Source organism: Schistocerca gregaria, chromosome 11 (assembly GCF_023897955.1).
Source record: "Schistocerca gregaria isolate iqSchGreg1 chromosome 11, iqSchGreg1.2, whole genome shotgun sequence".
Taxonomy (NCBI): Eukaryota; Metazoa; Arthropoda; class Insecta; order Orthoptera; family Acrididae; genus Schistocerca; species Schistocerca gregaria.
In genome coordinates, this window is record NC_064930.1 from 29,670,008 (window position 1) to 29,814,186 (window position 144,179).

The following is a 144,179-nucleotide window of genomic DNA, read 5'->3' on the forward strand; positions in this document are numbered from 1 at the left end:
GGAAAAATGCATGTGATTGAGTCGGGGGATGCAACAAACAAGCTGTCACAAAATCTAGTCTTCAGTAGACCTAAGAGAACCAAATCTTGACACCTCAAGAAATGTTTAAATTATGTAAAGCAGAGGTAAAAGATTTACCAATGTTTTTAAAATGTGACGAAATAGAAGAACTCTACACCAATATCTTGGAGGAAAGATTCAAAACTTGTCAAAAGATTAAAGGCACCTGATCTTTTCATTGTCTCATACTTCAGTCAAACAACTTGCTGAAGTGTAAGATCACATCAACATTCCGCTATAGTGAACTTCCCCAGTGTGGAAAAGATGTAACACTGACACTTAAAAATAAGGACATAGTGGCATGGTTTTATGGTGAACAATGATGGATTGGTGAAGTTGTTAATACTGATTGTAAAAACCAATATGTGCATGTTTCATTTTCCACCTACCAGGACAAAGGATCTTGTTTAATAAAGTTGAAAAGGATCTTGCCTGGACACCTGTTAAAAATGTACTGAAGAACATGTCTCCCCTGGAATATACAACTGCGACTGGCCCAACTTTTAACCTAATGCCCAAACTGAGTGAGGAAACTTATCTGTTGTTCAATGAACAACGTAGTAAAAACAAATAAGGTGAGAACAAGATCAATGTAATTAGTTGGCTCATTTTTTTTAAAAACGTGATCATATATTTGCTTAAATTATGTAACTGATATACTTTATGTATTAGTGCAGATACTGCCGACAATAAGAAAAGTCTTTCCAACTCATACTGGTAATTTTTTTTAGTAGCTTCCCATTGAGTCCCAAGGTTGAAAATTATACTGAAGTTCTACATCATAAAGGTCTATTAAGTGTGTAACTTTCAGATTTTTAAATGGTCCCCAACAAAAATACTGCTGGCCAGAGAATGAACAAATCCAATTTTTTTTTTTTTTTTTAGAAAGTGAACTTTTTTTTTTACATGTAAGCTTCTCACACTTAACACTCCATAAAAAGTAACTACACTATGTAGTATAGCACCAAAAATATTAAGACCAACAAATTCCTCCTTCTTTGGAGAAATACTGTTCAAAAATTTAGATTTTTTTTTAAATTTGCAACCAATAAATCTGACCCATTAAAAATATATTAAGAAATACATTTATTTTCCCATGTGAAAGTTTCTTTCTATTTTATTTACATCAAGAAATACATTTAGTTAGATGATCATGGTTTTAATTTATAACCCAGTGTATGTTGAATTACATGCTTATTTGAAAGGTCTGGGGCAATTAAATTAAATTAAACTTTAAAAAAAACATGATGCTTCTAAATGCAAAAGAATGGTTGCAGCCCAAAACAAAATGAGTGCTTTTTCTACATGATAACAAATTTTTTTAAAAATTAGAGTCCACCAAACATGAAGGAATTCACCAACTGAACATCAGTTTCTTCTGAGATGATCAAGCTACCAACACTGGACCACTTGATATGGACTGACCCAAGAATTAATATCTTTAAGTACAGAGAAAGATTTTTTCCCAATACTACCATTAACTGGAGTATATATTATCAGAGCGAAAGGTACAAAGAGTAAATTAATTAAAAGGGAAACAAGAGCAACTATCAAAGTTGGACCATTTACATTTCCATGAATTTTATTAGCGGACTTAATATAAATATTCAGGTGTGATATGGAGCAGATTGGTTGAAGAAGTACAAAGTGATTTTAGATTTCCATGCATCATCAATGAACTGCAATGTAAACAATCACCATGACAGAATACAATTTACATCACCACCTTAGCAAGTACTAAATATGTGAGGGTAAATCACACCCGTTTAGTAAATAATACAAATGTAATGGAGAAAGAAAATGTTAATCAGCTACAATAAATGTCACTTACATTCATAAAAATTGTATACGAGCCTGATTTATTAACTAATATGTAAAAGGAAGCATTGTACCATGTTTTATGTACCCATGAGAAAATGTTTCCAACAAACTAGGGGTCATAGGCAATCATACTGTAATTTTAAATTTAATAATAAAGGACTATTTTTCTGCAAATCCTAACCAGTAGTGATACGTTTAAAACCTTAAGCACAAGAAGATATTAATAAGATGACAGATAATGATATAGAATGTAGCATAAGTGCCTTCAACAATCCTTTACTGATAGTACGAAAGGTTACAGATAGGGTTCACATCATGCTACATGCATGTACTTTCCATAGACATATAGAGACTGAGGGAGATATATCAGAGTATATCAATGAAATATTAGTACATTTTGAGGAAGCGAAGTAGTTTAGTTTGATGGATTTGGCAATTGGCAGATGAGATTAAATGACAATTCAAAACCATACTCAGCATTTTTATATGATGGAATAACTTTCAGTTTAAAGTATTACCATTTGGGCTAAATATATTTGTTTCAGTATTTATACAAGCCTTAGGTCAAGCTCTTACCAGTCAGTTACTAGAAGAACTTTCAATGTACGTCGATCTTTCAGCCAGTCGGTGATGACGTAATTGAGGCACATGCCCTGCAAATTTTTAAAATGATTTTACAGAAACTATTTGCTAAAAAAATCATTTTTGCTTTACTTGCAGCTTTATATGTCAGGTTCATTATGAGGTGCCCAACAACACAGCACGAAATTCAAAAAAGTTTGCAATGAAAAATTGGTGTCGCTATGACTTTGTGATCGGCGCATGTTACATAATATGTTGCTGTGAATTGAAATTTAGCTAACATATTGAATTTTTCTTTAAAGTTGGTGGAGGTCTGTAATTGTCACCAATCTCGAGAAAATTGATCAGACGTACCATACTCATTTGTGGTCACACAGTGCCAGCAATAAAGCTAAGGTGATGTATCCAGAACATTCCTCATATTTCATAAATGGTTTGAGATATCAAAATGAGAGTTTGACAAACGACAGCACACAAACAGGAGAGTATTTTGCCATACGGTTATTATGTACTTCTTCGTTATCTACCATATTGTTCCACTAACTACAGACATTTCCAGTGAAGGAATGTTATTTTTAAGAGCCATCAACAGCTGGTGAAGCAAGAAATGGTATGGGCTTTGGAACAACATAAATGAACTCCTTACATGTTTATTTCATACTGTGGATGTGCTTTTTCATAAAATGCTCACCTTAGTTTTCCCCAGTTCCTCTCTTGATAAATTTAATGAACCACTGTGTAAGGATTCTCTCACAACTGCGTCTGCGCAACATGTTAATGAGGTTAGACTGTATAAACTCTGATGAGTTTTGGCAAAAGAAACACATTTTAACATGGCAACAAGAGAAATGTGTAGGTTTTCCTCAAAATTCCCCATTCATGATACTTACCTGAAAGTTACAAATGGTTAACAAACAAGGAGAAAATTAATCGTTGTATTTTCGGTGGAATTATTTTTGGGTACTAACCACAGAAGAGGTGACAAATCTTTTTGAATACGAACCATGCAAATGTGGGCATGAGGGGCCTCTCTTAATATTTACAAAATATGTGAGTGTAGGCTTCAGTTTAGAATAGCACTTGCCCTCCAGCACTCAGTATTTACCCTACAGTGGCTGTCCAGAGCCCCACCACCACTGATCTCCCCACACTTGCCCCATTGCCTGCGCATCTACCAGCTATGGTACTCTGCCTGCACCAGCCATAACACAGTTCTTGGGTCACAACTGGCAGAATTTCAACAGTCCTATCTTCAGTCCTGGGTTTTTATCTTTGAATGCCTGATACGGTTAATGCAGGTTTCCCAACACTAGTCATTTTTGTGTATGAACCCTGAGACCCTGCTCATTAACAGAAACAAAATACTTATTCTCAGGCAAATAGTGGCTTATTATGTCTGTTGTAGAATATGACACCATTCACAATTGTTCACTTAAGACACATGTAGGTCTTGGCTAAGGGATTCTCTAAGATACTATATTTGTTTTGCTTTTCTCACTAAATAGTTAGAGGATCCAAATTCATTTTCAATCCTTCGAAAGCTCCAACTTTTCAGGTGTCAGCATCTGCATCTTCTCACTGTCTGTGGTGCTGGTACTGAATTTCTCTTTCAATTGCTTTACCATTTAAGATTCAACATTTGTTTCATAATCTGCATTTTTTTCCACACTAGGTATGTATTTACTTTGCAATAACTCAGAACTTGCCCAATGTTTTTCTGCACATATGTTTTCTTTTCCAGTCTGTTCTTTTTCACTGGGGATTTGCCAAGAGATAACAAACTATCATTTAATGCATCTAAAGCAACTTTTGGGGCTGCAGATGCGTGACTCATCTGAGGAGCAATACAGGTTCGTGGTTTCCACGTGTTTTATGTAGCCGGGTCTGCCACCCACCCTTGTCCCCGAGTTAATTTTTTTATACAATTACCACATATTTTGTAATCTGTCATTATGCCACTAATCATCCGCATTTACACTTTACATAGATTTTTCTTACATCTGCTGTGTCCATCTTCCATGAATGGGTTACAGCAATACATAATGATCTCAAACTTCATCTCCAGGTGGATTTGTATAATTGCAACACACAAGATCTATTGCCGCAACTATCTGTGTACACGTTGCAGGCACGCTACCATCCAATATTTGTTAGGTTGTTAATGGCCCGCCTACATTGTTACCTTCCAGTGCAATGTTAGACCACCACCTTTTCAACAATAAACATATTTTTCAGTGCTTTGTGTCATATTGTCAGACTCTAAACACAATTTATTTTGCATGTAGAACACATTCCCATATGTATACCTCATAATCCCATTATCACCCCAACTTGACTTTTTACTCTTGTATAGTGTAGCATGAAGAAGAAAATATATTATTTCATCAGTTTCATAGGTGGCATGTTTTTCAATATTCAAGGTCAAAGGTCAAGGCCTCTGATGTTAATTGTGTACATTCTTCAACTATGGCAATCTCACATATCATTAAAAAGCTTGTTTCAAAACCTTTCCAAAATTACCTGGTTCACTCTTGCGTCTTTATTAGAATGGCAATTTCAGCTGTTTTTATCGGCAGTACTTGTCGAATTATCAGCACATTTTTAGAGCTTCAAGTGGCCATTACTCCTGTCTTACTTGTGCTAAAATTCTGTAATTTGTTATTTTTCATTCTCTTGTCATGAGCAATGAACACACCAAATTTCATGAATATTGAAATAAGTCAGGTTGAAAATTGTACTTTTCTGTGTTTATCTGACATGGAATGATTCATTTTTATCTTTTTTCCTTTTAATCCTTTCCTTTTCACCTTTTGTATGAAGCAGAAAACTATCACCATAATCATGATATTAAGGCCTCATAATAGGAGAGCAGGTTATACAGGGTGTTACAAAAATGCACGGCCAAACTTTCAGGAAACATTCCTCACACACAAATAAAGAAAAGATGTTATGTGGACATCTGTCCAGAAACGCTTAATTTCCATGTTAGACCTCATTTTAGTTTCGTCAGTATGTGCTGTACTTCCTCAATTCACCGCCATGATTTCATACGGGATATTCTACCTGTGCTGCTAGAACATGTGCCTTTAAAGTACGACACAACATGTGGTTCATGCACGATGGAGCTCCTGCACATTTCAGTCAAAGAGTTCATACGCTTCTCAACAACAGATTCAGTGACCGATGGATTGGTAGAGGCGGACCAATTCTATGGCCTCCACGCTCTCCTGATTTCAACCCTCTTGACTTTCATTTATGGGGGCATTTGAAAGCTCTTGTCTACGCAACCCCGGTACCAAATGTAGAGACTCTTCGTGCTCGTATTGTGGATGGCTGTGATAGAATACGCCATTCTCCAGGGCTGCATCAGCTCATCAGGGATTCCAGGCGACGGAGGGTGGATGCATGTATCCTCGCTAATGGAGAACATTTTGAACATTTCCTGTAACAAAGTGTTTGAAGTCACGCTGGTACATTCTGTTGCTGTGTGTTTCCATTCCATGATTAATGTGATTTGAAGAGAAGTAATAAAATGTGCTCTAACATGGAAGTTAAGCGTTTCAAAACACATCTCCACATAACATAGTTTCTTCCTTTGTGTGTGAGGAATATTTCCTGAAAGTTTGGCCGTACCTTTTTGTAACACCCTGTATAATAACCATTTTGATTTTTCCAGCATAATTATTCATAGTATTCTTATCAGGGTGCCTACTAGACTCAGAAACCATCATGACAATGTATCTAATTGACTGCCATTTCATATGAGATGCTATTTCTCAATAATGACATGCCCCGCTACTTCATTTTCGTTACTGGCACCACAGCACGCACACAATGCATTAGGGGCAGCATTGATGTGCCTGGTACATATGTCACTCCATATTTTGATCTACATAATATTGCTATCTCCAAAAACAGTGTCAATCAATAGCTCACAGAGTAAATTTTATACGTGAAATATTTCATCTACCTTTTTTTCAATTACTGTAGAAGTAACATGGGGACAAATTTCTGACACTACTCTGTTTGTTTTAGTGTAACTCAAACCATGTACACAAAATATGAATCATTCTGTATACAAAGTGAACATTTCAGAAGTAATTTCCTGTTAATCAGTAATGTAACAAAACAAATCTGTAAGCATGTAAGACTCTGAAACCCTTAACATGGGATTATAAAAGAAAGAAGTTATTTTGAAATAACAAATAAATGGAGAGGTGAAACAATTAGAAATAGGGTAAAAGGAAATACTACTATCAATATGTAAGATATTGTAACAGACTACTGCACACAATGAAGTAGAGGAGTATATATGTAAAATAAGTTGCAAATATAAGATGGGACACAAGATAAGATAAAAAATACAACATTATAACAAGGTCTAAGGTACATTAATAAATAATCTAGAGAAAATTTATAACTGGTAGAAAATAAACTTTTTCCCACTTGCTTTGAAATTTCAACACAAAACTTTCCAAGAAGAGACTCAACTCTGTCAAAATTTTACGTCTGGTACTAATTTTATATTAACTACAACAGAGCAGAAAGTAAAAAAGAAGTCCATAAATGGACAAAAGTCGTTAAGATTTGAGCACGATGCTATTTCATCACTAAAAGCATGCACAGTATAAGTGCTATCTAACGTCAATTTCACCACAACTTTCCAAAGTATCTAAAGAATCAAGAGTTATACTCTCATACAGAATGGGTAATGCTGAATATATAAAATTGTACTTCTGCATTTGATCACTTGGGCCTTAGAAACACAAATGTTTCTACAACTTCTTAAACAGTGACAATAAACTGCAGAACTCGGGGATCATGATCTAGGGTAGTGGAGTTGCAAGAGCAGTTAATTAAGACCAAATAATATGTAGAAAGGTTATCAGAAGTGTTGAAAAAATCCAGACTAAATGGAATTAAAATAAGGCCGTATGTTTTATTACAGATGAAAAGAGTGGAAGTAAATACAAGTGTAGCCTTTATAGCAAATAAGAAAATTAAAAATACTACAGATATTAAAGGGAACTCAAATATTATATTAAAACTGGTTTTAAAAATAAAAAGAGAGATATACTGTGGCAATTGCTTGAACCTATGGACCAACACTCAGATGCTGTTGAGATATAACACCTCTACAAATATTTACAGTTATTTCAAGCAGAATGACCTCCTCCAAACCAACAAGCATGAATTCTGAAAACCTCCATCACACAACACCCCCCCCCCCCCTTTACACTTTTTTTGTATTTATTTATTTGTTTTACTCCACATACCATCCACAAAAACAAAGATTAAGGGAATAAGGTAGATGGAATATTTCCTGATTTATAAAAACAATTTGACTTAATACTGCACCAATGTTTATTATCAAAAGTATGGTGATATGGGTATCAGACAACATATGCGACTGGGTTGATGTTTTCTATGTAAATAGGGTACAGCATGTTTTATCTTAGATTGAGACTCTTCAACAGAAGTACTTTCTGGTGCACACAACACAACAGCAACATCAGAAATCCTGGAGCAGGTACATAAATACCTCAGCCAACTGTTCTCCTATAGATCTTGCATGTCATTCTGACAGACAAAGACAAATTGAACCTGTAAAGAAGTATGGAAAAAGATGATGTCGATACCACCGTTAAACCCACCACAGCTGGAAACTCGCTAGGACACATGGAATTCCCATTGAATTCTACCATATGATCTGAGATATCGTCAGGGACATCTTCACCAGTCATAAATGATGTGATTCGTGGTCAGAAAATACCAGAAGATTTCAAAAAGTAGCACACTATCTTAATGCTGAAAAAAGCAGCATTGTGAAAAATAGAGGATTACAGACCTATCACACTGACTACAATATAGCAGCACAATGCATGGCTGACAAAGTAAAAGTGCTGATGAAGAAAATGATACACCCTCACCAGACATGTGCCATGCCCAGAAGGGCCACCTATGAGGCTTTAGCCGAATATAGAGAAGTCATAGGCATTACAGCAGTAAACAAATTCGACACTGCGATTGTGCCAATGGACTTTGATAAGGCCTTCACTAGAGTGAGCCACAGCTATCTTTACAAGATTCTAGAAAAACTATGCCTGGATACTCTTCCATCTGAATAATAATGAATATACTTAAGAGCACCACCTCCAGGCCATAAATAAACGGCCGTAACACAAAACTGATGGAAGTTCAGAGGTTGGTGAGACAAGGCTGCCCACTCTCAGTGGCATTATTTGCAATGGCCCTGGATCCCCTACAGCGGAAAACCAACACCATCACCGGAATCAAGTTGCCCGGCACTACAGTGAAATATAAAGCTTACACTCACAACATAGGATCCTTCATAAAGATAAGACAGACTTTCCAAGAATACAAGAGCCCTCCAAAATGTTGAAAAAGTGGCAAGGCCCAAAATAAATCCACACAAAACTCCACTCGTATTTATCGGAAACCACAAACTTAACAAAGTGAGCCCGTGGTACTTGAGACACACAAATATCAGTGAAAATGACAGCCAAAAACTGGCAATCAGCACTACACAAAATATGAGAAATTGCAAGATCAAACAGAAACAGACTGATGAACTTATTCCAGAACACAAGTCTCATCAGCGAACAACTACTCTCAAAAGTGTGGTTTCTGGCTGTCAAACTTCCTACTGCTACCTACTATCACTTCCAAGATCAGCGAAATTGTAATGTCCTTCTTCTATGCCCAGGCAGAATTCTTCACTACGTGAAAGCGAGGCGACAAAGAACTGTCTGGTATTGCACTCAATATTTGTGGGTAATTTCCGCTCTTGGCACTTATGTGAGTCTGTATTTGTGTTTACAAAATCAAGTCTCTTTAGCAAGCAAGCTTACATTCAAATTATTACTATCAGCTAGTTGCATTGTTCAGTGGTTGCCACCAAAGTTGCTCATCAACAGATACTAGGTGGTCAATTCACATTTCAAAATGAATTGATATCGTTGATTGGCATAGCACATGTACAATGAATTAATTAATTCCTTCGAATGACACATTCTTCAGTTAACACAGCATGACGTTTTGTATGTTGAAAATTATTTCGTTTAATATTAATGTGGAATACTACATCATCATCTTTATTGTTATTCTTATTGTCCAGGGATAAGCCATACTTGGTTCACTTCTTGTGATGCTTGGTTCGAAATCGTAGGACACTACAGTTTTTCCTTAACTTGGTTTTTATTAACACAGTTTTTTTTTAATATGATTCACTACTATGAATGGACACACTTGTTTTTGGGCATGACGCAGTATGAAACTGACCAACTGAACTATATACAAAATGACAATTTCAGGGCCTACCCTCCAAATAAATTTCTTGGCCAACCACTGTCTCGTCTGTCCTTAGTCCTTTAGCTGTTGTTGTTGAGTATTGTCTTCATGTTCTGCCGGTCACCAGGTACTTTTGACGAGTTTAAGCACAGCTTGTGGGTTTTCCTTGAGCGCTGCTGATGAGTTAATTTAAGCCATCCTGCTGCCCTCTGACCACTAATGACAAGTATAAATGTGCAACTTCGCAGGCAGCTGTAAACTGTTCATGAATTTAAGTGCACAGTACAGCTTTGACCCTATTTTTAGCAGTTTCTCACAGTTCTGGCTACTAAGTTTGTAGTAGTACTGTGTCTACTACGATATTATTTCACTGCATTCAATTTTACTTCATCTTACTGTTCATCAAGATTAGAATAAAAATGTTTGGGATTACGGAAATGTCCGATTCCACCCATATGCTTTGACCAATGACTTCACCAATATGGCGTACACGACCATTCACAACGTCTGCAATATGGCGCCTATGAGGTCATTATGTAAACACGATTACAAAATCCATAAATATAACGAAACTACCAGGACCAGTGCGGGAAATTGCGGGTTTTTTGGTGGGGACAAACACAAACACACGATGACAACAACATAGAACCACTCAAAATTTCCCCAATTCCACTACATTCACAATATTCACAGGAATCTGTTACTTCCCTTCATCTACATAGCTCAACCACAATTGCCGATACCACAAAAAAAAAATTAACATCTAGAAAAATTGCAACACTGCGACTACACATACCATCAGAAATGAGAATCGGACACTTCACTTGACCTATATAGGTCAACAGCAGCTCACAATACCAAAACACGTAGCTACGACGAGTCATTGGAATCGGACACTTCCCTTGACCTATATAACTCAAATACAACTGACGATACCAAAAAAATTGAAATAAAGTACTTCCCCTAAGATACATAAATCAACCACAAGTGCTGATAACAAAACACCAACCACCAACACATGCAGTAAATAACACTGACCCAACAACACACAAATACCCCACCATACAGTGACCAATCATCATAACATGCAAACAATAGATCCAAAAAAATGGCTACTTACTACAAAAAAGTTCCAGCGCTACATACTAGGTCAGCAACCCCAATCCCCCCACCTCCGCCAAACAAACAAACAAAAACACATCCAAAACAAACCAGCCCCCCCCCCTCACTCAACCTTAACCCAATTAAACTTAAAAGACATATCCATACCAAACAAAAGAAGGCAAAAATTAAATTAAATGACTTACCACTCGACAAACAGCAAATGACACCACAACAATATAAACACAACACAAACTTAATTCTTAACTCACTGAAACCAATTTTATTGCACAATTGGGCATAAAACAGATCATTTTCTTTCATTTCATGAACTGATGGTTTTGAAGTTTCCTTGATGTGTACGAGTCTCAGCTTTATATTTACTAATGATAGATGCTGAAGAAATTAATTAAAATTTGTATCACAGCCATGACTTGAACCTTTTTTCAACTTTATTCAATTGACTGTATACATACAAATAGAGCACATTAATAAGAATTGACACATTATATTTACTTTCAGATTTTATTTTTACAAATTTCTCCTTTATTACATTTTTGTTGACTATCTTTTCAGTGTTGGGAGTTCATTTTGGTTTTACAATTAGGATATTTTTCCATGTGTGTGTTTTTGTAATGCTTTCAGTCTTTTTATGAAGTTTTTGAGTTAGGTTTGTTGACTTCTTTTCTCATTGATGATTAATGGCAGCAAATAAACAGTTTTATGTAACTGGTGTAGGTCGGCTCAGTGACAGAGAGCTGTGACACCTCTCCCCCACACCCTCCCCACACCCTCCCCACACATCTAGTACAGCAAAGGCTGCCCCAGGCACCCCATCCCCACTGTACCTCAAGGTGGCACTCTGGAGCCAGCTGAATGTGGCCACCAAAGCTTCCAGCTGCATTTGGACTGTGGCTAACTCCTCCTGCATCCGCACACAACAGACACAGTCCCCATCCATCTAGCTAATATGTGATTTACTAGAAACTTAAGGAAACCTACTGCCACACAAGGTTAACAACTACACTCTAGGTAGCAGAAAGGGGACTCAACAATGAAAAACAATAAGAATTTATGGTAGAATTATATAGTGAATGTTATTTACAAACGTTAAACAGTAACCAGCGGTAAACTACACCTACTGGTTATCCCTCGCATTTACAGTGTAAACAAACGTTTACGTACACGCGAAAATGACCTAATAAAACTATAAAAACGGCTACCTTCGATGTATCGAGTCGAAATGACACAAATAAACGTAAATACTGAGTATTGTACACTGACAGATGCAGGCACAAAACAAAACCTTTAGCTAACAATAAGAGTTCAGAATGAAAAGCACAAATACGAACTCTACTTTATAGGAACCCATCACTAATGCCCACACCAAGTTAAGGAAAATAAGCAGACGGCGAGGAGAGTATTAGCTTTCTGCTAACTAAACCGTATGTAAGAAGGGCTCAGAAGTTTTATTGTAACATTGATTTACTCAGACATTTTAGTGTAACACTAATTTACCACGTATTTTACGTCTACTTGACTGTTAACGCTCGCAGGTTGCGCTAGACAAACATATGCAAGTGGCATTAGAGTTCACCGTAAGTATCACTTTTCCTAATAAAACGTATAAAAACTGCTACCTTCAATGTAACGAGCCTAAATGACACTAATAAGCGTGAATACTGAGCATCCAACACTAACTTAAACTGATTAACCCTCGTATTTATAATGTAAAAAAAACGTTCACATACACGCGAAAAATGACCTAATAAAATGTATAAAAACTGCTATCTTCAATGTATCGAGTCTAAATGACACTAATAAGCGTAAATACTGAGTATTCTGCACTACTTAATTGATGATCCCGCGCATTTAACAATGTAATTTAAATATGTAAATAAACGTTTGCGTACACGCGAAGCTGTCCTTCGCTTTTCCTATTCAGACGCAAATAAAAAGTGAAACTTTCAATTTATCAAGTCTATTTCGCACTAATACACGCAAATACTATAGAAAATACATAAAAAACTATTAATTACATATCTCGTAGCACGCACTGAAGAAGACGTATAATTCTACTGTTGGCCACACGAGCGACAAGATTCACGCTGGTTTTCATCGAATGTGCTGGTTCTGCCGTACGGTCACCCTTCGTGTACTGTGTAAGCAGCAACCTCGTGGTGTTGTGGAAATTTGTGTGTGACTTTCTCCAGGTAATGTATAAGCGTTTATAAACTGCAAACAAGAATAAGCGAAGAAATGTGTATCGGAAGTAAATTAACATGGTACTTAATTTCTATCACAGTAACAGTTGAGTTTGATGAGAGTAATAGTTCGCGAATATCTTGTGATGACTCTGCTGTTTGAGGCTGCTGCTTTTTTATGTTTTAATTTTTAATGGGTACATAAGGATGATATTTTATTCTGTATTTAATTGTGATCACATCACCTATAGTGTGCTTGGTGACGGTGTGTGAATGTTGTAATTTTTCAGGTTATGTTCATAACAACTAAATACCTGAGTTGTTAGTGCTTGTTTTTGGCCTGACCGGTAAAATCGCGACGTGTATCTTCGTAAAAGAAACGGCTTAGTGTGTGACGTGCTGTCAGGAGAAGTTTGACTACGAGGTAATTTCCTCATATACTTCGTGGCTAACGAGAAAAGGCGGACAGTGAAATTCAAAGGTTGTCCATGTTAGTACGGTTATTTTGACGTACTTAGCAGTAATGATGATTGTGATGATAATTTTCTGTGATGTGATGTAGACATATAGCGGCTCCAGATTTTAGGGCTAACGTAAGCATTTTTTTAAAATGCCCACAGTTACTACGTCATTTCATGGTTTGAGTATGTTCGCATGAAAGGAAATGCTGTAATTCTGTTGCATTTTTTAGTTTTAACTGTGCTTTGATTATTTGTGTCGTTAGTATTCGTGTAATCATATGTAAATACCAGTTTGTTGCAGTGTGTGGGTTTTAATGGAGTTCTGTATAAGAGTACTGTAACATCATTTATGAACTGTCGAAATAAGAGGTACAGATTATCTATAATCTGCCTAACATAAAACATTACATGTCATCAGAACTCAATAGATCATTCATCATATTTACAGTTAGTATGAAGTTGTTTCAGTAAATAAGTTTTGTTAGAAAATGCTAACCAATGTTTAATCTTGATGGTAATCAAGAATGAAAACTTCCGCATTGCAGTGTGCAGTCTACAGTGCAGGTATTGGTTTCCTTTAATCGCAGGTAAAGATTCTAAAATGATGTCGCTTCCTGTAAATTGAGCATACATCCATGAATGAACACAGATGAAGTAAGTTTAAAAGTAATGCCTATGTTGAAAATTCATATTCACTGATACACAATCCGTATGACTGGATTTTCTTCATGTCCCTATCACACTGAAATTAACACAATGAACCAAGTATAGAATGAAATATTTGATGTTATTAAGTGATATCGCTGCAATCTATTGACTGCTGTGATTGTTTGTAATGCTGAAGTTAATGCATGCACACAAAATTACACATCTTCCATAATTGTCACAACAGGTGGTATCCATGAGCCAGTGTTACAAAGAAGCAATAGCAACTTTAAATGCTCAGTTTCCATTGCATGTTATTTTATGATTGTTCTCACTCTTCATGACCTGCATAATGTGAATGAGTTTATATCAATGAACACAGTTTTCCTCAGCCACTTTGAATCTGTTTCCTGTGCAATCACCCATTTACTGCACTCAATATATGAGTGAAAATACTGCCTTTGAGCCATACCTCATAGTAAAAACGGAAAGTGAGTAGGCCAAAAACTTTTCTTATCTGATTGCTTTTTCTTTTCAGACTGTAGAACTGAAGCGATGGACCAGGAGCCAACTAAGTGGATAAAAAAAGAGGAAACTGATGAAGTACAAACTGACTTACACTTCATAGTAAGTGGCTTATTTGTATTTCTTAACAGGGTTTCATTAATTTCTGTGTGCAGTGTGATGCGCGAATACATACAATTAACGTCATACAGATGCAAACATGAATAATTCGGTTTACTTAACTGATGAACTTACTGTCTTAAATATGACATTTTGCACAGTGCATTGAAGTAAGCCTTGTATTAAACCTCACATAGAATTGAGCAAGAGTTTCAATTTAATGTTTAGTAAACTTGGAAAACATTTTTAATGGACGACCCAACTATACCGATAAACTGGTTGCCGTATATTCTGCTCTGATACACTTCTTTTAAATGACAACCTTAATGTGCAACTTAAGAACAATTATGACTGTAGTGAATCTTAGCACTGCCATTAAATTTATAAATGGTATGGCTGCAGTTAATGTTATTGCAGTGTATCGTGGTATGGAATGAGAATTGTAATTTATTTACTGATAATGTAAAATAAATTATTTATAAATAATTTTGAAGTGACACTTGCATGGTCACTAATCTGAGAAGTACATTTTGTGTACTTTGAATATGTGAACCATATGTAAGTAGAACTCTCAGCAGTAAAGTTAAATTTCAGACAAATATCACATGGAAGCATAAATTGTTACACAGCAGAATGAATTTGTATGTTGGCAGCAAAGTTCTGATGAAGCCATGGGGCTACACATCAAATATTGACAGGTTTGTTCCTAACCACTTTCTGCATTTGCTGCACGTTGTTACACATATTGTTTCTGAAACTGTCACAGTGTTACAGTTACTGGTGTAAATCATCTTGCATACAGATGTCACATGAAATCTGATGTAGTGCAACCGGTTGTAGGGTATTTACCTATCAGCAGCAAACAAAATCACTCGGTGCCACTAGTATTTTTATCCTGCAAATGAGAATTGAGCACCCTGACACAATCACGCAAACTACTTGTGAACTATTTGTGCTGAAAAAATCTGTTTCAACATCCATCTTGAGTGCAGCTGCAGAAGTACTGTGATAACATTAATGCAGCATTTGCATTTGAATATATATGAGTACTTCATTATAGATTATAGAAACTATGTAAACAGCTTGCAATTCATTTGACAAGCATTATCACAACAGTAATCCTAAACAATCACTGTGAGGAAATGATAGGCAAATAAATATACTAAATTTTATTAAATACAGTAAAAGAGTGGATAGACCCAACACAGTTCAGGCTTTGGCTTTGACCCCTGATGTAATCAAGAATATCAAGAATTTTATTCACCGCAGATCATTTTACAATGATATTGGCTTCGTCATACAAGATGTACTAGTACATATAGAACAATAAAATAAACTTCTGTCAATACATTATAGAATACATTTGAAGCATGGCAGTGTACCAAATTACAAAGGATAGCTTTTAAAAGTTAACACAACAAGCTATCTTATAATCTAATATAATATTGTATTTGATTGTTTATGGTATAAACTTTGTAATTACACATGATTAACCACAGCACAAAATAATATATTTAACTACAGACAACTTTTAAATGCTTATATTCTCTTCAGGCATCTCGAAGAATTCTTTAATGTCATAGAATGGATGACAGCCAGCTGTACCTCTTAATTTTAAAAGAATTCGTATCCATATACTGAAACATTAACTGGCAGTTTATTGAACATTTAGAGTGGGTTACCTTTGTGGGAATTTCTTGTTCTCGCTAATCTGTGGCGCTGTGTGTCTAAATTACTGTTAGCCCTGGTATTGTGTTTGTGTATTTCCCTTATGGCAATAAATTCTGAAATATTATTTTTAATATAGAGTACACACAAATAGATGTATAAATTTATAATTGTAAGTATTCTGAGTCTGGAAAAAAAGAGGACGACAGTGCTCCCTATGACCTCTTTTACATATTATACGTAGGACTTTTTTTTTTTTTTGTAATTTCAATATGTTTTTGATGTGAAGGGAGTGCCCCCATATAATCAGACCATATGAAATATGTGACTGGAATAGCCCAAAGTATGTCGCTCTGAGGTACTCTAAGCTCACTACCTCCCTTAGTTTCAAGAGAAGGTATGCCACCCGAGATATTTTTTCACATACATGATTGACATGTTCCTCCTAATATAGTTTTGAGTCTAAGTGAATACCTAAGAGTTTTACCGACTTACTGCCTACTTCATTTGATGTTCCCATTAAAAGTTGTGTTTTGTCAGGGTTGCATAGGAGCTTATTGGCTGCAAACCAGTCCAGGGCCTTATCTAGTGTTTCTTTTGTTAGGTTATTCACATCTGAAATGTTCTGATGTGTGGTAAGTAGTGTTGTATCATCAGCATAACACACAACAGGGTGAGCTATATTTTTAGGTAAATCATTAATACCTACAATGAAGAAGAAGGGTACAAGGATAGACCCTTGTGGTACACCTGTGCTGATTTCCATGATGGAAGAATTTAAATTTCTGACTGAAACAAATTGTTTTCGGTTACTTAAATAAGAATTTATCACAAAGTGCTCCCTCTCACCCCAGTAGTATGTCAACAGGAATGCAATCGAAAGCTTTGCTTAGGTCACATAATACTAGTGATACCATGTTGTTATTTTCAAAAGCTGTTAAGGTTTGGTCAATGATTTCCAAGATGGCCCCTGTTGTGTTATTCCCCTTTCAAAAGCCAAACTGATTGTTACGTAGGATATTGTGTTTTTCAAAGAAGTTGCTTATTTGTGTGTGTATCAGCACCTCAAATACCTTTGAGAATATTGGAACAATGGAGACTGGTCTGTAGCTTTGGGGGAGACGTTTGTCTCCTTTTTTTAAAAACTGGGACAACTTTTGATACCTTGAGTGCAGCCAGAAAAACTCCAAATTCTACACATTAATTAAAAATATAATGATGGTTTGGCATTCAGGGTGATATGTATGCACAACACACATCATGTAAATGAAAAGCAGTTTGAAGATCCATTGACTTTGGACCTAAACTGGAGAACTATTCAAAGGCTACAAGGTTAAAATGTGGTTCTAGACCCACTCCCCCCTTGTAACATTGGTTGTAGTGGGAGACTGATTCATAGTACATCTCAAGGCTTAGCCTATGTTCAAAAGTGGCAGTGTGGCTGTGAGCTGACAAAGTCTAGAAATGGGAAAGCCAAGTAAAGGATATGGTAACAAATTGATCAGTAGCACAGCCTAAAGTTAACCAAAACATCCAAATGGTGCCCATAACATAACTTTTTACCTACAAGAAGTCTTCTTATACTCTGTGTGCTGTGTTAGTTGATGAACTGACCTTCCCTATGACCTTAACATTGTATCAGTTGAAAGCCACCTTCTTTGCCAAATTAATTAAATGTTAATTTTTAATTGGTGTATATTTTGGGCATGAGCACATGCTGGAAAGTAATGACACACAATTTCTATTCAGAAATTATTGAGGTATTTTAATTAAAACAAACTTAATATTTAACATATTTATTCTTCGTGTTTGTATATTTATTTCAAACATAGTCACCATGGAACTGAACACCTTTCTCCCAGTGAGACACCAGGTTGTAGGTGTCATCACTGTAGAATGCTTGACTTCATTGGCAGACCCACAGCCTCACCTGCGCTCACACTAATTCATCACTATCAAAGTTGAGTCCTTGAAGGTGTTTTTTAAGTTTTGCAAACAATTGAAAATTCATTGGCTCTAATTGGGTCAGTATGGAGGATGATCAATAATAATGAATCAAAGCTGTCAGACTGTTGCAGGTGCAAAAAAAAAGTTGTGTATGGTCTGGCATTGTCATACTGAAGGAGAGGGTGCTCCACATGTGGATGAACTATTTGAATTGGTGCTGTGTTATCTGAGGGTTTTTTCATGTGCTGACACAGTTAAATAAAACACACACCCACACACACACACACACACCCTGCAGTTCAGAACTGTTCATCATGAGGGTGCTGCACACTGTATGAGCAAAGTGGTAACATCAACAGTGTCATATGCATGGAAACTGATATTAAGAACAGAATCAAAATTTTGGAGGCATTATTTTCTGGCACACCCTTGTAATAAATTGATGCATTTTACAATTGCCTCAAATGTTGCAGAATGGTTCCCTTGGCATTGCCCAGCATCCACTTGGAATCATAATACTAAATCCATATACACAGCAGCCAAAACATGGTCACTGATCTTCTATCAGTATAAACTCATCCAGGCAATAGCATCTCACCTTGTCTTCTAGTCAGACTTACACACGTTGCATGGAGTATCAGTGATCATCTTGTCTTGTTGTAAAATAGGAAATGCGTACAATCTGAGTTTGACCAAGAGCAGATTTTGATGGCCTGAAGGCTTGGTATGAGCGTTTTGGAAGCTGCACAGCTTGCCGGGTGTTGAAGTAGTACTATGGCAGTTGTTTTCAGCACATGGCAAAACAAAGGTGAGACCATGGCCAGACGTTATGGGGTTGGGCAACTACTCTTCATCACAGGTGGTAGACATCATAGGCTGGGCTGACTGGTGAAACAAGACAGGCAACAAACTGTAGTGTAACTAACATCAGACATTAATGCTGGGCAGAGTACAATTGTGTCTGAATGCACAATGCTCCAAACACTCCTAATGATGAGTCTGTGCCGCTGATGACCCACGCCATGACATCTACAACTGCAATAGATATGTAACTATTGGCACTGGATGTTGGCACAATGGCTAAGCACTGTGTGGTCTGATGAATCCTGATACCTTCATCGTGCCTTTGGGAGGGTGCATTTCCGTCACCCACAAGGGAAACAGCTCCTTGACTCCTGTACTGTCGGGGCCTCCATTATACTCTGGGAAACAACCACGTGGACACCCATGGGTCCAGTGGAGCTCGTGTGCGACACTGTGTCACAAAAGTAGTATTGTAAACTGGTTGCAAAGCACATCCACCCATTCTGTTGTTGTTGTTGTTGTTGTTGTTGTTGTGCTCTTCAGTGCCGAGACTGGATTGATGCAGCTCTCCATGCTACTCTACCCTGTGCAAGCTTCTTCATCCCTGAGTAACTACTGCAACCCACATCCTCCTGAATCTGTTTAGTGTATTCATGTCTTGGTCTCCCTCTGATTTTTCACCCTCCACCTTTCCCTCCAATACTAAATCGATGATCGCTTGATGGCTCAGAACCTGTCCTGCCAACCAGACCCTTCTTCTATACGGTGGCGCACAAAATGTGTTACCATTTTGTTTTTGAATATAAACTTTATTGTCAATACAATCTGAAAGGAACATATACTACAATGAAGAGCCGTCCATGGAGATTTGTTGTAACTCAATACATGCTCAATATGCCCACCATTTCGTTTCCTAACTTTCTTCAAAGGAACGCTGAAGTTAATGAGTACCCTACAGCACATGTCTTCCCTAATTTCACTGAAAGCTTAAAGAATAAGTCTTCTGAGCTCCATTAAATCACATGGATGTTTCAGGAAAAGAAAAGAATCACATGGATTGAGGTCTGGACTATTGGGGGGCCAATTTTGTCCGTCATTGAAGTGACCTGGAAACCTGAGTGAAATGATCCGCATGTCGAAATGTTCGGTTAAAAACTCCAACACAGTGTTTGCAGTATGTGGCCTTGCTCCATCTTGCATGAATCACTGTGTGTTGAAGGGCAAGGCAGCAGCAAGAAGCCGTGGAATGAATCTATTGTGAAGCATGCTCAAATAACATTCGCTGTTCAGTTTCTTCAAAGAAAAAGGGTCCAGTAAGTCTGTGACTGGAAATTCCTGCCCACACTGTAATCCTTGGAGCATAATGTCGTTCATGAATCACTTGTGGGTTTTCAGTGACCCAAAAGTGTACATTTTGTTTGTTAACCACACCATCTAAATGAAAATGAGCCTCATCTGAAAACCAAACGTTGAGAGTTTCTTCCCTATCCTCCACCCACTGAGCAAACAGTAGTTTCTGCTGCTTGTGTTCTTCAGTGAGCTTCTGTGCACAGGTCATCTTGTATGGGTACATGTGGAGGCCACTTTTAAGAATGCATTGAATGGAGCGACTGGATATTCCCAGTTGCACTGCTCCCTTTCTACACAATTTCCGGGACTTCTCTGTACAGCAACTCGTACTGCTTAAATATTCTCCGGTGAACAAACAGTCTTAGGCAGAGGTCGCTTCGGATCCAATACTGTTCCTTCCTGTACAAATTTATCGTACAACCTGTGAATGGTCTTCTTGCAAGGGACCCATCGTGTGTTAAACTGTTGTCGAAAATGCCTCTGAGTCACAACAAGGCTTTTCATTTCATGAAAACGTAACACAATTGCCAATCGTTGCTGTGCCGTCAGTCTTCCATTGTCAGCCATTGCTGCTTACTAGTCTCGTACTGGCAGTATCGTGAATTACATGTCATTTTGTAACTCATTTGTTTTTCCAAACTCTGCTAGTACTGCTGTAGAGATCCCAGCGGAGTATCTAATGTGCGGCATAAATTGTAAAAGAAACAATTGGTAACACATTTTGTACACCACCCTATAGTTAAGATGTGCCACAAATTCCTCTTCTCCCCAATTCTATTCAGTATCTCCTCATTAGTCACATAATCTACCCATCTAATCTTCAGCATTCTTCTGTAGCACCACATTTCGAAAGCTTCTGTTCTCTTCTCATCTAAACTATTTATCGTCCATGTTTCACTTCCATACATGGATACACTCAATGCAAGTACTTTAAGAAAAGACTTCCTGACACTTAAATGTATACTCAATGTGAACAAATTTCTCTTCTTCAGAAATGCTTTCCTTGGCATTGCCAGACTACATTTTATATTCTCTGCACCATAACCTTCATCAGTCATTTTGCTTCCCAAATGGCAAAACTTATCTACTACCTTAATTGTCTTATTTCATAATTCTGTCATCATCACCCAATTTAATTCGACTACATTCCATTATCCTTGTTTTGCTATTGTTGATGTTCGTCTTATATCCCTCTTTGAATGCGCTGTCCATTCTGTTCAACTGACCTTTCAGGCCCTTTACTGTCTCTGACAGAATTACAATGTCATTGGCTAACCTCAAAGTTTTTATTTCTCCTCCCTGGATTTTAATTCTTACTCAAAATTTTTCATTTGTTCCCTTTATTGCTAGCTCGATATGCAGACTGAGCGACACCAGGGATAGGGTAAAACCCTGTCTCACTCCATTTCCAACCACTGCTTCCCTTTTGCTCCTCCCCTTTTATAACTGCCATCTGGTTTCTCTACAAATTGTAAATAGCCTTTCACTCCCTGCATTTGACGACTGCCACCTTCAGAATTGAAAGAGAGTATGCCAGTCAACATTGTCGAAAGCTTTCTTTAAGTTTACAAATACTAGAAATGTAGGTTTGCCTTTCCTTCATCTATCCTCTAAGATAAATCATAGGGTCGGTATTGCCTCATGTGTTCCAACGTTTCTACGGAACCCAAACTAATCTTCCCTGAAGTCAGCACCTACCAGTTTTTCCATTCGACTGTAAAGAATTCATGTTAGTATTCTACAGCCATGACTTACTAAATTGATAGATCGGTAATTTTCACGCCTGTCAACATTTGCGTTCTTTGGGATTGCAATTATTATATTCTTCTTGAAGTCTGGGGATATTTTGCCTGTCTCATACATTTTTCTGACCAGATGGCAGTTTTTTCAAGGCTGGCTGTCCCAAGGCTATCAGTAGTTTTAATGGATGTTGTCTCCTCCCAGGGCCTTGTTTCAACTTAGGTCTTTCAGCACTGCCAAATTCTTCACGCACTATCGTATCTCCCATTTCATCCTCATCTACGTTCTCTTCCATTTTCAAAATATTGCCCACAAGTGCATCGCCCTTGTATAGACCCTCTATAGGTCTCTTCAGTATTCCAGCAGGCAGTGTCTGTTCTACCCTAGTCATATATGCCTCTACATCCTTAAATTTGTCCTGTTACCATCACTGCTGAGCCATTTTGCAGTTCCTGTCGATCTCATTTTTGAGACATTTGTATTCCTTTCAGCCTGCTTCATTTAGTGCATTTTTATGTTTTCATCATTCATCTATTAAATTCAGTGTCTCCTCTGTTACCCAAGAATTTCTACTAGCCTCGTCTTTTTACCTACTTAATCCTCTGCTACTTTCACTAGTAATCTCTCAAAGCTACCCTTCCCCTTCTGCGGTATCTCTTACCCATGTCCTTGTCAATGGTTCCCTAGTGCTTTCAGAAACACTCTACAATCTCTGATCCTTTCACTTTATCCGGATCCCATCTCTTACAATTCCTACCTTTTTGCAGTTCTTTCAGGTCTGTATAGATATCTGCTTATTACACATTACAACCTTCTCCAAATGTCAGCGGTATCTTTCAGTCAGCAGACAAGATTGGCCTGTATGCTTTTGCCCTTCATCCTTCTACTTCACTATCTCATCAGAAACAGTGGATGTAGGAATGTTCAGGAATGTGGAAAGCTCCCATACAGACATGTGACACCAATGACACCCTATCACCTGACCACATTCAAAGTCAATGAGCTCCACGGAGTGCCCGATTTTGCTCTCTCACGATGTATAATGACTACTGAGGTCTCTGATATTGAGTAGGTGGCAGCACAATGCACCAAATATGAAAAAGTAAGTTTTTGGGGGTGGCCCGATGCTTTTGAGCACATAGTGTATGATGAAGTTGTGCTCTGTACAAAATTCTACCAGACGGCTTCCCCTTTCATTCGTTACCCACATTCCATATTCACCTCCTACTTTTCCTTCTCTTCCTTTTCCTACTATTGAATTCCAATCCCCTATGTCTATTAAATTTTCGTCGCCCTTCGTTATCTAAATAATTTCTTTTATCTCATCATACATTTCTTTAATCTCTTCATCTGGGGACCTAGTTGATGTGTGAACTTTTACTACTGTGGTAAGTGTGGGCCTTGTGTCTATCTTGGCTACAATACTGCATTTACTATGCTGTTCGTAGTAGCTTACCCGCACTCCTGTTTTTTATTCATTTTTAAACCTACTCCTCCATCACCCCTATATGATTTTGTGTTTATAATCCTGTATTCATCTGACCAGAAGTCTTATTCCTCATTCCATCAGACTTAACCAATTCCGACCATATTTATCTTTACCCTATCCATTTCCCTTTTTAAATTTTCTAACCTGCCTGCCTGATTAAAGGGTCTGACATTCCATGTTCCAATTTGTAGAACAAAAGTTTTCTGTCTCCTGATACCGATGTCGTCCTGGAGATCTGAATGGAGGACTATTTGACTTCCGGAATATTTTACCTAAGAGGACACCATCATCATTTAATGAAGAGTAAAATTGCATCCCCTCATGAAAAATTACGGCTATAGTTTCCCCTTGCTTTCATCCGTTTACAGTACCAGCACAGCAAGGCTGTTTTGGTTAATGTTACAAGACCAGATCACTAATTCATCCTGACTGTCACCCCTGTAATTACTGAAAAGGCTGCTGCCCCTCTTAAGGGACCACATGTTTGTCTGGTCCCCCAACAGATACCCCTCCGTTGGGGTTGCACCTACAGAATGACTATCTGTATCGCTGAGGCACTCAAGCCTCGCTACCAGTGCCACGGTCCATGGTTCATGTTAGGTCCACTCCTTCGTGACGATCATGTTTCCCATTGAGTATACATTTAAGTGTCAGGAAGTCTTTTCTGAAAGTATTTGCATTGAGTGTGGCATTTTTCATGAAAACAATGCACCATTTCACAAGGCCATGAGTGTGTGATTGAGTGGTTTCAGAAACACAGTGGTAAGTTCCAATTGATGTGTTGGCCACCCAACTCGCCAGCCCTGATCCTGGTCAAGCACATCTGGGATGTGATTTAACATAACGTCAGAGATCATCCCCCCTTCCAGAATTTATGGGAATGAAGTGACCTGATTGTATAAATATGGTTCCAACTTCCTCCAGTGATCTATGAAGGCCTCATTGCTTCCGTGACACTATGTCTCCCTACTGTTGTCTGTGCCAGAGGTGTACATACCAACATTTAGATGAGTGATGATAATCTTGGGCTGATCAGCCTATGGCAGTTACCATTATTGAAAGAAGATTGTTTTATTGTAATGGTTTAATGATACTGCCACATAAAGTTTGGCTAAACAGTACATGCTGCCCACGAGCCCTGCATGACTCACCCTCTAGTCCAGCTTCAAGACACCGACTGCCCGTGAGATCCACTGCTGTTCCTCTACACCCATTGTTGCTCCACAATTCCCACTGGTGCCACGAGCTCTGAGCTGTGAGAAGTGACATCTGCCAGGCACATGGGGCTCGAATTCGAAGAGGGAGCCCACCGTGGTTCAGCCTCCTCCACCAAACCAAAATCCCCCTTCCCCACCATTAAGGAGCCCCTTACACTTGCTTCTCCTTGATATGAATAATGTGCATGTGTGAGGCCTTACTCATCTATAAATTCAGAACCAGGAGGTTTGCTGAGCTCACCACCCTGACAATCTAATAGGGACGCAACACCTGAGGAGCTAGCTTGCTATCGGACCCTAAATCCCCCTTTTCAGCAATATTGAGGTTTCGGACTAACACTGTGTCCCCAGCCTTTCCAATGAACCGTTTAGCCCCTGACTGTAACAGATGGATAACCTGTGACAGGCAGTTTTGGTATTATGTCTAGCCTGGCTCCAGTTGTGCTGTGTTACTGCTAGGGTGACTTGTTCTTGAAGCAAATCATTGATTGACTACATGTTGAGAAGAGGAAAATTGACTGGATGTGCTAACATAGGGGATACTGGAGCACCCTACAGGGACTTGGGTTGTGCAGTGTTAAAGATAAAATTGAGCCACGTTGTCTGAGCCTTGTTGTGAAAGATAAGCACAGCCTTCAACTTGCAGTTCACCTGGTCAGCAAAGTATGCTGGTAAAAGGATTTGTGGTCACATCTTTAATTCCATTGTCAAAGCAGAACCTCACAAATAGCTGGGAAACAGAAGCCATCAAGCATAGTCGGTGGCCTGGAAACAGAAAAAACTCATAACAAATTATGGCCAGCTGCCAGGATGGTAATTTCTCTGATCGGAATGTGTCAAAAAAACGAGAAAAGTCATCCATGATAACTAGTAGGTGCCTAATACACACACACACACACACACACTTGATGAAGTGGGCCTGTATAATCCATACAAAGTTAATCCATCAGGCATTCCTAACGGGTAGACTCTAAAAGCCACTTGAAGGAATTCAAGTTGGGCTCAGCTCCCTTACGGCTCTCACACTCCTCAACCAACCTCTGGACAGTCTTATTCAGGGTGGACCAGGTGACATGTTGAGTGATCTTGACTCCGCCAACCTCCAGGCTTGCTTATACAGGGAGAACCAGGTGATGTGTCGTCTGATCTTGACAAGAGTTTTATAAATTCCTAAGAGAGTATTATGGAAATAATGAGCCAGGACCTAACTAATAGCTTGATTGTCAGTCTCTAAACAAAATTCCTGGTTTTCAAAATAAAATCTGAATTTCTTAAGGGCAAACATAACAGCCAAGGCTTCCCATTCATACATAGAATATTTCATCTCTGCAGGTGAAAGTTCCCAAGGTGCATTGCTATAGGGCATCAACATGCAATGCCTCCCCTGCCATTCTGTTCATGCAGGAGGACAGCTACCACTTTCTACTCCAGAAGAGTTAGGTGTCTGTCTGCAGGAAGAACACGACCTCAAAATTTGGTATGTCTAATACTAGTGGGTTACTAAGCAGCACCTTAATGGCATCAGAAGATTCTGGATGACTTTAATCCCATATGAAATTTCTTAAATCGTGAAGGCACCCCACTAATTTAATAAAATTCGGCACAGACTTTCGAAAAAAATTTGTCATGCCTATGAACCGTGCCACACCTTTCTTATTTCTAGGAGCTGGAAATTTTAGCAAATCACTAGTATTCTCCTGGTCAATTTCAATCCAATCAATGAAATTAAGATGTCCCAGGGATGAAAACTATGTGCCAGTGTCATTTTAGATGATTTCACAGTAAGTCACACATCCCTCTGGTAAACCAGAACTGCCTCAAGATGTTGCAGGTTTTCAGACAGACTAGAACTGTAAACAACCATGCAATCTAGGTAATTAGAGACACACTTGAATGTGAAATCACCAAAAACACAATCTAGAAGGCAAGACATAATGGTAACTCCCGTTGAAAAACCAAAGGGCACCCTGTTAAAATTGTGGAGGTTCCAATCTGTACAGCAGGCAGTGATATACTTGGAATCCTCTGTTAACATGATCTGATAATATGCGAGATTGAGACCCAGGACAACAAAATACTGAGCCTGACTGAACCAAGTAAAAGAATTATGCAGATTGGGAAGTGGCACAGATTCCAAAACTCTGTTCTCATTAACTGCACAATAACCCACAACAGGATGAAACACCACACTGCTGCCCATAGATACTGAGAACATGGTAGAAGCATAGACTGCAGTTGAGGGCCTGATGACCACATTGAACAACACATTATTAATCAAAGCACATACACATTTCATCTTTGATGGAGAAATCCTCTCTGGAATGTCATTTGTAAGGCAAATCTTGTACTGGATTTTATTGGTGATGTCCAATCTGTGAGTTAACATCTGTGGTAACCGATCAAAAACTTCCAGTACCAGCATCACCTCTACTGGATGAAGGTGACTGAGCTGAAATGGCAAACATTGCGGTAACACACTATGAATTCCTGTGGCAACCTGACAGGAGCACAATGTGAATGTTTCAGCTGGGTTAAATTTAAAATAAACAACCCTGCCTTGACAAACTAGCACAAACCCACTACCACTTACAAAAACACGCTGCAAAATTAAGTTTACTGAAAGATTTTTAGTTACTATCCACTTCAGAGGCAAAGAAAATTTTCCAATACTCAGTTTTGCCAACCACAGGCAACATGTGCCCAGTGAGAGCTCAACATTGGCAGGACGGATGCAAACAAGGCAATTTACAGGTATGGCGGAACTTTAAATGCCACAGATAATCTAAACAAGAAACTGAACTACCAGAGTTGAGGAGGGCACACATTCGTTCCTGGTTAAGTTGTACCCAAAAATAAGGCAGGGGTTCCCGTACCTCGGACTTGGCACAGATCCAGCCCTTAGGCAGTAGAACACTACTGTGCCACTTCCATTCTGTGTGATGTTGGCTGTTTGATTCTCCTTCCATGTAACCAGACATCGCCATACAAAATTCCCTCTTTGTTACACTGGAAACACATCCTACACTTTTTCCTGATGGGTGGTCCCCTTTTAAATTGCTTGGAATCTCAATCCCCATCCTGATAATGACACTTAAACCCCCATCACTGCTGGTCTGCGCAACTCGGACTTCAATAGCAGACACCAAAGCCTCTATTTCAGTAAAAGATGTGCATTTATTAGTGAAGGTAATCCATGAACAGTCCTGTGGCCGCACTTTTTGTATTATATTATTGAGTATTTGTATCTTTGTGACTTGCAATTACAGGTATGGAATGGTCATATGCATTCATCTATGAACCTAGGAAAAGTTTCATGAGGAAACTGCAATAGCCAAAAATGTTTATGCCTGAGTAGGCCAATAATTGATTTTTACAACTCCCTTGATGTTGCACTTTCATGTAAAATTCGATTGAAAACATGGCTTAACACAGGGGCTACAGCGTCTGAACAACATTGTCAGTGATGGCCAAAGTGTCAGCATGAAACATAAATTTGACCATGATCCATATGATGGATTTTACCCGTCTTTAAATTCTACATTAAAAGTTCCATTATAGCTTGCAGCAGTAAAACTGTTTGGTATGGTAATTTACCAAATGAAATCTCCTGAGCTCCTTAAAGGTGTCCGTAGCATTCCTACTACTTCCAGCAGTTATATGTCTGTGGGAGAATCTTGTTCACCACCTATAGCTCCTAATTTGTGTAAATAAAGGCAGCTGTCCCTGTAACTGCAGAGCTAATGTAATGTGCTCAGAATAGAGATTACATTGTAAATACCACACAAGTGACTATCCCAATGGATCAATTGTACCTGAATTATATGTATTTGCTTATGATGGGGTGACTACTTTCTAAACACACTACAGTCTGACACAAGATCGTCATGGCCAGAGCTCAGACAGCTAGTGCAACATGTACCTCCATGGTGCAGTTGGTACTAATCACCAAGGGGTCATCCACAAGTTGGGCACACCGCCCTTACATGGAAGCTGACAAACTTTTAATTCGTAGATACGCTGTTTATTTTTCAATGAGGACTAACTGGGACAGTTGTGGGACCCCATGTTCCGCAGTGGATACCTGCAAACACACACCTCATGGTGAATGACAGTATGACACCTTCCCCCTTTACTTCCAGGAAAATAACCATACTCTGTTACCAACCAAACATCCAGCAGGAAAAAGGGGAAAATTAGTGGAAGGACTGGATGGATTGGGGTTCACATGAGTCTCCATTGTTTATTAAAATGTTTTTATTTAAGAAAAATAACTAAAGTCAAATACATTAGCAGGATTGCAAACACCACTCCAAACTTTCAAATGTAAGACATTACACACATTAGTTTAGTGACAATTTAAATAAGGCAATAGTTAACGACCAAAGCTGTGTCTGACACCAGTTCTTAGATTTTAGATTCAAAATTTCCATCTTCACAAACCGCAAATGAGAAAATGCTTCAACAAATAAACAAATAATTATCTGGAAACAGGTGGCTCTTTAAGACAACACAGAAGCATAACTCATCTCAAAGGTTAAAACTGTATAGCTATACTGGAAGACAGAGCACTCTATAGCTGCCTTGGGGCCCCTAGAAAAAAGTACATTCTTAAAATACACCTCCAAGTGCATCTAGGTAATTTAATAAAGTAAACAGGTGCACTGATTTCTAGAGCTACCTTCAGGCAGACAGACAGAGCAAGTCTCTTTAAATCTTGCACCAGTGAGCAGTTAAGTAATTAACAAGAGAATGAGCGTGCACAGATTGATGTAACTGGCTTCAGACACAGTGAAAATTCTATTAAGGCATGCTGTAGAAAATCCCAAAGTGATTCAGTTTCTGAATGTGCATGCATAGCAGCTCAAGAACACCCTTTAAAAAGAAAACCAGTAATTAGTAGTCAGAACCTACTTGTAGCAGTAAATAAATAACAGGTGAGAAAAGCTCACTCCATGACAACTTTAAAATAACAAACACTTGAACAATTAAATCTGGTAAGCAGTAACTCACCCTGAGACGGAATAAATTTCTTTCACTTTCCACCTCACAAATGGCCAGTGAACAAACACGAAAAACGTTCAGAGCTCAGTAACACTTGATGGTTTTACACACTTTTGCTTGTTCCAGTCTCTGAATGTCAAATGTGCCTGTTACTTACCAACAGGCTATATTTTCACAAGTATGGATGACATCTGAGTGTGACGTGTGATTCACATAGAGGTGATCAGCATGTGACCATTCTAACAGTGCTTGACAGTATGTACAGCAAAGGCACTCAACCCAACAAACCCCCAAAAATCAAAATGTACAAAAGTTTAGTACAACTTTCGAATAGTGATTTACGTAACTTGAGTGAAGGCAGCCTATTGGTAGCTGGCAGTGGTGAATTCCCTGAGGCTGATATACAGAGGCAATGTTAACAGCTACAGCATGATAACCATGCCCTGATTCCAAGTCCAAAACAATCAAAGTGTGCCACAACAGTAGAAAACAGGAGCAGACTAAGGAGCATCTAAATTCCACTGTTATTTTCACTTAATACAACTGCACGGCCACGATAGTTGTGTAGATCAATGGACTCGTCAGATGATTCTCATCAAAAACTCGGTCTAAGGCTAAACATGGTCACATTTAAAACAGTATTCAGAATTACCAAATCATCGAATCCAGTGCTGAACATGGGGAATTGAATAGCAATAACAAGCTTGTCTAGTTGCTAGACACTATCCTAACCCCTTCCAAGGCAATGCCACAAGGTATTAAGTCATGCAACACAACTGAAATCGGGCAGTTTTTCAGATGAGAAAGCTTGTTGCATAATGTGACTTCCACAGAGGACAAATAGCAAATCCAGATAGCCAAGACTACACCAATTTACTGTCTTTCATTAACACCTGTGCCTGCAATTATTAACTTGACAGAACTTTTGAAAGGCTATTAGTCACTCCATTCTGTCAATTGTGGCTGAATGGCAAATACTGTCGACATACCCTATGTGGCTCTTATCGTGCCCCATGACGCCCCGAGCTCAAAGCCAAAGAAGTGACATCATCAAGTGCAGGATGGGAATTCGAAGAGGTAGCCCGCCATGCCTCAGATAGTAATAATAATAAATTCATAATAATCATTATTTGTACTAGTATATTAGTATTATTGTAGGCAGTTAATTAATACAAAGATTAATTAATAAGATGTTGCTGCATTCTTTCTATCTTTTGCCCAGCATCTCTCTTCAAGGCATCTTCTTTGCGTACACCATTTTGCTTCATTATTTTGTCAATATACTCTTTCTGAAAGTTAAGTGGTCTACTTTGTTTCTATCAGTAAGATGATTTCCAATAAAAAATTATTCTTTGGCTGCTAATTATCTAACATCCTCAACAGATCCCAATATCAGTTTAATGATTTTCTTCCTATGCTATCACTGTTTCATTTGTTCTCATTCCAGCACTGCCTTTGACATTATGGGTTTTTCAGTCTTCATATGCTGGTGCTGTTCCATAAATAATCTTTCCAGAGCTTTGTCTTCTTTTGAGATCAGCAAGCAAAACCCATAGTTCAGATCAACAGAATAGGACTGGTATAGCCTGTAGCCTACTCTCTCTTTTTGTTCTGTTAGAAATGTGCTTGTCCCACCAAAAGGAATTCATGAAGTTAGAATAGTATTAAGTAGTGTGCCAACGTAGGGTGTGTGCGTTTAATAATTTTATCATTAATAAGCATTCAGTGCAACAAGGTTTTGATGAAACTGTTCTAGATATTTTATTATTCTGATCATAAAAGTAGTATGAGTGATGTGGCACTTGACAGTCCAGTTTCTGCTCCCCCACACAGTTGGTGTAAACTGTATTGTAACTTGATATGAACAACATTGAAGTCATTGTTTCAGGTAGTGGCTGTGTTATTTTACTTCATTACACTACCATTATGTGCATATGTAGATAATGAAGCTAGAAAATATGATTGAAAACAATAGCATAGGGAGAAGGCTGAAATGAAAGATCATAATGAATTTTCAAAGGTGTTGTCATTAATCAGTCTTAGAATTTTTTGCTGCCTCCCATTGAAGTATACCATAGTGAACTCATCACTCAGAATTTTGAACTCAAAAGAGAACACTTAACAATAACTACTATTTAGTTAAAAAATATTGTGATGGTTGGCGTTTGACTGTGTGATACATTTTATATAATATGGGAGGACTGTGACTGCTTAAAAGTACTTACTACAGTTTGTTATTTCTGCCACAGGCCCAAGATTATCCATGCAGCATGAATGTAAAAGAAGAGTTGGAGGAGGGTGTGAATAAAGAGGTAATTTTAGAATTTATATGACTACATGGAAGTAATATTGTTGAGCTGTGGTGAAAATAATGAGATGGTAATCAATTGTGTGTGTATTCACTATAGCAGTCCTGTTTTTACTTTAGGGTAAATATGACAAGGGTTAGAGTATTACAGTATGCTCCAGGTTGGAAACGAGGAAACTGGTAAAATAGAATATTTTGTTACACTTTACCCATATGGATATAAACATTATCTTTGAGCAGGTGAAGTAGTTTAGCTTGTGAGTTTGTAGAATTGCTTCTTTACATTATAATCAAATATATATATATATATATATATATATATATATATATATATATATATATATAATCTTTTTCAAATTCTAAAGGGGGCAGGGGTAAAATACAGGGAGCGAAAGGCTATTTATAATTTGTACAGAAACCAGATGGCAGTCATAAGAGTCGAGGGGAATGAAAGGGAAGCAGTGGTTGGGAAAGGAGTGAGACAGGGTTGTAGCCTCTCCCCGATGTTATTCAATCTGTATATTGAGCAAGCAGTAAAGGAAACAAAAGAAAATTTTTGAGTAGGTATTAAAATTCATGGAGACGAAGTAAAAACTTTGAGGTTCGGCGATGACATTGTAATTCTGTCAGAGACGGCAAAGGACTTGGAAGAGCAGTTGAACGGAATGGACAGTGTCTTGAAAGGAGGATATAAGATGAACATTAACAAAAGCTAAACGAGGATAATGGAATGTAGTCAAATTAAATCGGGTGATGCTGAGGGAATTAGATTAGGAAATGAGACACTTAAAGTAGTAAAGGAGTTTTGCTATTTAGGAAGTAAAATAACTGATGATGGTCGAAGTAGAGAGGATATAAAATGTAGACTGGCAATGGCAAGGAAAGCGTTTCTGAAGAAGAGAAATTTGTTAACATCGAATATAGATTTATGTATCAGGAAGTCGTTTCTGAAAGTATTTGTTTGGAGTGTAGCCATGTATGGAAGTGAAACATGGATGATAACTAGTTTGGACAAGAAGAGGATAGAAGCTTTCGAAATGTGGTGCTACAGAAGAATACTGAAGATAAGGTGGATAGATCACGTAACTAATGAGGAGGTATTGAATAGGATTGGGGAGAAGAGAAGTTTGTGGCACAACTTGACTAGAAGAAGGGATCGGTTGGTAGGACATGTTTTGAGGCATCAAGGGATCACAAATTTAGCATTGGAGGGCAGCGTGGAGGGTAAAAATCGTAGAGGGAGACCGAGAGATGAGTACACTAAGCAGATTCAGAAGGATGTAGGTTGCAGTAGGTACTGGGAAATGAAGCAGCTTGCACAGGATAGAGTAGCATGGAGAGCTGCATCAAACCAGTCTCAGGACTGAAGACAACAACAACAACACATTATAAGTACAAATAAAAATTAAATGAGAGAGCATTGATGAAGTTATATGTAAATTGGTACCAAGTCCCAAGACTCAAGTTATGATTTCCTGTTTTAATGAGTAGTTCCCTTAATGGTTCCGTGTATGTGAACTCCAGCATTGGATGTTTTTATTCGCCATGTGATACTGTTGTGACAGTTACAGAATCATTCAAGAAAAATCTACACAAAGTAGTGCAGAAAAAGTAGGTGATTCTAACCTACTGAGTAGAGACTAAGATGTCTGTGCAGCAAGTGGTATGGACAGGCAGTCTTGTGAAGTACTTTAGAACAGTGTTCTGAAAGCTGTCATAAGCTGCTAGTTTAACAGCCCACACAAAATTGAAATAGTTGAAATAATGCAACTATAAACAGGCTTGTCCTTACAGATGGTATTAGTACAGAGAGGGGCTAGTGATCATGATGCCAGCACAGCAACAGTGGTAAATGAAACTTGCTGGCAGATTAAAACTGTGTGCCGGACTGAGAGTTGAACTCGGGACCTTTGCCTTTCACAGGCAAGTACTCTACTATCTGAGCTACCCAAGCATGACTCACGCCCCGTCCTCGCAGCTTTACTTCTGCAAGGTTCTCAGGAGAGCTTCTGTAAAGGTAGGAGACAAAGTACTGGCAGAAGTAAAGCTGTGAGGATGGGGTGTGAGTGGTGCTTGGGTAGTTCAGATGGTAGAGCACTTGCCCACGAAAGGCAAAAGTCCTGAGTTCGAGTCTTGGTCCAGCACACAGTTTTAATCTGCCAGGAAGTTTTATCAGCACACACTCCGCTGCAGAGTGAAAATCTCATTCTGGATGGTAAATGAAGTTAATGAATCCTTTAAGAGGGCTAGGTGAATAGATTTGCTAGAAAGAGCAGGTAAGTAGTTGTTAACATCCCATTTAAACAATGAAAATGTCATTTACTTCCAATATGATGTACATAGAGGAAGATGGACAAACACTAAATGGACTGTAAATCACATGCTGAATAAGTATGTGGTGAGTAACTGGATTACAGACAGGAAAGACCCACTATGGTTTAATGTCAGAATTCGGAAACACTGAGGAAACAGACTGTTGTACGCTCAGTTCAAAAAAGTATGCACACTGGTGACACGCAAGTACTAATGGAAATTCTGTCTGTAAAAAGATCTATGCGTGAAGCATACAACTACCACCATCATACATGAGCAACAGATTTTACAGAGAACATGAGACATTTCTGGTCAAAGACTTCTATCCAGGCAGTCATTGACCAGTCTGGTGTGGCTTTGGAGGAAAGCAGAAGGTGGTCACTAACCCCTCTCTGTATTTAGTTATCAAGTTTGTGCAGGAAGATCATACCAACATATTGTAGTTTTTACTGTCACGCAGACTCCTGTATTAGGAACATAGTAATAGGATCCCTGGAGTATAGAAGCAACTGGAAGAGTTGAAAACATAGTAGTTGCCATGTCCAAACAGAATCACAAATCATTTGTCCAGAGAGTACTCTGCAGCATTGGCCTCATACTTACCTTGCATTTATTGCAAATCTCTCGCGTAGTGCAAAGACTCAGGCAGCTGGGAAAAAGTTCAGGTGGCTTCTGTACATAAGAATGGTAAAAAAATGTACCTGCAATATTACAGAAAAATATCATAATGATTATTTGCTCCAGAGTTCCTGAACATATCCTCAGTTCAAATATAATTAATTTCTTTAAGACAGAAAAGTTTTTATCCACAAATCAGCATTGATTTTGTGCAATACTGATTTTGGTCTTGTATCAAATTACATACTGTGAACCATGGATGATGGGCAAAAGGCTAGATTCCACATTCCTATATTTCCAGAAAGCATTTGAACAGTGCACCACTGCATACTGTAAATAAAAGTATTAGCATATGGAATAGGTTCCCCGATATATGAATGGTGCAAAGACCTCTCAAGTAACAGAGGCCAGTACTTTGATCACAGCAGCAACTGTTTTTTCAGAGACAAGAGCGTCATCAGTAGTGCCACAGAGAAGGGTGCCATATCTATATATGAAACAATCTGATGAGCAGCATTCTGTGCCTGTTTGCTAATGGCATTGTGTGTGGGGAAGGATCATCACTAAATGACTACGAGGATACAAAATGACTTGGACAAACTTTTTATGTGGTTTGATGAATGGCAGATGCAGAAATTCAAGTAACTGAAGATGAGTAGGAAAAACAATCCCATAATGTTGTATACAACATCAGTACTCTACAGATTGACAGTCTGGTCAATAAAATGTTTAGATATAACATTGCAGGGGCCGGCCAGAATATCCGAGCGGTTCTAGATGCTACAGTCTGGAACCGTGCGACCGCTACAGTTGCAGGTTCGAATCCTGCCTTGGGCATGGATGTGTGTGATGTCCTTTGGGTTAGTTAGGTTTATGTAGTTCTAAGTTCTAGGGGACTTATGACCTCAGAAGTTAAGTCCCATAGTGCTCAGAGCCATTTGAACCATAACACTGCAAAGTGATATGAAGTGGAACAAGCACATAAGGATGGTAGTAGGATGGGGAATGATCAACTTTTTTTGTATTTGAAAAACTGTGGTTCATTTGTAAGGGACACTACATATAGAACACCGTAGAAGTACCTAGTAGTAGTAATTGTTGTTGCTGCGGTAATAGATTCCATCCACAATGCACCATTTGGTGGCTTGCACAGTTTTAATGCAAACGTACTTGCACAGAAACCAGAAAGAAGATAATCAAGCTGCAGATTCCATGTGAAATGCATTCTCAAGCTTTATAAGTTTGGAAAGCCCATTTGTAAGGCTAATAAGTTGTTAACTGGTGTATGTGACAGAGCCAAGGATCAGTCATCTGCTTGTGTCATGAAGAGAATACATGGCAGAAAGGTAAACATAAATATAAACTAGAGGTAAAGCTGTCATCAGCCTGGAGGTTTTAAACACCGGAGTTCTCTACTACACACAGTTCTACTGACTACCATGTGCTGTTACCCTCTTTCCACATCTGAACTGATTTACCTAACTAGTTACAAAGTACCTGCTGTTCAACGATCAGGGACCTTTGGATTTGTAGTGTCACAATTACCCATTGAGCCACCAAGTACTAGAAAAAGGCAGAAGTATTTAGCAGCAAAGTCCAGCGCCATAATCCTTATAATTCCATATGGAATGCACTCCAAAAGGAGATGATGAACACACCAGAGGTCACATGACCATAAAGTGTAGTTAGCAGATTCAGTTACACAAAAAACGGTGCTGAACTGACACCTTTCTGCCATCCGAATTGTTCATTTATGGAACAGTGGTTTGCACATGTATAGAAACAGGCAAAGGTCATTCCAGTTTGTAAGTTGGTAGAAAAATCTTCTTGAATGATTTTGTGATCCTGTATGATGGCTCTTGAAAAAAAAATCAATTCATCTGGAAGAATGGAAATGGATCCCATAATTACTGGTCATGTGAAACTGTTTAGTCTGCTTCTCAACAGTGCTGCCACAATGTAGTCAGCCTGTAAAATGAGACCGTAGTTCTGTAGCAGTATCTGTGGGAGAACTAGCAAAGTTGATGTGCCTTTCAATGACTTAGTACTTCTGCTATGCAGTTAGTCATTACTTTATACCTTAAATTACGTGAAAACAGTAAGATACATTAGAACCGAATGGTACAAATGGATAGGTGTGATGTACCTGCCATTACCACATTGTAAACTATACAAGTACTTTCTCTTGTGATGGTGTCCAACAGTCATAGCTAATCGACAAAACATATGGAATGAAAATGAATGTTTCCATAAGTGCCTACTTATTTGTGACAAAAAGTATTTTAAGTACAGTTATATATGTTGCCAATATAAGAATATTATTGAGTCTGAGAATCCTACTTTCACTACTGTTTGGGGGGTTACCACCAACAGCATGCGCTCTCATTTGTTGCACAATTTTCACCCATATTCATTCTTGCCCTTCGTCTCCCCTCCACTCTTCTGATGCTAACATCCCACAGGTGTGTCATCTGTCACTTCAGTGTACATTCCATGGCTTGCTAAATATTTCAAGGGTTTCTGCTCAATGTTCCAGCCAGCTTTGGTCCAAGAGTATTTTGAACATGACAACTTTCTTGGAGGGCATTACACTCAGGAACTACAAACACATCAAGAATTTACTGTTAATGGTAGTATGGTCTTTACTTGGTATGCAGTCTGACTAGCGTGCATTCATCAGAGGACCACAAACAACTGCCTAGCCTAAAAAATGCTTGCTTTGTGTAGTGCACCACTGACCCATGAAGTATTTCTACAATTCTCCACCTCATAATGCATTTCCAGCAGTCTGCAGTTTGGGCCGTCAGAGAATCAATGAAGCCTTTGGTTGAGACCCTCCACTCACGCCAAACCAAAGGACTTGAATCAATTCTGGAATGCTGATACAAACTGTGTGCGCTGCATGCACTCATGTGTGACACAGGGGCTCTTCGCCATTTGTGCTACCCCTCAATATAAACTGAAGGTGGCCTCAGAACTCAAACGATGGATATCATTGGCACCAACATCAGCCACAACTTGTAGACAGCCACACCCTGTGTGTTTCTTAGCCACAGGCAGTACATTTTCCACATCTCAGATGAGGCTCCATGGCAGACATATTCAGTACACATAGGATTCATTTCCAGTCCTGGATGCCATTTCCCTAAGGAGCTCCATAATGCATTTGACATTGGAGGTCCTGATTAACTAGAAAACTTCTCTCCACGTGGGCCTGTCTGGACCCTGATGAATGAACACCTGCCAGTCCACCCACAGGGTCAATGGGTGAGGCAGCCTCCACATCACTCTCTGCTTCAAACAGTGCTAACTGTTACGACCCATCCCCCACCATTTGGTGAGGACAACTCAGCCACATTGGGTACACCACAAGGTGTCTTGACAACAGAGCCAGTGGGCAAAATAGGTGGCACCTTAGACATTCTATGTGATAAGCCAGGTTCTCGGCCCCCACTATTAAAATAGGCAGCAGCCTGAATGCTGCTGAATGTGGCAAAACGCATCTTCAGCTGTTGGTGAACTGAGGCTAGCTCCTCCATCTGCACACAGTGTGCACACATTATATTCATTCCATTACTACTAATCAAGAATTAACAGTAAAACACACAGAGAAAGCTATATATGTAGCTTGCTATTGTTCTGATGTTTCACCAGTGGAGGCTAATGCATTATTGCACTGTGTAGCTTTTCATTCAAAAGAATTAAGATCTGTGCAACAGACCACGAATATACTTTAAAGTTACTAAAATATGGGATTGCACCTCTTTACTACAAAAGCATGGAAAGAATGTAATCATAAAACGAGCAAGAGCGAGAGCAAGAGAGCTACATATGAAGGGCTCACTTCAATAGTGGTACAAGTCCATTACCTACACTTTTATGCCTATAATGCTTCAGAAATTAATGATCCAAACAAAGAGAAAGAAAGGTTCGTATCTAGCAAGAAGCCATATGCTTGAGTATATTTGTGGTATCTCAACTGCAGATTTTTCAGCACTCATTTAACTTTAGGACTCTGTATTTCAAGATGAACAAAAATGAACTTGTACCACTATTGAAATAAGCCCTTCATATGTAACTTCATTCTGAAACAACCCTTATTAAATCTGGGTATTGTTAGCAGTCAAATAATGTACGGGCTTCGACTTTTTTTCAAGTAACGGTAACCTAATGCATACATGCTAATCGATTTTGAGTGCTATGGGTGTTATTTCAGGCAGAATTTGGCTGCTCAATAATGCTGCATTCAAGGAGCAGGGATTGTTGACTAAAGAAGTTCGTGTAAGTTAGCCCGAGGTAAAGTTACATATTTTTGGTTCAACATAAATGGAAGGAATCGCTAACACTGCAAAATAAATTATTATTCATATCTAATCTCAACGTGTCAAATATGCATGTGTTGTCTGTTCTTTTGAACATGACCAGTGGGACAGACAGCATTTTATCCTGCAGCCACCCCTTCCTCCCACCCCACCCCACCCCACCCCACCCCGCGCCCCCCCTTCTCCCGCCCCGCCCCACCCCACCCCGCGCCCCCCCTTTCTCCCGCCCCACCCCACCCCGCGCCCCCCCTTTCTCCCGCCCCACCCCACCCCGCGCCCCCCCTGCCTCCCAGCCCCGCCCCACCCCGCGCCCCCCCTGCCTCCCTCCCGCCCCCCCACCCGCCCCGCGCCCCCCTGCCTCCTGCCCCCCACCCGCCCCAACCCCCTGCCTCCCGCCCCCCCACCCGCCCCAACCCCCTGCCTCCCGCCCCCCCCACCCGCCCCAACCCCCTGCCTCCCGCCCCCCCACCCACCCCGCGCCCCCTACCTCCCGCCGCCTGCCCCCCACACACCCGGCGCCCTGCCTCCCGCCGCCCCCGACCACGCTGTTTGGCGCCCCTGTCTCCCCCTGTATGACAGTGCCGTGAAGGAACAAGACACAGATGCTCTGATACGTCACTTTCTTGATTTTTCAGTTTCTTGAAGACCCATTAAAGGCTGGGGCCCATCTTGTTCGCTTGAAGCAAGACCCCGAACTGAAACACTGTGCTGCTGGATCTGAGCATAATGTAAGTTCTCACACAAGCACTGTATTGTGCAGGAAGTGTAGTAAGAAACTCTAGTTAGATGTGTTATTTGTAGGGTATTACCAATAGTATTTTAACAGCACTTACAACAAGCATATCTTCATGAACCATTACTGTTGCATTAATATTTTATTGTGATTCTATGTAATGAATGCCTTAAGAACATATTTTGTGTAAATGGAGCAAGGAAGACTTCCTCTTGGAAGTAATTGTTAATCTTTTTACATCTCTGTGTCACAGTGCTGTAACATATGTGGAACTATGACATGTAATTGGTGTATATTCTAGAATTCCCAGTAGCTATTCACTGTACTATTTACATCATTACTGAAATCCTGCTGTGGAATTCCTTATGATTTTCCTTCAGTACACATGACATTAATTTGCATTGTTCCCTAAAGAGCAGGCACTGAAAATAAATGGTGATATGGCAAGAAGCTGTGTAAATAACAATAAATTTGGGTAATTTTGATGATAATGTGTGGAATGCCACATTCATTTGATTAATGACCAAAAATTCCTCTTGTTTATGGGTTTACTGTTGGAAGATTATTTGCGTCTTTATATTATCTGTGTTTAATTTTGAAATGTTGCCACACACGTATATCAAATTTGTATATGGGAGTACAACCATCCGATAGAGTAGGCCATAGTGCCTCTGAAATCAGAGTGGATTATGTGACAGGAATAGAAAGTGAAAGTATGCCAAATAAGTACTGCACAATGGCTGATAACAAAATCAGGGGCAATAGAACTGATTTGGATGCATTCTGACACACTCTCTTTCCAATTGATACTATTGTATTGGATGATACTAATGAGAAAAGAATATTGAGAGCTGTCATATTCACACAGAAGACAGCAAGCAGTTATAATTCACAGATTGTGTTTTTCTTTCAGTCTGTTGAAGATCCATTGGGAATATCTTTGTCCACTGATTTTATCAAGGAGGATCCTGAATTAAATATAACTGAGAATACTGTAAGTATTTACATCTCTGATGTATTGCATGTATTCAAGTAGTAAGTCTTTTGTTAAGTGTGTAGAGTAAAAGATGCATTGCAGTGGAATTGTCACAGATAGTCAGTTTTCTGGAATTTGTTGCTGTTCGTAATTGTAGAGTAGTCTTGTACTCCTGCACTTGACTTTCAGATCACCTCTTACATTCTGTCTGTTTTAAGTAGAAGTGGAAGTGGACTAGTGGCTGGTATAATCCTGTTCTCAGTAGCCCTTATTCTTATCAACTACATTGTATAATGGTTGTCTGTGATGGTCGCGAAATTCACATTTAGATGAAGTGTAAGTTCTAATATTGTAGGTGATTTGAGAGATACTCCTACTTTCAACAACTTCTGATAAATAGAATTCAAAAGAACACTGGCTGTTCTTATCTTTTGTGTGAATCATAGTTATTCTTGACTTTGCCGTAAATTTTTTTTTTGGGATTTGAAAAACAGAGATGAAATTTGTGGGTTCGAGATCAGCCCCGATATGTTGGCCACAACCTGTACATATTGTGGCAGCTAATGTGGTGCCTGTTCTATTACTTATAAAATTTTCATTAATAGAAAAACTCTTATAGCTTTTAGTGAATGATTGTACATAGCTGAAGCCATGTATAGCCCCACCATTCAAGTTCTGGCAGATGTGAAGAAGAAAGATTATTTTTTTAAATATGCTTTATGACCTTGCTAAGGGAAGGAAAAGCTCACATTGATAAACATGTCACAAGAATGAAATTAGACAAATATTGGCGAACATTGAACACATATGGGCAAAGGTTAGGTACTGGCTCACTCTTGATCTGATTGTTCATAAACAAACTTTCTGAAGCTATAAAGGATTTTTCAGGCACTGAAATGTTAGCTTCTTCAGACACTGGATTGTGTGGTGATTATACAAGCATACAGGTCTAGGATCTAAACTATCTTGCTAGGGACAGCTCAGAGAGTATATAAAGGAGTGTAGCTGATTCACAGGTAACAGCCCAAGACTTAAATGTCACAGGGACTCATGTTATGCCATTTTAAACAAATGAAAGGGATGCATTGGCATCGCAAGTAGACAGGACAGTAAGTGAAACAGTAGTAGTGTTGTTCCACAAGAAGGGTTTTACAGAAATGAGAATGCTGCGCATAGTAGTCAGGGATGTGCATATGAGGAGTTCGGCTAAAACAATGATCTGTAGGGTGTCCTAGGGCATAGCTGTAGTTGTCAAAGTAGCTGGATTGTAGTTGGTGACCACTTACATTGAAAATACAAAAGGCCATCCTGGCCTTCATATGCAGCCCAAGAGATCACAGGTCAAACAAGATGTCTCCATGGCACCGGGCCAGAGGTTCAGGGACAGTGTCCACTGCATGGAGTGCTTCTCCCATAGCAAGTGTGAAGAACAGTGTGTTGCTGATTGTGTGGTCTGGAATACCATGTCATGTGGTTGGCACTGAAATCACTGATGTTGTACCCCACTTGTTACTTTGAAAATATGTAACTTAGATTAAACAGTGGTATACACCTGAGAAATCTACGGATAGGATGTGTGACCATAACAGTGATGCTGGGTAGTACATGCAGTTGTGCAGTAAATATCTTAGCTCTGTCATCTAGAGTGGACATGCAATCTTTGTGGTCTCGGGAGCATAAAATGCAAGAGCTTAATAATGATGCAGAAAAATAGGGCTGACCAATTTGATACTGGCACATGGCCAGCAAGATTCTGTAGTAATTGTGGAATTGGGAATTTTATTAGGTAATTGCATGAGAAGCTAGAGCAAGCTAGCAAGATTGCAAATTAATACTTTGTTGGAGAAGCAGTTCAGTGCTAGGCTGCTACATCTGTTACTGGTAGGTTCAAACAACACACAAGTGTAACGGAGATCCTTCAGGAACTCAAATGAGAATTCCCAGAGGTAAGATGATGTTCTTTCTAGAAACACTATTGAGAAAATTTAGAGAACTGCCATTTGAAGCTGACTGGTGAACGATTTTGTTGTTTCTAACATACACAGCACAGAATGACTATGAAGGTGAAATTTGAGAAGTCAGGGCTGATTGAGAGGCGCATATACAGTCTTTTTCACTCATATTTGTGCCATTAAGTGGGTAGTGGAGTATAGATGTATGTGGAAATTCTAGGCAAAATGAGTAGCTGACCAATGTAGTAGGAGCAACAATGATATTTTTTCGTAGTAGTAAATGTACATATACATACATACAAAAAATCTATTACTAGTTCCCTTAATTAGCCATGCAAGTAGATTAGCACTAGTCACAAACAGCTGGTTGTCACTATACTTCACAGAGATAAATCCCTGTGGGAGCTTCTGCCTTAAGATTTGCAGTGTGGCTCATCCCACATCCATCCACATCTTCATTTATGGAATGCAATGTGTAAATTAAAGAATGAATAAATGAATAACATTCACACCATGTATCAAGCCAGGGCAGAGATTACAGTGTTGCAAGCAAATTTAATTTTCTGAATAACATTGTTAAACATTCAATAATAGGTGCAACTCATCAAGACAAATTAAGATCATCATATTTCACTGAAAGAAGTTATACCTGTATAAGAAATTCCTCAAGGATGTTTAAAATCATCAGATTTCACAAGACTATAACTTTATTTATTACAAAGGCACAGAATTGGTGTCAGATTTTTATTTCTATATATGCCTGCAAAGCCTTTATTTCCAAAGGAACCATATAATTTTCATGTTGCTCACATTTTGTGTGTGTGTGTGTGTGTGTGTGTGTGTGTGTGTGTGTGTGTGTGTGTGCGCGCGCACATAAGGTACTTTTCACAGCTATGTCTAGGACCAGATCCGTCATTTACTGATCACAAATATCAAAATCCTTTTCTACACATTTAAGCATCCAGACAATAGACTTGATCCATGCATTTGCTAGCATGTCACGTTAGGAAACTCAATGCTGTTCCCATGTAGCATCACAGTTCATCCATTGTTATTGGTACACATACGTGGAGCCTGTCACAAACACCCACCAATAAAAAAGATACCATACTGTGAGATGAAGAAATGATGTCCACAAATTGGTAAAATTGTCAAGTTGATCCCCTCAGCATTACTCACCTACAGGCAATTTCAATGGCATCCTTAGAAGTGTTCACTTCTTTTTGGAATTATCTTCTGGGAAAGCCAAATAGAAATAAATAAAATATTAATATTATTTAATGTGAAAGGCAATAGGGAGTTCCATAGTGATATGTAGATGCGAAGTGTTCACATCACATTCCTACTACAAGCTTGTACAGGATAAATACTAATTTGTTCATTGCTGCCATATTATCCTATAGGCTAGGACTGAGAGAAAGCGTGCTGGGAAGCATTTCTGCATGTAGACACTCTGGAGGAACATTCATTAATTGCAGGGCAGAGAGAGATGAGCTTTTTGGTTATCTTATTCTCATACTGGTGCCTCCTTAATTTATTATCGATCTGAATGCCTGAGAACTTAGCTCTTGGAACCTCATCCAGTGTCTGTCATCGGTATCTCCTTGTATCTTTAAGTCATTTGAATTTGTTTGGAATTGCATGATGTATGTTTTTGTAGGTATAAAGGTTGAATTTTTGTGCTGTTGCCTGTAAACCAGTTGCAAGCATGTTCCATTTTTCTCCTGGCTGTTTCTAGCATGAATGTGTTTGGCCATTATCAGTGTACTAATTATTGGCAAGCATTGCAGATTTTGAAGGCATCTCCAATAGCTTTAGCACAACATTCACGTAGGTCAGTCCTGTGGGGCGTCATATGTATTGTTTCCCCATTCTGTATTCTGATTTCCTCCCAAGGTATCATTTATTACTATTACCCAGTTTATTGTTGCTAAGCTAAGATTCAGTTCTTGTAAGTGTAATTCATTTAACATGACAACACTTGTAGTTTTCCCGAGTAAAGGAAGATTAACGCTTTAATGTGATGGCAATAAGTTTTCTCCACTTCTATGTGACTTGTACAGTTACAGAATGAAAAAGTCATCCCAGCATTGGGGGACTGCTGTAAATAGTGAAGGAGAACATTTTGTTGATTATTTTAGTCTCTTATTTGTATCTGTTATATATTAAAATTAAGTAAATATGCCATGAACCATATACCAACCAAATAATTGCTCGAAATGTCTTACCTTTTTTCACTTTATTGGTAAACTGTGTTTCCTTTCATCACTGTCTAACCAGTATGTATGATGTTCAAAACAAAACGTGGTCTGTTAAGCCCAGAGTCTGAATACAGATGTTGCAAACACGGATTGGTATTGTACATATCTTTTGCAACACAGCTAACTCAATGGATGTGTGCTAAGTCTTCAGTGATGAATCATATTGCCTTTAGTAGTCAAGTTTATAAAGGATTTAATATTTTCTCAAAACAATTCTGATCTACAAGTAAGGTTATGGCTGAGTAAATGTCAGAACATTCTTAATTTCTTGTCGTAAAATGATGTGGCTCTGTTGAGAGGTTAATGTAATCTGTCCACTATTGATTCTCATAGTATTTGAGAAGCAGTGTTTGGGTCAGCTGTGTTGTGACAGTTAACCAACATAATAGCTAATTACTCTTGTTGTGGAGTATTGTTTAAAATAATTTTAATGAACAACCCATAGGGTGCATTAAAATATTTTGTAGGTTATCAACTAAATTTGTTTACTTCATTGTAGAAATGACTGAACTACTAAATATCCACCAATTGATGTTGGAAATAATTTGCTTTTGTTGTATGATCAGTAGGCCTGGTAGTTACATTGGATAGAGATACAATTATTTCTTAATGGAATACAACAGTATAGTTACTTATTAAATGTTAGTTGAATCAAAAGCACAATTCAGCTGAGGAAAGAGTGATTCCAAGTTTTCTCTTGGGCAATCACATGTTTGAAAAGTGGGTTTCATTCATTGTTATAGTAACAGTTCCTTTTCTAAATGATTGATAATCGGTTCACACAATTGGCCGTGTGGAATTAAAGATAGCTTCTGTAAGAATTTCTTAAAATCATGTTTAAATTGGAAATTATTTGAATTGCACCCTTCCTTTAAAATCCAAATACATAGGGAATATGTTAAATTAGGCTTGAAATCTTGAAGATAAAAGTAAAAAACTAATGTCATTTGGGACACCATGGATTCTATACATAGTTCACACAAATAGCATTAGTCATAATGCCATTTTTGATACTCAAAAAAACTAAAACTATACATAAATCATACGATTTAAATACACGAGTCTTTCGGTTTTTCATTATATTACATTTTCTTATTTAAAAAAAATTCATCTTGCAACGTAGTCATAGCTCCCAATTCTAAAGACATAAGTAATATCTGATGCTTTTTAAATGATACTACAGATAAACCTTGATGCAAAAACACAGATAAGGTTCAGAAAATTATATTTTACTCTCGTGTTCACATTTTGGATTGGATCAAAACTGCAAATTTGTCAGACAAAATGGCTGGTCTTCACTGAACTTAAAAAAAATTCTTACATCACTCAGGTGTGTCTTATACTCAAAATCAATTTTAAAATGTCCAGTGTTTAATTTAAAATTCCTGCCAGGCTTAAAGAAGGCCATATATTCAGTGCTGTGGGAAACCTATAACTTTCTGGCAACACGATTCAACTGGCAACAGCAGTGCACCAATGCAATGAACATAAGCTGTAGAGCTTAACAAGCTTGTTAACACTGCCCCCCTCCTGCCCCGCCATCACAAACACAGAACACTGTCAAGCCTATGATGTATCACAGCAGTCTACAGTGCCAGTGAACTTGAACTGAAAGTGATTTGTATTATTGTTAGCAGGAGAGTATTTTCTTTAGTAGTTTATTAATGAAAAAATAGGGGTTTCATCTGAAGTGGGCTATAAATTGAAGATAATAGCATATGCAGTACAATATGGAAAGACAGCAGCTGAGTGGCATTTTGGTCCTCCTCCAACAGAAAGAGCCATTCGTGATTGGCTTGCCAGTAAAGTAGAACTGCAAAAATTAGTAAGACTACATGTGCCAATTGAGGACTGAATGCAAAATGGCCTAAACTAATCTTGTATCCAGAATTAAAGCAACAAACTACTACTTCCCCATCTTGTGTTTCATTCACAATACAATCCTACAAACTGTAACCAGATGTACGTATGATCATGTTCTGCATGGAAGATGGCATTCCGGTCAACTGACAACTTTGCCAATGATGTCAGGGGATGTATGAAACGAGGTAGTGTTTGTTGAGTAACCCCACATTCACAATCACCATGTACACAGCTACAGACAGTGCAGTTTGACACAGAGAAAATGCCTACTAGACTTGGCATTGGAGGGCCATAGAAAGTAACGAAGCAGGACTGTTAAAAATTGATGTGGCCTGATGGCTTAGTGTGAATTCTGCTATTGTTTCTTGGATGTAACAACAGTTCATAGAGACTGAAACTGTATCCCAAAGTCCAGGGCAGGGTCGACCACATGTGACTTCTGAAGAGAGGACTGTTATTTGGCTGTAATGTCACAACAGACTGCCTTTGTACTGCACAGTAGCTGGCATATAAGGCTGCAGCATCTGCTGGACATGTTGTATCAAGGGAAAATGTGTGCAGATGGTTTTGGCAGAGTGGCCTTTATTGTTGGAGACCTGCTGTATGTCGACCTCTGACACATCTTCACAGAAGGCAATGTCAAGAGTGAGCAGGCAGCTTGCTTGTGAATAAGGGCAGCCTGCCCTGTCTTGTATTTGAATGGTTCCAGGATGTCACTGTGGGTGTCACAGGCATTTTTGTAACTTTGCTTCCTCCATTTCTATATATCTTCCTTCATCTTTTGCAGTTAATGACAGTCGCTGAGTTTTTCCTCCTACAAATTTCTTCAGTGTTCCCCTTGTGACGAGTTGTGCATGAATTATGTAGCACTCATGATGTTCTTGTTTCCCTGCTACTGTTACAGAAATGGAAATAGAAACTTTTCTTCCATCAGTTCTCAATTATGCTGTGGCTATTCCAAATTAAAGGGCAAGCCTTTGTGCTCAGGTTCTTAAACCAACCTCAACTTTGGCGATAGTTTGTTCTGTACTTTCCTTAGACCCTTTAAATACTTCTCTTTTTGCAACAAATTTACCCCTAGCTGGAACACTATCTTCTACGGGCTGCAACCATTTTAATAACTACTTCCGTCTCTAAGACTTCTATGTGGATTTGTAGTTCTTTGATATTCTGAGTAATATGTAATACTGCTGGTTTTCTACTTCATCTATCTGCATTCCCATGCTTCTTCTCAGTTTTATGAATAAGTTCAAAATCAAATTCGCTTAGCCTTGCTGCCCATCATGTCAACCTATTGGAAATGATTCTTTAACCCCAACAACTATTTTAAGGCCGTATGACCTGTTATTACTCTGAATGTTTTACTGTACAGATAAAATTTGCAGTATGAAAGTCCATAAATAAGGTTAACTTCCCATTCTCCATTTTGGAATAATTTCATTCTTCAGAATTCAGTTGCCTTGAGTGTAAGCTACTGGATGTTCTACACATTCTACCTCTTCTGATAAGAGACAGGCTGATGCATGAATTTACGCATCACATAATAAAACATTATGTATCAAAATCTGGAAATGCTACAGTTGGAATCAATGTGTAAGCTTCTTTTAGCTCCTCAAAAGCATTCTGGCACTGTTCTGGCCACACAAATTTAATACTCTTCTTCTAACAATTGTCAACCTTTTGGCAGTACCCACGCATCTTCTTACGAACTGGTGGTAATAATTCAAAAGTCCAGAGTGAGTGCAACTCTTTTACAGATTGTGGTACGGAAAGTTCCCATACAGCTCTAATTAATATTGGTCTGTGTTACATCCATCTTCACACTTTTTTGTACTCGCTGTTAACTTCACTGCTTTTAACCTTAGGAATACTACCCTTAAGCACTGCATATACTGACTGCTGTCACTTCCATCAAGATAAACAGCATTTCCATGGTTTCAAACTTCTGAGAATTGTGTCCAACAATCTCTGAAATGTTATACAGGTGCATTTTTTTAAAATGAGGATGGCATCCTTCTGATTTGGTAGTGTCCCCATGGTTCCAGAAATGCTGTTTTGTGTCAGTCCTGTGATACAGGCTCTATCTGGTGATACTCACTCTGCAAATCCATTGTTGAAAAATACTAGGATAGCTCTAAATGATCCATAGTTTTTGTGATGTTTGGGAAATGGTAGGCATCCATTATGGTTTCCTCATTTAGGTGTCTGTAATCAAACCAAACCTATATTTTTGGCACAAATATTTTTGCCCACTGTCGACATCACATTCTTCAAGTATTCCATCTTACAGCTGTTGATTGATTTACAACTTCAAAATTGGGTGAAAGTTGCTAGCTCTTCTGTATGGTTTGTGGTAGACTGATGACTCATTTCTTATTGGTATACAGTGTTGTGTAATATGCATACCTGATAATGGTCATTTTGGAAAAAATAAACCATTGAATTCCAAAAGTAGTTTTGTCATCTGTTTGCTCTTGCTTCCCTGTAGATGCTTCACGTTTGCTCCTCATAGTTTGTGATGTCTGGCAATTCTCTGTGGCTGACACCCCATATGTTCCATTCTTCTTCCTCCAGGATATTCATATTGGAGATTAACAACTGGTGTGTTAATCATGTGCCCTCTGTCCTGAAATGGTATGTAGAAACAGGTATGGGCATCATATGTCTGTTGAATAAACAACCCACTTGATCTAATACTTAATTCTCTTCTAATGGTTCCATCACACACAAAATTCCTGCCGGCAAGCTGGACTTGACACTGACCCAAAGAAATTTCCCAGTACCCTTAGATACATAATCATGTGAATCGAGTCTTAGTATAGTTTTCATGGTTTAATTGGTTCATCTTTCACAATTGACTCTTCTTGCCACCTCTCTATCATGACTTAACCTAACTGAAGCATTTTTCTGCCATGTTTCACCCTATGTAGCTGGGAGTTGAGTATGGCACAATGCTGATAAGGAAATCTAATCCAGAATCATGTTGTACCCCTCAATTGAATGTGACACAATCTCTAATCATTGTTTAAATTAAGCCGTATTCAGGTGGATGCCAGTGTCCACAGTCCTAATGGTGTGATGATGTCTTTTATTCCCACTCCATGCAGTCTGTGTACTGTGGTGGGTCCAATTGCGTACATTTCACCAGATCACTACTCGTGACTGAAACATTATCCCCTGTGTCCAATGATATCGTGGAATCATTTTTGTTCTTATTCGTCTTACCCATACAGATCTTATGGCATACACATCTGAATACAATTTTGTAGCATCTAGTCTTACTGGGAAGACCATAGGTGGACCAGGGGTCCCAGCTAGTGTTCAATACCTTATTTCTACCCGGTCATCTACTTTTAAAACTGTTACTTCTTCTTTTGTTATTCACATCACCCTGAGGCTGGCAACACTTCATCCTTACATGGCTTGTTTGTCCAAACTTGAAATGTTTTATATTAGCTGCAAACAGTGTCCATTTGCCCTGTATTCCAGTAGACAAACTGATCTCCTCACACACTGTAGTTACTGCACTGCTGTGCGCAAACTTTTAGACACCCTGTCCACACACATTCTGCAATTTCTGCATGCAGCCCTCTTAAAACAGCTTTGAAGACCCTCTGCTATGCTTCTTGCAAAATAATGTCATTAACTTCAGCATCCTGCCCCAATGCACAGGTACATCCATTGATTTTCCTTATCCTATCTGCAAATTCTTCCACAGTTTCTTTATTTCTCTTGGTTATTACTGTGAATTGTTCCCTATAGTGTCTGGCACTATTTTGATCCATATATCTTAGAATTAACCCTTCTTTAAATTCTTCGAATATTGTGGCCCTCTTCACAGCTCCTGTATATCCTAAATATGTTTTTACTTCCTTTGTTAGTATCTGTTTTGTAACAGTCAGTAATACTTCATTAGACCAACTGTGCATCTGAGCCAGATATTGAAGGTGAAGACATGCTCATTGTCGGTTGTTTTACCAGGACAAGGACCAATTAAACTTTTGTCTGACAAATTTACACTGTGTTGAATGATTGTGATCCTGTCAACCCACAAAGTTCCGTACTTTCCGCTGGTAATTCTGTTACCTTCTCGAACTATATACATACTACTTCTGATTGTGGTAAACCTTGTGTCTCTGGTTCTATTCAAGCTTTTTCCTTGACAACATTCACTTTGAGAGCTAACATTCTTAAGACAAGAAGACAAAATACATTAACTTAATTCTTACATGTAATTGTGAGCCATATTTTCTCCCAGCACTGCCTAGCCGTATGGCCCAAATGATTACATGTGTAACATTTTCCTAGAAGTGATTTCATACATTGCACTTATGACCCTTGAGGTTACACTGTGCGCATCTAACAGTCACTAACTAGTCATACCTTCCATTACCTCTAAGAGTAGAAAAATCCACTGGTTCTCTATTCGCAATAAAATCTACATTATAAAATTCACCTCTGTCAGATGGCTTTTCTATGACCAAAATATAAGGATTTTCTTTTTCTTTAATTCACTGTGACATAGGGTGTAGGTTGAAACATTGCTCTAAGAAGTGATGGCAAAGTTCTGACATCAATGTTGCATGACACTTGGATTGTCACATGTGGAGGGTGAAATGAGGTATCAGGGCGACTAGATATGTTTAATTACTTACTTTTTTCCAGCCCTCAGCTGTAGTAAATCAGGAACAGCTTGGTAGAGGCTTCCAGTTGCCTCTTAAGTGAAATAGTAGACATCTGTCATTGCTGACAGGTCAAGGAGCAATGCTGAATATGGGGTCACTCAGTGTTGCTGTCAGCAGTCACTCTGGCTGCGACAGTGATGCAGCTAATGATGGCTGTAAACTTCCTCCAGTGAGCAGCCAGCTCCCTCGTGCCTCACAGCAGGCTGCCCTGTGTAGTGGTCAAACGGCAGATCCCATAGTGTGTTCTAGGATGTCACTCTGGGTGTCACAGGTTTGTGGGTGTTGTTCGCTCTTATATTGAGACAAGAATCATTTAATACACAAATAGCTGAATGTTTATTTGTTCCAGACTATGTTCATTTAGGGCTTCAGGCAAATATTTTAAACATGACTGGTGGCAGGTGAGGAAAGGCTCCCGACTTCCTGCTAATGCACTCCGTCGTTGGCTATTGCTATATCACGCCCAACTGACTCAGCTTCACAACACCAGTTGGTTGTGTATTGCTTTGCAGCATCTAATACGCCCACCCACCTGCAGCTGGCACTGTTGCAGCTCACTTCTGCTCTGGCGTATTTTCTGACCAAATTCAGTTGACATGCTACAGACGAAACCCAACAGGACTTACAATAGAGAGAGCATTGAAAGGACCTACAATCACACCAGTGTGTCACTGGAAAAAAGTTGTTGTCTAGCGTAAGAGAAGACATTTTGGTCAAATCTTTCAAGAAGTACTGCATAGGTAATGCTCTGGTGGGCAATGAAGACCATCTTTTATATGAAGAAGACAGTCGTTATGAAGGGGAAGTTCAATTTTGATATTCAGGCGCCTTTAGGTCAGTGCGGTTCTGTTCACAGAATTGTTGTTAGCCTGGCTTTGCAATCTAATATTACAAATTGTAAAAATGTTACTTTTTAAAAAGTGCTTAAATATGAATGTGTACCCTATAGCCTGCAGCATCTTATATTCTGTAAAATGTGCTGAGGACCCTCACTGATCGTAATTATCCTCCCAGCCTTGTACAAAAACAAATATATCATGTTTTATCTTTCCAGTCTCACATTTTATGGCCACAGAGGATCATACCCCATGTAACTCAGTACCACCCAGGGTTTTGACTACCTCTCGTCTTGCCCTGAAGCAAGAAATGTTCTGCTCACTATCCTTCCCACACCCCCCACAGTGGTATTCCACCATCCACCAAACTTACACAATCTACTCACCCATCCCTACACAACCCCTGCTTCCAACCCCATACCTCATGGCTCATACCCCTGTAATAGATGTAGATGCAAGACCTGTCCCATACATACTCCCACCACCATCACAAACATAGCCTATCCCATCAGAGACAGGGCTATCTGTGAAACTAGTCATGTGATCTACAAGCTAAGCTGCAACCACTGTGCTGCATTCTATGTGGGCATGACACCCAACAAGCCACCTGTCTGCATGAATGGCCAGCGAATAAAGTGGACCACCTGGTTGCTGAGAATGCTGCTATTCATGACATCCTTTGTTTCAGTGACTGCTTCAAAGTCTGTGCCATATGGATCCTTCACACCAACACCAGCTTTTCTGAATTGTGCAGGGAGAACTTCCCCTACATTCACGTAACCCTCTTGGCCTAAACCTTCATTAGTCATTGTCCACACCCATTCAGCCTCCTGTTCCATTTCAGCACCATGCAGCCCTCATCATTCCATCTTTGCACTCAGTCTTTTTACTTCTCTCCTTTGCTGGTGCCCCCCTTCCCACCTCTCCCCTGCCCACTGTCTAATTGCCTGACAGCATGTAGCTGCCCTACCCTCTTTCCACCTCATCCTTGCATGCTCCCCAGCAGCACTGCACTGTAAGTCACCCCTACCTAACTATCCCTCCCCACTCCAGCCTCCTCGTTACCCCTGCCCAGTCACCACTCTAATCATGCAGTGGTGCTGCTGCTCAGTGTGGCTAAAGTTGCCCAGACTGCAGTCGTGTGTGTGTGTATGGCATCTATTTCTGACGAAAGGCTTATGGGCCAAAAGTTTTATTTGTCACACTCTTTTTGTTGTTCCTATCTGCAACTTAGCGTCTGTGCAATATGGCAAATGTCAGCTTTGCTTCCCCCTGCAGGTCTGGGGGTTAGAATAGGCTTAAGGTATACCTGCCTGTCGTAAGACGTGACTAAAAGGAGTGTCTTATTCTTCGACCCTATAACTTCAGGTTCCATTTTATGGTTTGACCTGCCACTTTCCAAATTCTACAGAAGTGCGGGCCATATGGGGGAGGATGCCTTACGTGGTGCATGAGTTATCCATAGTTCCCCTAGATTGGATGACGTGAGCCTATTGTCTTGGCTTTGCATCTCCACCTGCAATTCAACTATTTGGATGAGCACACTTTGTGGGGTATGTCATCTTCTTCCATTTTCTCCTGTACTCTTTCACCCTCATGGCAGTTGTATTTCTCTGCACCCAATATCCAGCATAGTAGCCAGTATGTTGTGGTGGGGCAATCATGTACCCATTTGGTGGTAGTCCCCTTACAACACAGGGATCGCACTGCTGATGCCTGAGCTCCCCATGTATGTCAAGGGTGCCTGTCTTCCTGGGACATCACGACTCCTGGCAATGACCAGCATGCCATGTGGCCTTTGCTGTTGCGGGGTGGCACCCGTGGGGAGAGCCCATGATCGGAATGGGTGGCATCAGGGCAGATGACCCACAATGAAGCGGACTAAGTCATCCCTTCCTGGTGACGGTAAGACACCAGCTGTCTCCAAGAAGGCAAGATCGAGTACAAAGCTGACAGATATGATCCTAAATCTTTTCCCTCCCTTGCTACTCCATGGAAGAAACATGGGGCTATAGAAAGAAGATAGCCATATTCGCCTCAGTATTTAGTCTGTAGCAGGACGGACAGGGACTCTTTCTACTCATGAAGCCTCAGTTTTTTAATATCTTGAGGATTAGTTTGAAGAAGTGGCAGCACTGTCCAAGATGAGAAGCACTGCAGTCTCGATTCAGACAGCATCTCCAGCCCAATCCCGGGCATTACTCACTTGTGACTGTCTGGGTGATAATCCTGTTTCTGTCACTCCCCATAAAATCTTCAACATGTCCAGGGGATTATTTTGCATTGTGACCTCCTCTTGCAGTCTGACAAGCTCTGTGCCAATGTAGAATGGTGGGGTGTTTTTTTTTCATCTGGCGCATTTACAGGGGACCCAAAGACAACAAGGTCACTACTGGTGCTTTCATCTTGGCCTTTGAGGATGATTCATTGCCTGAGAAGGTCAACGTGATGATTTACCACTGTGATGTTAAACCAAATGTTCCTCCCCATATGCGGTTCTCTATGTGCTGGAAATTACGGCACATGTCTTCCCACTGCACTTCCAATGCCACATGTCGAGACTGCGGATGTCCACTGCATCCAGATAGTCCCTGTGTTCCCCTTCCCACTTGTATCAGCTATGGAAAGCAGCACTACCCCGGCTCGCCAGACTGCACAGTACTCCAAAAGGAGCAGAAAAGCATGAAGTACAAGATCCTGGACAGATTGACTTACCAAGAGGCTGAATGAAAATTTGAACGATTACAACCCATATGGTTGACGTCGACATATGCTGCAGCTACATTACCATCGCCATCACAAGTACCTAGTTTAGGAGCAAGCCCCCCCTCCTCCCCAAATGCAGGGGACATCAGTCCCCACCCGCCAGCCAGAGAAGCAACAGCATCCTCTGGCCCATCTCGTGTGGAAGCAGTCGCTTGGGAGTCTTTCTCCCAAGGTCTCCACTAATGCTACAATGGACACTCGCCAGTGGCCTGAAGCTACTTCAGAGAAATCCTCCCAGCAAGCCCCTAAAGAGTAGTGAGAGGGCAAACAAAAAAAAGAAGTCTGCTAAGAAAGAGAACCCTCAGCTGACCTCAACACCACTACTAGCTATCAGTTCTATACCTGTGGATGAGGTGGAGATCTCAGTATCTACTGAGGACCTGGATCTCATTTGATGCCTCATCCACAATAGGAACGGATACAAATACTCAATCGGTGGCAGCAGGTGATGCTGAAGTGTAACCTGCCTCCTTGCATGCTTCATGCCTTCCCAGCCTCACAATAACCTCATACTCCAGTGGAACAGCAGCGGCTTTTTCCACCACCCGGCTGAGCTACAGCAACTGTTTTGGTTTACACCTGCTTTCTGCATTGCCCTCCAAGAAATCTGGTTCCTGGCAATGCGGACCCCTGCCCTTGATGGCTATAGGGGGTATTACAAGAACTGTAGCAACTATAATACTGCGTCAGGTGGAGTTCTTGTCTATGGCCTGAACTCAGTATGCAGTTAACCTGTGCTCCTTCAAACCACTCTTGAAACTGCGGCTGTCAGGATAAGGACAAAGTAGGAAATAACTGCCTGCAACATGTATCATCATCCGGATGGTGCAGTACCCCTGAAAGCATTGGCTGCACTGATTCATCAACTCCCTAAACATTTCCTACCTATGGGAGATTTTATCGTCTATAACCCCTTGTGGGGTGGCACAATGCTTACTGGTCATGTCGAAACTAGACCTCTGCCTCTTAAATACTAGGGGCCCCCACACATTTCAGTGTGGCTCATGGCACTTACTCGGCCCATTGCTTTATCCCTCTACATCCCAGGACCTCTCCCATCTGTCCACTGGAGAGCCCATGATTCCTTGTGTGGTAGTGACCACTTCCCCATCTTCCTGTCACTCCCCCAGCACCATTCCCCCCAGATGTCTACCAAGATGGTCTTTAAACAATGCAGACTGGAAGCTTTCACCTCTGCTGTCACCATTGAAACTCCATAACATGGTACCATCAATGTGGTAGTTGAGCAAGTCACTAGAACAATCGTTTCTGTGACAGAATTAACAATCCCTTGTTCTTTATAGTGCTCCAGCGAAAACCTTGGTGGTCGCCAGAAATCCTTGATGCCATTAAAGAGCATCGACAAGCTCTACAGTGACATAAGTGACTCTCTTCCCTAGCACAGTTAATAGCTTTGGAAGGACTCATGCTCGCATTCTCCAGCTTATAAAAAGACGGAAACAGGCATGTTGGGAGAGGTACGTCTCAACCATTGGTGCCGTATGTCACCTTCCTAAGTCTGGAAGAAGATCGGACATGTATCTGCGTACCAGACCACGACAAGTGTTACTGGCACTAACATCAATTGTGTGGTATGTACCGACACACAGGCAATTTGAGCCTCTGCACCCTCAAATGACAGATGGAAAGGAAAGCACTCTAGTTCACTGAATGTCACCTTGAAACCTATAATGCTCCATTTACAGTGGGAGTTCCTCAGCGCCCTTGCACATTGCCCTGACACAGCTCCTGGGCCAGATCAGATCCACAGTCAGGTGATCAAACATCTATTGTTTGTCTAAAGGTGCCACCTCATTATCATCTTCAACTGGATCTGGTGTGATGGCGTGTTTCCATCGCAATGGTGGGAGAGCACCATTATCCCAGTGCTCAAACCCAGTAAAAACCCACTTGATATGGATAGCTATTTGCCCATCAGCCTCACCAACGTTCTTTTTAAGCTGTTAGAATGTATGGTAAGTAGACAGTTGTGTTGGGTCCTGGAGTCATGTGGCCTACTGGCTCCATGCCAGGGCAGTTTCCACCAGGGTCACTCTACCATTGATAATCTAGTTTCCCTTGAGTCTGCCATCTGAACAGCCTTTTCCAGCACTAACACCTGGTTGCCGTTGTTTTTGATTTATGAAAATCTTAAGACATGACCTGGCGAAATCATATCATTGCCACACTATATGAGTGGGGTTCCCAGAGCCCATGCCAGATTTTTATGCAAAATCTCCTATCGCTCTGTACTGTCTGTGTCCAAGTTGGTGCCTCCTGTAGTTTGCCCCACATTCAGGAGAATTGGGTCCTGCAGGGCTCTGTATTGAGTGTATCTCTATTTTTAGTGGCCATTAACTGCCTTGCAGCAACTGTCAGGCCGTCGGTCTCGCCTTCTCAGTACGCAGATGACTTATGTATTTCATGCAGCTCCTCCAGTACTGGTGTTGCTGAGCAGTGCCTACAGGGAACCATTCACAAGGTGCAGTCATGGGGTCTAGCCCACAGGTTCTGGTTTTCAGGTGCGAAGTTGTGTGTCACGCCCTTCTGTCAGTGTCATACCATTCATCCGGAGCCAGAACTTTACCTTAAGGATGATCCACTCACTGTAATGGAGACACATCGATTCTTACGACTGGATTTCAACACGTGATTGACGTGGCTTTCTCATCTTGGTCAGCTGAAGTGGAACTGCTGGCAGCACTTCAATGCCCTCTGGTGCCTGAGCAACACCAACTGGGGTGTGGATCGCAATAAGCTGCTGCAGCTTTATAGAGCCCTTTTTCAATCTCATCTTGACTATGGGAAACTGGTTTATTGTTTGGTGGCGCCCTCAGCGATATGTTTACTCTACCCAGTTGATTGGCAACAGGAGGCTTCAGGACGAGTCCAGTGACCAGGTCGGAATCCCTCCATTGAAGGTTAAACATGCACAACTGCTCGCCAGGTATGTTGCACACATTCATAGTTCTCCAGAGCATCCACATTACCATCTCCTTATCCCATACACGGTATTTCATCTCCTGCATCGGAGGCCCAGGTCAGGGCTTATAACTGCAGTTCACAATTGATCTTGTCTGTCTGTAGTGAAGTCTTTGCTTTTACCACCTATGCTCAAGGTCCATTCATGTACACCTCCATGGTGTACACCGAAGCTGAAGCTTTGCCTGGACCATTCACAGGGTGCTAATGGATGAGTTAACTCTGCAGCTCTCGGCTGTCACTTCCTCTTGATTCTTGACAAGTACAAGGACCGTGAAGTGGTTTACTCGGACTGCTCCATGGGTGATGGTCACATTGTCTTTGCATATGTTCATGGAGAACATACTGAACAGCACTCCTTGTCAGACGGCTGTAGTGTTTGGACTGCAAGGCTGGCAACCATTTATCTTGCTCTTGAGCACATCCAATGTGCCGAAGCAAGTCGTTTCTTCTCTGTGCTGACTCCTTGAGCAGCCTACAAGCTATCGACCAGTGCTACCTGCACCATAGTTTGGTAGCGACCATCCAAGAATCCATCTATGCCCTGGAATGGTCCAGTCATTCCGTGTTGTTGGTGTGGACCCCAGGCCACATTGGAACCCCAGGAACTTTCCGACAGGCTGGCCAAACGGGTTAAACGGAAACCACTTATGGAGGTCGGCATCCGTGTAACTGACCTGTGATCATTATTACACCACAAGGTTTTTCAGGTTTGGGAGACCGAAATGCATAATCTCAGTATGCACAACAAACTCTGCGCCCTTAAGGAGACTACAAATGTGTAAAAGACTCCATGCAAGCCTTTCGCAAGGACTCTGTGGTTCTCTGCTGGCTCCGCATTGGCCATATGTGCCCTAAATCACTCCAGGCAAATGTCAGGATGGTTCCTTTGAAAGGGCACGGCCGACTTCCTTCCCTAATCCTATGAAACTGATGACCTTGCTGTCTGGTCTCCTCCTCCAAAACAAACCAAACCAAACAAATGCCGGCCATACATGGCTAACACATGGCTAATTCCTCTGTTGTGAGGACCCACATCTGTGTCACTGTGGCTCACATATGACTGTCATCCACATCTTGCTGGACTGCTGACTTTTAACTATTCTAAGGAAGACTTTTAACCTTCCTAGAACCCACCTTCGGTGTTGGGGTAACAATATTTCAAACCGCAGATTTAATTTGACATTTTATTTGTGAGGGGGTTTTGTCATACAATCCAAGGGTGGGCATTTAGCCTTCTCTATGAGGTCGCCACCCTCCCTCCATTGTAACTCTGTCACACTTTCTTTGCATTTGTTTGTCTTCATTGTCATCTTTTCCCTACATGTGCTCTTCTCGCCTTGTCTTTTTGAGGTGGACGTTTTAATATGTTGCAGAGTGGCTGGCTCATCCTCATTTATTATTGTGATCAGCCAGCCCAGACTATATGCTCTATGGTTTTAATACCTTCTGCTTTTCTTCGTGGCGTATGTTTTCCCCATTTTTTTGTTCATTCCATTCATTTTCTTTTTAGGTGTGCTGCTGAGTGTTTTTGTACCTTGAGCCTTGCTTCTGTCAGGAAAAAAGGGTGTGATGACCCTGTGGTTTGGTCCCTTTATACTCAGAACCAACCAACCGATCAAGTTTGCTCTTTATGATATTGTTACATTCCTTCCCGGATTTTCCATTACTTGTTGTTGATCCAACATTGAAATTTGTCCCATAATTCTAAGACCATGAATAAAACTAACTGCAGTTCTGTCTTTATCAGTGATGAAAAAGTAGAAAACACACTGCTATATTATTGAACGAGAATGTGGAGTACGATAATTCAGTTGAATATTGGGTAATAGTATTGACAGTATGATTCAGGACCATGTGTGCAACACAGAAGTGTGTTCAAAAGAAGGATTCTAGGACATAAATATGTAAATTAAGTTAAGGCTGTACAGAGAATACCATGCCTTGATGCACAATGAAAAGGCAATTTACTTGATAAACTCTACGTAAATAGGTGTGCCAGGCAGACGAAAGGTAGGTAAGACAGACAGTACTTCATTGAAATCAGCTGCTTTCAAATATGAAGTCCAGTCAAAAGAAGTGTGTCAAAAAACATTGCTTGACATATTTTGCATCACACAGCAATGAAAACTCTCTCTTCAACATAAACTGGAAAGTGGAGTGACCACTCCTGAAGATGGTCGAGGAAAATATTTGTGTAGGCCACATGTCATATCAAATGATGACAGGTCACTGATTCAAGAACTCAGTTTGAGTTTCTCGATGTAAGAATAAATCTTCGAAAGTCTGTACCACAATCTCAATCTGTTCTGAAATAAATGATTCTGTATGATCACAGCTTCAGATGAGATACAAATGCACAACATAGAACTTAGTCAGTTGTCATGTAAAAGCAGACTGAGCATACAAACTGCTAAAAAACAACACAGAAATGGCTACAAAGGAACAATATATATGTTACATGTATGGACGTACAACACGTTCTGCTTTGGCAGAGTACCATGGAATGTGCCAATTTATGACAGAGACAGTTGCCGTCATATAATTTCATGGTTCATGACTTTGGTACTTAACTAACATGGTAAATTTAGGGGATGGATCTGGTGCAAGGTGTGGTTCAGCCAAAATAGTTTCTTGTCTGATTAAATTTGTGATGCTTGAAAAAGGTATGGGTCACAAACTAATTATATGGTCTGACCAACATGTTGGGCAGAACGATTACTGGAGAATTTTAGCACTTTATTTCTATCTGGTCAACTGCAAGTACTGTGTAAAAATAAATAAAAAGTTTTTATGTTAGATTGATAGTTTCCTGTCTTGTGACAGGAACTTTACAGTGATTGAGGAAAGAAAGTGTCAAAAGTTATGGCTCCTTTAGAATGGAAGCATGTCATTGCTTAGGCCACTGTAGAACCTTCGAAGTTGAACATACAGGAGATGATGGAAGACAAGGGCATTGGATCTGTTGAGCTGGTTCTCAAAATGCCACCTACTTTGAAAATTACTGCTGTGCTTTGGTTGAAGCATAAGTGGTTTCATCCATGTGAAATTCTGTTGCATTTTGGGTTTTGGTTGCCCTCCAACGGGGTACTGAAACTTGTAAGGAGAAGAAAGGCAATCTATTGGATGTGACAAAATACAGGGAATCAAAATCCAGGCATTTTATGAAAACATTCAGTGTGTCAACTGAGTGTAATGTGCCAGCTTTGTGCTCAACTTCATAACAAACTCATATTCTATTACTTATTTAAGACCAAAGCAATCAGTTTACTATAAATATAAGTTTGTATCTTGATATATTTTTTTATGTGAAACTTTGAGAATCTAGGCAACATTATAGTTCTAGTAGTGTGTGATATACAGCAATGTTGTATATCAGTTGCTGTACACTGTTTTTCCATTTTAATAGTTACGTATTTTCTAAAACCTATCCTTAGTGCAATTTTAAAAAGCACAACCAACTATTATCAACAGTCTGCATCCGCAAACAATAAATATCTGCTATTACATTTTTATTAATGGCTTTTGTCGATTTCCTAAAAACTTGGAAATATACCATACAGCGTTATTCATGCACATGCTTCATTTTGCTATGATTATGTGCATCTATCAGGAGACAGTAATTGAGAATATGATTGATTGGTACCTTTTTCCAGCCACTAGGAAACTTCCATGGGCTCAGAGATGTTTGATATGCTGCTGTTAGAGAAGGAACAAGTTTAGTGTAATATGAGTGGTATTGTACAGCCATCTCATATTGCCCAGGTGCCTTTTCTCTATTGAGTACACAGTATAAAATCAACAAAAATTGATCATCTCGGAATCTGTCATTATGATGTTTATGCCAGTACTGAAAAAAGGAACTCCATTATGATATTCCACAATGAAACAGATTTGTAAGAGAAAATTTAATATTTGACCTTGTGTCTGTTATCTTCAGTTTGTGTGCCAATAGTGCAACTGATAGTGATTTCAGTCCAGCTACTGACACTGTGTGCTGATTGCTTAGTGTGAAAATTCAATCAAGATGTGTAATGTTAATGCTTTGAAATTGGTCCTATGATATACTGAGTTGCAGGGTAGTGAACAGAGCTGATTTCAGAATGTCTCTCTACAGTCCCATGCATGGGTCAAGGGCATCCACCAATGAGTATCTGCCCCGTTAAAACCACCAGCTGCCTGTCAGTCAAGAACATCTAAAAGTATGAAGTTAGGCATATATTGTAATAGTTAATGTATACTTAAACAAGTTTTTTAAACGAATTTAAATGCAGTGACAACTAAATAAGGAAATGTAAACACAGTGACATAGTTAAGTTGAATAGTGTACTGTCAATGTAAGACACAAATATAGAAATGGCCATCCTTAAAATCATTAAATTGAATTATATAGGATCACATAGCAATGTTGAACACTTCAGATTGAAGATAATGCAGTTCAATTATGTGAATAATTATGAATATTTGACAGATTGCCCAGTTACATAAGCGAATGTGAAATCGGAACTAAGTCCAGCTGGGTGTTAATCATCAGTGGTACTGTGTCACTGCCAATCAAAGTTCAGTACAAAACAGAACTATCAGTTGGGCAAAGTGAAAGTTCGTCAGTCACAAAAACATACAAGAAGTTAATGTAATGAGAAAATGCCAAAATCCTCATGAATTGCTCAAAATCTTATGATCCATACAATTTTAGAGCTGAAATGACACAACTGGTTGGCTGCACAGAGACTTCGGTTCAACTACTGTCAAAGCCTATGCAGACTTAACAATAACAGTTCACTGGCCAGACTATGTGGGAAACACACATACATTACCAAAGACTATGAGGCACAGCAGCACTGTTTATTTAAAACCTCAAGAAACCATACCATGCTAGTAATTTTCAAAACATCTTACAAAACTTAATGAAAATATGTGATTGAAAGTACATTGTTTTTATTGAAACTAATCAACTTGAAATATACACCTTCCCATACTGGTCACTTTGGAAGCTTACCAAACATTAACATTAAATATCAGTGAAAACATGATAAACAGCCATCATATGCAACTGTTAAAATAAGTCAATACAAGGAAATATTACTATAGAAACGAGTTTGTCATATCAGATAAGATCATAATTTCCTGCTCATTTACATAGTGCTTTAAGGTACTATGTAGCACATACCAAATTCAAAGTACAACCAGTTGAACTGTACCCATCTTGATCACATTGCATAATAGCTAATTTGTCAAAAATACCTGAACACAAATTCACTAAGGATGTGGGATTTAATTTAATTTTGGCAGAGAAGCTAAGACAGCTTTGGTCTAACCTGGCACTGAAAGAGTTTATTGTGCAGTATTGCTCGCTGTATATCTATTGAAGCCAACCAGTGCCCTTAGTGCAAGGAGTCTCTCTACACATTATTTGTTAGACACAATTTCTTCACTTCTAGCTGCACTGAAAATTCTGTCTCCTTGCTCTCCAATGTCATACATTGAAAGATTAGGTGTGATGCAGTTTCTTCACTCTTCATAACAGATGCTACATTTATGGTCATCTTCCATTATACCCATTGTATGTACGTGTTGTTTTTTTTTTTTTTTTTTTTTTTTTTAAAATTCCCATGACTGGTCATCAGTCCAAACATGAGCTCTTAGAGGCTAGGGTTACAGAGCGTCTTTAAAAGCACAAATTTGGCATTGTTACCTTACCATGTTTTTGCTTATAGACCTTGGTCTAGTATTCTATGTGCTTCTTCTAAGCCAGTTCCATAGTTAGTTTGATCATAGCATTGGTGATTATCAGAGCAGATACCGGTCCACTGAATGGAGTCTTTGCCCCCATCCTGGCCAATCTGTCAGCTTCTTTATTGCCACTGATCCCTGAGTGTCCAAGGACCCATATTAAGTTTCTGCTATTGAATCCCCTAACTCCACCAAAATCCTGTGACATTCTGCAATAATAATATATTGTGCTGCAGGAGCTCCCAATAATTTCAGGGCTACCTTGCTTTCTGAATAGATGTAGATGCTATAGTCCTTGTAGCACGTATATATATTCTCCTCCACACACACCTTGATTGCAGTAATTTCAGCTTGGAATGCCAAGGCCAGTTGTCCTAGAGAGATGATGCCCTCCAGTTTTGGCTGAACCCTGTACACCCCACCCCCAGCGCCTTGGTCTGATTTTGACCCATCAGTGAACCAGACAGTGTCCTCTGCGTGGTGTCAAACTGTTTTCCCACTGCTCCCTTCTTCCAATTATTGTATTGTAAGGCTTGTTGAAGCAGTTGGGAGTTGTTATATAGTCAGGCAGCATTTCTCAAGCCATTCCTATATTTGCCTTACTATTTTAGTGTGTGTGTCTGGATATCCCAATGTGATCCAGTTTTTACCAGTTTTGAGTGTGTATGCACCAGCTGCTGCTTTCATCTTAACCCAAAGATGTAGTGGAGGCATGTCCAGCATGACTTACATCCCAGTGGTTGGTGTGCTACTAATTCTGCCTATTGTGGCAAAGCAGGCCAGTTTGTGCACCTTAGCAAGCTCTTTAGCTGCAGCCTGCTGTTGTACATTCTTCCACGACACTACGGCCCCATAGGAGATCCTAAGTCTAACCACTGCTGTGTGTGTCCAGTGCATACATCAGGATCTTAGGCCCCAGTTTTTGCCACAAGGCCTTCTGGTACTCACTAGAGTACAATTCGCCTTGGAGCAGATGCTCTTAATGTGAAGGGTCCATTTTAGTTTCTCATCTAAGATTATCTCTAGATATTTCACTATCCCCTTCACAGATAGAGTTTCATCGAAAAGCTTTAGATGTGCTTCTTCATGATTGGTACCACAACAGTCTTGTTAGGATTAACGTTTAGGTCCTAGGTAATGTACCAGTCTTGCACAATGTCCAGTGCACCTTGTGCCATATTCCTAACCGTGTCAGCAAATTTGCCGGGTATTACTATGACAAGGTCATCTGCATATCCGTGACAAAAGCATTGTCTGTAATTTAGTTCCTCAATGCATTCGTTCTCCAGTAGATTCCACAATAAAGTGGACAAATCTCCTTGTGGACAACCTCTAGTGGTGTTAACAACTATTTTTTCATTCATCATGTGGCCTCTTCCACTAAGCATGGCCCTAGTCCACCTACATATAGTGGTCACTAGGTCATGCACCTCTGATGACCTAACCATGGAAGCAAAGGTTGTGTTACTAAAAGCCCCCTTGACGCCCAGGAAGATGCAGAGGGCTGTTTCTTGAAAGGAAAGTGCTTTCTCCACCCTCCCAACAAATAGTTGGAGAGCTGTCTAACTTGATTTACCTGGTTATGTGTGTTAGTTTGGATGTAGAGGAGCCCTAGTTAGCCTCCTCTCCCCAGCATGTACATTAACTCGACTGATTGGTCTCATATCCTTGGCCTTCGTATGATCAATTCTCCCTGGCTTTGGAATAAAGACAACCTTCACTGCCCTCCAGGCATTGGAAATGACTCCCACTGCTAGGCTAACTCTGAATAACGTGCAGAGGACTCTTTTAAGATTGTCTCCTATTTGTTTTAAGAGAGCTGGAAAGACTCCATCTGGACCAGGTGACTTGACCGATTAGAATGTTGCCACCGCCCATTGGATTTTACTGAAATTGACACACGCCTTCGCTGATTCCCAGTCCTCTCTTTGAGTGCCTGAGAACCATTGTCTTTCAGAGGTCACATTTTGCTCTATGTTATCCGCCAGAGCATATTGAGGAAAATGAGTTTTGAGGAGCAGTTCCACTGTCTCATGTGCTGTCTCTGTATTTTCCCCATCGTCCTTCCTCAATTAACCTCCTGGATTAGTTGGTAATCTGGTGGGGATTTTGTGAAGCCTGGCTTGAGATAAGCACCTTCCCATGCTGGTCACTTTAGAACCTTACGAAACATTCTGAGATAAATATTACATTAATTATTAGTGAAAACATGATAAATTGCCATCATATACAACTGTTACAGTAATTAAATACAAGGAAATATTTCTATACAAACAGACGTGTCATATCAGGTGAGATTGTAATTTCCTGCTCATTTACATGGTGCTTTAGGTTACTACTTAGCACTTACCAAGATTGAATTACAACCAATTGAACTTGGCACACCTTGATCACACTGCATAATAGTTAATTTGTCAAAAAAGTATCTAGTACACATTTGATAAGGATAAGGGTGTAGTGTAAAATATGCTGTCTTTTGGTGTATGGAATTGTGGAGTACATTTAGCTCTGGTCAAATTAATTGAGTAGTTCTAATCAAATTGCAGATACCTTGGATCCAGTAGAGTTTCAGTCAAACTATGTATTCACTGTACAGTTTGTTGTATTGTTTATGCTTGTGGCAGTTTTGTCTTACATGTAGTACTATTTAGCATTATTGTAATCAGTGTTTATAAAATTAATTAATGAAAAACTATACAGGACTCTATTTAACTCCTGAAGTTGGGCTGCACAGTTTGAAATAGTACTGTTGAATTCAATTTTAGTGTTTTTCTATATAATATTTGTGAATAATATTTTGTAGCTGGAAAGTGACAAATTAGCAGTTGGCTATGCATCTGATTTTTTGAGAGATCAGTCAGAAGAGTTAGAATATTTGATTTGTTACATCCTTTGTTTATTACTGTCCCTCACTAATTTTGGCTGCATTCATCTTTTGTTTGTCAATGAGTTTATGATTATGTTTAAATGTGTGACAAAAATTCTACTTGCCATCAAAGCTATGACCTTGGGAAAGTTCTAAAATTGCTTAAAGATTCAAGTGCAAAAGTTACATCAATGTGAATTTAAATACTGCTTCACAGTTGTCGGCCTTTTCTCACAGGAAAGTAACCCCAATGGATAGTAGGTTATGGGCATTTCTCTTGACTTAGAAGGAAAATAGTTCACCAGAGCAAAATATTAAATGTATAGATTTTCATGTTTCAGTGTTAAATGGGAAATGTTCAGTGTCAATCAATCCTGTGCATTTGATGGTAGATTCATATTACTATCTCACGTATAATATTTGAAAGTTTGAATGCATGACAGATTTTCAGTTACCTTCATTATTTGTTCAAATTAATTTCCAGTGGTGCTTACAAAGACTTGCAGTTTATAAAATTCATTTGTTGCTTCAAAAAATTGCTTCCAAATTGAGAAGTGTTATACTCAAATTTAATATAACAAGTCCAGTGTTCCAGTTAAAATTCCCGGTTGCCTTAAAAATGGCCATATATTCAATGCTGCAGGAAATCTATTTCTATCTAATAACATTGGAGTCAATTTGCAGAAGAAATGCACCAGTGGAACAAACATGTTACAAGGATTCACAAGCTTTGTTGAGATGTTTCTCTTGGAACACCAGCTGATTGCGTACAAATCATTCTGTCCTTCCTCCACTCTCTTCAGGGATGACCTGACCTTGGTTTATTGGTTACTGTTGTTTCATGTTTTTGCTATTGACTGTGCACACTTGTTTGTGGTTGTGATATGCCATAGTCCCTAGAAGTACTCCCAACCTTGAAGACATGCAAAACAGCTTGTCTCACATCAAGCAAGTGTTCTGTTTTGCTATACTTCTAGTTCTCTGCAAGTAAACAATCACTGAGTAAATACCTCAGTCATGTTACTGGATACCATACCATCAAGGCAAGTTACAAACTTTCGAGCTAAAGGAATACATATGTACATTGTTGTTGTATGATCTTATTTGTTCACTAGATATGTAACAACAGCAGTGTGCAGCCCTTGACGGAGTGACACTTGAATGCATTGCTCTTTCGTGACTGCATGCAAGCAGTACTGACAGCATAACACCACCACTGCAAAATATTTCTGATCACTGCTGTAGCCTAACAAAACACTCCAAATACTGTTATCTGCATATTTGCAGAGTCTCTTTGAGCTGCTTGCTGCAACTTGTTTGCAGTACATATACGATCACTATGCTTTACTGAGAAGGTACTACAAATATGGAAGTTTTTTTTTTCATCATCAATTACAGGCCAGCTAAGGTTTTACATTTATTTATGCTACTCCTTCTTTTGTACACATTTTTCTTTCCACGCACCTGACGTTCAGTTTATATCTTGTCTTTTCTGGAACTTATGCTGTGGAGAATTTACCAACTCAATCCTGTTTCGGTATTTGGTTTGGTTTTAAATATCTTGCTAATTTATACAAGTTTCTTGTAGGTCTTTGTGCACTCTTGTAAGGCAATGAAATTTTTTAATGGGTTTAGTACTGCTACACAGTTTTTCTTTTCAGTGTGCTAAGACTCATGAACCATGTATGCCAAATGTTGTCTCCAGTTATTTTCCTACATATTTATCTATACTTCTGCATTGTTTCTGAATTTAAATGTTTGTGGTGGTATTCCGTTTCCTAATATCTTTTCTTTATCGTAATTTTCACTATCTTTTGTTGATTCTAAAATTAGTATTTGTGATACAGGTGTTTATTCTGTGTGATACAGATGTGTATTTTGGCCAAATGACTGCCTTGCAAGTTGGAAGTTCTGCAATTTTAGAGAATGAATTTTTACTATAAACATCTTCTGTTAACTGAAATGCAGAGTCCATCTTTTATAGTCTTCCTCTTGTGGTTCCATTTTCCTCACCATTTGGCTACATGGCTTCTCATAGATCCTGAAATTTGTGTTCCCCTGACCCTCCCACACTTTGTATTTGATAGGGATGTTGCAGTCCTGTAGTTACCCATAACTGCTTCACTGCTGCTTATCAGAGGAGACGAGTAGTCATGCTTTTCCTACTGTTTTTCTTTCTCTCTGTTCTGTGGTTCCTCTACATTGTCAGCATTGCTAAATTATCTACAAAAGTTGAACAAACAATTTTGAAATTACCAATTTTCTAACCTAGTTAGGTAATAGTAGATTCTGACAACTGCTCCATCTGTTCAATCTTCACTTTTCTAGTATAGTCTGAAAGAAGAATGGAGTTAGTACATGGCCTTGGCTAAAGTCTGTTCTTATCTCAAATGAGGCTGTACTTCTTTTACGAAGACCCGTGTTGTCTTCTGTATTTCAGATTATCTAAGAATTTTGACATAAAGCAGTCTTGCTTTATAGTCATAAGCCTTCTAAAATGTTACAGATGTGTTCCAATAGTATTTTGCTCCTTTAGTCCTATATCAATTTGGCCTTCACAGGACCATCCTGTCCTAAGCCATCTCTGATATATCTTGTATTTTAGAATTCTGCTGTTGTCTCCTTGAACTTTTCATGGAATTTCATTGAATCTAATGTGAACATGGTTGTCAGTTATTCAAGGCCAAGAGTCTTACTTTTATTATTCAGTGGTAATGGTCAATTTCAACAGATATCTATGTCTGACTCTGGAATTCATCACCTTTTTGGAATTGTGCTTTGTTACTGGCACACAAGCTGTCTGGTATTCTCAAATCATATTATTGTTGTCCTCGTATCTTTTTAGTGGTGTATGCTAAATGTCTTTTTCTTTGCAGTTTTCCTTTTTTCTTACATCTAGTCAGGCAGACATTCATAAATGAAAACATTTTCTACCAGGACTGATATGGAATGTACTTATTCAAAATTAATTTGGCAGTTATACAATTCTCAAGTAGTAGCTCAGTGTGATGTCTGAATCCTTTATAATTCCTTTTGAGGTAATACTTTCCTTGTGTTAACCATGTTTACAAATTCCATTTTCTTAATTCCATTTTCTTTACAAGATGGGAGTCTTTGTAATCTGTATGCCTAGAAATTTGTAGTACTTCATGTACTAATTTCTATCAAAGTCATGTCATACTGCACATCTTAATATCCACTCCCCAAGCACTAGGCATGACATTTAATAGCACTGACTTAGTTCATAGTAAGCTGTCACTTGAGTATGGCATAACAGTCAAAATTCCAGTTGTGAATAAATTCATTTAATAGCAGTTTAGGCAGATAATGTTCTCATCTCCATTCTGTGCTAGTCTGAGGATAAAAGTTAAATCTCTATGTTTTCTTCTGGAACTTCATCACATGCTTCTCAACATTGTTCTGAGGACTGTTTAACCTTCTGCATTGTTATCCTGATCTATTGGTGCATGTGCATTAATTATTGTGTACCTCTCACCTAAATATTGAATTATTGCAGAGGTAATGAAAAATTTGGATTTTGGATTGTTTGGGGGAAGAGGCAAAACAGCGAGGTCATTGGTCTAATCAGATTAGGAAAGGATGGGGAAGGAAGTCGGCTATGCCCTTTCAAAGGAACCATCCCGGCATTTGCCTGGAGTGATTTAGGGAAATAATGGAAAACCTAAATCCGGATGGTCGGGCGTGGGATTGAACTGTTGTCCTCCCAAAAAATTTTGTACCGTTTGCAACATAATTACCATTTATGAATGCAGAGCCTAGTTCTGTAGTAGTTTCACGAATTTCTTCCCTGTGTTCTCCGTGAAGAATCTACATTCCCCGATTGTGGTATTTCTTCATCTGTGAATGTGATATTTTGTAATACCAATTTTAACTTGTCCATTTACAATGTGTGGAACCATTTTGAGTTTGCCAATATTTATTAATGTTTGTATATTTAATGGTCCAAGCCTGTATGTGTCACTCCCCACCTCTACAAGTTGGTCTGGGCTGCCCAGAGCACATAGGTCTAAATGTGTCACTTACGATGATGGATTCATCTGTCGTTGCATGATAGTTTTCATAACGGAAAAAAAATGAAAGAAAATTTTACGCAAAGTGTAAGTGCATAACAGATTAAAGATGTTATTGGTCACTTTCCTTTATGAAGTGTGTAGTAGGAAGTATGGCCACAACCAAATTAGTGGCTTGTGTAGTTATTTACAGTACTGAAGACAGTGAGAAAATGGAGAATGAATTCTTACTAACATTCTGTTTCATTAACTGCAACAGCTTATCATGTCCTCTTTAATAATATTTTCAAGCCTAACTTACAGCATTTTGTGGACCAATCACATGTTGGTGGGCGTTAATAGAATTCTATGTATTTACTGTCTCATCAGTTGTAAATCACTGGCCATTTCTTCAAATATTTCAGATGGAAACCTCAACAAGATATGCATCTGATAGTGCAAGGTAAGTTTTCATAATTCACTGCAGAACTTTTTCAGAAATATAAATTTTTGTTTATTAATTGTGAGATTACTTCAGTTATATTATGCACTACTGTAATGATTCATTAATACTATTCTTTGCAACAACCATTATGTGACTATTCCTAGATAAATAGAGCAAATGTCTGACATCCATACAGGAAAATAAAAGTTCAGGTGGCATATCAGCAGCTGTATTGTGTTTAATGCAGAATGTCACATGAAATCACTGAAATTCAGCAGATTCATCTTGATGGGCACAAGCTAATATCATACTGCAGTAGAACAAGTTAGAAGAAAGGGTGACTGGCTATATATCCAAAAATTGGAGCTGATTTCCAGCCTTTCAGATTAATGAATATAGTGTTGAACACCCCTCTCAATGTGGTGCCACAGTGGTGCTCAGGTAACGCACAAGCTTGTAGTGGTTTACAGGCCACCATCAAGAAGAAACATAAGTAGCTGCTGCCACTTTCAGTAAGGCTGTGAAGACTTCACTGGCGAATCCTCATTATCTTTGTTTCTCCTTCGTCTTGGTGTGTTCCTGAAGGCTGTCTCATTCATTAGACACATTACAGGTGACAAGGTAATGCATAATAGGCAGCTCCAGGTCAACGGGTAGGGTTCTCATGTACCGTCTGATACAGGTCAGGCCCAGAAGGGTGAGTGCCTGAGCTATTACCTTCCCAAATGCCAATTGGTCCCTCTGTCAGGAGTTTGGGGGGTGTGACACGAGGTGCGAAAATCATTTACAGTGGGTAAATCCCCCTCTGAGGGGGTTCCCAGTTGGAAAGAGCATGCCATTGGAGATGTTGGCAATCATGGGGGATTCTTTTGCAATGTATCAATCGCCATCTTAGCATGTGTCTACTAAACATACACAAAAACATAAACAGAATGAGGCCATAGATTTGAAGGCCATCCCAAATGCACCTTGGTTCCTCATGGTATCACGTACTGAAGACAGTCATTTCTTTGCTACCGTTAATGCATGCCTTGTTCTGGAAGTTGTTGCAGTTGGAGGGTCTGAAATTTTTCTCATTTATGAAAAAGATGGATGCAAACTTAATGCCCACATGCACCCAAAAAAAAAAAAAAATGCTTCAAATGTCTCTGAGCACTATGGGACTTAACATCTATGGTCATCAGTCTCCTAGAACTTAGAACTACTTAAACCTAACTAACCTAAGGGCAGCACACAACACCCAGTCATCACGAGGCAGAGAAAATCCCTGACCCCGCCGGGAATGGAGCCTGGGCACAGGAAGCGAGAACGCTACTGCACGACCATGAGCTGCGGCCTCACATGCACTCATTTACTATCATTTGCCCGAGTAGTTTTTGTCTCAAAGATTAAAGGAGGCTGTGAAGTAATAGGGTCCAACCATACATTCCAAACCAGATGAGTTCATACAAGTGTCAACGTTATAATAAAACGTGTATCCGGTCAAAACATGGCCGAGTGTGTTATTTTTGGCAGAGATGCTCACGAGGGCAGGTGTTCGCCTCCTCTCTGCTGTATCAATTGTAATCCAGTGAATATCGCAAGTGTCTTGATGAGCAAGCATCCAGGAGATCTGATTGAAGGACATGAAACCCCACCCTGTCACCTGCAATTGTTAGCTAGTCAAAATCCGTGCATTTTACCATTTGGCATTTACAGTACCATTTTTGCTATGCCGTGCGTAACAGAGGATATGCCCACCAAGACTTCCAACATCAAGTCAGTGTTGCAGTAGTGAAATCACAAAGGTCACAATAGCATCCCTGTCTCCTACTACAGCTACGCAACAAGCAATCAGATCTTTACATTTGGTGGCGAAATCATGTGCTACACAACTGTCAGGCTGAAAGGACAAAAGCAGTACTCTTGCAAAGACTTTCTACAGCTAAAAACATACTCTTCATCTGTCAACTAGAAAGTTCTAAGAACTCTAACAAAAACAAATGGTCTTCTTCCCTGACTTGGAGATCCACTTCAGTGGTGTTGGCATATGTACCCTTACCTGGCTGACCGCCATTTTGCTGGTGCCCACTGCCTACCGATTTTCTGCCGTGGAATTCAGACTGACCCGGGGAGAGTGCCAATATGGTTGTAGATCTCATGGAACAGGATTCACCAGCCTCTTCCCCCTGTAACCGTGGATTTTTGAAGGCTGGCTCTCAGCAGCCACCAAGGTAACTAATCTTCATTTGTTCTCTCTTCCCCAATCCCCATTATGACTTCTCCTATGGAAAATTAATGGCATTAGATCCCAGGAGGGATTACAGCTGCTCTTGGAATTGCAGTGTCCGCTTGTTTTCTGCTTCCAAGAAAAAAAATTATCCTCGCAACCCATTTGACCTTTCATGTTTCTTTCTGGTCCTCTGTGACCTTTACCTCCAAGGATAGCATTCCACCTCATGTGGGAGCCATGCTGGCCATCCATCTCATTTAACATGCGACTGCTAGCTGTTGCAGTCAGCATTGCCCTTCCTCATTTCACCTTTTCTCTTTGCAACATCTACACCTCTCCCATCATTTGGTGTTACCAAGTCGGACTTACTCTAGCTCATTGGTCAACTCCCTCACTCTTTTTTGCTGCTAGGCCACTTCACTGCCCACCATCTGCTTTGGGGCTCTTAGAGAACCTGTCCTCTTAGCTGACCTTCTGAATCATCTCTTACCACTAGAGCACCCACGTACCTTTCACGTTCCATGCACATTTCTTACCATTCGGACTTCTCGTTGTGCACTGTCAAGCTCGCCTGTCATCTTTGGAATGTGTGATCTTGTAGGACAACTATCCAAGGATTTGCATCCAGTAATCCCTAAACAGCTTTTAGAGTTTAGCCAAGAGACAAAATCCAATAATAAGTTAACTTGGCAATACAACTTAAGATCATTTACAAAAACCTTTAAGAATGATTACAGTTGGCACCATAAAATCGGAAAACATTAAGAGCACCAATAAACTAAAAAACATTAATAATAATGGCAACTTGGCATCATAAAATAAGAGAAATTTATTCTGCAAGAACAAATTACAATTGTGCTTTAAACGATTTTACACCTGAGACCAAGATCCAGTAATAATTTAACCTGGCATTGCAATTTAAAATCACTTATATAAAAGAACTTTGAGAAAGATAATGGCACTTGGCACCATAAAATAAAAGAAGCGCAACACACAACCAATAAATATAATAACAAAATAACAATTTGATACAACCAAAGGGCAAGGGCAACTCCCATCACAATCACAGATGACCGAGCTCTCAAACTTCAGAGCCGTCCAACAAAAAACGATCCCTGAAATAAGTGGTGAGAGCCCCCTGACATGGCTCCCACAACTGCCCATCACTTATACACCTTGGTTATGTTCTGTAACACTCGACAGATAATATCAACACAAGATAAAATTCAAAAATGAAATAACAATATAACATCCCGATAGCACATGATAACCACAGCGTCGTAAACTCAAGTGCTCTTAACACGTGCCAGAAGACAAGACACACAAATCTTAATAAACAAAACAATAAAAGCGAAGCACACATGAATAGACAAACCACAGTCTTAGAAGTGCCATAACAATACCAAACGCGACTATTCCACCAAGTTAATAATAATGCTGTGGCACAAACCAAATTGAAGAGATCGTGTTGTTCAGGTCACAGAAGACCATATATACTAAGCAGAAGTAATTCACTATGCATATACTGTCCAAAACCGCCTTCCTTAGGCAGACTTTACCTAACACGTCAAATGCCAAATATACCATACATGAACGCAACTCCGGGCAGGTAACAGCAACCACCTACATGAATTCCTTCAAAAAGGAACATACAGGCACCACCAAAGGTTACGCTGAGCAGACCGGGTGGGTAACGACCCACTCAGCGGTATAAACAGAAGATACTCCAGTTGAGCAAATAAATTAGTACCAATGAATATCGTAATGTGCCTCACACACACACACACACACACACACACACACACACACACAGAGCATAAACTTCCAATTACGCCGTCCCACATCAGAGTGAAGTTCAGAAACCACAGCTGGAGCTTCCAGCAGAAAATCTGACGAGCCAACCGAGCTCACCCTAACCTGGCAGATGACTCCAAAATTTAGCAACTAGTTGTCTTCGGGCCAGAGTATCACAGGACCCCACCGGACCTCCACATCGGACAGGCAGGCAGAACAAGTACTCCGACGCCAATTAATCACCTCCACATGGCCAGCACAATGGCGAATTGATCCACCCCAGACCACTCTGCTCATATTGCGAGGTACAACCACCTTAGCGCTAGTCACCAGCAGGTCAGGCAGAGCAAACTTCACATTCTGTGCAATATCCAGAACCCGATTACCCTCTCACTTTCCGCCAGCCACTACGAACACACGCCAGCGACATATAGCAAATCACCACCGGAGCGCCACCCGCACTAGAACAGCGAACTATAATCGATAATAGCGCGCGCTCTAAACAAGATCACAGGATAGCAGCACGCGCTGTATCAACCTGGAATGACCCATTCCCTCTGACACATACTCAAGTGATCACTTCCTGTGTGCTATCCATGCGCTGACTCCTTCCCCACCTGAGTGCAAATCCAATTGGCAAATTTCTACATCTACATTATACTCCGCAAGCCACTTAACGATGTGTGGCGGTGGGCACTTTACGTGCCACTGTCATTATCTCCCTGTCCTGTTCCAGTCACGTATGGCTCGCAGGAAGGACTGCCGGAAAGCCTCCGTGCGCGCTCGAATCTCTCTAATTCTACATTCGTGATCTCCTCGGGAGGTATAAGTAGGGGGAAGCAATAATATATTCAATACCTCATCCAGTGGTTTATAAACCAACTGTTTTTTGGAGGTACATCGATGATACTTTCATAGTCTGGCCCCATGGAGAAGAAAAGTTAATGGAGTTTTTTCATCATCTTAACTCCATCCATCAGAATATTCGATTTACCATGGAACTAGAGAAAGATGGTGTCCTATTCCTGGATGTTCTGGTTAAACGGAAGAGTGACACTGTTTACCGTAAGCCGACTCAAACTGATTTTTACCTGCATTCTTCCAGTTGCCATCACCCATCCCAAACCATGAGTGTACTTAAAACCCTTGTGCACAGGGCACACACGGTGTCGGATGCAGAGAATTTGCCTTACGAACTTGCACATTTAAGAACGGTGTTCAGGGACAATGGTTATTCGACCCGGCAAATTAACAGGGCCTTCGCAACTAGAGCCAGGAACCGGAAAGTGGATAAAGAAGAGAGTGCGCCAGCCAAGTCTCTAGCTTTTCTTCCCTTCGTTGGTAATATCTTTTTTTAAAATAGCAAGGATTCTAAATACTTTCCATCTGAAAGTTGTTTTTCGTCCGCCTTCTAAGATTTCAGATTTGCTGGGTTCGGTGAAGGATGATCTGTTGCTGCGGAAGACGGGAATTTACAAAATACAGTGTCAATGTGGTATGGGCTATATAGGACAGACAACACGTATTGTGGAAGAGCGTTGTACAGAACATCAACGTTGCACTCGTCTACTGCAACCCAGTAAATCTGCAGTTGCGGAACATTGTATTTCTAACGGACATTCAATGGAGTACGACAAAACTTCGATTTTGGCCACAGCAACAACTTTTTGGGACTCCATTATTAAAGAATCCGTTGAAATATGCATTGCTGGAATTTTAATGAACCGGGACAGTGGTTACCAATTGAATAATGCATGGAATCCCGTCATCACAGAAATTCTCTTGAGACGAAGACGCCAGAAGACATCGATACCTATAACGACGGCACCTGAGTTTCGCAGTTCCACCAGCGAGGGCGCTTTTGCTGGGCGGTGTGCTCCTTCTGTCTCCGCGACTGCAACGCATGCGCGGCAGTACTATCAGCGCACTATATAAGACGGAACGGAGAACGTCCTCGTCAGTCCTCGTTCGGCTCACCTGAAGATGGCTGGCAGTTGTCCAGCCGAAATATCGTGCGAAGAAGTTTACGACGACCGGCTGCAAGCCCGAAATCTATTTGAACAATTGATTCGCCGGGAAAATTTCAAATTTTACATAAAAGCATGTTCTAAAATTGTAGAAGAGATCGATGTCAGAGAGATATAGGCCTATAGTTTTGCGCTTCTGCTCGACGACCCTTCTTGAAAACTGGGGCTACCTGTGCTCTTTTCCAATCGTTTGGAACCTTCCGTTCCTCTAGAGACTTGCTGTACAGGGCTGTTAGAAGGGGGGCAAGTTCTTTCATGTACTCTGCGTAAAATAGAATTGGTATTCTGTACGGTCCAGTGGACTTTCCTCCGTTGAGTGTATTCAGTTGCTTTTCTATTCCTTGCACACTTTATTTTGATGTCAGCTATACTTTCGTTCGTGCGAGGATTTAGAGAAGGAACTGCAGTGCGGTCTTCGTCTGTAAAACAGCTTTAGAGAAAGGTGTTTAGTATTTCAGCTTTACGTGTGTCATCCTCTGTTTCAATGCCATCATCATCCCAAAGTGTCAGGATATGCTTTTTCGATACACTTACTGAATTAACGTAAGACCAGAACTTCCTGGGGTTTTCTGTCAAATCGGTACATAGAATTTTACTTTCGAATTCACTGAACACTTCATGCATAGCCCTCCTTACGCTAACTTTGACACCCTAAGGCCTTTACACAGCTGTGATGACCACGTAAAGTATCTTCCAAATGTTATCCTTATCGCCGAAGAATGTTCCATACTGTGCACTTCAAGTTTACTGTAGTGTGTCCTGGTCCCTGGTGGACTGAGGCATGCAGCGATATGATTCGCTTGCAGAGATATGCACTCCACATTTTGAGCCATCGTCCTGACACATCTGCTAGAGGGCTGGTATCCTCTGTAGTCCGTACATGTGGGGCTTTAGAAGCTGTCTGCCCCATTTACTAGAGGAAGTTTTGAAAGACAAAGTTGTCTCAAGGTTTATATGGTTTGACTTGTCAACACATTTATCGACGAAAACGGGTTGCCTGAATGCTCGTCCTGGGTATCATTGCCTTTGCTATCCCAAGTAACCACATTATGTAATCAGCCAACAGGCGTCTCAGCTCCATTTTCGCCAATGATTTTACACTCTGTTACAGTTCCACACAAACGTGTCTCCTTTTGTGGCGTCTTCAGCGTCGTTCCTATCTTCTTTTCTCGTCAAGCATGGACAGTGGCTTTCACTTTTCCACTGCCAAAACGTTTTGTATGAATATTTGGCTGCGTAATAAGTTTCTTACACCACCTTCACATCTTGCACCTTTCGTTCTTCCGCTAATATCTGACAGGAAACTTACTTGGTCCTCCCATGTATTCTTACCTGGCTGTACATGGTACCCAGTTCCTCAGTGTCCTACATCTCCTAAGTGGTACTTCCAGGGGAGCGGATCAGACCACCCTCCTCCATTTTTTTTAAATGCCATGCCCATTCATAACTAGACTGTGGGTGTTTAGTTCATTCCTGTGCACTTCTGTTCATCATTTGCTGTCTTAACACACTCCACCATCATGGAATATGTTTCACCACTGTTGGCTTTTATGCGAGCACGGCTGAGAGTCTATGCTGAAGAACTAGTCATACTGGCAAGATGTCCTCCTCAGTGGATAGGCATGCCGTTTCTCTTTCATGCCTGACCACTCTTCTTATTCCATGACTCCCTTGCCTTCTAGTTTGGGTAATGCCATTCATATCAGTTACCTCGTGGAGTTTACTTTTGGCTTCTGCTTTGCAGCTTAACTTCACAGTACCTGCCATTTTCCTGATGGTTGTGAACCCTTCGCCACCTTGGCTTCATGTAGCAGCCCATATTCATTGTGGACGTCATTTTCTTCACTTTTATAAGCAAGACTAACTATACGAAAAAATGCATAAATAATATGGACTAATCTGTCGTCAAGGTACAAAATTAATTACTATATTACACTCTACACGAATTTTACTGACTGGCAGTTGGTTCACCAGTTGGTAACTCAAAAATTTTATCAGTATTATGCACCATCACTTGTCCCTCTGAGAAACCTAGTAGCGATCCTATTAAATATTTGTGACTGAAGTCCGCAATGTGTTCTGTTTCTATCTTTGACTTAAACATATTAACGTTTGCCTTACCGAGCGAGGTGGCGCAGTGGTTAGCACACTGGACTCGAATTCGGGAGGACGATGGTTCAATCCCGTCTCCGGCCATCCTGATTTAGGTTTTCTGTGATTTCTCTAAATCGTTTCAGGCAAATTCCAGAATGGTTGCTTTGAAAGGACATGGCCGATTTCCTTCCCAATCCTTCCCTAACCCGAGCTTGCGCTCCATCTCTAATGACCATGTTGTCGACAGGACGTTAAACACTAACCACCACCACCACCGTTTGCCTTCACCTCATACCTCAAATCCCTTAACAAAACGTTTCTAGTGTACATATGAATTGTCGGTGTTGCAAGTGCCAAGAGGTATTGACACAACTTCCCAATTCTCTAAATGCAATTTATTATTAATTCAGTTACGTTACCTATGCTTTCGTATGTTTCCAGCCAGTCAATGCTGTACATCGCTAACCTCTAAACATATATTGGAGGAAAGTAGTTTGCTTTCAATTTAAACTAATTAGTATTAGAGTGAACATAATTACATCGCAGATTCAAATGACGTGAAGACTTGCATACTGCTTGTTTTTATGCAATTTTCAGGAAAAAATATCATGCTGAAATATCCTCAGAGATATGAACTGAAGGCATGGTAGCGTCGAACATTGTACATCAGCTGGTTCCTATTGGTGAAGTGACAACACAGTTCTTCAGGTGGCCATAAATCACCAAGAGCTCTATACCCCAAACAACTTCTAAATTGACAGTTCCATGTTTCTTGGATTTCCACATTGTCTTAGGCAATGTATACTTCATAAACACGCTGTAACATCTAGTGATTTTAAGTTTGCTGACGAGTTTAACCAGATCTGTGTTATTAATCCTTTTTTCCCAGTGTCATTGCTGTGGGCCATTATAGGTTTTTCTTCTTCTTTAGTATACAGTGAACTGAATTCAGTAATGCTTGAAGGTTAGTCCAGTACCCAATTTAAGTTCGAGCAAACATTGCCTTATCAACTACATATTCAGAAATAGCTTGTGCTGCATGAATATCTGTTGTTTGACATACCTGTGTAGCCTTATCAATGAATATTTGCTCTGCAATATGGTGACCTTTGTCTAGTGTAGGCAATGATGTTCACTTTGTATACAATGTCCAATGCATTAAAGCCCTTATCACCATAAGCTAGGTGCTATTTTAATTTTGTTCCAGCTCCACAGAAATTGTATCCAGAGATATACACTTCTGATGGCAGATTCTCGAGAATACTACCTCCAAGTTTGTTGATACGTTTCGTAGCACTCATGTCACACTACTGCATGGTTTCAGCTTTGCTTTTCGAATTACATAGCAAATTGTGGGTGTTCACCCAGCTGTTGAGCTTTGATGAGAAACTGAGCCATTTCATCAATGCCCTGTTCCTTTGACATCATATGACCCTCTCTATGAGGATCATAATGGGTTCAAAGCTTTCCTATAATTCCTTTGTGACTTCAATAGGTTTGCTCTTAATGGTGAATAATGCGATTATACTTGTCAATGATTTTTGGCTGTATGTTCAGCCATTTGCACATACATTGAAGATTAAATTGCTTCCACATTCCATTTTTGATGGTCCAGTTGAACCATTTGGCAATACTGGTTTCCAAATATGAGAATGTTGAGTAGTGGTTTATCCCACTTAATTCGAATTCTGCTTTGAAATGTCTATCGTAAAATTCACTTCCATCATATGTCTTCAAGTTTGATGGACAGTCGATTTAGTCCTGTCTGCAACAACTGTTCAGAAACCTCTCAAACCTCCTTCCCTGTCTTTACATTCAAAGGTAAGGACCAAACGAAATTGGACTGTGTCCGTGACTGCGAGAACATACTTGACGCCATTATTTGATTGTAAGTAGTTTTGCATATCCAAGAGATCAGCCTGCCTTGCATAATCCATTCCTCATATTATCAGATATATTCTGCATGCAGGTCTGTAAAGCTCATGAACAACTCTCTCCACACTTACTCGACGATGCATAATTTTCGTAGCTCAGGTAAGATTGATAATAATTGTGATCTACAATCTCTTCACCAGCTAAAGTTGTAAACAGTCGTAATCGATCCATGATTCCATTTAGTTACCATAATTTATATATTCTAGACGTAGACTGTTTGGTCTTTCAGGCTAAAACTTCGACTATTTTACCTGCACTAGGGGGAGCTGCTAATGCTGGTTCAGTTAAAATCCTGTATTTGTCGCTCTGAGACTTCCATTCATCCTTTTGGGGTTTCACATGCTTTGGTCGTATGTGATATTGAACCACATGTTTTTATAGTTTCAGGGTATATTTTTAACAGTCGACATTTTCAAAATTATTAACTGTAACAGTCTAGGCAGTCTTTCAAATTCCTTGTTCCCAATTCTTATTGCCTTCTTCGTTAAACGTATTGAGTGCTCACCTAACAAATACGGTTTTGCCCTGATGACCCCATATATTCTTTCTTAACTCAGCCCTCCTCCTCCTCTTCCTCCTCCTCCTCCTGTTTCTCGTTTCATCCATAGTCCATGACAGCTCTTTCAGCCTGTCAGTTACTGGCTTAAATGTTGCTGAAGGACACTGGTCTCGTTGCAGTTGACCTAACTTTCACGAAAGTAACTTCTGTCAAATCGTCTTCCACACCCCAGTTTTAACATTACACTTCATTGACAACATGCTGCTGCATACTAATCCATTTTTGAGACAGTTTACAACTTACGTATATTCTGAGACAGTCGGTGGTGATGGGCATGAAGTGCCTTAGCTATCACATTCTTGTTCCACATATGCGTTAGTTTTACATTGACTCCTTCAATTTTCTCGTTGACACACGGGTCATATTGCTGAATTTGAGCAATCAACACCTCAGCATTCATAGCACCTTCCTTGACAAGACATTCATTTCCATTACTTTAGTGTTGATTACCTCCATTTTTTTTTTTTTGTCAAACGCACGTGCTTTGCATCCTCTGAATGAATGTGCAACACATGTGTAAATTTGTACATAGTGTACAATATACTGACAGGTGCGTTTTGGTGCATTGCCTTTTTGAAGAATCATTTTGAAGTTTTGACTCTCATTCAGTTTAGTAGTTTCATCTGTAACCAGCAAGCTATACTGAGAGTTACTGCAGCAATCCTCACATATAACGAATTCATTGAGTGCCATGTCAGTTCCTACATCTACTTGGAAAATATGCTTTAAATTCAGATTGTCCTGTTCGATTGTTATAAGGTTGGTGTATCCCAGACCAACAGCTTTGGTATGCTTAAGTATGTCTCACTCGAATAAATTATATTCACTTCCATAAGGCGAGCAAAGCAGAAATGTCGGCGGATATCCTGATTTTCCACAGAGATGTTGCCAAAAATGAATATGCTGTTTGGTTTTATGTTTTCAGGTAGTGGAATATCACTGCTTTTGCTGGCAGTTTAGTATGTTAGTACCTTAACTCCATGCTAAATCTCCTACAGTAGCTGATGTTTTGATTGAAACAGAATTTTTGAAAAATGTATACATACTCTAAGTGGACTCCCACAGGATATTTCAACAGAGTAAAAAGTAATTGTTTTCTGCAGCATGAAACCCCAATAACCAAAGCACCTCTAATATCAGGAAGTAATGGTCCATTCGTCTCGTTCTTCAGGTTTCTACCTTCATCACTGCAGGACCAGTCATTTAAAAACCCTTGTGGTGAGATTGTTTTGTCCACTTGGTTATGGTGTAACTGTTTATTTACATTTAAATGGAGGGGTTTTATAAACACTTGCTTACAGCTGGGTATATAAACAAACTTAAATTAGATCGTAATTCAGTGCCCACATCTGGTACTGATGATTTATACATTTCCACTTCCATCAATGCACAGAATGCATCATGGAGTCGAGCTATGGTAGTTTCCAATGAGTGGAGATTTTGGCAAGCTACCGCCAGTAAATTACTTGTAGAATATGTGACTGCCATCTTTGCCAACACTCTAGCTCATCCTGTACCACATTTCATTAAAATGTTAAAAATCAACTCCTGTAGATCTGTGCTCCCTCTGTTGTTAAATATTTTAACAGTACCAACTCTATCCTCTACAGAGATGGTACGATCACCTGGTAACAGTAGGGGAGAACAAACTTTTCTGTGGAACAAGGCTGACATCTGCTTTGTGACATTGCATTGTCAGTGTCATTGATGCAAAGCGAATATTACTTTGTCATCACTAAATCGATGGTTTTCAAGAAATTCCACTAACTAGAACTCCATATTCAATATTACACTGACAGTAACATGCTTATACCCACTGGTATTCAAACAGTAGATTTGATGGAACAGCATTATGTTGACACCAGATGCCTCTTGATGCAACGACTTCACCTTTGTTGGAAGGAAAGCATATAGGGTTCGTTAGAATCTTATTTGCTCATTTTTTGTTCGTCAGCATTGATACATAAAATGGCTCACAATGTGCACTTTTGATGCATGACGTGACGTCCTTATCCTTTGATGTTTGTCACAAGTGAGCAAATTATTTATCAATTGCTGTAAGTATATTTTCGCGACATCTACTACTATTATAGTTGTAATGGTATTATTATTGTTAGTGTTATTATTGTTATTTAGCTTCAAATCCCGTATTTTGTGCACATGTGTGTATTTATCAGACACATTTATAAGCTTTATGAACTGTGTGGTCCATAGAACCACTGGCTGAAATGCATCACTCCTTTGTTTTGTGTTACTTGCAGCACTTAGATCGCCCAATCCAGTGGAAGCTCTCATAGTACCAGCACTAGTACACAGAGTACTGTGAGCTGACATGTTTTCATAAGAAGCGAATTATTTTAAATATTGACTGTGTTCCTTACATTCAACTCCTATACTTTGTATATGTCTGCTTATTTACCATGCCAACTCTGGTATGGACAGATATAGTAATTGCTGTGTTCAGATGTGAATGAAGTTGGTGATTCTTCGCTCACAGCTCCAGGTAGTGTTGTCCACCAATTAGTCCACGGCTGCGGTCACCTTGGGTACTGCCCATACTGAGATTGACCTCTCACTTGGTCCACAGCTCATGGTTGTGCGGTAGCGTTCTTGCTTCCCGCTCCCGGATTTCTGGGTTCGAATAACGGTGGGGTCAGGGATTTTATCTGCCTCGTGATGACTGGGTGTTGTGTGCCGTCGTTGGTTAGTTAGGTTTAAGTAGTTCTAAGTTCTAGGGGACTGATGACCATAGATGTTAAGTCCCATAGTGCTCAGAGCCATTTGAACCTCTCACTTGTGGTCGAGTGGGAAGTCATTCCAGCGTTTGGGTGGCAGTGAAAGAATTTCCATGTTGCTGATCAGAGAGCCTGCTCAGTTCGTCTGATGAACAATTTGATTTCTGTCTATGGCTGATAAAATCCATGAGCCAGATGAAGTCGCTTGCCATGTTCCAGAGAAAGCCTCTCAGTGTGCAAGACAGGACAGAGGATAGTATTACTGGTGATTGGAAGCTCCGGTGTTAGGTATGTAATGGCACCATTTAGAGAAACGACTGTATAGGAGGGGAAGGAATCCAACGTGCATACTGGGAGGACTTTTTACAGGTAAGAAATGGGTGCTTCTGGATGCCATGAAAGACATGGAATAGCCAGTAGTATTTGATGACTCATGTTGGTGCTATCAATATGTGCCACATTGGATTGGAAGAGGTTCTCTCAGGTTTCAGGTGACTGGCTAGTAAAGATTTTCAGATGAAGGCAGAGCTCACCATTTGAAGCATCATGGGCAGAACTGAAGGTGGTTTTTTTATACAGAGTGGAGTGAAGTCTGAATCAGATTCCCACACAGTTCTGCAGCTGTGTAGGTTGCAGATTCCCCAACTTGCGTCAGAAGGTATGGATTCACGGATTCAGCTAAATGGCTCAGGAGTCAACTACACAAAGGAAGCAGTTCCATGAGAATGCGGATGTGTAGAGGGGACTGGGCTTTTTTAAAAAAATTAGAGGGTCTCGGATAAGTGCAGAAAGTGCTTCAGTTCCAAAGGCTGCAAGTAGAACACCGAAAGAGGGTAGATACAACACATTAAGTATCGTAGCTGTAAATTGTCATAGTTGTATTAGAATAGAACGAGGGCCCAAAGCGCTAACAGAAAGCACTGAATCTCAAATCGTTATAGGTATTTAAATAATTTCAGCTGAAATTTTTTAAGAGACCTAAGCATGTTCACAAATAATAGATGAAATACATTTGATGGTGTAGTGTGCATTGCTATTCGAAGTAGTTTACGTTGTAGTGAAATTTAAGTAGATAGCTCCTGTGAAGTAGTAAGCGTAGCGATCAGTTAAAAGTTTTGATCTGAGATGTCATGGTCTGTCTGCAAAACTACCTCTTCCTGACGTTTCATTGCCTACTGCAGCCAACATCTTCGGAGATGAGTAAACAATGGCTGCCAGGCCATGGATTTCCCGTTTATATAGTGTGCATAGAGGGCACCAACATATGTCACGTGGGGCAGACTATAAGTATATCTCTGACTAACATAATTATTCTTGAATGAATGTAATCGATCGTCACATCGTTGGAACAAATTCGACCACAATATCCTGTCTAACTTTAAACCGTCCCCTTTTGTCTTGAAATCTTGTGGTGTTCCAGAATTTCTATAGCTTTCCTATACATACGTGCATAGTAATCGATGTTCTGGCTAACATGCTTGTCTCACTAAATTTTATTTCATGACCACCTGTCTTAAAAATATGTTTCGGTACAGCTCATTTGTCGGTATATCCCAGTCTACAGTTCCTTTTGTGTTCGGTTGGCCAAAACTTTCCCAATGCAGTACGTAATATTGTGAATACATGGAAGAAAAACTTTTCCAGCTGACAGTTGTTGCATGCAGTACGTAATATTGTGAATACATGGAAGAAAAACTTTTCCAGCTGACAGTTGTTGCTGCATGTTGTCACATACTTTTCTTCTGGCATGAAGTGCTCGCTCGATGTCATTGTCGGCGTATCCATTTTTCTTGACAGCCATTCACAAATGATTTAGATCAACTTGAAAATAAACTTACTAGCTCTGTCCACCATTGTTTTAATGACACCCCTCTTCTTCATGGGGTGATGGTTCGAATGCTTATGGAGGCGATAGTCGATGTGTGTTTCTTTTGTATACACCTTATGCCCTAGAATCCCATTGCCTGTTTAATTGCTGATACGTCCAAACAATTTAGTTGCCATTTCTCTGTTTCTCCATAGTAAATTGTATCTTTGGATTAATACTATTCAGATTCACCAAGAAACGGTACAGTTCCTCTCTACTGTGATTCCATATCACAAAAGTCCCATCCACGTACCGACACCACTTTCAAGGATTTTTTCTGGCCGACTGCAGCCCTTACTGTTCAAAAAATTCCATGAAAACATTAGCAACAGCTGGACTCAGAGCGCTGCCCATGGCCATGCCTTCTGTTTGTTCGTGAAACTCATTATCATACTGGAAATAAATCATGGACGGCCGCCGGTGGCCGAGTGGTTCTAGGCGCTTCAGTCTGGAACCGCGCGACCGCTACGGTCGCAGGATCGAATCCTGCCTTGGGCATGGATGTGTGTGATGTCCTTAGGTTAGTTAGGTTTATGTAGTTCTAAGTTCTAGCGGACTGATGACCTGAGATGTTAAGTCCCATAGTGCTCACAGCCAAATAAATCAAGGACATGCAATGTTGGGACCTCCATAGCCTGGCAGCCAGTCATTGACTCACTGCTGCCCGCAGTTGGTAACGAAACGTCAGGAAGTAGTAGTTTTACAGATTGACCATGGCCTCTCAGGCCATATTTTTAACTAATGGGGATGCTGACTGTGAAAGCCTATACAGTATGATAAGTACAGGTGGAGCTTACACCTACAAACTGGAATAAATTAATAAGTTCCCTTCACCAATGCTCTGACTTGGATGAAACATGCTGAACAGTTCAAAGAAAACTTGTCATTTGAAATAGGTATGCCACTCTTAGAATTAGAGTTTGTGGGGACTTTGGTCTACCCTCGATATATTGGCGAAAATACAATGTCAGTGGCAGGCATAAAACGTCGTTGAAAACCGAACTGAATGGTGTGTCTGAAAATTATTTTGCACAGTGAGTCCAGAAACGCACTGAAAGTGTAAATGGTTGAGAAAACATCTTTGACGTCTTAATAACCATGGCCAAACAGGGAGCGTAACAGGTACAGGGATTAGTGACCACAGTGTTGTTGAGCCATGAAAAGTTCACAAGAGTGAATACTGTAACATCAAAACTCACCAAAATAAACGCATAATACATGCCCTTGAAAAGCAGATAAAAATTCACTTGACACATACCAAAGAGAGAGTTTCCACTCCTTCAGATAAGTCTCTCTAAACATAGTCCAGATGTGGTTTAAAGTAAAATAAGTAATAACTGAGAGATACATATCAAATAAGTTAATAAGTGGTACTGACACACAACAGGTCAGACCAGTGTTTCAGAAGCAATGAAATACACATGGCAAATTTAAAAGAATGCAAAATCTACAGGATTGGCGAAGTTTTACAGAAGCTCGAAATTTAGTGCAAACTTCAATGAGAGAGGCCTTTAATAGTTTCCAGAACGACACTCTGTGTCGAAATCTGGCAGAAAACCCAAAGAAATTCTGGTTGTATGTAAAGTATACAATTGACAAGGTGCATTAATACCTTCACTGTGCGATAACAATGGTAAAGTTATTGACGACAGTGCTACTAAAGCGAGTTACTGAAGACGGATTTTATAAATTCCTTCACAGGAAAAGCAAAGTATTCCAGAATTCTAATTAAGAATAACTGCCTATATGAGTAACTTAGAAGTGGGTATCCTAAATGTGTTGGAGTAGCTTAACACTTAAGAAAGGCAATGCCTCTGGGGCAGACTGTACACCACTCACATTAAGAAAGGCAATGCCTCTGGGGCAGACTGTACACCAGCCAGGTTCCTTTCAGAATATGCTGATACAATAGCTCCATACTTAGCAGTCATATGCAACTCTTCAACTGCAGAAAGATCAGTACCCAAAGACAGGAAAGTAGCACAAATTAGACCGCAGCCCAAGAAAGGAAATGCGAGTAATCCGATGAAATGCCCACCCATACTACTAACGTCACTTTGCAGTAGGATTTTGGAAAATATAATCTGTTTGAACATTGTGAATGACCTTCAAGATATCATTTATGGACACATTCGGAGAACATAATTCTTGTGAAACACAACAAGCTCTTTATTCTCGCAAATTAAAGACTGATTTGGGCAGATGACATCACATTGATTCCATATTTTTTGTTTTACAGATATCTCTTGACTCTATTCCTCAGAAGTGATTACTGATTACGTTGTGTGCTCCTAGAGTATCACCTAGTTGTTTGCACTTATTCGTGATTTTGTACTAGGAAGGCAACAGTTAATAATATCTGAGAGAAAGTCATCGAAGTAATGTCTTTAAATGTGAACATTTTTAGCTTAGGCTTTACCGTGACTGTTACTGACATTAAATGAAACAACAAGTTCACTTTTACCACTCACCGTTTTATGTATTTCCACGACGCGTTTCGAAGGTTTAAACCTCCATCATCGGGTGGATTTGCATAAGTAAGTATTTCATTTGTGTGTGTGTTGTGTTAGGATTTTTGGAGGAACTTGTGACACTGCCTAGTGGAGAAAGAAGACACTATTTCAGAATATGGTTTAGGATTACTTTTGACAAAAAAATTAAACGGATATCTAATGGTAAACGTCAAATAAGTAAACTACAGTACCTTCAGTGGTCACAGGTTCCTTTTGCTGTCTTAACACATCACATGTATACTGCCATATTTGTAAACAAATATGGCGTCAGAAATCAGCTGGGTTGAAGGATCGTATAGCAGAAGAGAAGGCATAATCGCAAAGTGCAAAGAGTATACATCGTAAAAACATTATTACAGAATAATTGCTTTAAGCATTTGGCGGTGTTTGTTTTGAGGTGTCAAATGTATGTGTGTACTTCAGGTGGCATATAAATCCAATTCTCACAAGTTAAAACTGCTAAACATTCATACTCGTTTATACAATTGTGCAGTGTGGCGTGGGACATCAAAGAAATTTAAAGAATAGCAGCTGTTTTTGTATTATCACGAAATCGGAGAGAGTGCTATGGATACGACACATGAAATGGGATGGCGTTTTTCGCTAGAGCCAGAGGTTTTCGTGAAATTTCAAACACGAATTTTGTCGTCAGAGTTTGATACAATTTTGTTGGCGCCCATCTATGTACGGAGAAATTACCATCATAGTAAAGTACGAGAAATCAGAGCTCATTTGGAAATACACTCCTGGAAATTGAAATAAGAACACCGTGAATTCATTGTCCCAGGAAGGGGAAACTTTATTGACACATTCCTGGGGTCAGATACATCACATGATCACACTTACAGAACCACAGGCACATAGACACAGGCAACAGAGCATGCACAATGTCGGCACTAGTACAGTGTATATCCACCTTTCGCAGCAATGCAGGCTGCTATTCTCCCATGGAGACAATCGTAGAGATGCTGGATGTAGTCCTGTGGAACGGCTTGCCATGCCATTTCCACCTGGCGCCTCAGTTGGACCAGCGTTCGTGCTGGACGTGCAGACCGCGTGAGACGACGCTTTATCCAGTCCCAAACATGCTCAATGGGGGACACATCCGGAGATCTTGCTGGCCAGGGTAGTTGACTTACACCTTCTAGAGCACGTTGGGTGGCACGGGATACATGCGGACGTGCATTGTCCTGTTGGAACAGCAAGTTCCCTTGCCGGTCTAGGAATGGTAGAACGATGGGTTCGATGACGGTTTGGATGTACCGTGCAATATTCAGTGTCCCCTCGACGATCACCAGAGGTGTACGGCCAGTGTAGGAGATCACTCCCCACACCATGATGCCAGGTGTTGGCTCTGTGTGCCTCGGTCGTATGCAGTCCTGATTGTGGCACTCACCTGCACGGCGCCAAACACGCATACGACTATCATTGGCACCAAGGCAGAAGCGACTCTCATCGCTGAAGACGACACGTCTCCATACGTCCCTCCATTCACGCCTGTCGCGACACCACTGGAGGCGGGCTGCACGATGTTGGGGCGTGAGCGGAAGACGGCCTAACGGTGTGCGGGACCGTAGCCCAGCTTCATGGAGACGGTTGCGAATGGTCCTCGCCGATACCCCAGGAGCAACAGTGTCCCTAATTTGCTGGGAAGTGGCGGTGCGGTCCCCTACGGCACTGCGTAGGATCCTACGGTCTTGGCGTGCATCCGTGCGTCGCTGCGGTCCGGTCCCAGGTCGACGGGCACGTGCACCTTCCGCGGACCACTGGCGACAACATCGATGTACTGAGGAGACCTCACGCCCCACTTGTTGAGCAATTCGGCGGTACGTCCACCCGGCCTGCCGCATGCTCACTAAACGCCCTCGCTCAAAGTCCGTCAGTTGCACATACGGTTCACGTCCACGCTGTCGTGGCATGCTACCAGTGTTAAAGACTGCGATGAAGCTCCGTATGCCACGGCAAACTGGCTCACACTGACGGCGGCGGTGCACAAATTCTGCGCAGCTAGCGCCATTCGACGGCCAACACCGTGGTTCCTGGTGTGTCCGCTGTGCCGTGCATGTGATCATTGCTTGTACAGCCCTCTCGCAGTGTCCGGAGCAAGTATGGTGGGTCTGACACACCGGTGTCAATATGTTCTTTTTTCCATTTCCAGGAGTGTATGTAACCCTGCACGCAGTGAGAGTGGAATAGAAGAGAAGTAAATTAAAAATTATGGTTCGATGCCCATCTGCCAGGCCTTTAATCACGAATTGCAGAGTTATCATGTAGATATAAATCAACAGGCATCATCGTCATCATATATATATGCTTGTGGGCTTAGGACGTTTAGGTGGTGTGGCTGATAATTGTCTCAGAGCCACTTGCTCGTCACATATTTACTGACACTGTTCTCGTTACATTTTCTGGAATACCATAGCAGCAACAGCATATTGCGTCAATATCTTCATCATCAGCACTCCCGTTACAGTGTACCATGGACAAAAAGTTAATTAACTGAATATAGAAAATCTAATGCTTAGCAGTGAGATTTCTTTTTTGTTTTTAATATGTACAGTTGATGTCTTAATCAGTCATTGTCAAGATGCAAATGCTGAGAGTGCTGTGCATAGATGGTTCAAAAGAAAGTAGAACCTCCTCCTGAAACAATAGTAATAAAACATAATGAGAGTTACAGGTTGACCAGTTTTTAAACGTTTCTTGTATGGACAGGTATTTTAAACAGTTCAAACATATGCAACACTTCATACATGTTAATTGCAGTAACGTTATACGACATAATGGGCTCAGAGATGAGAGGTGCACGGGGCAAAGTGTGCTGCATGATAGTTGGAGCGCTGGCCATGGGAGTGGAGGTGTTCATGGCTGGATGCTTATGCTTATAACAGTGAATATGCATTTGAACTGTACTGAAATCTTGGTCCTGTGCATGCAGAGCCGAGGGCACTTCAAACAGGAGCTGCTACATCTACAAGTAGCAGAAGCACAGGGAGGAGGCACAAGGGTCTTCTTATCCCTCTCCTTCCCCCCTCCCCTCCCATATCTCCTTTCCATCCTGTGCACCGCAGGCACTAGTTCATTTCCTGTTTTCTCTTTAACTTTCCCACCCTCCTCGCTCTGTCTCCCATGTATCTTCCAAGCCCGTATCTGCAGGTAGGTTGAGATTGCTAAACTGCCAGAAAGTTCTATACTGGCTTATAAATCCATAACCATTCAACGGATTGATAAGGTTTATAGCTCCTGTGGAAACGATACCATCTTTTAACATAGAAAAATGTACTTCCACCCAATAAAAAGTTTTTCACCTTAGGAAGCGCATTTCTAGCTGAGAAATCAGGATTTTTTTTTCTTGTTTGTATATACACTCAGTTAAGAAGGTATCTCTTTCATATGAAATGAAGTACCTATTGAGAAGAAATGCTGTGCACAGTTGGTACAGCTGTTTTATCAGAACAGCAGCACTGCATTGCAGGAATATCATTGAAATAAATGGCTGTGAATAGGCCCCATGTCAATAACTGTGTTGAAGAATACAATCAAGGAATTTGAAGAAGTAAGTGAACTGGGTGGTGCAGCAGATTGCCATAGCGGTTGTTGAAGTTGCTTTTAGCTATAGCTAATCATGCAGCAGAAGCCTCAAATTCTGCAGTAAATGCTAGCGGCGTTCTCACAGTCTCTCTCTCTCTCTCTCTCTCTCTCTCTCTCTCTCTCTCTCTCTCTCTCTCTCTCTCTCTCTCACACACACACACACACACACACACACACACACACACACACACACACACACACACACACCCTCCCTACCTACCTCCCCCACCCACCCACCCTCCCTCCACGCACATGCCAGCTCTGACTGCCTCACACCCAGTCAACAGTTAAAAATATTTGGTGACACATTTTACACTAGTATCTCTAGAAGGCTCTGAATGTGCTGCTAAAGAAGCCCCAAGTTAGGCTACAACACTTTCATTTTGCCTTCATTTTTGGCTCACATGGAAATGAGCGAATTTTGGCTGGGGAATATTCTTTGGATGGACAAGGCATATTTTGCACTGCATGTGTCTGTGAATGCACAGAACTGTCAAATATGGGTGTTTTCCTCCCAAATCTTGTGCAGGAACATCCACTGCTCCCAGCTTACGTGATAGTGTGGTGTGATTTCACAAGCCCCCTTCATTTTCAGTCAGTATTCCTAGAAGATAATGACAAGTCACGCACCTCTTAGGACTACAGTGACATCTGAATTTTATAAGGACCTTGTTATGCAACGTGATTCCAGCATTTCATGAAAACGTGTACCATTATTTTGATGGTATGTCATTTGTCGAGAGAACCATTGGTTTCATGTAAATTTCAGTATCATCTGCGTCGTATCTCGGCAGTTTCAAGATATGTGGCCTTCGAGATCCTCTGATATAAATTCATGTGACATGTGGATGTTGGGATATGTGAAAGATTTATTGGGGATGTATCCAGACACCCCTGATCAGTAAGCTGTCATATGATGACAGTCAATCTGCTTACACTGTATATGATGTAGACAACTATTAATTACGTTATGTCATGGATACATCAAGCTGCAAAGGCAGTAGACCATTTTGAATATGTAACTTATGATCATACGCTAGCAAAGGTACCAGAACCACCATTATCATTTGTCTGATCGTTCTTCTCTTTTCCTGCCTGATATCTCATTCTCACTGCTTACAGCGCCACATTTTCACCTGGTGGCCGAAAGTGAAAAATTATTTTTCAGCATGATCGTTGAGGAGACCAGTTAATATACATCCTACAATGTTACAGCATCCTGCAAAGTATAGAGCCCACACTGCAGCACCCAGAGCTCTCTAAGTTTAATTAAAATCAGTTAAAACACCATGAATAGATTTCTTGTTATGAAAACAGGGTGCTTTTCAGACAATTTAACGCTCAGTAAATTCCTAATAAAGTTGCTATGACGTCTAGCAGATACCGCACTCGTTCTATGATTGCCACTCAGCAGGGGTTTTTATCAACAGCTTGCGTTCATTGTTATTACAGTGCAATAATTATGGTGACCTCTGTCAGTGTCTCTTACAATATGCAGTGTGCCCCATGTCTCCCTGACTATTCAAACCAGTCAGCTCGGACTTCTTATTCTCCATGAGTTCTGTCCACAGCTCGTGATCTAGTAGCTAACATTGCTGCTTCTGGATCATGGGATCCTGGGTTCGATTCCTGTCTGGGTTGGGGACCTTCTGTGCCTAATGACTGGGTGTTTGCATTGTCCTCATCATTTGATCATCATCATTCGTGACAGTGGCTACATTGGACTGTGTAAAAAAAAAAAAAAAAAAATTGGGACTGATGACCCACAAACCAATCATCATCATACATGACTACTGAGAGTAAGAGAACTGTACTTCAACGTATATTTAGGCAAATGATTTATGAATTTGTGGGTGACACTAATATTCATTAAGATTAAATGATGGAAAAAGGTGATACAAATTCAGAAAATGGCGTGGTGGTGGTGGTGGTGGTGGTGGTGGTGGTGGTGGTGGTCGTTGTGAAAATGATAACAGAGGACATACTCATATCACCATGACTCCTTCTTTTATTGTAGGGGAAAGTCAAATGGAGACATGCACAATCCAAGCAATGTTTATGCTAGACAATATGACATTGCTTTGCAGATTCCTGCCCTGTGACTTAGTGGTAATGCGTGGGGCAGGAATCGAGACATTGAACTAGAAATTAGGTGTACTTTTCCCCTGAAGATATTTTAGATATTCAACAGTGATGAAACAAAATCTTGATAATATAAAAACGTTCAAAAGAACATACCTTCTTTGCGTGATATTAATGTTTCTGAGATAAGATTTAATAGGCTTGCTTGTATTCACAACAGTCTCCAACCCTGGCATCAAGTGCACTGACAATCTTTCCTTAGTAGGTGGAACCAGATGTAATAGTTTCACAGTGATGTAAGAAACGACCCACCAGGGTAGCCGAGAGCACTAACAAACTGCTTCCTGGATTTGAGCAGGCGTGCTGACCCCGGATCGAATCCACCTGGCAGATTAACGACGAAGTGCCAGTGTGCTGGCCAGCCTGGATGTAGTTTTTAGGTGGTTTTCTACACCCTTCTAGGTGAATAGCAGGCTGGTCCCCACATTTCACCTCAGTTACACAACTTGCAGACATTTGCATTTTCCCATGGATTACACTGGATGAATACAGTTGGGGTACACTAATTCACTAATTATGTCCTGGAACAGGGGGGGGGGGGGGGGACGATTTTGGGAATGGCGACCCCCATCGTAATATTAGCCTGTAGTGGCACTTTGCTACTGAGTAAAGGTTGTGAAGTCCCGTTGATCCCCCAACCCAAATAGTTGCTGGGTAGAGGAGTACTGGTGTAGATAAATCGAATGTAAGAAACTGTTTTTGTTCGTAATGACAGCCCTTTGGTTGGGAAGTTGAGAGAACAAAGGAAGGAATAAAATAGAGGTAACAGCTATCATGCCAAAATTTTTAACGAATGTGGTATAAACCATCAGCAGTGTTACTGTCCAAGCTGTAGTATGTGTGTCGATAAAATACATGTGCACTTCCATCATCACTGCAACCATCAAAAAGAAGCGCAAAGTATATCTATTTAAAAAAAAGCTGATAGAAATGCTCTTAACGCCCTCTTAAGAGACAGTCTTCTCCTTCCAATCTGATCATGTAAGTGTAGAAAAGTTGTGGTATGTTTTCAAAGAGATCATATCGACAGCAATTGAGAGATAAATACCACATAAATTAATAAGTGATGGCACTCATCCCCCATGGTACACTAGGTGGGTCAGATCGTTGTTGCAGAAGCAACGAAAAAACCATGCCAAATTTAAAAGAGCCCAAAATCCTCAAGATTGGCAGAGTTTTACCGAAGTTCGAAATATGGCGCGTACTTCAATGCGAGATGCTTTCGATAATTTCCACAACGAAATTCTGTCTCGAAATCTGGCAGAAAACCAAGAGAGATTCTGGTCATACATAAGGCACACCAGTGGCAACACGCAATACAACGGTGAAGTCCCTGAAGATAGTGCCACTAAAGCAGATTTATTAAACACGGTTTTCCGAAACTCCTTCACTAAAGAAGACGAAGTAAATATTTCTGAATTCCAATCAAGAACAGTTGCCAAGATGAGAAACATAGAAGTAGATATCCTCGGAGTAACAAAGCAGCTTAAATCACTTAATAATGGCAAAGCCTCCGATCCAGACTGTATACCAGTCCGGTTCCTCTCAGAGTATGCTGATTAAATAGCTCCATATTTAGCAATAATATACGACAACTCGCTCACCGAAAGATCCGTGCCTAAAGACTGGAAAATTGCTCAAGTTACTCAAATACCCTTAAAGGGAAGTATGAGTAATTCACTTAATTATAGGCCTATATCACTAACGTCGTTTTTCAGTAGGGTTTTGGAACATACACTGTATTCAAACATTATGAAGTACCTTGAAGAAAACGATTTATTGACACAGTCAGCATAGTTTCAGAAAATATCGTTCTTGTGAGACATAGCTGACTCTTTATACTCTGAAGTAATAAGGGTTATCCACAAGGAATGTCAAATTGATCCCATATTTTTAGATTTACAGAAGGCTTTCGACACTGTTCCTCACAGGCGTCTTCTAACCAAACTGTGTGCCTATGGAGTATCGCCTCAGTTGTGCGACTGGATTCGTGATTTCTTGTCATAAAGGTCACAGTTCGTACTAATTGATGGAAAGTCATTGAGTAAAACAAGTAATATCTGGCATTCCCCGCTATTGTTCCTGATCTATATTAACAACATAGCAGACAATCTGGGTAGCTGTCTTAAATTGTTTGCAGATGGTTCTGTCATTTACCGTCTTGTAAAGTCATCACATGATGAAAACGACTTACAAAATGATTTAGATAAGATACCTGTATGGTGCAAAAAGTGGCAATTGACCCTGAATAAGGGAAAGTATGAAGTTACTCACATGAGTCCTAAAAGAAGTGTGCTAAATTACGATTACACTATAAGTTACACATAACTGAAGGCTGTAAATTGAACTAAATACTTATGGGTTACAAATAACCTAAATTCGAACGATCACATAGATAATATTGTGGGTAGAGAAAAAGGGAGAGAAGGAAACATAGTAGGTGAATATGGATAGGGGGTAAGAAATGAAATAGGAATTCGTCTGGTAGAATTTTGCACAGAGCATTACTTAATCATAGCTAACACTTAGTTAATGAATCATAAAAGAAGGTTGTACACATGGAAGTATCCTGGAGATAGCAGAAGGGATCAGATAGATTATATAATGGTAAGACAGAGATTTAGGAACTAGGTTTTAAATCGTAAAGCATTTCCAGGGGCAGATGTGGACTCTGACCACAATCTATTGGTTATGAACTGTATATTAAAACTGAAGAAACTGCTATAAGAATTTAAGGAGATGGGACCTCGATAAACAGACTAAATCAGAGGTCGTACAGAGTTTCAGGGAGAGGATAGGGGAACAATTGTCACGAATGAGGAAAAGAAATACAGTAGAAGAAGAAGAAGAAGAAAAAGAGATTGACAGGAAGTGCAAAATGGGTAATCAGGGACAAATGTAAGGCTGTAAAGGGTTATCTCACGAGGGGTAAGATAGATACTACCTACAGGAAAATTAGAGAGACTTTTGGAGAAAAGAGAGCCACTTGCATGAATATCAAGAGCTAAGATGGAAACCCAGCCGTAAGCAAAGAGGGGAAAGCAGAAAGGTGGAAGGAGTATACAGGGTGTTACAAAAAGGTACAGCCAAATTTTCAGGGAACATTCCTCACACATAATGAAAGAATATGTTATGTGGACATATGTCTGGAAACTCCTACTTTCCATGTTAGAGCTCATTTTATTACTTCTCTTCAAATCACATTAATCATGGAATGGAAACACACAGCAACAGAACATACCAGCGTGACTTCAAACACTTTGTAACAGGAAATGTTCAAAATGTCCTCCGTTAGTGAGGATACATGCATCCACCCTCAGTCACATGGAATCCCTGATGTGCTGATGTATCCCTGGAGAATGGCGTATTGTATCACAGCCGTCCACAATATGAGCATGAAGAGTCTCTACATTTGGTACCGGGGTTGCGTAGACAGGAGCTTTCAAATGCCCCTATAAATGAAAGTCAAGAGGGTTGAGGTCAGGAGAGTGTGGAAGCCATGGAATTGGTCTGCCTCTACCAATCCATCGCTCACCCAAGCTTTTGTTCAGAAGTGCACAAACACTTCAACTGAAATGTGCAAGAGCTCCATCGTACATGAACTACATGTTGTGTCATACTTGTAAAGGCACATGTTCTAGCAGCTCAGGTAGAGTATCCCGTATGAAATCATGATAACGTGCTCCTTTGAGCGTAGATGGAAGAACATGGGGCCCAATCAAGACATCACCAACAATGCCTGCCCAAATGTTCACAGAAAATCTGTGTTGATGAAGTGATTGCACAACTGTGTGCGGATTCTCGTCAACCCACACGTTGATTGTGAAAATTTACAATTTGATCACGTTGAAACGAAGCCTCATCCGTAAAGAGAACATTTGCACTGAAATGAGGATTGACACATTGTTGGATGAACCATTCGCAGAAGAAGTGTACCCGTGGAGACCAATCAGCTGCTTATAGTGCCTGCACACACTGTATGTGGTACGGAAACAACTGGTTCTTCCGTAGCACTCTCCATTCAGTGACGTGGTCAACATTACCTTGTACAGCAGCAACGTCTCTGATGCTGACATTAGAGTTAACGTCACCCGCACAAAGAATTACCTCATCCATTCTCCTCATTGTTCTAGGTCTTCGTCAGTCGCGAGTCATAGGCTGGAATTTTCCGTGCTCCCTAAGACGCCGATTCATTGCTTCAAACGTCTTTCTGTTGGGACACCTTCGTTCTGGAAATCTCTCTTGATACAAACGTACCACGCCACGGCTATTGCCCCGTGCTAATCCATACATCAAATGGGCATCTGGCAAATCTGCATTTGTAAACATTGCACTGACTGCAAAACCACGTTCATGATGAACACTAACGTGTTGATGCTACGTACTGATGTGCTTGATGCTAGTACTGTAGAGCAACGAGTCGCACGTCAACACAAGCGCCGAAGTCAACATTGCCTTCCTTCAACTGGGGCAACTGGCAGTGAATCGAGGAAGTACAGTGCCTACTGACGAAACTAAAATGAGCTCTAACATGGAAATTAAGCGTTTCTGGACACATGTCCAAATAACATTTTTTCTTTATTTGTGTCTGAGGAATGTTTCCTGAAAGTTTGGCCATACCTTTTTGTAATACCTTGTATAGAGGGTCTATACAACATTCTGTTGGCACCCACTTACATAGGGAGAAATGATCATCGGGATAAAATAAGAGAAATCAGGGCTCACACAGAAAAATTCAAGTGCTAGTTTTTCCTGAGCGCCGTTCGACGGTGGAATGGTAGAGAGTGAGTTTGAAAGTGCTTCATTGAACCATCTGTGAGGCACTTTATTGTGAATAACAGAGTAATCGTGTAGACGTAGATCAATAGTTTATCAATGTACCTGCCACACGAAATGCTATGCAGTAAAGATTACGGATATGACACAAGCACCCAGTATCTACACAATGCTTACATGGTGGTCTCTAAAACAACTGATAAATAAAAACCTCAAAATTTATTTATTGCTAAAGCTTTCCAGAAATTCTGTTTCTTATTCTGGTTGGTTTATGGTTGACTGGCATATTGTAAAATTTTAATTGTAAGTTTTATTTCTAGTACTTTGACAAACAGAAAGGTATTTGTTTGAAATCTTATTTGCATATTTTTCTGATGTGTTTTATCATTATTAGTGTTCAGTTACTTCACTTACATGAGTATGAAAATACAAGTTGTAAATTATTGAGTTATAAAAGTTGCAATATTTAGTGATTCAGTTGTCAACTTCTAGAATCTGACACACCATGATACCAGTTACATTTAAAAAAATCGTATGATCCAAATCATGCCAAACAAAACTATAGACTCAACACAATGCAAAAAAGTGAAAAGGTACAGTCAGAACAAAAGAAAACTCTGGAGCCTACACACCTTCAGTAGTTTGTAATCTTTCATATCCAGCTACGTACATGCTGGGGACCTGAAAAGCATTAGTTTTTTTTCTGTGGGGAAGGGTTTAACTGCATGTATAATAATGAAACTCAGATACTACAGGTGTAGCTCATGCATCAGCTGTTATCACTGCCACTCAGTATGCAGTGTTACCCTTAAGTATTTAATGGGTGATGATGTGACCATTTATGTGTATGTCCTTCAGTCAACAATGTTCTGCAATGCCAGGAGACTAGATGTTGGGAAGATGTAAAAATTTTCAACAAGGCTCACAGCAAGTGTACTGGAAAATTTGCAACCATTTCCATCTGTTCAGACAATATTTCCATTTGTGGAAGGCTTCACATAAGTTGCAGTGCCAAAAACAGTTTTAGATTAAAACAATATGCAAGTGTGTTGTTCACATTCATTCAACAGTGTGCAAATTTATTCCCTTGATTGATGTCACATTGAGTCTTGTTCATGAACAGTTATTGTCCAGCTGATCAACATCCATTGTAGATAACGAATGAAAATATTGATGCTTGCACTAGTAATTGATTTATTTGGAATCAAACAAAAAAATAGTTTACCAGGTGAAATAAATTTACCATTTCTAGAGGTGAAAGTGTTGGCGAAACAAGGAGAATGCACTTACAGAGCTAACATAATGGAAGAGGAACATGTAGAAATTATTTCTCTTAAATAAATCTGAAATACCTTCAACTTAAAAATTTGGAATTAAAACACGTAACTGATTAATTTTTTGATACATTTCATAAATTGTTGTAGACTATTGACTTATAGCACTGTATTTTATAACGATTGTAACACGTGAAAGTGAAGTATTTTAGTTCTAATCTGAAAATTACAGATCATATTGGCAGTGACTCAGAATAATCATTATTGAATTTCCTCTGGTTATTTTCGTTTTAAACCTCTTTTACCTCAACAGTTCTTTACTTCTGGGAGAATATTATAATTTTAAATCAGTAACAGTTACTGAATATGTCAATTCTTATGCACTTTTATGACTTGTGGCCTATAGTACTGGATTTATGGTCACTCAAATATTGTTTCTTTGTTGTATATCTCAATATTTAACATTATCCTCCTCACTCTTCAGATTTACTCAGACTGCTGGTGGGAGTTGCAGCATATCATGTGAAGAAACTTGTCACCATAGACTGGTCCAGGATGAGTTGGTGATAGACACGGAGAAGTCAACACATGGGTTCAGTACCAATACAGAAGATGTGGCCATTGATAAGGAATGCTCAGTTGCCACCCGATATGACTGTAGTACGAGGGAAAAGAAATTAGATGTATATAGCTGTAATTTCTGCCAACAGAGCTTTTCTTCAAAATACAGACTCATAATGCATGTGTTCATGCACATGGATGGAATGCAACCACCTTCGTATGTTTGTAAGCGGTGTGGTGAGGTATTTCACAGTGATGTTAGCTTGAAAAAACATATGAGAATGAGTGAGTATTGTCAAGTTTTAAGTGCTGACAGTCATGAAAAATATGGACATAGTGATGAGCATCAAACCACTACCTTGTTGGATAGCGAGTTAGAAGTTTCTGTCACAGAACACAATGAGCAGTCTTCGTGTAAGGAAGCTTGGAAAGATTCAAAAAAGCCCTCTAATGACATATGTAACACACATATGACAAATGATAGAGAGAAAACAAGTAATTATGGAACTTTGTCTATAGCTGTTAATGTCAGTACCCAGGCTGATCTACTTACTGCAAACAGAACCGACAGATGTGGTATTTGTGGCAAATTGTTTGCTAGGTCAGGTGATCTCGAGAGACATGTTTCCATTCATACTGGGAAAAGACTTCACAAATGTGATATTTGTGAGAAGTGGTTTCCCCAGTCACTTTATTTAAAGGCTCACACATTAATTCACACCGGAAAGAAACCTCACAAATGTGAGATTTGTGGGAAATCTTTTACAGTGTCAGGTGATCTCAAGAATCACTATTTAATTCACACTGGAAACAAACCGCACAAATGTGAGATTTGTGGGAAATCTTTTGCTAGGGCAGATAATCTCAAGACACATACATTAATTCACACTGGAAATGAAACTCACAAATGTGAGATTTGTGGGAAATCTTTTACTATGTCAGTGTATCTTTACAAACACACATTAATTCACACTGGAAAGAAACCGCACACATGTGATATTTGTGGGAAATGTTTCACTGTGTCAGGCTATCTCAAGAAACACGTAGTAATTCACGCTGAAAAGCTACCGCACAAATGTGAGGTTTGTGGGAAATCTTTTGCTAGGGCAGATCATCACAAGTTACATATGTTAACTCACACTGGAAAGAAACCTCACAAATGTGAGATTTGTGGGAAATCTTTTACTATATTAGGCAATCGTAACAAACATTTACTAATTCACGCTGGAGAGAAACCTCACAAATGTCAGATGTGTGGGAAAGCTTTTGCGTTTTCAAGGTATCTGAAGGAACACACATTAATTCACACTGGAAAGAAACCATACAAATGTGAGATTTGTGGGAAATCTTTTGCTAGGGCAAATTATCTCAAGATACACACATTAATTCACACTGGAAATAAACCTCACAAATGTGACATTTGTGGGAAATCTTTTGCAAGGGCAAGGCATCGCAAGATACACAAATTAATTCACACTGGAAATAAACCTCACAAATGTGAGATTTGTGAGAAGTCTTTTACCATATCAGCCAATCTTAACAGACATTTATTAATTCACACTGGAGAGAAACCTCACAAATGTGAGATTTGTGGGAAATCTTTTACTATGTTAGGTGATCTCAAGAAACACGTATTAATTCACACTGGAAAGAAACCGCACAAATGTGAGATTTGTGGGAAATCTTTTACTGTGCTACATAATCTCAAGAAACACTCATTAATTCACAGTGGAAAGTAACCTCACAAATGTAAGATCTGTGGGGAATCTTTTGCTACATCAGGTGATCTCAAGACACATGCATTTGAACACACTGGTAGTGGACCTCACAAGTGTGGTATCTGTGACAAAAGTTTCACTTACTTGGATACTCTCAAGACACATGCATTTCTTCACATCAGAAAGAAAATGCAAGTATTTGTTAGATTACGCAAATACACTCCTGGAAATTGAAATAAGAACACTGTGAATTCATTGTCCCAGGAAGGGGAAACATTATTGACACATTCCTGGGGTCAGATACATCACATGATCACACTGACAGAACCACAGGCACATAGGCACAGGCAACAGAGCATGCACAATGTCGGCACTAGTACAGTGTATACCCACCTATCGCAGCAATGCAGGCTGCTATTCTCCCATGGAGACGATCGTAGAGATGCTGGATGTAGTCCTGTGGAACGGCTTGCCATGCCATTTCCACCTGGCGCCTCAGTTGGACCAGCGTTCGTGCTGAACGTGCAGACCGCGTGAGACGACGCTTCATCCAGTCCCAAACATGCTCAATGGGGGACACATCCGGAGATCTTGCTGGCCAGGGTAGTTGACTTACACCTTCTAGAGCACGTTGGGTGGCACGGGATACATGCGGACGTGCATTGTCCTGTTGGAACAGCAAGTTCCCTTGCCGGTCTAGGAATGGTAGAACGATGGGTTCGATGACGGTTTGGATGTACCATGCACTATTCAGTGTCCCCTCGACGATCACCAGAGGTGTACGGCCAGTGTAGCAGATCGCTCCCCACTCCATGATGCCGGGTGTTGGCCCTGTGTTCCTCGGTCGTATGCAGTCCTGATTGTGGCGCTCACCTGCACGGCGCCAAACACGCATACGACCATCATTGGCACCAAGGCAGAAGCGACTCTCATCGCTGAAGACGACACGTCTCCATTCATCCCTCCATTCACGCCTGTCGCGACACCACTGGTGGCGGGCTGCACGATGTTGGGGCACGAGCGGAAGACGGCCTAACGGTGTGCAGGACCGTAGCCCAGCTTCATGGAGATGGTTGCGAATGGTCCTCGCCGATATCCCAGCCGCAACAGTGTCCCTAATTTGCTGGGAAGTGGCGGTGCGGTCCCCTACGGCACTGCGTAGGATCCTATGGTCTTGGCGTGCATCCGTGCGTCGCTGCAGTCCAGTCCCAGGTCGACGGGCACGTGCACCTTCCGCGGACCACTGGCGACAACATCGATGTACTGTGGAGACCTCACGCCCCACGTGTTGAGCAATTCGGCGGTACGTCCACCCGGCCTCCCGCATGCCCACTATACGCCCTTGCTCAAAGCCCATCAACTGCACATACGGTTCACGTCCACGCTGTCGCGGCATGCTACCAGTGTTAAAGACTGCGATGGAGCTCCGTATGCCGCCGCAAACTGGCTGACACTGACGGCGGCGGTGCACAAATGCTGCGCAGCTAGCGCCATTCGACGGCCAACACCCCGCTTCCTGGTGTGTCCGCTGTGCCGTGCGTGTGATGATTGCTTGTACAGCCCTCTCGCAGTGTTCGGAGCAAGTATGGTGGGTCTGACACACCAGTGTCAGTGTGTTCTTTTTTCCATTTCCAGAAGTGTAGGTTTTCATGGTTGGTTGGTGCCCTCAAGGCCTATAAAATAATGTATATACCAGGGGACAATAAATTGTACTTTCGGTGAAATAATTTTAAAATCTGGTAGAATTGTGAAAGAACTTGTAATGATGTGTACTATAGAGTGCTAACAGATAATATGACAAAAAATTCATATCTGTAGCTTCAGATACCAAGCAATGGTATTACCAAATACTCAGGAAACGAATCAAATGTGTTTTTGTCATTAGCACTGCTGCTTTTTCCTATTGATCTTTTGACAAGAAGATTGTGAATTGTGATAAATCCTTACATTAGTCAGTAATCATAAGTATCTTGCAATATTCAGTATAAGGCCAATTAAATGTGATGACTTTCTGCTTAATATTCCAAACAAAGTCATCATATAGTACTTGTAACTCTGTATTTTAGAAACAGTGACAGTAAAAATATATTCATGGCACTGGCTTCAGTGAGGTTAGTAAACTCAATACTGGAGAAACATGATTATAACAATTATTTTACTCAGATATGTTTTCTCAAGAGACTTGGTGTGTCATTAATAGTCATTAATAGTGTGTACATTTATGTTCTGTTGGTACTAATCCTGCATTAGTAAACATAACAAATATAAGAACGTGCTTAATAGCATGTTTGTCCACCTTTGGAATACAGTACTTTGGCAATTCTACATGATATGGACTTGACACATCATTTACATATTTTGGTTGCACCAGTTGTATTCCACACATTCAGATTAGCTAAATGGTATGGTCAAGACACCAGTGTTAGTTACCATGCTACTCAGGCCATGCACATGTGACATGGACAATTATCCTGCTGAAAGATGCCTCCACTATGGGAGAGCACACCAGTCTGAAGGAATCCATGCAGTTGCAATAAATGTCACATAGTCTGCAGCTGTCATGATGTCTTCTGTTGCCAACAGGTGTCCCACAGGAGCCAAACTGACTGCCCCCATAGCATGATGGGCCCTCTATTTGGTGCCATTCATTTAGATGATTGCATATCTGGATGTGCAACTGACCCGGTGTAACAAGAAATATCACCCATCCTGACAGTTAACGTTTGAATTGACCTTCACTCCAGCCTCAATGATCCCTTGCCCACTGCAGCTGCAAGTGAACATTTTGGTGGATCAGTATGGAAACATACAGTGACCATATGTTCCAGAGCCACACATTCAACAATGTACATTGAACTGTGGATTCCAAAACGTGTATGGCTGCCCCAGCGTTATTTTCTGTCATTAGATATGCCACATCTTCAGCTTTACAGAGCAGGCAAGCTTATGACCTCCATACTTTGTGAAAAAGTGTAGATGTATTACATCTTTTCATAATGTGGTGGACTTATTACCTTTCAGCCACTTTCCTCAGATGTTCACAACAGTAGCATAGGTCCATTGTACCAACTTCACCACTGTTGAGGTGCTAGTTCCCAACTGCAATGCCACTTTAACGTTTACTTTGCTATAGTCATTTCCATAATTAAATTTACATGTTCACAGCTCATCTTACTGATAGAACAAAAAGTGTAAATCTCTGGTCTGCTTATATACTTGTTATCTGCTTACTGCATCATGTGAATACAACATGGCCTTCATTCTCCTCATGAACAGTGTTCATGACATTTTTGCCCATCAGTGCCTTTTCATGTAAATGGGTCAGATGCAGAAATGTGTAATCTAAGAAGTTCATCACACTTGGTTGCCATTTACACTAGTGCACAATAGCTATATTTTTGTGAAATATTTTTGTTTCACAAAGCTGTGTACATAATTCAGAGATAATATAGGTAAGTGTTATCCACCAAAGCTCTTAATTACTTGTTCAGCATCTAATACTATGTAAGTTCTACAAAAAAGAGATATAGGTAAACAAACATTAGGTGTTATGATTTGATTCCAGTTTTTTGTATACACAAGAACAACACATAGGAGAACTCAGAACGTGAGCACTAAATATTTCTTGTGTTATATTCAAAGATGTTTCCATTGTGTGTATTTTTCTTAATTTGTTTTAAATATACATGAGGTTTTTGGAAAATTGTACTTATGCTTCAATTTCAATTTCAGAACGATTGTTTTCAATTTTGATTTCCTACCTATTTGTTATTGTTGAAAGTGGTTTAGTATGTTTCATCATCTGTGTAACAATGGGAGACAGTTATAATTAAGTGATTGGCACTGTTCTGTGTTGCTACACTTCAGCTGTGACACTTTGTAGTGATATGATTACATTGTATTTCATCTTTCCCATGACAGTACACCCACAACTGCTGTATGGGTTATTCATAATAGACAACATCCGCATACATTTGTATTAAATATTATTTTCCAATAAAAGGAAAGAAAAACCGGGTTTCTGGACAATAGCCTTATATTCCAATGAATCTGAAAATGTACTACAAAGTGTGATGACTAAACATATTATGAATATCTAAGAAACAGTAAAATTTGTAGTAACATGTTAAAAAAAGGTACACAATATGGACTGAATATCTATAGACGTCAGCTAAAGATGAGTCATATGATGTTTCTCTGGTACATGAGATGTAAGCAGAAAATAAACATGTTCAGTGTTTGTGTGGAAAACCACCCAAAGAACTGAGTCTACATAAACACTGCACATACCCATAAATTAAAGAGTGTAACTGCACCTATTAAAATAATAACCTAAGCTAATCACTACAGAATAAACTGTTGTATAAGAATTGTCAAGGACAAGTCAGTTGTAGGTTTTGGATCCAGGAGTAAGGGTAATCAAGCATATTGTTTAAAAAAAAAACAATGAGGAGTACTTTAAAACAACTAACTGGTATTTACATCAGAACTTTACTTCTAAGGCCGCTAACAGACTGAGGGGCGTGTCGCTGGAGAATGGGATAGAAGCACACCTCTGATCAGACTGAAAGCTGGTTGCCAATAGTGAGCCAAATTTATCCCGGCTATGCCCTATGACCCCATGTGACCATTAACTGTCAGAATTGTATGAATGTGAACAAGGCATATACAGTGGTAACTGATACAGAACTAGCCCCTCACTAGCCACAGCTCTGAAGTGATACGTATTTCATGAAGTGTTCCCCACTCGGTCTATCAATTTACCACACACACACTTCACTACCCCTCCATAGCAGCAGGCTAATTATTTCAAAATTATAAAAGTACTAGTTTGATATTTGAAAAAGTTCTTTTGGACTGGTGGCTCTTGCTAAAGGATGCAACGTTCCAATAGGGGAAACAAATAATTTTCAAAATGCAGTAAAAAAGTGGACAGGAATAGAAAACTAAAAGTATTTAAGAAGTGACAAATAATAGTACAATTATTTAGAGTTCGAATTGGCCAATTTTGGCTATTGTAGAAATATACGCAGCCAACTGAAATGATGCACTGATACAGTGGTGTGGTGCTGCCAAAGCAACGTGTGCTGACCATGTACTGAGCCAGCAGGGATAGCATGAGGGCTGCCAAGATACATCAGCTGGGCAGTGGCTAAGCTGGTGCAATGGTGATGGCAGTGGACAGTGATGGACTATTGTGGTTCAGAATGACAGCATTGGGGTCAGTAAATGTTGTTACCAGTTGTGAAGGTCTAGCCTTGCAGATCATGAAAGGCGAAAGGCTGTAACACTGCATCAGATGGGTGCATCATCGAAGGCTGGCTGGTTATTTCCATACAAAAGGAGGTCTAACTCAATAATATTAATAAGATTTATTACTTTTCCTATAATCTCTACAGTTTGTAGAATAACAGTTAAAATTACAAAGTTATTGAAGGATACATTACAAACTGATTGTATATCCATAATAAACTAATCTCATGAAGACAACTGTAACACTTTCATTGTTTTATTAAATCTTATTTTATGTACTTAGGCTGACAGCCCTGTAGCCAGGCAGATGTGTGTGTATAAAGCTCTCACTAAGTTAAGCGGTTAATATTGAAATAACAGCTAATTTAGTTAATATTACATTTTAGACTAGTGCATTTACTTCTTATCTAATCTATGTATTGAAGGTTTGCTTTTCTAAACGAAATTACATCGAAAAGGAAATATTTCGTAAAGGCCGGCAGTTGTGTTGTTGTTTACATATTTTAGCGTAAATTTCGTATGAGTGTAGATATTTGTTTTTGACTAGACTTAGCTCTTCAGAGTTAAATTAATTCGTGTCTCTCATCCAGAATTTGTGTGGTTAATTAAAAGTTTCTGATCCAAGTTTATAAGTTTGTGTACATTAGTGTTTAGTTACTTATTAGGACAGGTTAAAACATATTGTGCTGTTGAAGTTATTTTCTGCTTTTGTGTCACGTCTTACTATCAAACCATGTGTGACAAGTGTGGTGGTTACCGTAGAAATTTGAAAGAGGGAGTGTTCTGTATAGACTGTAGGTTGTGGTTTCATTGGGGAGAGTGTAGCGGAGAGGAAACAAGGATAGATAATTAGGCTCTTCCGTGGCAGTGTAGGTTACATAGAAAGGTTAGAAAAATTGTGGAACTGGCAGCAAAGATTTGTGCCCTTAGGGCAAAAAAGGGAAACAGTTGATAAAACTTACATAATTCAGTTAGGAAATCAGTTTGGCTTGCTATCTGAAGTAGTGGAGGAATGGCCTCATTCAGATTTAGTTGAATGTAAGTTGAAGCAGAATATTAGCTTAAATTAAAAAGACAGGTCGGGATCAAACCAGAATAGGAAAAGAAAAATTCTGCTTACAGGTAGCAGTCTTGGGAGGGGTGTGGGCCAACAGCTACAGGAGAAATTAGGGACAGAGTACCAGGTCACAAGTTTTGTGAAACCAAGTGCTAGCCTTAGCCAGGTGACAGAAAATTTATGTCAGTTATGCAAGGACTTTGAGAAGGAAAATCAGGAAATTGTAGTTGGGGGAGCAGTAAGCAGCCTGGGTATGAATCCAGGGTATAGTATTAGGAGTGACCTGTATAAAATAGGAGCAGAAACGGCACACGAATGTTGGGTTTTTGGAGGTATTTCAGCACTATGATCAGCCCTGGGTATAACATGTTAACACTGAACTGAACAGGATGCTCCAGACACCGGCAAAGTCTCACATGAGTGTTGGTCCAGTTGATGCTATTGGTAGGTGGGGCTACACTACACACGGCCTGCACGTTATTAGGAAGGGGGAAGCTAAATTAGCTTCTCTATTAGCAGATACTGTAAGGGGGGCAACAGTCACACAAGGGGTGATCCCTGTGGTTATTGCGACCAAGGCAAACAGGTTTTTTTAAAGTTAAAGTCAGTTTCCAGACAGACAACAACCAAGGAAAATATATGAAAAGAAACTTCATGCACAGCAAATAAGGATAAAGCTAAGGATGATATCAACTTCACCAAAATATCAGAGGAATTTAAAAAAAAGTAGGTGAGCTGATAATGTATTTAGATGATCTCGAAAGTAAGAATGAGATTGATATACTTTGTCTGTCTGAGCACCATGTAACTGTGGGGATGGAAAATGTCAGTATAAATTGGTATTATTTAGCATCTTACACTTGTAGATCTAGTATGGATAAAGAAGGAGTTACCATTTTCATAAAACAAGGGTAAAAATACAGAACTGTTGAAGTGAGCAAATTTTGTGTTGATCAGCACTTTGAGGTTTGTGCATGTTAACTTCAGCTAGATAATGTTGATATTAGCAACAGAGTACAAGTTTCCACTAGGAGATTGGGACCTATTCATAAAAAAAGTTTGACTCCGTATTATGCTGTCTGTCAGACAAAAAGAAGAAGTTATTAATCTGGGGTGATTTCAGTGTTAACTTTTCTAAGCAATTCTGATAGGAAAAGTGAACTAGAAGTGTTGTTAACAACATATAACTTAGAATTAGTAATCAGTATCCCTACACGTATAGCTCAAGACAGTAGTACTCTAATAGATAATGTATTTGTACAGCAAGAGGATGTAGAACAAACACATGCTTTCCCTGTGGTAAATGAATTATCTGACCATGATGCACAACTGATTAACTTACAAAACACAACAGGGTGTACACTGCAGAAACCATTAAGTAAAAGTGTGAGGGTGCTCACCCCAGTATCTATAGATCACTTCAGAGAAAGTTTAGGAAATGTAAACTGTGAAGATATATATAATGATCCAAATGCTAATGATAAATGCAACATATTTCCTAATAAATTTATATCCCTTTTTGAACATTGTTTTCCAAAGAAAATTACTAAATGTAACACCACAATATTTTTAAAGAAACCTTGGATTAGTAGTAGTAGTAGTAGTAGTTTTATTCATCCGTAGATCTCTTTTTACAAGGATGTAGGACATGTCAAAGTATTTACAAGCTTAGATCAATTTACAATAAGCTAATTCATATACACATATATTTACAGACTTCTAGTTAGAGACAATCATTAGATTTTACTCCTGGTATACAATAATTTATTTACAAATAACTCATTAAATAATGTAATGCCACACTATTCACTCATATTTCCCTATCAGTCACTGCACACACTATACACACATTGTTTCATAACACTTCACTCACTACACACACACACACACACACACACACACACACACACACACACACACACACAGGTGATCCTTGGGCCATTTTCTGTACTGCAAGTTCCCATTTGCTATCCTGAAAAACTGAGTCAGCATCCCTTCATAATGAGTGAGATGTTGAGCTCAGAAAGAGGAAGAGGTGTTAGTATTGTGCTATGCATAGCTTGAGGGGAGAGTGTCTCTAGAAAGGAAAAAAGAAGAAAAATAATAAAGTGAAGGTGTTATGTGGAATATTGGATGTTTTATAATCATCATTATTATTATTATTTGTTTGTATAACATTTTTTTATCAAACCCCTACTCTGCTTTATCTAAGTAATCCTTCAATGTATAAAATGTATTGCATAACAGGTACTTTTTAGCTGCCTTCTTAAATAAGTGTATTTTTGAAATTTCTTTAATCTCTTTTGGTAATTTATTGTACAGTTTTATTCCTTGGTAGAAAATGCTGTTTTGAGTTTTATGTTTATTTTTTCTTGGTAAATGTAAATTGAGTCTATCTCTTGTTGCATGGTCATGGACAGAGCTGTTTGTGCAGTAATTGCCAATGTTGCTTTTGATGTGTACAACTGACTGGTAAATGTGTTCACATGGAGCAGTTAAAATTCCCAGTGTTTTGAACAGATCTTTACAATGAGCTCGACTACTATTTCTGGTTATTATTCTTATGGCTCTTTTCTGGAGTTTGAAAATTGTGTTCATATTTTGTGGATTTGTTCCCCAAAAAAGAATGCCATAGCTAAGAATTGAGTGTACATATGAATAATATGTAACTAAAAGACACTGCATGTTACACACAGATGATAGAATTCTAAGGGCATAACATGCTGATGACATTCTGTTTGCAAGTACCTTTGTGTGTTCGCACCACTTCAGCTGAGAGTCAATATTCATTCCTAGAAATTTTGCATTTGTTACACAGTCTATAGAGGTGCCATCTACATTTAATTTAACATTGTCATTTTTCCTCTTCAAACTGAAGTTCATGGCATTAGTTTTCTTTATGTTTAATGTCAATTTGTTGCTTATTGACCAATCGTAAACTTCCTTGAGAGTTTCATTTGCTTTCTCGGTAAGGAGTTCTCTTGTTCTCTCAGTGACTATAATATTGCTGTCATCAGCGAAGAGAATTTTCTCACCATGAGTAACACTACTGGGAAAGTCATTGATGTATATCAGGAATAGTATTGGTCCTAATATGCTACCTTGTGGAACCCCTATATTAATATGTTTTGGTTCTGATAAGTATTTTACTAAATGTTTAGATCTATTTGAAGTATGTGTTATCTCTACTCTTTGTACCCTATCTGTTAGGTATGATCGAAACCAGTCATTAGCTACCCCTCTTATTCCTAATGCTTCTAATTTATTTAATAGAATCTTGTGGTCGACTGTATCAAAAGCCTTAGAAAGATCCAAAAATATGCCTGTGACACACTCATCTTTATCAAGAGCATTAAGTACAACTTTTGTGAATTCTACTATGGCTGACTCCGTATTTTTGCCACTTCGAAAACCAAACTGTGATTTGCTTAAAAGATTGTATTTATTCAGATAATTCATTAATCTGTCTTTCATAATTGCTTCTATTATTTTTGAGAATGCTGACAGCAGGGAAATGGGCCGGTAATTTTCTATGTCTTCTGCATTACCTTTCTTAAGCAAAGGTACAACTCTTGCCTGTTTTAGCTGCTCTGGAAATGTCCCTGATGTGAAGGATTCATTTATTATATTTGTTAAAGGGCCTTGTATAATCCCTATGCATTGTTTCAGTACACACATTGGTACATCATCTAAGCCTTCTGACTTTTTATTTTTTAGCTTTTGAACAGTTTTATTGACTTCATTCTCTGTGGTTGGAAGTAACATCATTGTATCTAGTGCAACAATTTTTGCAGGTGTTATATTTGTTTTGGGGAATTTTTGCTGTAACTTCTCTGCAATACTTGAAAAATGCTCGTTTACATAGTTTGCTAAGTGTTGTGGATCATTTATTACCTTATCCCCCTCCCTTAGCAGTATGTTATTCTGCGTTTGTTTGCCTCTCCCCGTTTCCTTTTTTATAACATCCCAGACTGCTTTGCTTTTATTCTCTGCATTATATATTATTTTGTCATTAAATGACTTTTTTGCAGCGATCAGCACCTTCCTATAAATCTTTTTGTATCTATGATAGAAATTTAAGAATTCTGGATCATTGTGAATCTTTTTCATGGAACTGAGGTGTTTAAGTGTTTGGGAGGACTTCTTAATACCTGCTGTTATCCATCTGTTTTTGTGAGATGTTGATACAGTCATGCATACTTTTGGAAATGCTGTTTCAAAGTTCAATTTAAACAATGTGGAGAATTTGGAGAATTTCATATTCACATTGGTTTCCTTATACACTTCATCCCAGCTTTGTTTTTCTAGTTCTTTTGAAAAATATTTTATTTTGATTTCTGATAGATGTCGTTTATAGGCTTGTAGTTTAGTGAATGATTCGATGCCTGATTTTACTGTTGTTATTTGACAGAGATGGTCTGATAGTCCGAGATCTTTTACAGCTACATCACATTTTTCCCTGTCTATATTTGTGGCCACATGGTCAATTACTGATGCAGTCATTGTAGTAACCCTTGTTGCACTATTGACCAATAGGGACATGCCAAAACTTTGAAGGATATTTATGAAGGTGCTGCTGGATTCATTTATGATATTAGTGTTGATGTTTATGTCCCCACACAGAATTATGTTGACCTTTGTACTTGAGACTTTATCTAGAACTTCTGTTAATTTATTGAAAAAAGTGTCCACACTACCACTGGGAGATCTATACACACACAAAATAATTAATTTCTTGGTGATATCGAGCCCTGATAATTCAATAGCTGATATTTCAATGTGTTTGTCTTCACTTACTGTACTGAGGTCATGTCTAGATTTGAACTGTGTTCCTTTTCTGATATAAATGCATGATCCTCCACCCCTTGAAGTAGTTCTGCAGTAAGAGTTTGCCCTTTCATACAATGATAATACTACATGTTGGATTTCTGTGTCTCTACACCAGTGCTCAGTAATACAAACTACTGTGCAGTTCAAAGATTGGAGCTCAACTTCTAATGCTTGTATTTTATTTTTTATTGATTGCATGTTTTGATGGAGGATTGTTAAGTCTGTGAAATGCCCCATGTTACTCTTTCCGATGGTTTGTTTTTCTTTGTGACATCTGGTATGTGTGATTTTTGGAGTGTTATAATCTGTCTTGTGAGTGATTGTTTCAGTATTTTTTGAACTGCTAGAGATACTCTTTAGGCAGGGGAACCTGTTGTCTGGATTTATCCTAAAAAAGACCTACTTTTCCTACCTATGACAACAGGTATTTGACCATGTGTGGCCCGAGATCCACCCCCTATACTTTCATGAATCAGCTGTACCAATCTTCCCTTCCCAGTCCTGTTTAGGTGTAGGCCATGCCTAGTGAAACCCCATCTGTTGATAGTCCCAACGGGCACCAGAGAAACATGAGCAAAGTTGGCCGTCCTCAGAGCCATCCCCAGCCCCACATTGATTCGCCTCACAGCTCCATCAAGGCGTGGCTGATCATGACGCCGGAACAGCTCAACAAAGTGTACATTGGTGCCATGAGTCAGGGAAGCTATCTTGTCCAGGTCACCACCTATTTCATATGCCCCATCCCTGTCCAAACTGTTTCCCGCCCCACCCACTATCACTACATGGTCCTCTTTTGTAAAATCCTTACATAAAGACCCTAGGTCCTCTATCACATGACTTAGCCCTGCATTTGGTTTGAAGATACTGGTGGCCTGGTACGCTGCCCCTAAACTTTCCTGTAACTGAGGGCCTACACCTCGCCCATGGCTACTACCTAGCAGCAGCACTTTCTTCTTCCTAACACTTTGTACATTCCTAGGCTTCTTGGCCTCGGTTGAAGTGTGCTGCACATTTCCTGCTCCTCGTTCTACCTGAGGCTCTTCTCCACTTAACTCTGGCAGTGGCAGATACCTGTTTTTGGTGTTGATGATAAAACTATCAGATCGCGTTCTCTTTCTTCCTATCCTCCTACCAGCTGCCAGTTCCCAACCACCCTCCTCCCCCCTATTTCCCTTGATCCTTATCAGTTCCTTCCTTGCTTCCTCCAACTGTGCCTGAAGGGCACAGATTTTCCTTTCCTGCTCCCCAATCAAAATGTTCCTACTGCATACTCTGCAGTTCCAGGAGAGAGCCTCTTCTGTTCTCCCAACATTCTCCCCACTGCATCCCCCCCAGTGAAAATATTTCCTACAAGATTGGCAACAAATCCCTCTACTCACTACCCTATAACAGCTCCCACATTTCTCACTCATGGTCAGTTTCGAAAGAATAGTTAAGTTTAAAGAATGTTTTAAATTTGTCAAGGTCGCGAGATTGTATGTCTGCAAGCAAAAAAAACGACACAAAGATCTTATGTGCGGTGGTTGTTGTTTTTCTACTGATTTAGAGATGCAAAAACAGAAGAATGAATTTGTAATTACTTTGCTTTAGAGAATTTAAGTTATCAGGCGTGTTTGGTCAGGTTTTTAAACGTTTATAACTCGGAAAATTTAGACCTAGATCGCGTCTATCTAACTAGTAAACAATACGAAATGTGTTAGTTAAATACGATTTAGAAATGTTTAATTACACTTTTATTGCGACAATAGACACTGATGAAACTAGTAGCTGTCTTTTTTAAACGATTTTTGCACTATCAAGAAAACTTGAATAGAATTTGTTGTGTTTATGTCACGCAAAATTATGGGTTATGTCGCGATTATCGGGACCTCAGCTAAAGAACAAGTTTTTTCAAGAATAAGCTCTGCTTGGACGCTAATATTCAGTTGTGTGACAAGAACGGACACTACAGCAAGTAATAAAAACAAAGAATATTTAAACTTGGCACTATTTCCTCTTAAATAAGTTATTTTAGCGGACGAAGAAAATACCTGTGATCTCACTCGGCGGCCATCTTGGAATTATTGTAGGTATTAATGTATCTTCAGACAGAAAAAGAAAACTGTATGAGACAGCAAGAAGTAGTTTTACACTATAAAAATTATAGCAATAAAATCAAATCAATATGGAATGTTGTTAGAAGGGAGACAGGAAAACTAACCAGTGGGGTAGGTAGTATTACTGATAAAGAGAATGAGACCATCTTAACCAACATTACACAGGTAGCCAATGTATTTAACAATCACTTTTAAAGTGTAGGAGAAAAAATTGGTGAGAATAGTTCAAAAGAAAAAGCCAGGCAGCACATGGAAGAGTGAGTTTTGAAAAATTTTAGTCACATTAGGTTTCATCTAACAAACTCTTGTGAAATAAGGAAATCATCGAAAAATAAATGTTCTGCACGAGTAGACGACATCAAAACAATTTGGAGCAAGTACAGCTGATATTTTGAGTCACATATGTAATGCATCACTGACTCATGGAATGTTTCCAGACAGGTTAAAATATATCCATTGTGAGGAATTTTTCCAAAAGGGGGAAACCACAGATGCCGATAATTACCAGCCAGTATCCTAGCTTACAGCATTTTCAAAAATGTTTGAGAAAGTAATGTACTCAAGAGTGGTTAGCCATCTCAACAGTAATGGGATACTTAGTAAATCACAGTTTGGATTTCAGAAATGCTGTTCCACTGAGACAGCAATATGCAATTTCACTGTCTACATAATAGAGTGTTTAAATAGTAAAATGTCACCAGTAGGAATATTCTGTGACTTATCCAAAGCATTTGATTGTGTTAACCATGACATTATGTTAGAGAAATTACAATTCTATTGTATAAATGGAAAAGCATATGAGTGGTTTAAGTCACATCTACAGAACAGGAAGCAAAAAGTCTTCTTGTATGCTTCTAGTTATTGAAGGAGTTTGCCACTTCATCTAACTGGGATGAAATTACATTAGGAGTTCCACAAGGTTTAATTATGGGTCTCCTCCTGTTCTTGATTTATGTGAATGATCTCCCTTCTTATGTGAAACAAGGTGTTGAACTGACACTGTTTGCTGGTGATACAAGCATAATTATTAATCCAGTAAAGGAAAGTCTAATAGAAAATGATAAAAATAAGGTCTTTTGAAAAGTTATTAATTGGTTTTCTGTCAATGGGTTTCCTCTGAACTTCGAAAATACACAGTACATCCAATTTTCTGCTGTGAAAAGTTTAATTTCTTCAATAAACATAACACATTAAAAGAAGTCTGGAGCCAGGGTAGAGCATACTACGTTTTTGGGTGAACATATACATGATAATCTTAATTGGAAAATTCGTGTTTTGGATCTCCTAAAGCGACTAGGTTCTGCAACTTTTGCAATCAGAATAATTGCCAATTTTGAGGATGTAGAAATTAGTAAGCTAACATACTTGGCATACTTCCACTCTCTGATGTCATACAGAATAATATTCTGGGGCAACTCAACACTTAGGCAAAAGGCATTCATTGGTCAAAAGAAAGTAGTTACAATAATGTGTGGGGTTCATAGTCGCACATCTTGTAGGCATCTGTTTAAAAGGTAAGGAATTCTTACAACTGCTTCACCGTACATTTACTCAGTAATGAAATTTTTTCTCAAAAGCATCGACCGGTTTAAAATCAACAGTGGCATTCATGATTACAATATCGGGAGAAAGAAAGACCTACACTATCCTTTACTTCACCTATTTATGGCACGGAAGGGGGTAAAATATGCTGCTATAAAACTTTTCGATAAATTACCAGATGAAATAAAATGTCTGACAGACAGCAGTAATAGTTTCAAAAACAAATTGAAATCATAACTCCTTGACAACTCCTTCTATACCATAGATGAATTCTTGAATATGATTAAATACATCTGGAGATATAATATATGTATTTTGTGCCATTTAAGGGAATGGGGTAAATAATAGAAATATTTAGGTAATGTAAACACTATACTGTAAACAAAAAAAAAGCAACTTCTTTCCTGTGCGCATTTCTTGTGCATTTGACACGTTCCACATCATAATGGTTTTTCCGTGCTATTGATCAATGGAACACGTAACTAACTCAATAACTAAGTAACTTAATTGGTATTGGTTATTAAATCCTATATCATTGGTTTGGTCCTTAACTAAGTGGAATTTAATGCTCGCCCATGTTGCAAAATACGCAAAATGACAAAATTATACAATGAATACAATCTAATACATATTAGCATCCCATCTCCTAATGCTTAGTCATAAACAAGAGTCATGACTGAATTGCGCCAGGATCCAAAATCCACTTAAGTATAAAATTATTTAACAGCTGCTGCTTGTGCACCACTGGTTTGGTGATCTGAATAGTTCACAGTATCCTGGATTACATATGATCCATATAACCATTCTGAGAACAACTGCAGTGACTGGAAGATACATGACACTGGGGCAACCACTCTATGTAGGAATTCCAGCTTACTCCACTCAGTGATGTATGCAATGCCGTGGTCGATGGTAACTTGCAATTTTCCCAAGCTAGTATTCATCAATGGTTTGCAGAAGGTGAGTCTTCGATTTTTTTTTTTGATAGTGTAGGCAGGCTGTCGATTGGGTGCCAGTACAAAAGGTGTTTCAGGAAAATTAGAAGAAAAATTTAAATGCTATTCCGTGTGTAAGTTAAATGAGTAAATAACCTAATGGTGCGTTTGATACATCATAATAAGACCATTGAATAAAAGTCTACCGTTAGAGAAACTTGAGACGTCTGGAGTGTAAATGCATGGTCACAGCAGAGAACTGCAACTATATTTGACTGTGCTACCAAATACAGTAATGTGTTCCCAGTGGGCATAAGTAAAGATTTGTGCATTGCAACAACAATGTGAGAGCAAGGTAATTCTGTAGTTTCCCCTAAAAGCAATGCAATTTCACAATGCACTAATGTAGAGTAATAAGGTATGAGGCTTGTAATAATTAGTGTGAATGCACAGTTGAAACTCGAACTACATGACATTGTGATGGACAACCCTTGGAAACAATCAGGATGCCCTTTTGCCAAACATTGCGTTCATAGGCAGCCACACAGGCGACAGAGAAAGAGAAGGTGATAACACTCAAATTTGCGACTGGTGCAAGTTATGGGCAGGGATATCTGCACATTTAAAACATCTGTAGATCATGACAGTTGTACAATAGCAGCAGTGCAATAATACAGCAAGGTTGATTCCTAGATGGAGTACATCATTTGCATGTGTACTGATGCATGAAATGAATTATTAGTTATGGTTTGCTGTAAGGTTTCAGCTTGCACTAAGTTAGGGCTGAGGCTCTGTTACAGTCTTGACTGAATGGAACTGCGCACAGTGTTAACATGCAAGAGTCGCGTGGGTGTTATACAACAAGATCTGTAAGGCTTTGGTCCCTTCCAAAGTAGCAGTCAGTTTGCACAGTTCCCTGTGTGCAGTTATTAGGTCACACTGGATGGCATTTTTAAGTTCTTAGTATTTCAGTATTAGCACAGCGGCTATATTATGGATTTATCAGTTGGTAACCAAAAGTTGTCTTCAATGTGATTGAGCTGCACATGCCAGGATACTAGGATTTCATGATACTGCATAACAAAGAACGAAGCTCGCTGGGGAGCTTTATCACAGCGATCATCATCGGTTTGATCAGGGGTACCAAATTTGTTTTCAGCACAGCTGCACTTCTATTAAACCAAACTTGTATAGCAATGCGGAGTGGTACTGTGACTGTTTGTTCACAGGATGAACAGTGTTTGTAATGCAGTGAAGGAGAATTAAATCTGTGAAAAGACAGAGATGGTAGTACTCATTGTCTGGTCGTTTGTGCTTGCATGCTGCAAGAGACAGCACTCGTGTAGAGGCAATAGCAACAGGTTACCAAGGTTCGGCGGCTTCGCAATCAAGATGATTGATCTGCAGTATTTATAGAGTGTTCACAGGTGCTAGTTGTCTTGAAACTTTGCAAAAGTTTAAAAGATCATTATTCTTTTGAAAAAATACTGATGAAGTATGTTGAGCAGGGCTGAATTTTGAGGGGACTGAATTCACAGCCAGTTGTTTTTGGCATGCTTTTAGAAAGAACAGAAGACTTTATAGCCTGGCATGTTGCAGAATGAGGTCAACAGTTGGCTAATGTGTGTGATTTACTGTAGTGTGCTAATTCTATACTTTGTTGAGGAAATAAATGTGAGTTTCTATCACCACTTTTCTGGAAACTAATGAGAATGAAACCACATTTTCGAAGCGTCCATAATGTAAACTGGCGTGAATATGGAAATGTTAGATGTAGGACAAGGATGTCAAAATGGGAGCCAGTAGACATACCCAGTAGTGATAACTTCCTTGGTGAGCTATGAGAAAGAATAGAGGGCTTAGCTGTTAGGAAAATGGCCAAACCAGCTTCAGTTATCTGTAACGAAATTACAATTGAGAGTATTGGTTACATTTATAATTGTAATGCATTAAAATATAATGGGTGGTGCTATGAGAGTGGGAGGTGAACTAGGAAGGGAATCATGATTAACTGTCCAGACTCATGATGGCTAGGAGTGTAGTCTTGTGACTGTTGAGGGATCTAATTAGTTCATGCCAGTCCTAATTAAATTAGGTGATAAAAACATATCGCAGAACATGACAATATGAACTGGAAAACAGAAATACATTAACAGGAAAAGAGGTGACATCATGCACTACAGTTACTGCAACTTAATCATAAAGGGAAGCGAAAGGAATGGCAGGAGCTCGTTTCTAGATGAATCAGACGTTTTTCGTCATCTCATCAGGCTATCAAGTTGTAATGAAGTGGTAGGAATCGAAAAGAGTGTGCTGCCTCCATACAAGATTTGTGTCATGAAACCATAGAATTTTATTATGCTGCTATAAAAGTATGTCAAAGCTAAATATGGTAAAGGAATGTGAAATGAGCAGAAATGCCTCTAGATATGTGAGGTAAGTAAATGAGTTAAAAGAGTCGAAGCATTTAAACTTTTTCTCAGTGATGCAGTGCTGACAAGTAGTACATTAACTTTGTAGGTGTGTAAGGCGCTGGGATGTATCCTATTGTATAGTTACTTATAGTGTACTACATGTGAATGCATAATGTGGTACGTATCAGTGGATATGAAAGGGTCGCAAAAGAAACCTGTATCAGTAATGTATGCATATCCACTGCTCTCTTGGTTAGTGACAGATGGGGAAGCACAGAGAATTTGAACAGATTGCATGAAGCATTCTAAATCTTCCCATAAACGGATTGGTGGGCATCAGATGCGTTCGCGTTCACGTCATCAAAATAGTAGAGCCTAACTGGCAGGTAAAACACATCACTAGAGGGGCAGATGCACAAAATTGTCAGTTAGTGAGTATTTAATTAATGATGGTAACTGATAACATTGGTGGTGGCCACATTGGAAAAAGACTTCATTATTCATATTTCTTCTTGAAGGAGTGAGCAAGGCTGAAATTGGTGTGGTGCCAGGTGCATCAGCCAGGAACTGCTTGATAAATGTAATTTTTGTACTGATGAATGCCACAATTTATTCAATGGAGGATGTCGATAATATCTGAGGGACGCTTTTGCACAATGGCGACGAGTAATGTAGAGCAGCTGGCCGCTGTGACCGAGTGGTTCTAGGCGCTTCGGTATGGAACCGCGTGACTGCTATGGTCGCAGGTTCGAATCTTGCCTCGGGCATGGCTGTGTGTGATGTCCTTAGGTTAGTTAGGTTTAAGTAGTTCTAAGTTCTAGGGGACTGATGACCACAGCAGTTCTAAGGGACTGATGACCTCAGATGCTCCCATAGTGCTCAGAGCCATTTGAAACATTTTGAATGGCATGCCTGTTTTTAGAGTAACTGTCACAGTGACAAGAGCAGTTACTCCATCACTGTGTAATTACAACAATCAATGCATTTACCCTTGTTTGCAGAACCGTATGTAATTCTTATTTGTCCATATGACAGTGAAGATGCTACTGTTGTTTGAAAATTGTTTGTCTCTTAACTTCATATAGAATGGGGCATAATTACACATTACCTTTCACAAACCATTGCTGTGAAGCTACATTTGACACCTTCTGTGTACTTAGTACCTTTCAGGTATCATTGTTTGGTAATGAAGTTAAGTCATTTGCGATACATAAGTAGTATATAATTCAACTCATCTATGCTTTCGTTCTCCTGACCTTCCTTTGATATCCTATATTTTTGTCACGCTGGATTTATGGTCTCGACATGTAGCAGTGTCTGCTGACAATGCACATAACTGTGATGTTCAGGATTTGACGTCTGAGAATGGAGGAAAGTATAGTTTTTAAAGGCGTAATACATTTCCTGTAATGGCATATGGCAAAATTCGTAACCATAAATAGCTTGTTTCACCAGATCAATCCACATGAGGTACTATACATTCTACCACAAATTACGAAGGCCAGGACTTATTTTTGTTGTGTTATCCTTCTCATACAAAGAATATAGATCATCTGACGTGCAAAAGTCCTGCCAAACAGTATGCATGTGTTGACCTTACTGCTAGCAATATCTTGCAGTGTGAGTTATTCTTTGTTTACAAAACGCTAACACAACTCCGAGTTAATACCGTCTTATACATTATAACTTCCCACTAGTGTATACTATGAAAGTCTTGGGTAATTTCATAGCTGTGGTTTGCAGATTTTAGGCGAGTGTAAGTACATGATCTCTGTAGGGTACTCATTGCATGAATTAGTCTTTGGTGTTAACTCAAAGCACTTGATATAGAGGTCGCCTTGTTGTTGCAGATTTGGTTCTTAACTGTTATATAAATGAATGCACTTATCTCTTGTCTCTTCATGTATTAAATTAAGAAGTTTACTTGCCTATTGTGGACAATATAACTGTGAATTCTAAAGTAAATTTTGATAGTAAAGTGGAAATAGCATGACATCTGATAATAAGTGAAAATTTGTTGTATGTGTTATTCGCACGAAACTCGGCAAAAGAAAAAATATGTATTGCTGTAAAGAAACTATTCGATCAATATCAGCTACTGGAAAGAGACTTCGTTGCTTAACGTCTCCAATTATCTATTTCGCTTCAATGCTACTTATGAGTTCTACCTCAAAACTGTAATTCTCATCTTATAACAATGTAGTACTGAGTAAACCTCGTTTTCAATAGTATAAATGAGTTCGCAAAAAGTCATTTTCACATGATGTAAAGTCTCTAGTGCACATAATGTAACACTAACAGTTATTTCATGTATCACCAAAGTACAGTTCTCACATACAGGAAGGTTTATAGCTTTACTGGGTAATATAGTAATCTCCTGATGGTGTTGAATTGTAGCCCCTCACATTCTCTTTTACTGGTACTTGATTATTATAAAACAACTGATCTCTCTAAACTCGTGTCCACTGTATAAGCAATTACTTCTGGTCACTCTTTAATCGTTTACATTATCACTTCTCTCGTTACTTTGCTGTTAATATACAGTAACTTATAATACAGCAAAGGCACGCTCTTACTTTAGAAAGCAATTTTGGCAGCATCTTGCATTAAAAAAACTGCAAAAGAAAGATGGCCAAGTAGCCTCAACTGAAGACTGGTTTTATAGTCTAGCACAACTCGTTTGCACTAGCCAGTCAAAATGACTGACTGAATGACAGAATTATTACTCAAAACAGCATCAACAAAATAAATTTCTTCCTATACTGAAGTCACTCCTACACAGAACGAAATACCACATAAAGCTCGTTCGAACAAACGATACCTCAATCCCATGATCGCAAAGGCATAAGGGTGCTTATTTCTCAAGGCATACAGAGGATGAGCTGACAGCAACTTGTCCTTTTTTCCTGAATTTCTGCATGATAGTACCTGTGCCTTGTCATAAATAATTTTGAACTGAAGTAAGTGACACTGCAGAGGGTGGCGGAGCTTGACCATGGTAAAGCTGTAACCAGCCAGAATATACTACCACTGTATGGTCAGAAAATGAATATCTGCATAAACAGAAGTCACTCGTGTGATGGAATAAGACATTTCGTATTGAGACATGAATTTCTTAGTCTTCTCTTTCTTAATCATGAGGGTTACAAATCAAAAGCAGGTCCCCAAGTTAACACTGAGAAAGCACAGTCCCTTACTTCGTTCGTCTTGTTTCTGGGTAGCTTGTATTTATTTTGCTTTATCTGCTTCCAGATAGCCTTTAGGTGACAACTTCTGCCAGATCCGCGGCAGATGGGTGTTTATCATGTTCAAATGGGGAGCTCATAGGCCATCCATATACTTCCTCATAGGATGTATAGCTAGTTGATTCATGTATATGACTATTTTATGCAGAAGTTACATAGGCAACATACTTGTCCCAGTCATTGCGTGGTTTATGTAGTAAGACAAAATCCGAACTGCTGTTTGATGAACACATTGAAGGTGGCTACTAGCTTTTGGATGATAAGGAGTGTTTCTCTATTTTTGGGTTCATAGTAATTTGTAATATTTTAGAAACAGGGTGTATATTAAATTAGTCCTCTGTTCAGTCAAAATATCATCATGGCCTCCAAATGATAATAATTAAGTATTTACAAACGCACTCATTACTATTCCTATAGTCATACCTGGAACTTGTACTAGACTTAGATATCTAGATCATTGGTAGATAGGATACATTAATAATTCTGTGTGGTCTGTGGGAACGGTCTGACACTGTCTAAGGCAACATTCTGAAATGTGTTTATAGCGTCTATAAGTGTTTGCAAGGCAATTTAAGTCCATTGTGGGACTGAACTCTGACCACAAGGCACGTAGTTTGGTATATACTTATGAACAAAAGTCTGTCTACCTTCTCATCAATACTGTGTGTGTATTCTGGCATTCATGGCTTTTTGTCTATTATGACATGCCTGCAAACTGTCATGATACTGAGCTATTATACATGATTGCAACTCTTTCTGCAATTGTGACTCTGTTGCTCAAGGGGCATTTATGTGGCATACAATATAATCAACTGTGACAAAATTTTGAAGAGAATTGTACCAGTTACATTGTACATCTCTCAATTCTTCTATTAAAACATTGTCAGTATGGATCATTTTGACCTTATGGCCCAGTGCATCAACATTCAGGTATGAACAGCCTGGTTTGTGGCATGTGTCATAATCCTAATTTGATAGTTTTAATGCCCAACGAGTCAAATGACTACTGGGGTCCTTTAAACTGCGCCTCTACAAAAGAGCAGTATAATCAGAGACCACAGCGAATTTTCTTCTGTAAAAATAACATCTGCGATAGTTGACTCCGAATTTAAGTGCTAGCAATTATTCCTGACAAAGAACGGCACTTATAGCATATTCGAGGTGTCTGTTCAAAGGCTAAGAAGCTTTTCGGAATCAGTATATTAATAATGTGAACCTGTCAAATCATATTTAAGTTTCATCATATCCTAGTCATATCCTTCTGTCCGCTCAAGCACTGCACCTTACTTTAACAACTTAGTTAATCGTTTGGCTGTCATAGCAAAATACTTTACCAAAGACGATAATAATTAATGGAGGTAAGAAAAGTTGCATTTCCTTATCGTTAGTGGGCCAGGAAGAGTATCAACTGCTTTGGTTAGCTGTGGATCTGTCTTAACTTCATCTTAACTGATAATATGTCCCAGGTACTTAACCTTTGATTGTGCAAAAAAAACTTTTAAATTCAAATGTGTATGCTGTAACCTTGATAAAACGTACCTCAATCTCACCAAATGTTCCTCAGTACTCCTTTAAAATATCATGTCATCCAAATACACAAAAGATGTTGTAGGCTTCAATTATCTTATTAACAAGTCATTGAGTCTTTGGAAAGTGACAGGCGCATTTCTAAGGCTGAAGGGCATGTGTAAAAACTCATACAACCTTCATGGAACCAAAAATGTAGTATTTTAGGTATTCTGGTGCAATCAGAATTTGGTGGTAATTAGAATACATGTAAAATGTAGTAAAATACCTACAGTTTCCCAATCTCTCCAATGTTTCGTCTATATGGGGTAGAGGGTAGGTGTCAGTGGCAGTTATCTTGTTTACTGCTTGTACGTTAATGAACAGGCGATAGGCTTTCTCTCTACTGATTGCCTTTTTCTGGTCCCACAACCATAGGGACCAAGCAGGGGTTCGCAGAGGAATGATTTATCCCTGCAGCCAGCTGTTGTGTAACATCCTGAACAACAGATTGTAGATAAAATAGGAATCTGCCCAGTTCCGACCTTGTCCAGTTTCTAAGCAATTGGCCTAAACTCTTAAGTTTGAATTTTGTGTTTTACTTCGTCAGTGACTGTCATATACTGCTGTTCCTCGAACAACGAAGGACATTCATTTACTACCGAGTACAAAAGATTTCACTTATACTGGCAATTGTGCTAACTTCTCATAGGCCTGATTTTTAAGTAAGGTTGCTACTGTGCAAATTCTCCTTCTATCAGCTGCTTCTTGCTCTTACACTTTAACTTATTTTCACACTAAAATTCTTCAACTTTCTGAGCACTAACAAGTATTGTTTCAGGTGTAATCTCTATATCTTCTTACCGAAAATCATCAATAAATACTGGAGCACAAAACTTCTGTACCAGTGTCTCTATTTCATTTGTACTTCTTCTCACACGAATCAACAACCTGTAGAGAACGTTGTTTAGACCGAGTGTATCAACGAGAGAGTCTAATCTAGGCAACATTTGGATTGTGAAGTCGGTCCCGTGCCACCGCTGATTGTTACCAGTTGTGTAAGTTTCAAATGCCCATGTATGTGATTCTGTTGGAGGTTGTGGAAGAGGCCTCATTCCACAAATTCCTAGTGATTGAGGGTCGCAAATTTCGTCGAAATAGTTGCCTCACTGAATCTAACAATATGCGCTCCATAATCTACTACCACCCAGTACTGATGTAGGATATCCTTCTGTAGAATGACACTGAAATCATTTCTGTGTCTTCTCCCAACTTACCTATCAAAACCATAATTCTTACCATCCATCTGCACGTTTACAAAACATTTTCCTGTGGGCAGTATTACTTCTTCTCTTAATCCACTAATGTTACAGCGAAACGATTTAAGTACACTCTTATCATTAAGAGAAACAAATTATGCTCTAATTTGAGCCCCTGTATCTACTGACACTTTGGCAACTCTTCCTCTCATATTGTCCTTTAAAATTATGTAAGTCACCTCATTTACACTTCTGTCTTGGTCTGGATACATTACCCACGTTACGTTGAGGATGGGTGGTGGGGCCTGATCCCCCTACGTGTATATCAGCGTTTGGAATTCGTGTCGTTTACAAAAACGTGGCGCAGCTTATTGCTTTGTGACAGAGTAGAGATGAACCTTGCAGCCTTCTAGCAAAAATATGTCAGTCTTATTGCCTGATGCAGTGAAGTATGTGAGGCCACCTTTACTTCACTACATATCTGCAGATCTATTCCACGTATGAAGACGGCAATTGTTCTGGCTCTAGCTAGCTCAATTAACATGTCATTACATATGGCATCCCACCCTAACACATATGTGCCGCCTGACACAGCTCGTATTTGATCAACCAAATTTTCATTCAACTTGTGCCTTAACGTGGATGAATGGTCTCTGTAGTAGCTGACTTCTTATGTGTCGGAATAGTGCTCTGCTAAATCATATGCCAGGGCTTCAGAGAAATGTAATTAAAAAGATTACCAAGGACTGTCCTCAAAGTTATGTAAGTGGTCCACTGGTTTGGGATCTTAGTATTGACCCTTTTACATCTGGGGCAGAAGCTATTGAAAGTGTTGTCGCATATGCAGGTGACATCCTAGTAGGTGTGTCTGCAGACTCCAGGGCGAGACTTTAAGGCAAAGGCGAGCGAAGCGCTTGCTCAGTTGCAGCGTTGGTGCAAGAGCAACAAACTGACTACATCTGTTCATAAAACCACATACATACTTTTGAAGGGAAGGTTTTCTCTTAGTCGGAATCCTTCCCTGAGGCTTGAAAGAATACCTGCAAAATGCAGCTCTACTAGTATATGTTTAGGCTTTATTCTAGGTAAGAAATGAAACTGTCTAGAACTTGCTCAGTTGCAGCGTTGCTGCAAGAGCAACAAACTGACTACATCTGTTCATAACACCACATACATACTTTTGAAGGGAAGGTTTTCTCTTAGTCGGAATCCTTCCCCGAGGCTTGAAAGAATACCTGCAAAATGCAGCTCTGCTAGTATATATTTAGGCTTTATTCTAGGCGAGAAAAGAATCTGTCTAGAATACTAAGAATCTGTTACTCAGAAAACGGCCAAAATTATGCATAATATTGCCTGTGCTGACTATAAATTACCATTTCATGTGGTGTGGTCATATCACGAAGCTAACTTCGACACCATTATGGACTTCACTGCCAGCATCTTGACACATCATCTTAGACTGGTCAGCAACAAAACAATACTGCGGCGAGCTCTGTGGAGCATACTTCTGCAGGTGACTGTGACTTTAGCACTACACCTGTAGAGGGTTTAATTGGTGATAGTCGGGCTATGTCTGATGAATAACGTGGTATGTTACAGGGCAGCGCTGTTTTGGTTAGGGTGTGAGCCATATGATCATGTGTATGAGATCACAAGAATGCATATTAGTTATAAAAGACATTTATGAGCCTGGAAGTGTCACCATTATTAACCAATATGTACGACCTGTTTGGAGTTTCCAGAAAACAGATCTAAGATTCGTAGCAATAAACTAAATTGAATTGAACTGAATTGCTTCAGATTTTATTGCGTTTTATAATGCTTCAACATATTAAACGTACTTACATCTTGTCATCTGGCAACTTTGACCTCACTATGTTTAGTAATATTCCATTCGGCCAAGTCCAAAAATGCCCCAGATCGCGAACATTCTGCAAGAAAGTGGTAACACCTCCATTCGGCTTTCCCAAAAATGTAGGTCTAAGAGAGACGGCAGAGGAGCTGTTTGGAATGATTGCTACAGATGCTGCAGAACTAGCTGGAGGGGTTCCTGAAAAACTTGCAGCTATTTGACAAGCTTTGTGCTCAGTTTCATCCCTTTGCACCAATTCTTCACACTATTCCTGTAACACTAACATCTGACAGGTAAGTATATTAATTTGTTCAGCCGACGTATCTATCAACTGGACTAACACCATTAGAAGTAATAGGTAAACCCTTTATAGGTGAATCACTTATTAAATATGCACATGGTCTGAACAACATACTACTGATGACCAACTGAATCAAACGACAGTTGCTAAGAACTTAATTAAGAGAGCCCAACAACTAGTAAGCAAACATAACGAGAAGGCTGTTGTTGTGGTCTTCAGTCCTGAGACTGGTTTGATGCAGCTCTCCATGATACTCTATCCCGTGCAAGCTTCTTCATCTTCCAGTACCTACTGCAACCTACATCTTACTGAATCTGCTTAGCGTATTCATCTCTTGGTCTCCCTCTACAATTTTTACCCTCCACGCTTCCCTCCAATACTAACTTGGTGAGCCCTTGATGCCTCAGAACATGTCCTACCAACCGATCCCTTCTTCTAGTCAAGTTGTGCCACAGACTTCTCTTCTCCCCAATCCTATTCAGTACTTCCTCATTAGTTATGTGATCTACCCATCTAATCTTCAGTATTCTTCTGTAGCACCACATTTCAAAAGCTTCTATTCTCTTCTTGTCCAAATTATTTATCGTCCATGTTTCACTTCCATACATGGCTACACTCCATACAAATACTTTCAGAAATGACTTCCTGACACTTAAATCTACACTCAATGTTAACAAATTTCTCTTCTTCAGAAACGCTTTCCTTGCCATTTCCAGTCTACATTTTATATCCCCTCTATTTCGACCATCATCAGTTATTTTGCTCCCGAATAGCAAAACTCCTTTACTACTTTAAGTGTCTCATTTCCTAATCTAATTCCCTCAGCATCACCTGATTTAATTCGACTACATTCCATTATCCTCGTTTTTCTTTTGTTGATGTTCATCTTGTACCCTTATTTCAAGACACTATCCATTCCGTTCAACTGCTCTTCCAAGTCGTTTGCTGTCTCTGACAGAATTACAATGTCATCGGCGAACCTCAAAGTTTTTATTTCTTCTCCATGGAATTTAATACCTACTCCGAATTTTGCCTTTGTTTCCTTTGCTGCTTGCTCAAAACACAGATTGAATAGCATCGGGAAGAGACTACAACCCTGTCTCACTCCCTTCCCAACCTCTTCTTCCCTTTCATGTCCCTCGGCTCTTATAACTGCCATCTGGTTTCTGTACAAATTGTAAATAGCCTTTCGCTCCCTGTGTTTTACCTCTGCCACCTTCAGAATTTGAACGAGAGTATTCCAGTCAACATTTTGTGTAAAGAATTCTCGTTAGTATTTTGCAGCTGTGACTTATTAAACTGATAGTTCGGTAATTTTCACATCTGTCAACACCTGCTTTCTTTGGGATTGGAATTATTATATTCTGCTTGAAGTCTGAGGGTATTTCGCCTGTTTCATGCATCTTGCTCATCAGATGGTAGAGTTTTGTCAGGACTGGCTCTTCCAAGGCCGTCAGTAGTTCTAATGGAATGTTGTCTACTCTGGGGGCCTTCTTTCAGTGCTCTGTCAAACTCTTCACGCAGTATCGTATCTCCTATTTCATCTTCATCTACATTCTCTTCCATTTCTATAATATTGTCCTCAAGTACACCGCCCTTGTATAGACCCTCTGTATACTCCTTCCACCTTTCTGCTTTCCCCTCTTTGCTTAGAACTGGGTTTCCATTTGAGCTATTGATGTTCATGCAAGTGGTTCTCTTATCTCCAAAGGTCTCTTTAATTTTCCTGTAGGCAGTATCTATCTTACCCCTAGTGAGATAAGCCTCTACATCCTTACATTTGTCCTCTAGCCATCCCTGCTTAGCCATTTTGCACTTCCTGTCGATCTCATTTTTGAGACGTCTGTATTCCTTTTTGCCTGCTTCAGTTACTGCATTTTTATATTTTCTCCTTTCGTCAGTTAAATTCAATATCTCTTCTGTTGCCCAAGGATTTCTATTAGCCCTCGTCTTTTTACCTACTTGATCCTCTGCTGCCTTCACTACTTCATCCCTCAAAGCTACCCATTCTTCTTCAGCTGTATTTCTTTCCCCCAATTGTTCCCTTATGCTCTCCCTGAAACTCTGTACAACCTCCGGTTTAGTCAGTTTATCCAGGTCCCATCTCCTTAAATTCCCATCTTTTTGCAGTTTCTTCAGTTTTAATCTACAGGTCATAACCAATATATTGTGCCAGAGTCCACATCTGCCCCTGGAAATGTCTTACAATTTAAAACCTGTTTCCGAAATCTCTGTCTTCCCATTATATAATCTATCTGAAACCTGTCAGTACCTCCAGACTTCTTCCATGTATACAGCCTTCTTTTATGATTCTTGAACTAAGTGTTAGCTATGATTAAGTTGTTCTCTGTGCAAAATTGCTCCAGGCGGCTTCCTCTTTCATTCCTGAGCCCCAATCCATATTCACCTATTACGTTCCCTTCTCTCCCTTTTCCTACCACCGAAGTCCAGTCACCCATGACTATTAAATTTTCGTCACCCTTCACTATTTGAATAATTTCTTTTATTTGTTCATACATTACTTCAATTTCTTCGTCATTTGCGGAGCTAATTGACATATAAACTTGTACTACTGTAGCAGACGTAGGCTTCGTATCTATCTTGGCCACAATAACGCGTTCACTATGCTGTTTGTTGTAGCTTACCCGCTTTCCTATTTTCCTATTCATTATTAAACCTACTCCTGCATTACCCCTGTTAGATTTTGTGTTTATAACCCTGTAGTCACCTGACCAGAAGTCTTGTTCCTCCTGCCACCGAACTTCAGTAACTCCCATTACATGTAACTTTAACCTAATCATTTCCCTTTTTAAATTTTCTAACCTTCCTACGCGATTAAGGGATCTGACATTCCATGCTCCAATCCGTAGAACGCCAGTTTTCTTTCTCCTGATAACGACGTCCTCTTGAGTAGTCCCCGCCCGGAAATCTGAATGGGGTACTATTTTACCTCCATAATATTTTACCCAAGAGGACGCCATCATCATTTAACCATACAGTAAAGCTGTATGCCCTCGGGAAAAATTACGGCTGTAGTTTCCGCTTGCTTTCAGCCGTTCGCAGTACCAGCACAGCAAGACCGTTTTGGTTAGTGTCACAAGGCCAGATCAGTCAATCATCCAGACTGTTGTCCTTGCAACTACTGAAAAGGCTGCTGCCCCTCTTCAGGAACCACACGTTTGTCTGGCCGCTCAACAGATACCCCTCCATTGCGGTTGCACCTACGGTATGGCTATCTGTATCGCTGAGGCACGCAAGCCTCCCCACCAATGGCAAGGTCCATGGTTCATGGGGGGGGGGGGAAGAACTAGTATTATATAGGACCTCAATATAAGTTAGATGATCTAGTCTTAGTAAAACAACATCTTCAGAGCTCTGCCTTGAAGAGAGAAACGCATAAATTTTTTTAAAAGTTTGTGGAGCCTTACCGAGTACAATGGGTTATCCACCCAAAAACCTTATTCTTAGTGAATCATAAAACTGGAGAAGAAAAAGGAAAATATAATGTTAAAGATATAAAGTGGTGTATTCCCCAGGAACGTTAACATTCTGTGTTAATGGGGGATTGACAACCATCGATTCCTGAGTTGGGTGCCGTGTTACTTCCACAATTAGTTTTCCTACACTGAATTCCCTTCAAATCTTCAACAATTCTGTAATCCATTTATAACCTCATAAACTATCCTATCATAATAGTATGTAAGTGGCTGATTGTGACTGCACCGTTATGACTACTTTAAGGAGTTACAGTAAACAGTAACATCTAAGCATGAGGCAAAACTAACAGAATAACATTCCAGAAGAAGATATAATATGATGGTACTTAATGATACCTAGATGAATAAAGCGAACAGGGTATCTTATGTGTGTATAAGATATAATGTGAAGTGACTAACTGGTAAAATAACTATTTGACTTTAGTGTATAAATTTTTATAGAGTATTTTATACCTTTTGGTGAGATAGCATATGAATGGTGAGGGATTGTACCAATTTTGAAAGGGGGTTGTTAGTGTAGGTACACAATGTTAACGCTACACACACACACACACACACACACACACACACACACACACACACACACACACACACACCACACCTTTCACCCAACCCTCGCAGACAAGTGTGACTGATTCTTCATCATTTGCTATTCCATAGGAGTTGCTAAGATCTTTCTTCGGGGACTTCAAAGGTGAAGGTGAGAACGTCCATTCTTTATGTGGTGTTTGACATCATACACTCTCCGGCTCCTCACTTAAGTATCGGTGAAGTGGGGATCCTGGGGAAGGGCGGTGCGAAGAATTTCCTGTCTTTAGGGCTATCTTCTTTCTCTTCTTCGATCTTAGCAACCATTTCTACTTCTCCCTTTCTTACTTATCTTCTGAGTACCAGTTCATCTTTCCGTCTTTCCATATGCATACACTTCTATTGCTGAAGTTCTTCTTACTTTCTGTGGTTTCCTATAACCTTCAACTTATTTAAAATAAGTAGGCCGAAGAACCAGGCTGCATGAAAACATATCGACATACACACAAAATTAAACTTAGATGCAAACATGAAAATTACGAATTAGAAAGCTAAAAGCGATGGCAGACCCGCCAAGATATGTAGAGAAATATAGATGTATGTCCATCTGCATCGATGCTCATATTACATTGCTGATATGTGATAGTACTGCATCGTTAATTTTGTAGCTCTAACATATATTTACATGTGCCATTGGAGGAAAGTTAGTAAATACACATAGACATAGCATCTACTAGGTGTGTGCATGATCTATATTTATATAGCAAAAGTGAGGAGTGAAAGAGGACTCTAGGGTGTAAGATGATGCATTAGAACATGGAATATGGGTGTAAAGTAGATTGGTAATCTGACCAGAGAATATTTAAGAATAGTATACATAAAGATGTGTGCTAGGACAATGAACCAGGAGGCCTAATCAGGAAGGAGAAGGAGGGCGCACCCAGTATTTATTGGATGGTAAGGCGCAGATAGGCAGACCCAAGAGAGGCTGACCTATACTGTGCAGCAGGGGCACCAAGATGTGGATGACCTGTGTACCATAGATTAGGAATTAAAAAGGGGTGTACCTACACAAACGGAATTAGAAAGGGTACTCCTAGGATCAACTCATGTGAGATATCAGTACTGTTCCAAAAGGGAAAAAGGGTCAGTATCGTGACAGAAGTAGCACGTTTACAGAGATTATTCTGGTAAGTTTGAATTCTCTATTCCACTAGCCTTGTCAGGTTTACAAATATCCAAGAAGGGAACACTTTTATTCTACCCAGAGTTTCTCCAGATTACAATAAGTTATAATTAAGTACATACTTAGAAAAAAGAGTAGTACGGGAAGTAAGAACAAAGCAAAAGAATGTTCATGAATCATGTGCACCTGGAATTTACTGTTGCAAGAGGAACAAAAAACAGAGGTAACTCCAACCTGGATTGAAAGTTTCACAGTTTGTAATTGTGGTATAATATTAATATATAGAATGCATATGTGTAAAATGTTGCGCGTTCGATCTAAAAGGAGGGATATATAGTGCTTCGAGAATTTCGGGGTAAATTCTAGAAACACTTGGCTGTCCACCATTTCGAACACCCGGTATTTGAACGACGAAGGTGAGAAAGCCTTTTTTTACTGCTCCACCGGTATTTGTGTGCGCAGGTAGGACAGCTGTCACGAGAAGCCTGGAGCGGCGTCAGACAAGCGGCCCTGACAAGTGGGGACCTCGTACGCCTTGGAAGCCGTATGTCCGGTCCAAGGGGTAATCAAGGGACACTCTTTGACAGTGAAGTAGTAGTGACTGTTGGGAACAAATGAAATATTTTTTATGGAGAGACTCTAGATACTCTGTTGTTTGACTTACTAGGAGCAAGAACTGTTTTAAAAGAGGTTATTAAAACCAAAAGAGTTTTTAGTGTTATATATGAAGTACTAATGTTTTCCGGACAGGGTTATTTTGCTAGAAATGGAAAAGAATGTGAAACTTATGTATTTGTTATATTTGGAAGAGGAAAATACAGACAAGATAAGATGAAAGTATTCTGAGAGTAAGAGATCATTTACAAAGTAGAGAAGTAGTTCATTATAATGGCAGCATCGCCACTGATCAACTTTATACTGTGGCATTCTTACTGTATGGTACACTGCTTCTTCCTGTCTCTTCAGTACTCGTGTATTTGCATTCTGTACTGTATTCCAAATTTCCCTAATCGCTCTGGCAAATTCCTTAACAGACTATCTAGTCTTCCCGTTCATCACTTTCAATATGGTTGTTAAACGACATCACCTTTTGACATATTGAAAGTGACGAAAGGGAAGACTAGAGAGTCTGATAAGGAATTTGCTCTTTCATATAGCCATAAGCCTGGATTTGTATGCTGCTTTAAGTCGAAGGTGGAGATGATATAGTTCAAATAGACATCCTACTTTGTTTGATGTGAGTCATTGCAGTATCCAAGCATGTCCCTGATCGTCCTGTGCACTGTTTCACTTCTTCCATTGGCTTGTCGATGGAGAGAGTTCATTCTTAACTTCTTCACATTCAGTAATGTACACAAGTTCTTGAATGGATCTGACATGGAATTCGTTCCCTAGTCTATCGTTATTGTTTCAGGCAATAAAAAATCAGCATCCAATTATTCAAAAGAGCTTTTGCCACTGTTTCTGCCTGTTAGTTTGACATTGTGACAAATTCTAAGTATCATGAAAAATGATTTATGATTATGAGTATGTACTGATTGCCTGCAGGTGTTTTTTTCAATGGACCGAAACATCTATCCCCAGAAAAACCTTATGCTTCAGGTAACCCTGCAATGGTACTCTCATTGGACACAAATATGCTCTCTGTGTGCACTGTATGCAGTTCTACGCATACTGGTTTACGTCTGTCTGCCTGCTCCTCTATCAATACCTTTTCACTACTCTTCTGTTGGTAGATCTGCAACCTCCATGACCCGCTAATATGTGATTTTGAGCTTGTTGTAGCACGCTATTCCTTAGCTTCACCTGTGGCCCCAACTTGGTTTCTTTATATAGCAACCCATCCTCCATACAAAACTATGACTGCTTAAAATACTGCTTAATGCTTCATCTACTTTTTGTACAGCTTGCCATTCTTATGCTTATTACCCACAACATTTAATGCTGCTACTTTTCTACTTAACCTGCCCATATTTCTGTGATTCTTCCCACATTTATGCATAACTTCAAAATCAATTTCACTTAGTCTTACTGCCCAACATGACAACCTATTGGAAGTATTCTTTAATCCCAACAACCATTTTAATGCCACATAATCTGTTACAACTGTAACCTTTTTACTGTACAGATAACATTGGAAATATGTTGTTCCTTAAATAAATCTTAACTTCTCTTTCTACGTTCTGGAATAATTTCTTTCCAGAGAATTTAGTTGCCCTGATACATAGGCTACTAGCTAGTTACATTATATGACGTAGCTTCATTCAGTAATTCAAAACTGCCCTCCAAAGTTGTGCATACAATTAATGACTCAACAATAAGAAATTTCAGGGAAGATCTTCAGCAGTTAGACAGGGATGAGGTGTACAAGGAACCCGATGCTAATTTAAAATATAACTTTCATGATGCACTTGTAAGATAATTTGAAAACTGTTTCCCCAAGAAAATAGTTAAATCTAATTATAAGAAACTATGCAAAAAAACCTTGGCTTACTAAAGCAATAAAAATATCTCGTAACCACAAAAGGGAACTGTATCTAACAACAAGAAAGAGTAATTTAACAGAAACAGCCAAAATTATAAAAACTACTGTGCTAGATTAAGAAAGGCTATTACAAAGTCCAGAAGCAAGTGCATCATATCTGAGATTAATACCTCTGAAAACAAAATCAAAACAATTTGGAATATTATTGCAAGAGAGACAGGGAAACCAAGAGTACAAGGGTATGGCATTACCATCAAAGCAAATGGAAACTTGACAAACAACAAACTGGAAGTCGAAAACCTTTTGAATAATCATTTTATAAATGTTGTAGAGAAAATAGGATCTAAATGTTTATTAGAAGAAGCAAGACAATTAAAGGAAGAGGCCTTACCACACAATTTGATACAACTGAAATTCCACCCACCTCTCCTTCTCAAATTAATAAGATAATAAACTCTCTCAAGAATAAAAGCTCACATGGAATTGATGGCATTTCCAGCGGGATAATAAAAGCTTGTTCCCAAGAGATAAGCGGGATTCTTAGCCACATATGTAATAGCTCTCTGAAGCAGGGTATTTTCCCAGATAGGCTGAAGTATGCCATTGTTAAACCACTGCATAAAAAAGGGGATACATCTGATGTCAACAACTACCGCCCATTCTCCCTTGTGACTGCCTTATCCAAAATTCTTGAAAAAAAAATGTATTGTACAGTAGCTTCACACCTTTGTAAAAATAAAGTTTTAACAAAATGTCAGTTTGGTTTCCAGAAAGGTTTTTTGACGGAAAATGCTATATATACTCTCACTAATGAAATATTAAATGCTGAAGTCACCCATTGGGTTTTTTGTGACCTCTCAAAGGCTTTTGATTGTGTATATCGTGGAATACTCCTAGATGAGCTCAAGTACTGTGGTATGAATGAGACAGCGCTCAAATGGTTTAAATCATACCTAACTGGAAGAGTGCAGAAGGTTGAAATAAGCAGTTCACATAATATGCAAAAATCTGGCGATATCCCAAACTGGGGAACAATCAAGAATGGGGTGGCACAAGGTTCAGTCTTGGGTCCTCAGCTGTTCTTAATATATATTAATGACTTGCCATCGTATATTAACGAAGATGCAAAGCTGGTACTTTTTGCTGTTGATACAAGTATAGCTATCACCCCCAACTGACAAGAATTAACTAATGAAATTGTAAACGATGATTTTCAGAAAATCATTAAGTAGTTCTCTGCAAATGGGCTCTCATTAAAATTTGGCAAAACATGGTATACAAAGTTCCACACAGTAAATGGAAAGGCACCATTAATAAATATAGACTTCGATCAGAAATCGGTAGCTAAGGTAGAATATTCAAAATTTCTAGGTGTATGCGTTGATGAGCGGTTGAACTGGAAAAAACACACTGAAGATCTGCTGAGACTTTTGAGCTCAGCCACTTATGCTATTAGGATCACTGCAAATTTTGGCGATATGCATCTCTGTAAGTTAGCTTACCACGCCTATTTTAATTCTCTGCTTTCGTATGGCATCATATTCTGGAGTAACTCATCAGTGAGTGAAAGAGTGTTCATTGCACAAAAGCGTGCAATCAGAATAAGTTCTGGAGTTCACCCAAGATCATCCTGCAGACACTTATTTAAAGAGCTAGGGATCTTTACTGTAGCCTCACAATATATACATTACTTACGAAATTTGTTATTAACAATCTGAACGAATTCAAAAGCAATAGCAGTGTACATGGCTACAAAACTAGGGGAAAGGATCATCTTCACTACTCAAGGTTAAATCTAACTCTGGCTCAGAAGGTGATAAATTATGCTGCCACAAACGTCTTTGGTCACTTGTCTAATAGCATCAAAGTCTGACAGATAGCCATATAGCATATAAAAGGGAATTAAAAGAATTTCTGAATGGTAACTCCTTCTACTCATTAGACGAATTTTTGAATATACTAAGTCAGTAATTTTCCCATCCCTTACCCAAAAAAAATAAAAGTGACATGTAAAATTTTGTGTAATTTAATATCTCAGATAGACACCTTTTATTAACCTGATACATTTCACATCATTACGAAGTGTCGTATTCATGATCTATGGAACAAGTACTAATCTAATCAAATGTCTAAACGACTTCTACCTCCTTTACAATACACATTCCAGTGCATGGTATCATGCATCACATGATAAAAGAAATTCTCTATTAAAATCCGGAAATACCAATATTGGACTCGATGTTAAAGCTTCTTTTAATGCATCCAAAGCACGTTGGCACTGTTCTGACCACAAAAATTTAGTACCCGTTTTTAACAACTGAACTGTGTCAATGGTATGGTAGTATCCACAAACCCTTGTGTGAACCACTGGTAATAGTTTGCTAGTGCCAAGAACGATTACAGCTCCTTTACAGATTCTGATACAGGAAATTCACATACAACTCTAATGTTGGGTATGCCGTAAAATCATTTTTACTTATGATGTGACATAAGTATGCTATCTGTTCCATCACAAAGTTGCGCTTTGCTGTACTCAGTGGTAAGTATGCTAAATTTAAGCTTAGGAAAACTTCCTTTAATTGCTGCATATGCTGTCCCATATGACTCCCATAGACGATTGTATCATCAAGATACACTAAAAACTGCCATGGTTTCAAACCTCTGAGTACTCGGTCCAACAACCTCTGAAATGTTGAAGGTGCATTTTTTTATCCGTATGGTATTCTTCTGAATTGGTACTGTCCACACTATGCTGAATAAGCTCATTTATGTTGATCCAGGCGTGAAGCTTCTATCTGGTGAAAATCGCCCTTCAAATACATTGTTGAAAAAAATTGCATTACGCTAAGTGATCCAAGGTTCTGTAATAACTGGTAACAGGTAAACGTCTATTATAGTTTTCGCATTTAGGTGTCTGTAATCAAAGGAGAACCTGTGTTTCTGCGACCCATTGAATGATTTTTTTTGACATGATGACTGTTCCTGACCCCCATGGACTATTACTTTCTTCAATTATAATATCTTTCAGCTGTTGATCGATAAATTCCTCCAAAACTGACTGCAAGTACCTTGGTATTCTGAATGATTTGCACTAGAATGGTGATTTATTTCCAATTGGTATGCAGTGGTGTGTAATATGCATAAGTGCTAATGATTCTTTTGGAAAAAATAAATCTTTAAATTCCAAAAGAAATTTTTCCATTTATTATGCATAGCTGCTCTTTAGGTGCTTCACTTTTTCCATTATGCAGTTTCAATAACACCCCTCATATCCCATTCTTCTTGCTCCATACTAGCGATTAGCAATCTCTTTGTTAATCCTATGTCCTCTGCGCTAAAATTATCTATAGAAACAGATACTTCTCTTCATGCCTTATTTTTTGAATGTATACAATACCTCTTTTAACTAAGCAACACACCTGACCTAATACTTCGTTTTTCTAACGGTTCCACCACTCACAAAAGTCCTACTGGCATGCTAGATTAAGTACTCACCCAAAGCGGTTTCGCAATACCCTTAGGTAAACAATCGTCTGAATCAAGTTTTAGTTTGGTCGTTTGTGGTTTAGTCGGTTTGTCTTTGATGACAGAATTCCGTCGCGACATCGCTACGCTGACTATGGCTTCTCCTAACTAAAAAGGTTTCGATGAAGTTCCACCCTATGTAGCTGGCACAATACTGATATAAGAAATCAAATGCCAGGATCCTGTCATAGCCCTTACTCATGTGTAGTACAATCTCTACACATTGTTTAACTGCACTGTATCCAGGCAGAAGTCTGTGTCCACCGATTCTAATACTGTCACTTCTTCTCCCCCGTTGCCATTCAGCCTGTACTGTGTTGCTTACATTTCACCAGATCACTACTGGCGACCAACACATGCGTCCCTGTGTCCATCAATTTCCTGCGACCTGTCTTTCCTACTGTTACCCCTCTGCATACGATTTCGTAGCATCCAATCTTACTGGGAAGGATCTTAAGTGGGCCTGGGCACATTCCTGCCTGGTGCTCTACTTCTAAATCTATTACTTTCTCCTACTTTATTCACATCATCTGGACGCTGGTGACACTGCCTCCTTACATGCCCCATATGCTCACACCTGAAACATTTTATATTATTTGCCAACACTGTCTGTTTCCTGAACATTCCAATCAACAAGTCGCTCTCTTCACATTCTATAGCTAGCTGAACTGCTGTGTGCAAATCCGTCTGACCCCAGCCCACACATGTCTTGATATTTCTGCATGAAACTTTCTTAAAAAAAGCGTCGAGCACTCTGTGCTTAATTTCTTGGAAAATAATTTCATTTTCTATCCCAATTCATAGGTACATCCATTAATTTTCCTTAGCCCATATGCAAATTGTTCCACGGTTTCCATATTCTTCTTAGTAATCATCCCTAATTGTTCCCTATAGTATCTGGCACTATTTCGTTCCGTATGTCTTTGAATTGACCCTTCTTTAAATCCTTCGAATGTTGAGGCTCTCTTAAGTGCTTCTGTATACCCTACATAAGTTTATGCTTCCCCTGTTAGTCTCAGACCAAACTTCCATCTGAGCCAGATTTCGAAAGTCTCCCACAAAGGCCTGCACATCCTTGGTGCCTTGCGGGAAAAAAGCAGCAATGAAACCCTACTTGAAATAATATCTACTTTAAAAAATGCATGACCATCAAACTTCTTCTCCATGACCAAAATAAAATATTTTTTTTGAATCACTGTACCAAAAATTGCAGGTTCATACTCTGATCTGAGAAAGTGACATCAGTGTTCTGACACCAGTGTTTAAAGACCCTTACATTGTCTCCCGTGCAAGTTGAAATGAGACATCAGTACGACAGTAAATTTTTTCAATTAACTTCTTTCTTCTGGCCCTCGGCCGTAGTACATCAGGGGCAGCTTGGTGGAGGCCTCCAGTTGCCTCTCGTGTAAAATAATTGACGTCCATTACTTCTGAATACGCAGAGAGCGAGGCCTAGCATGACGTCACTCGAATGCTGCTGTCAGTCACATCTCTGACAGCGCCTCCCTTGTGACTCCTGGCAGGCTGCCCTGTCTCATGGTCGAACAGCGGACCCCATACTGCACTCTGGGATGTCGCTATGGGTGTCACAGGGCCGTGGATTAGGCTGTGATACTGAGACGAGAACCATTTAGTACGTGAATGGGAATGGCTGAGAAATTCAACGCTTAAGGCACGTGCTCTAAATTCTTCCTTAGTTGCTAGTGAGGAAAGGCTTCTACATCTACATCCATATCTACGTGGATACTGTGCGAATCACATTTAAGTGCCTAGCCGAGGGTTCATCGAACCACCTTCACAATTTTCTATTATTTCAATCTCGTATAGCGCGTGGAAAGAATGAACATCTATTTCTTTCCATACGAGCTCTGGTTTCCCTTATTTTATCTTGGTGATCGTTTCTACCTATGTAGGTCGGTGTCAAAAAAACATTTTCGCATTCAGAGGAGGGTGATTGCAATTTCACGAGAAGATTCCGTCGCAACGAAAAACACCTTTCTTTAATGGTGTCCAGGCCAAATCCTGTATCATTTCAGTGACACTCTCTCCCATATTTCGCGATAATACAAAACGTGCTGCCCTTCTTTGAACTTTTTCGATGTAATCTGTCAGTCCTATCTGGTAAGGATCCCACACGGCGCAGTTATTTTCTAAAAGAGGACGGACAAGCGTAGTGTAAGCAGTCTCCTTAGTAGATCTGTTACATTTTCTAAGTGTCCTGCCAATAAAGCGCAGCCTTTGGTTCACCTTCCCCACAACATTTTCTATGTATTCCTTTAGATTTGACTGATTTATCGTGTAACTGAAGTTTAACGAATTCCTTTTAGCACTAATGTGGATGACTTCACACGTTCCATTATTTAGGGTTAACTGCCAATTTTTGCACCATTCAGATATCGTATGTTCCAGAATGCTACTGCATATCGATGTTAATGATATGGGCATGTAATTTAGTGGCTTACTCTTACTACATTTCTTAAATATTGCTGTGACCTGTGCAACTTTACAGTCTTGGGGTACGCATCTTCCGTCGAGCAAATGGTTGTATATGACTGTTAAGTATGGACTAATGCATCAGAATACTCTGAAAGGAACCTAATTGGTATACAGTCTGGACGAGAAGACCTGCTTTTATTAAGTGATTTAAGTTGCTTCACAACTGCGAGGATATTTACTTCTACATTACTCATTTTGGCAGCTGTTCTTGATTCGAATTCTTAATATGTGCTTCCTCTCCTTATGTGAACGCATTTCGGAAGGCTGTTTTTGCAAGCGCTGTCCTCGATAGTATCTCCATTGCAATCATGCAGAGAAGGCATTGGTTGTTTCTTTCCGCCAACATACTTCACGTACGACCAGAAACTCTTTGGATTTTCTGGCCGGTTTCTAGACAATGTTTCATTGTGGAACCGTTATAAATATCTCACATTGAAGACAGCGCTAACTTCCGAGCTTCTGTAAAATATCGCCAATAATGGGGATTTTGTGTCTGCTTAAATTTGGCATTTGTTTAATTGTTTCTGCGATAGTGTTATGACCCGATTTGTATACCAAGGAAGATCTGCTCCGTCGTTTGTTAATTTATTTGGTATATATCTCTTAATTGCTGCCCTTGGGGGTAACCATATTCAGTCTTGCTATGACAACCCTGTGTTTGCTGATCCCTGTATCCGTTT

At 39.6% G+C, this 144,179-nt stretch overlaps 1 protein-coding gene across 1 annotated transcript; it reads left to right on the top strand.

The window, feature by feature from the left end:
* The first annotated feature begins 13,496 nt into the window (after positions 1-13,496).
* LOC126295086 (zinc finger protein 492-like) lies at positions 13,497-103,519 on the top strand. Its single transcript, XM_049987346.1, has 7 exons — positions 13,497-13,569; positions 14,724-14,812; positions 32,275-32,337; positions 40,222-40,314; positions 41,233-41,313; positions 71,675-71,712; positions 101,698-103,519. Exons 2-7 carry the CDS (start codon positions 14,741-14,743, stop codon positions 103,511-103,513), a joined length of 2,163 nt encoding a protein of 720 aa, XP_049843303.1. The 5' UTR covers positions 13,497-13,569; positions 14,724-14,740; the 3' UTR covers positions 103,514-103,519.
* Positions 103,520-144,179: the final 40,660 nt, after the last annotated feature.

Excerpts from the sequence above, each read along its gene's own strand:
- LOC126295086 (XM_049987346.1), top strand. The coding sequence starts at position 14,741 with ATGGACCAGGAGCCAACTAAGTGGATAAAAAAAGAGGAAACTGATGAA. Across the intron at positions 14,813-32,274 it reads AAACTGACTTACACTTCATA|GCCCAAGATTATCCATGCAG; the intron begins GTAAGTGGCTTA and ends TTTCTGCCACAG. Across the intron at positions 32,338-40,221 it reads AGGAGGGTGTGAATAAAGAG|TTTCTTGAAGACCCATTAAA; the intron begins GTAATTTTAGAA and ends TTGATTTTTCAG.